Source organism: Astatotilapia calliptera, chromosome 20, assembly GCF_900246225.1.
Source record: "Astatotilapia calliptera chromosome 20, fAstCal1.2, whole genome shotgun sequence".
NCBI lineage: Eukaryota > Metazoa > Chordata > Actinopteri > Cichliformes > Cichlidae > Astatotilapia > Astatotilapia calliptera.
In genome coordinates, this window is record NC_039321.1 from 11,535,634 (window position 1) to 11,679,812 (window position 144,179).

The 144,179-nt window shown below is 41.6% G+C and overlaps 2 protein-coding genes and 2 pseudogenes across 9 annotated transcripts; 1 reads left to right on the plus strand and 3 right to left on the minus strand.

Annotated features, from left to right (window-relative positions):
* Positions 1–11,768: 11,768 nt before the first annotated feature.
* LOC113013204 (glutamate receptor U1) lies at positions 11,769–39,312 on the minus strand. Of its 2 annotated transcripts, none has more exons than XM_026153928.1 (10): positions 39,099–39,312; positions 38,851–38,923; positions 36,847–36,878; positions 28,665–28,844; positions 23,140–23,363; positions 17,641–17,738; positions 16,383–16,600; positions 16,058–16,277; positions 12,289–12,539; positions 11,769–12,213 (listed from the first exon to the last, which is right to left on the minus strand). In XM_026153928.1, the coding sequence occupies exons 2-10, from the start codon at positions 38,912–38,914 to the stop codon at positions 12,115–12,117; spliced, it is 1,386 nt and encodes a 461-aa protein (XP_026009713.1). In that variant the 5' UTR covers positions 38,915–38,923; positions 39,099–39,312; the 3' UTR covers positions 11,769–12,114. The 2 variants fall into 2 exon arrangements, with proteins under 2 accessions (XP_026009713.1, XP_026009711.1); XM_026153926.1 differs by having other exon boundaries at positions 39,087–39,311.
* Positions 39,313–40,906: 1,594 nt separating this feature from the next.
* LOC113013205 (1-phosphatidylinositol 4,5-bisphosphate phosphodiesterase eta-1-like) lies at positions 40,907–42,585 on the minus strand (annotated as a pseudogene).
* A 554-nt stretch (positions 42,586–43,139) lies between these two features.
* plch2a (phospholipase C, eta 2a) lies at positions 43,140–115,345 on the minus strand. Of its 7 annotated transcripts, none has more exons than XM_026153921.1 (24): positions 111,832–112,321; positions 106,768–106,914; positions 101,089–101,332; positions 100,743–100,872; positions 91,323–91,493; positions 89,583–89,676; positions 73,346–73,549; positions 72,590–72,710; positions 67,954–68,125; positions 65,401–65,508; positions 62,902–63,057; positions 60,819–60,917; positions 60,264–60,364; positions 58,155–58,243; positions 57,027–57,209; positions 56,724–56,831; positions 56,133–56,257; positions 54,876–54,960; positions 52,863–53,009; positions 52,479–52,558; positions 49,935–50,292; positions 48,818–48,829; positions 46,602–46,625; positions 43,419–43,479 (listed from the first exon to the last, which is right to left on the minus strand). In XM_026153921.1, exons 1-23 carry the CDS (start codon positions 112,058–112,060, stop codon positions 46,612–46,614), a joined length of 3,177 nt encoding a protein of 1,058 aa, XP_026009706.1. In that variant the 5' UTR covers positions 112,061–112,321; the 3' UTR covers positions 43,419–43,479; positions 46,602–46,611. The 7 variants fall into 7 exon arrangements, with proteins under 7 accessions (XP_026009705.1, XP_026009704.1, XP_026009710.1 ...); XM_026153922.1 differs by having other exon boundaries at positions 43,435–43,479; positions 46,602–46,630; XM_026153923.1 differs by lacking the exon at positions 48,818–48,829.
* An 18,658-nt stretch (positions 115,346–134,003) lies between these two features.
* On the plus strand, positions 134,004–140,622 carry LOC113013749 (uncharacterized; annotated as a pseudogene).
* The last annotated feature ends 3,557 nt before the right edge of the window (positions 140,623–144,179 follow it).

Sequence of the window (144,179 nt, forward strand, 5' to 3'; positions counted from 1 at the left end):
CTTCTTATTTTCAGAAAAGATTTTATAAAAAGATCAACATCTGGAAAAAACTCAGTGACTTCCACAGACTGCATACCAAATGTCTCATCCAAAAAGCGGTTTATATCTTCTAAGAAATATTACTGCTGATGGTCTTCTTGTGAAACAATATCAGAGCATTGTGACAGGGAATCATCTTCCAACAAGTCATCTTCCTCATTTTCCGCACTCAAAGAACCTGAAACTATATTCGCAATACCCACCTGTCCACTGTCCTGATTTTCCTCCACACTTTCGCTGTCCTGTATGTCATCACATCCATCCTCCACCTCATTAGTCCCCCGTATCCCCTGTTCTTCTAGTGCAGCCTGTGGAGCACTGGCTGCGACTTCCATTCTGTCACCCTGCGCCGCTAGCGGCTCGCCGATGACAGGGCTGCTCGTAGACGGCTGCTCGTCCGCACTGCTACGAGCTGGCTGTTCTCCCGTACCGGCATCTACAGCGCGCTCCAGCTCACTTGCCCCAGTAGCATGAGCCTCTTGTTCACGGCGCACCTCCTGCTCTTTGTGAGGGCAGGATGAGCGTTTATGGCCAACATCACCACACACAAAGCACTTCATGCTATCTGCACTGGCGTAAACAGTATATAAGCCGTTTTCATATCTTACTTTAAACGACACTTCCAGTGTCTGCGAAGGATCGTTCAGGTACATGAAGGCCTGCCTTCTTAGTGACTGAACGTGCTGCAGTCTGGCGTCTTTGCAGCCAAGACAAACAACCCTGAACCCACTAACAAACTTTCCAAAGCAGGTCAGTTCCTTTTCAAGTAGCTCATTTGGGATGAACGGCGGGACACCGGACATGGAACCTCTGGAACAAACGGAAACGCTTTTTCTTCTTTTTCAGGCTCTTTTCCATGAGTGCTTTTTACCCCAGGATGAGGGCTCTCAAATCATCGATTGTTTCTGCATTTTGTTTCTTGAGTTTCCGGCATATTTGCTCCACTTCTTTTAATGTTGCTTGTTTTTCTGCAAGCTTTTATTTCAGTTCTTTGGATGTTGCCTCCTTGTGCATCTCTTTTAACTGCTCATTTCTTCTCTGGATTTCTTGAAGCGTACGCTGCAGGTCTTCATGCATTTTCTCTTGTTGTTGCTTTTGCACATGCATTTCAGTGTGTTCACACCTCAAGTTGTTGAAGTTCAACAACATCCCATTAATGAGCTCTTAGTTGTTTCTCGCCATTCCATTGATCCTACGCTGCATCTCTGAGCATCGTTTTTCCAGTTTTTCCTTCCCTCCTTCCAGTTCAGTTGTTTTGTCCTTCATTTCATTACAAAATTCTTGCAGTTTTACATTTTTCCTCTCAGAGTTCTGGAGAAGAAGTTTCTCTTCTTTCTGTCTTTCTTGCGGTTCTTTTTTTTCCTTGAAGAAACTCTTTATTTTGGTGCAGTGTTTCATTAAGCTTTACTTTCAGCGCTCTGTGGCTTTCCTCCATGACATTGAGTTTGCCCTGCCTCTCGGAGGATTTCTTTATTTTTTTCCTTGGAGCGCCTGATTTCTTTGATCCATGTATTGGAGATCACAATCTATCTTCTCAACAGTAGCTTTCCTGTCTTGAAGCTGGTTGGACATTTCTTGTAATTCAGCGCTCTTTTCCTTGTTCTCTTTAAACAGGAGCATAATCTGTTCTTGTGCTTGACCAAACATTATATCCCACCCCTCATTAATAACTTGAATTCCAGGCTGGCTTTGTTGTCTTTCTTCCAGGTGTTTATTTTGTGCTTCCATTTGTCTGTGCTTCTCCTCTAGTTTCTTGTCTTTACTTTGTATAATTTTGTTCTGTAGGTGGTAGTTTTCCATGCTACTTTCCTGTAATACACTTGAATAGATAAGACGCCATCTGGGGAAATTGTCCGGCCACACCAGGCAGGAGAGGTGGCGTAATCTTTTTGTCTTTGTTGGCGTTTTCTTGGATACATGTTGGAGTCTGTACACGGTGACTCTGAAAAGGTTTCAGAATGTTTCTCTCGTGAGCGTTTGAAGGCTTCGAACACAACTGCTGCGAACAAATCGACTAAAAACGTTGACATACTATAGAACTATAGAAAATAGAGACGCAGGCTGTCCAGGTGGAAGCCGTGGCCGAATATAGTACTGAAGCAACAGGAATGTAATCGCTAAAAGCTCTGTGCTCATCTGAGCCTCACAGCTAACTGAATTAAATGTACAGTGGAGGCATGCAGTGCTCACCACTTTTATGTATTCAGTATGAGGGTCGGGGTGAATGTGGAGAGACAAAACATACTATGACTTGTGATATATTTAAGTTAAGCACCAAAGACAAATGATCAGACATGACATTCTTTTAATAAATCAGATAAAACACTACAAATAATTACTTCAGCATTTTCTGCATTTGTGCCACTGAAATGAATTGAAAATGTATATGCAATTAAAGTGTTTTAAAGATGTGGCCTTTTGGACAGAATAATCCTAAACATGATGACCTAACTAGTGACACACACACACACGTATGAATTGCTGGTTTCAGCTGAAATCATTTCAAAAACCAAAACAAATGAAAACAACAAATGAAATAATCACACCATGTAATCACTTTAATCAGATTTATCTAATCAACCTACTCTATGCTAATGCTGATTTTGAGAGGAAAGGAGGGGAGTGGGCATGCCTTGGCCATGGCACATTTATCTCTGTTCTGTGCAGATATAGTCTAACAGGAAAGCAGCAAACCAGGAAAGCTCCAATCCCCCAGGAATACAGTTGAAATCAAAATCTTCTTAAAGATAAATAACAAATAACACAAGAAAAATGAGCAGAAAAAAGCAAAAAAAAAAAAAAAAAGAAGAAGAAGAAGGCATATCTGCTGAAATTTCACAGAGTACAATAATCTCAGTTTGATCTGAATTAAGGAGCAGAAAGTTAGAGGCCATCCAGGTCTTTATGTCTTTAAGACAGGGGTCCCCAATCCCAGTCCACGAGGGCCGGTGTCCCTGCAGGTTTTAGATCTCACCCTGGGTCAACACACCTGAATCACATGATTAGTTCATTACCAGGACTCTGGCGAACTTCAAGACATGTTGAGGAGGTCATTTAGCCATTTAAATCAGCTGTGATGGATCAGGGACACATCTAAAACCTGCAGGGATACCGGCCTTTGTGGACTGGGATTGGGGACACCTGCTTTAAGACGTTCCTGCAGTTTAACTAATTAGTGTGTGTTATCTAACTCAATGGATGCTGAGATGCATAACACACAGAGATTGCCAACTTTCTGCAGAGACAGTCACTACACACCTCCAAACTTCACGTGGTCTCCAGATTAGCTAAAGAACAGTGCACAGAGAGCTTCATGACATGGGTTTACTTTGCTGAGCAGCTGCATCTATGCCTCAATCTGGCACTAAAATGTTATCAACAAATCCTGTGTGTTGCAAGGTGGCACCTTCATGGATTGGACATCCCACAAATGCTCGATTGGATTGAAATATGGAGGCCAAGTCAACAACTCAAACCATTCCTGAAACTTTTTGGCTTCGTGGCAAGGTACATTATTCCTGCTGAAAAAGGCAATAGCCATTAGAAGAAAGGGTGTATGTGGTCTGCAGCAATGCTTAGGTACGTGATACATGTCAAAGTAACATTCACATGGATGGCATGCCTCCCCATGTAAAATGTTGAGTCTTGGCTTCCCGTAGTTGGTTCACCATTGTTCCTACTTTGTAAAACTTTTGAAAGATACTGACCCCTGCAGACCGGAAGCACCCCACAAGAGCTGCAGTTTTGGAGATGCTCTGACCCAGTCACATCAATTTAGTCCCTACTGCACACATTTATTTTTCCTATTCATTCATGTTCATGGTACAGATATCAGTAAAGCTGCGCTCCAGACATGTCAGTATCTATCTGAAATGAAAAAGGGAGTAAGCATTGCATAAACAGGAAAACAATTACATCACAAGAGTGACATAATTCAAATACGTTTCATCAATATCCCAAACTATTTTTTATAGTTTGAATCGCAGCTCACCTTGCAAGCTAAACGTTGTAGTTATATTTAAATTCTGCTATGCCTGTGGTTACCATTATATATCACAACTAAATCACTGTGCAAGATATGTTTTAATGAAAAAGTGTTTTGAGATTTACAAAAGATTAAATCAGATATGACAGCTGTAATTAGGTAAAAACAGTTTATAATTTGGTAAACCAATGATTGAGTTTGAAGGATAGTGAATCAGTCAGAGACAATATAGAACCACTGTACTGTTGGTGCTCCCAGCCATGAAACAACATGTTCTTATATAGTGCTTTTCTACTCCACCTGAGCTCTCAGAGTGCTTTATACGTGTCTCATTCACACAAGTACTTTTTTTTCTATCCAATAGATTTATTGGAGAGCAATGTGGGCTTAGTCTCTTGCTGAAGGACATTGATTTGCATGCAGACTGGAGCAGCCAGGGATTGAACCTTATTAGATTTTGTCAGTCTATCTCATTAATACAAATAAAAAGAGGATATTTAGCTATGAACTCCTTTTAAATAATATGTCTACAGTATGCTTGAATTCGGGTCTCATTTAAAACAGTATAGTATGTAGACTTTTGAAGAAATAAAAAGAACATAAATCTATCTCTCTTGTTCTCTACTGTGGCCAACATTCCACTGAACTTGGTCTGTCAGCCGTAGACCTGTCGATGCAATCTAAATTAGAAATTCTAATGCACATATCACCTCTTTGAACTTCAAGCTTGAAGAAGTTTGAGTTTGGCACTCCCTTGGATATGCAGGCACAGTCTGTGCATTGATCCCTCTGAATTTGTTTGACTTTGACAGGCTAGTTCTTTTCACTTTCTTCCTTGCTCCCTTCATTTGCTCACTGACTGGCTCATTCTCTTTCTTCTCTTCTTTTTGCAGAACACTTGACTATTCCTGTTTAACATGAGCAGAAGTCAAAGATGTGAACACACACACACACACACACACACACACACACACACACACACACACAGAGCAAAAGATACAGACTTCAGTAGTTTTACTGAAGTTGATAATGGAAGGGTGTGCATGATAACACGTTTACGCCAACACAAGTCAACAAGGTGCGAAACAAATCTTTTCTACTGGTATTTCTAGATAATACGAAATAAGTCTCTAGTGCCAGGAGATGGCATGATACCAGAACTGGGTCATTAACAGGTAATTAGACTTGGATACATATTTGGATACATTTTTATAGTACCAGGTATACTGAGGTAAAATGCACATTTTTTTCTCAGTCATTACTTTGTTGTTTTGTGAAACAGTATGATGGTCAGAAAATAAAATGTGAACATCACACCACAGTGATTCTGTCATTTAGTACAACATTATCCAGTAGTGCAATACCATCCTGTCTCTAAGACTCTAGCACCTGCTGCTACACCCCACTTAGGTGTTTTTGTTTGATGACATCATCCAGGCAAGTAGCAGCATATGCAGCATTGGGATGCAGCACCTGATTCGTGAGGAGCTGAAAGGTGGTTGAGTTACCAAACAAGCTGTGTGGTGCTGTATGTGGCTAGTGCAGCCTGGCAGTCAAGAGAACACATCTTATGGGCAACCCTGCAATTTGGCAATATCTGCCCTGAGATGGACATCAAAAAAGAACATGGAATGACCAGCTGAACGATTGTTTCACCATGCTCACCAGAGAGAAAACCTCTGCCTCCTTCCACAGTTTTCAGAGGTTGAGGTTGGTAAATCTGTGTTGCCTCTGTCAGTCCACACAATTTCATAGATGACATACCTCGCTCTCCAACCTCTTGACCAGACAGGGATCACCAACCAAGTAGATGACCTGCTCTCCCACCTGAGCTACAGCCACTCCCAAATGGTTTACAGTCCTACAAAACTGAACTGAAAAACTTATTCTGAACAGAAACTTACACTGGGAAAAAAAACACAGGGAAACACAAGCCCTCAAACTTCAACAATGCAAGGCAATGGTGACACGCCAAGAACAGGAACACAACTGATGCTCTGATTATGAAAGAAAGGGAAGACAGCAACTATATATACACAGGAGGGTGATTGGGGGAGTGGAGACAGCTGGGGAGAACATGACACAGGAAGCAGATGACAGCAGACAGAACAAAGGAAGTAAAACTAAAAGCCAAGCACCAGAAACTCTCAAAGCAAAAGAGGAAGTGGTAACTAAATGAGAAGACACAGATGCAGGAATGAACTTATAGGATACTTGACACAGGAGTGGGGAGCACTAAGGCAGGAATGTAGAACGAGTCTACCAAGAGAATTAATACAAGAAATAATATAAACATGTCAACCCTCATATAATCAAATAAACCAAACTAGAAAGTCAAAAGTCAAACACTCAGATATAAAATGAAGATAAAGAAGAAAATATTAGACATTAATAGAAATAATATTAAAAGAATGTGGGCTTGGTAAACAGTGTTAGAGGAGCTGGGGCTAGAAAAAGAGCCTATCTCATCTTAACAGCTGTATTTTATTGAGAGTGACCTTGAGGAATATAATATTTAATAAATTATTTGTAACTGTTCAACCAGATTTAGCATGGAAAACTGATCCTGGGACAACAGGGAAAAATCCACTTTGATAGAGAGAAACCAATATTCACCAATATTCCTCACAGCTTTAGACAAAAAACTAGAATGTTTTTCAAATTGTTAAGATATGTCATAAGAAATCTTTGGACTGTAATATCAATAAGAAAGTGGTTGAAAATTGTTAAGGGTATTTTAAAACCCTTGTTGCACTTCTGCATAAATCAACAATAAAAACTCTTTAGAAAATGCAGACCTCTCTCTTTAGTACCTCAATTCTAAAAAATGAGGTACTAAAGGTACTAAAAACAGTTTTATAACCAACTGTAAAAATTCACAGAGATACATAAAACTACTTATAAACATTCAGTACAAGTTAAAGTACCCCAGCATCACTGCATTATTAAACTTAATAGAAAAAATCATAACATCCACAGATGATAAGACAGATGGTGTATTAATAAAAAACTGGAATGTTATGGCATCAGTGGGTAACTGGGAGTTATTAAAGAAAAAGAAAGCAATAGTTTGTGAAGTTAAATGATTATTGTCCCTTATTTACAGCATGTCTTTATCCTGTCTTCCTTCTCTCACCCCAACCGGTCACAGCAGATGGCCCCCTCCCTGAGCCTGGTTCTGGTTCTGTCGGAGGTTTCTTCCTGTTAAAAGGGAGTTTTTCCTTCCCACTGTCATCAAAGTGATAGAGTGTTATTGTGATTTGACGCTGTACAAATAAAACTTAATTTAATTGAATCAAACATAATGAAATGGGGAGAAAGCAAAACTGAAAACACTAACATAGCACACAAGACTTTCAAAGTAGAACAGACATTCACAAAGATACAGACTAGACACTGAGACATAGAGACATGACTGACTGGGGAGACAGGGAGAACATGGAGACAAGAGTGACTAGACGTGGAAAGTGGGACACAGGAAAAGTACAGAGTAGACATGGGAACAGACAAAAAACAGAGGCTAACATAAATACTAAGGAACGAAGGACTCTAATTACTAAGAACATAAGAAATAAAGATAACCAAAACCAGGAATAACAGTAGTCATGGAATATTAAATCAGAATCTGAAACCCAAATACTGGCTCGCAGACCCAGTACAGTGACAGCAAGACACAGAATAGATTTGTTTGAGCCACGAAATACAGAAAATGGGCATTAGATGAGTCTAATCTGAGAATCCTAATTTGAGACCTTCGGTTCCACCCGCCGTGCATTTGTCCGTTGCAGAAAAAGTGAACTGATGGTCTCTACATGCATGGTTCCCACAGTGAAGATTGTGAGAGGAGGTGTGATGGTGTGGGGGTGCTTTGCTGATGACACTGTTGGGGATTTATTCAAAATTGTAGGCAAACTAAACCAGCATGGCTACCACAGTATCCTGCAGCTCACGCCACCCCATCGATCACTAATTTTGAAGCAGCTGGATAATGTAGTGGTAAAACTACACATCTTTGGATTGGGAATCATAAGTTCGATTCCTATCCAGTAAGGGTCCTGGCTAGACCCACCCATGCTAAAAACCTAGCCCTAGAATGGTGTGGCCAGATCTGCATCCTGTCTGCAGCTCAGACACAAAACATTTCAGTGCATGTTGTACTCTGTATGATTGTGCATGTGAGGACTAAAGCTTGATTCTTCTTCATCTGGTTTGTGTTTATTTGGACCATCACTTATTTTCCAACAGCACAATGACCCCAAACACACCTCCAGGTTGTGTCAGGGCTATCTGACCAAGAAGGAGAGGGATGGAGCGCTGCACCAGATAGCCTGGCCTCCACAGTCACCTGACCTAAACTGGAGATGGTTTTGGATGAGATGGAGCGCAGAGTGAAGGCAAAAGGACCAACAAGTGCTCAGCATCTCTGGGAACTCCCTCAAGACTGTTGGAAACCATTTCAGGAGATGACCTCATGAAGCTCATGGAGAGAATGCCAAGAGTGTGCAAAGCAGGAATCAAAGGAAAGGGGTATTCGGCAGAATCTGAAATATAAAACATATTTTGAGTTATATTACACTTTTTTTGTTTATTTACCTTGCAAAATGTAAAGAAATTAGGGGTCACTCAAGACATTTGTACCTGTCTACAATACCTGACAACTATTTGGCATTTTCGCTCCATTGCAGTCTTTTTATTGAGCTTGTTTGTTCACTTGTTTTACCACTGATCTAACAAGAGGATAACAAGAAGGAAAAAAATGTTACATGCAAGGATTCAATCTGATCAACTAGAGCAAAAGATCCAATCCATTTTCCTGTCTTTGATACTGTCTTTACATACTGAGTTGCAGTTCTTTACTCCACCTCACAAAAGCATTGGATTGCATGAGTCGAATCCTGCTGAGCTTCACAGCAAAAACAATCTTGTAGCACCTCCAAGTGGTCATATCAGCCCATATCAGTTTGTGTACAAAAGAGTGAGGTGTGGGGAAACCAATTTAAATTGTTTTACCTATGCTCAGTATGTGCAGACATTTCATAAAAGGTCAGGGATCCACAGGCTGCTCTATGTTTACAGCACTTCTGTTTAACATTTCGAAGTTTCAACCTGTCAGTGTCCAAGTAACAAAACCTTTATTTTTGTCTGCTTCTGCAAATTCAGTAATTCACATTTAACATAACTGGCAAATCTGAAAAAGTAAAAAGGTACTTAATTATACTATTAATACTTAACTTTCAGTGCTGAAAGTTAGTTTTGTAACTTTTTTCTACAGCAGTCTTTCACACACGTATGTACAGTCAGGCAAACTCAGTCCAGACTTTTCTTTTACAGATTTATGTTTAATGTGATGTTGATAGATTTTACTTCTTTTTTCTTTGCTTTTCCGGCTCCATCAGTAAACAAACAGGATCTTAATGTTCAATTAAAGTGTAATTTGGGTTCACAGACTTCCCTACTCAGTAAAAAAAATTAAAATAAAGATTAAAAAAATGTACATTAAAGTCAATGTCATTTCTTAATTAAGGGAGAATGTTTTTTGAAGAAATCTTTTTTTTGTCAGTTAATTTTTGTTAATTTTTGTTAATTTTGTTTAATAAGTTTATTATTTACTTCTTTTTCTTTTTTTAACTTTAAGCAGGTTCTGTAGCCGTTTAATGCTCACTATGACTTTTCTAATGATTGGTACTGAGCAGGTAGTATCCAGTGTATTTAGAATATATTAAAGGGGGAGCTTCCCCCTTGGATTATTAATTAGATAAAAGCCAGGACAGAATTTGGGCAAAGTTTTAAATAAATAGAAAATACTTTGTTATCTTACTTTAGGTTTTTTGTTTAACTATAACAACAAAAGCAGAGCAGTAGGTAGAATAACTGTTCAGATAATGCAATACAAATATAAAAAAAATGTTCTCCCTTTCACTAAGCTATTTGTTTTGGCTTTAAAAAAAATACTTCAAACAAAACACCAAATAGTGAAGAACAGAGGTTTTGTTTAGAGGATTTTGTTCAGGAACAGTATCATGTTCACATTTTTCCTTTTTATTGCACGTCAGCTATGACTTAGTAACTGTCCTGCTTCTGAGAAAAAAAATGTCTCAGTCAGTCAGTCAGTGTTGCTCAGAGAGGGAAGTGTTGCTGCGTTGTTTTTTCACCAAAGTAGTGCATCGTGATCCTGAGGAATTAGTTTCTCTTCTCAGAAGCTGTACGATTCAGTTAGGAAATAGAATTTATTCTGACGTGTCACTTCTCATTCTGGTCGGGAGCCCGCAGTGCCTCTGACTGGAAATCACTGCAGGCAGGGGTGAGGACAACAGCATAAATTATCGGTACTTCACTCTCTCCGATTAAGGACATTGCAATAAAGCACTACCTTACCAAGGCTCACAACATCATTAGGGTTAGATTTCTAACACTGCCACCCTTTGCTTTGTTGACAGCGATGCAAACCTTTGGCCACACAGTTCCAGTAGCAGACACATCTCTACATCAGCTGTTCAGACAAGACTGTGTGAATCAGGCCTTTATGGTCAAATAGCTGCTAAGAAACCACGACTAAGGAAAAGCAACAAGCAGAAGAGATTTGTTTCGGCCAAGAAACAAACACAAGAAATGGAGATTAGACCAGTGGAAATCTGTGCTTTGGTCTGATGAGTCCAAATCTCAGATGTTTGGTTCCACAAAGGTGAACTGATGGTCTCTACATGCATGGTTCCCACTGTGAAGCACGGAGGAGATGGTGTGTGTGTGTGGGGGGGGGGGGTTGCTGGTGAGACTGTTGGGGATTTATTCCAAACTGAAGGCACAATGAAACCAGCATGGCTACCGCAGCATCCTTCAGCGACATGCCATCTCATGATTGATTTTCCAACAATGACCCCAAACACACCTCCAGGTTGTGTCAGGGCTTTCTGACCAAGAAGGAGAGGGATGGAGTGCTGCACCAGATGGCCTGGCCTCCACAGTCACCTGACGTAAACCCAGTGGAGATGGTTTGGGATGAGATGGAGCGCGCAGAGTGAAGGCAAAAGGACCAACAAGTGCTCATCATCTCTGGGAACTCCTTCAAGACTGTTGGAAACCATTTCAGGTGATGATTATTTCACACTACAATCTATTAGTATTTTATTATTTAATTTACTTTAGTAGTTGCTGATCTTACAGTCTTGGAGCAACTATGACCACATATCATCCTCTGGCAGTCAAGGTTACAAAGAAGTCTAAAATTTTACTTTTTGAGTTAGCTACAGTAACAAATGAGCCATTGTACTTATATGAACTAAAGTGAAAGACAAAATATCACTTTCACCACTCTTATCGTCTTGGATGTCATCTGCTGTACTCTAAGGCCTCTGCCAGTGACTTCTGCCTCTGGGTCAGGTGTCGGGGTCTGTGGGGGTTTCTCTCCTCCTCTCTCTCTGTTTTTGCAACTTGATGTTTTTGTGTTTGTACTAGTGGTGTGATGGTGTCCCAGGGTTTTATTTGTGGTGCCAGCCAACAGAAAAAATAAAATGCTCAGACTTTTTCCCCTTCTAGCTTCCCAAGCCTTATCATGGTGATCTGTTTGTATCATTTTCTTTCAGTATTGCCTCTCATGTGCTGGATGAAGATGAGGAAAGGCTGGATGTCCTGGGTATGTTGAACTTGGTTGTTAGTACAGGCCCTAGGTGGTGTTAATGTTTGCTCTAATAAATGAAACTCCTCTCTACAATGAACAATAAAGTTGTATACACTGAAAAACAGAGCAGGCAGGATATTGGAGTATTTATTTGGAATATACAAGCAAATAGTAAGACCAGGTTACAACTGTGACAGAAGAACTTCAGGTGTTAGAAGTGAGATGTAAATATGTGATAATAAAACAACGCTAAACAGCTAACAAGACAGACTGATTATAATATTAAGTCTGAAATATACCTGTGGGTTTGGTGCTTAATATACTGCTGCTGGTAGTTGTTCAAACTGGGCACCAAAGTATAAAACCCACTGAAATACAACACAATATGCGACTGTTACTACGGAAATACAGAAAGCTCTCAGCTTGTTCACTTCTCTAACACTATCTTATCGAATGACAACGTGGTGCTTCTTCTTTAGGCTTTGCTTTTGTCTGAGGTGTCGTGCTCTGTGCTCTCCCCTCCACTGCCAAACCTCCGGTTCAGCTCTGATGTCAACACCAAGCAGCAGGATTTCTGCCAAAGAACAGAAGAAATGTTACAGGATAAAAACATTCCATGCCATGATTACATTGTGATATTCTTTCCTACCTTGCCATCCTTAGCTTGGTTGTGGGCCCTTGATAAGAGCTCCAGCAGGGCTAGCAGGAGCCCGATGCCCAGACCCAGTCCCAGGAGGAGGAACAGGCCCCGTAAGTCATAGGGTTGCAGGGCCTCGGAGATGTGGGCTCCATCAGTGCCAACACAGCTGCTGGCCCACCACTTCTCACGCAGGTATGTTAGCTCACCAGACTCACTGAGCTGGAGGATGGCAACAGTTAGATTCTTCACCAGCGGGGATCCTAGCAGGAAATAAACATGCGATTTGAGTGAAGAAAGAGGTTTCTGAATGTCTCACCCCATTACCATAAGTGTTTACCATTTTCCACAGTGGCACAACTCACCACCTTTACAGTTTAGTTTTTCTACTTATGACAGGAACTACTTTTTGGAGTGGCACAAATAATTTGGGTGGAATCTTATTGTGACACCTGATTGTTTTGTAAATAGTTATTTAAAAAATGCCATTGCCCAGTCTTTGTCTCTGCTGCAGGGGATAGGTGGTACAGCGGACTCGAGGTAATCAGGCGGATGAACTTTTTTCCCTTTTTTAGTGACGCTAGGGACGGGAGAGGAGCGTGGAGGCAGCTGGAAAGCTGATCACGGCAGAAACACTGGTGCCAAATCGAGCTGCATTGTACATGTGGATATATATGTATGTAAGTAAACGTGTCTCAACAGTTACCAGAGCACTGTGTCAGGTAACAATGCAATTATGGTATGAATTACAAAATCCTGTCCATTTAATGGCTGAAGGGAAAACTGATTTGTTAAACATGTTTGTGGTTTTCATAGTAAGAAATCTATCTTTTTCTTTCATTTTTGTGTGATTTTAGGGTAATACACTATGTCAAAACTAAAAAATACCTATAAAGTCAGTCAGTTTTTTAAGGTGAATTAATTTTAAAGGTATATCTATGACCGAGAGGGTTAAACTCTGTAAATGCTAATGGACTCAAGCATAGAAAAAGTGCTTGTATAAGTGCTTTCTAAGAATCCACACATTCACATTGATCTTACCTGAGGATATTTGGCCTGCAGACCTGAGCAGCCAGCAATCAAACCACCAACCTTCCGATTAGCAGATGACCTGATCTACCTCAGCCACCTCTTTGTCAATACTGATTTTATTCAATCAGATAAAATTGTCTCATTTTGTTTTTTGGGGGTTTTGTTTCAAAGTGAAAACAAAGTGAAACTTTCAAGCATACACACTGACAATAAAACCTGCCATAAATGTTGCCATAAGACAGATGCAAGTAGGTTGCTGTCCTATTTTTACTTGTGTGACTGAACCAGTAGCTCCGTCTGAACTAGGAGGTAGCTTTGTAACGCTAAGTGTGTCCAATGTTTTGTCAGTTCAGTCAATTTAATGTGAATCTGCTCTGCTAAGATTGTCTAAGGAGGGAAGTAGTGATATGAACTCTCTTGTTTGTAGTATTCCCAGAGTATTTTAATGTATTTCATAAAATATGAACTTTTGGTGTCCCTGTATTGATACAATATCACCAAGCCAAATATTGCACTATGCAATCTTACAGAGATTGTGATGATTTTGTGGATAATTAAAGTCAGTCATATATCCACAAACACAAGCTGAAAGTCAGTGATGCTGCTCGGTTTGCAATCCTGAATATCACGGCACAAGCAGGATTCACTGCACTGTTAATTTTAGCTATGTTATATTGCTGCCTCTGTTTGGTGGTGTCGAGCCAAATGGACTTTAATGTTTGTTTGAACGAGCTGACGGTTCACTCGTTAAGCTGAAAGAAAGATGCCTTAATCACAGGAATCACACATGTGTCCACTGTACCATCTGGGAACTCTTCTTGTTTCGTAATAACACAAACACTAAATCCTCCTTCTCTTGTGCTGTTTTGTAGCAGTGTATACACCTGAGACTGTCACCTGTCTATCTGTCCTGCACTCTCTCTCTTTGTCTTTCTCTCTGATTGTGTAATAAAAGTATGAACATGTGTTTATAAGTTACACTTGTGTTTGAATCCTGTAGCTTATCACACATTTGATTTCCATGTGTGACAACTGCAAGTGTCCAGAGTGAGGACAGACTGAGGGACCCACTGCTGCACATCATCTGTGAGGCTTTGCACCCCTGATGATCCACCGGGACAAACTCAACAGTGTGTGAGGAAGAGGAGGAGGAAGAGCCAGCAGCAGCTGACAGATGGAGAGAATAGACAGACTGTTCCCTGTTTGTGAAGGACTGCTAGAAAAGTTTAAAATAACTAATTGTCTGTCCTGAATCAGTCTTATTAGGTAATGTTCAAATAATTTTATCATTCCAGTGTTTTCAGTGTGGGAGAAAGTACTCAGGGCCTTCAAGTTACACACTATGAAAGGCAGCAACAAGTGTAATATTCAGAAACCTAAAGTATGTATCAGCAGCAGAATGGACCTAAAATAAATGTTTGTTTCAGTTCTATGAAGCTTTGAGTATTTTGGATTAGTACTGCTGTGTTTGTTGCATCATAATCGTTTATATGCTTTATATATTCTCTGAGGTAAGTTGGTCTATAGTGTTACATCATATTCTATAAAGATGATATGATATATACTTTCGGTATACTTTCTGCCCAGTTTGACCCATTTAGCAGAAGTCAGCCTTTTTAAGGCTCTGATATCTATTCTGTATGACTTAAAGAAGCTATGACATGGTATGATTTTCTCACCCAATAAAGGAATATTCAATATATCAGTCTACTCTTCATTCTATCAGAAACAGTTATCACAGCTCGTACATTTTCTTTTTACACATATATGTAAGCATTGAGCCAAATTTAGTAATGCCATCTTAATAAAATAACAGCATTTGCCTATTATATTTAATATATCTATATACACACTGTCAAAGATGCTTGTCTTTGAGTGAAGATTTAAGGTGATAGGAAATATAAATAACTGCAACTTGAATCTTTACTGAAGCTCAGTATTTGACACAGAGTTTAAGTTCACTGCTGTAATAACTAATAATGGTTAATATAATAATAACTTTGATATTGGCCATATTACATTTACATTACCAAAGTAAGATGACTTTAGTCTCATGAACAACATTAGCTAATTGTTATTAACTAGCTAATCTTAAAATGAGTGTTCAGTACAGAAATGAAGCCCAACAATCATGTTTTTACAGTCCTGTGGTCTCAGCCTCAGATACTTATCAAATCAAAGTGATGTGATAAACAAAATGAACTAACAGAAAAACTTTTCTCCTTCATTTCTGTCAAACGATGCTGTATGAAACGTTTCCAGCTGTTAGTATCATAGTTGCTAGGCAACCTGGGCAGCGAGACAGGAGCTAGACCGTCCCATTTCACAAAACTCACACTTCCGGCCTTAGCAGTCTTTGAGTGTGCGGCCCTTGTGGACCGTTAAGGCTGTGTACTTTAAGGCTTGCAGAACCTGAATTGGGATACAGCCAGTGTGTCAATGTGGCATGTTGTATAGAGCACTCTGAGTAATCTGGGAGACTAGAAAAGGGCTATATAAGAATCAGTTGATTCAGTGTCTGAACAGAGTTTCATCATGTTAGTTTTGCACTATTATGTTCCGGCACATGTTGTTATTACATGGCTTGATTAAGGTACACATTAAGCTGACATCTGGGGCCAGAGCTGAAACTGTTCTGGGCCAGCACAGGGCCAGCAGTGTGTCTGCAACTGGCCTTGTGCTGGCCCATGTGTGGGCCACCAAAGAAGAAAGCTAGAAAGCAGCATCCTGACAGATCCAAGCAACTCACCTAGAGGTGCTGCTATGGCGTAGGACCGCATAGAGATGACCTCTGGTGAACGGGTCAGTTTACAGTACCGAGCCACTGCCAAGTCCAAGGACACTGCTTCACCAATAAATGCAAAGTTTCCTTCCTGTGTGCGGCGTATACCTTCTTCTGCGTTGGACACATAGCTTTTTTTACGCTCCATGTGCTGGTAGATACGCCGGTACACAGGATTGTTGGAATTCTAGGAAAGTAAAGTAAAATATTTATCATGTTTATTGAACCTTTCCCATATGTTATGTAGCAGCAGTAATGACTATGAATGCTAACTAGGAGTAACTGATCATGCCTTAAAGAAGAGCATAGTAGATCCAGATTCAATTGTGCCGTAATTGATTACATCCTGGTTAGCCAGGTCTGCAAAGCTCTTAATGGAGATGTGTTTGCTGTTGGAGTTCAACGCAGACTTTAAGTTGCAGAGGTAGCAGGCAAGCAGCAATACAGAAAACAGCCACCAGATGGCACTGACTACACGTCCAGACAATGCCTTGGGGTGAGGACCGGCTCCTGAGAGGACAAAGAAAGTGGTCAAGCAGTCAGCAGGTGACAAACAATCAACCAAGAAACAGAGTTGCAGTTTCAACGGAAAATAATGTATTTATATTATTCAAACAGAGCCTACTCTTGATGTTCAGCTACTTGAAATATATATTTTCTACTGATATTTTTATGCTGTTTCACTCTGCACAATTCTCTCATATTTACAGCAGGGTTATTTTAAAAAGCATAGATTTTTCCTTTTGTCTTTACAGTAGTCAGTGTATATACACAGATTAGTCATTTGCACTCTTCACTATTCATTACATAGCCAATCAAATCATTACTGAGAGCAACATGAAGAGTGAGAAAAGAAGTGTTAAAGCTACTGTGAAGTTTTTACATGTCAAATAAACTTGAGGGAAAAAAAAGAGGGAATCCTAACTACTCCTGTTAGTTATTAGTAAGCAGTTTATTTAAAAACAGCTTTATTTTTCAATGCAAACTTTATTTGCAGTTTCTTATTAATAAAATACCCCCAGCTCATTGTGAAAATGAAAAGTAGATGCTGAATTGACTGATTTTTAGAGAGCACTTTTATACTCAACTTATGCATCCAAAGCACTTCAAACAACTTGCGTCATTCACTCATTCATAAAAGCACATTTTTCTATCTAACCTGCCCAAGGACACTTTGGCATTCTGACTGGAGTAGCCAGGAATTAAACCACCAACCTTCTGATTAGCTGATGAAGTGGTCTACCTCCTGCACTACAGCCATCACACGTTTACACATAATACTAGCGAATTGTAACTTCTTTATTTTACTTGACATTCAGTTGTTGACTATATGCAGACATTGATACAAGTCTCAATATACTACATTGAATTGTTATGCATGTGGAACTTGTCATTTTCATTTTCCTTATTTGATCTCTTTCTATAGGTATTACAAAATGATCCGTGTACCGTAAAACATGTTACTACATATTTGTCTTAAGGCATGTAGAAAGTGGCAAGCAGCAGAAGAGTGCATTTCTGTGCTTTAATTTAGTGGACTGCTGCAATACCTTGCAGGGTGAGAGCTCCTGTAATGTACCAGAAGCTGTGCAGCAAAGTGAAACTGTGTTCTTCTGTGTCTGGCTCAGCCCATTCACTGGGACTGATCCTGCAGGATAAAACAAATGAAAGCTTTCATAACATAATTCAAGATTCAATTGTATATACAACATTCAACCTCAACAACAAAATCATTGAGATGAACAAAATAACATGGATGATCCTGTTACAATGCAACATTGCAATGTTCTGCTAGGATGTTCTGCTGGTATTCATGTAGATCACTTTTTTTTCTTTTTTACATTTTTTACAGTTTGCTTTGCTGGTAACTGGATGTTTTTGGTTTTGTTCAATTCCTCATAGGGACAATAGTTGTCAAATTCAGGTTTGTAAAACAGGTACTTGTGAGTTGGCTATGTGGTAGCTCTCTTATAGAAGTGTAATCATCCATGCATATTTTTGCTTAACCAACCATCATCATGATAACAGCAACACCTGACAATGGTGGCCTTCCCCAGCACCCCCAAGCACTCTGCCATATTAAAAACTGCCCAGGAATGGCCTAAGACAGCAGTCCCCAACCTTTTTGCGCCATGGACCGGTTTATGCCCGACAATATTTTCACGGACCGGCCTTTAAGGTGTCGCGGATAAATACAACAAATTAAAACTAGTACCGGTACCGAAAAAAAGAAGATTTATTCATAACACAAGTGAAAAGACCCAGGAAAACCGAGTTAACGATAAAAACGATAACAAAATAACGCTGAAAACCGATAAAAACCCTGAAAATCATACATTTCACACCTGAGCCTCAACTATTGCGGCCCGGTACCAAACGACTCACGGACCGGTACTTGTCTGAGGTCCGGGGGTTGGGGACCGCTGGCCTAAGAAACATGATAAAGAGTCCAGGGCATTGTCAAGCTTCTAAATTTGGGTTCGCAATCATAGTGGGATGTATCAAGAGAAGCCTGATCCACAAAGGATGCCCTTTTAACCCACCACAGGATCTAAAGCTAATGTGCCAATGCAGAGTCAGAAGGTATCTATGCCCAAAGAGCAACATGAGCAAGACCTACACATTATCAGGAAGGTAATGTTGTGGCTGATCCATGTTGCCTTTAATTATAAGTCAGTCTACATGTGTTTTGTGGACTTGGAGAAGGCATTCAACCGTGTCCCTCAGAGTGTCCTGTGAGAGGTGCTCCGAGATTATGGGGTGTTTGGCCCATTGCTACGGGCCATTCGATTCTTATACAACCGTTACAAGAGCCTGGTCCGCACAGCCGACAATAAGTTGGACTCGTTCCTAGTGGGTGATGGGCTCCGCCAGGGCTGCCTCTGTCACAGATTCTGTTCATAATCTTTATGGCCAAGTGGAGAAAAGGTTTCACTTGGGTGGTCTCAGAATCTCTGCTTTTCGTGGATGATGTGGTTCTGTTGTACCGGTCTGTTGTGGTGAAGAGGACGCTCAAACTCCCAGGCCTCTGATAGAGGACCCGAGCTTGAATTTTTTTTTTATATAGATAAAAATATATATATATATATATAAAAAAAATAAAAAATTCCCCACTCCTTCAAGCTCCTCTACCAGAGGCCTGGGAGCTTAAGGGTCCTGCGCAGTATCTTAGCTGTTCCTAGGACTGCGCTCTTCTGGACAAAGATCTCAGCTGTTGTTCCCGGGATCTGCTGGAGCCACTCGCCTAGCTTGGGAGTCACTGCACCTAGTGCTCCGATTACCACTGGGACCACCATCACCTTCACCCTCCACATCTTCTCGAGCTCTTCTCTGAGCCCTTGGTATTTCTCGAGCTTCTCGTGTTCCTTCTTACTGATGTTGCTGTCATTCAGAACCGCTACATCGATCACTACGGCCGTCTTCTTCTGTTTGTCTACCACCACTATGCCCGGTTGGTTAGCTACCACCATTTTGTCCGTCTGTATCTGGAAGTCCCACAGGATCTTAGCTCGGTCATTCTCCATCACCCTTGGGGGCATCTCCCATTTTGACATCGGGACTTCCAGGTTATACTCGGCACAGATGTTCCTGTACACTATGCCCGCCACTTGATTATGGCGTTCCATGTATGCCTTGCCTGCTAGCATCTTGCACCCTGCTGTTATGTGCTGGATTGTCTCAGGGGCGTCTTGCCTGGTGTGATAGACCCCAGCCTCTATGGATCTTGTGCTCAGAGCTTGTTCTTGTGCTGCCATGATTAGTGCCTCTGTGCTGTCTTTCAGTCCAGCTTTGTCCAGCCACTGGTAGGATTTCTGGATATCAGCCACCTCCTCTATCTGCCGGTGGTACATACCGTGCAGGGGCTTGTCCTTCCATGATGGTTCCTCGCCTTGCTCCTCTTTCTTGGGTTTCTGCTGCCTGAGGTATTCACTCAGCACTCGGTCAGTTGGGGCCATCTTCCCAATGTATTCGTGGATGTTTGTTGTCTCATCCTGGACTGTGGTGCTGACACTCACCAGTCCCCGACCTCCTTCCTTCCACTTAGCGTACAGCCTCAGGATGCTGGACTTGGGGTGAAACCCTCCATGCATGGTAAGGAGTTTTCTTGTCTTTATGTCAGTGGCGTTTATCTCCTCCTTTGGCCAGCCTATTACCCCAGCAGGGTACCTGATCAAGGGCAGGGCGTAGGTGTTGATAGCCCGGATCTTGTTCTTACCATTCAGCTGACTCCTCAGGACTTGCCTGACCCTCTGCAGATACTTGGTGGTTGCAGCTTTCCTAGCGGCCTCTTCAGTGGTTCCCATTCGCCTGCAGGAACCCCAGGTACTTGTAACTGTCCTCTATGTCTGCAATGTTGCCTCCTGATAGTTCGATCCCCTCAGTTCTGACGACCTTCCCTCTCTTTGTTACCATCCGACTACACTTCTCCAGTCCGAACAACATTCCGATGTCATTGCTGTATATCCTGGTGGTGTGGATCAGTGAATCGATGTCTCGTTCACTCTTGGCATACAGCTTGATGTCATCCATGTACAGGAGGTGGCTGACAACTGCTCCATTCCGTAGTCGGTATCCGTAGCCAGTCTTGTCAATGATCACACTGAGGGGGTTAAGGCCTATGCAGAACAGCAGTGGGGACAGAGCATCTCCTTGGTAGATCACACACTTGATGGTGACTTGTGCTATGGGTTTGGAGTTGGCCTCTAGTGTTGTATGCCACATCCCCATTGAGTTCCTGATGAAGGCTCTTAGGGTCCCATTGATCTTGTACAATTCTAGGCATTCCAGTATCCAGCTGTGGGGCATTGAGTCATAGGCCTTCTTGTAATCAATCCAGGCAGTGCACAGGTTGGTCAGTCTGGTCTTGCAGTCTCGGCTGATTGTTCTGTCTACCAGTAGCTGGTGTTTTGCGCCTCTGGTATTCTTGCCAATTCCTTTCTGTGTCCCGCTCATGTATTGACCCATGTGCCTGTTCATCTTAGCTGATATGATGCCTGACAGGAGCTTCCATGTAGTACTGAGGCAGGTTATTGGTCGGTAGTTGGAGGGGACCGGTCCCTTCTTGGGGTCCTTGGGGATCAGGACCGTCCGGCCTTCAGTTAGCCATTCCGGGTGTCTCTCGTTAACTAGCAGCTGGTTCATTTGTGCTGCCAGACGCTCGTGGAGTGCAGTCAGCTTCTTCAGCCAGTAGGCGTGAACCATGTCGGGCCCTGGTGCTGTCCAACTCTTCATACTGGAGACCCTTTCTTGGATATCTGCCACTGTGATGGTTACTGGACCCTGTTCAGGGAGGTCGCTGTGGTCTGCCCTCAAATCCTCTAGCCACTGAGCATTGCCATTATGGGTTGCGTCCTTCTCCCATATGCTCTTCCAGTATTGCTCCGTCTCCAGCCTTGGTGGTGCTGTTCTCTTATTGTTCCCTTGCCACTGAGAGTACACCTTTGCTGGTTCTGTGGAGAACAGCTGGTTTATTCTCCTGCCTTCTATCTCTCTGGTGTACCTCCTCAAGCGGCTGGCCAAGGCTGTGAGTCTACACTGGAGAAGTGTAGTCGGATGGTAACAAAGAGAGGGAAGGTAGTCAGAACTGAGGGGATTGAACTACCAGAAGGCAACATTGCAGACATAGAGGACAGTTACAAGTACCTGGGGATCCCGCAGGCGAATGGGAAGCATGAAGAGGCCGCTAGAAAAGCTGCAACCACCAAGTACCTGCAGAGGGTCAGGCAAGTCCTGAGGAGTCAGCTGAATGGTAAGAACAAGATCCGGGCCATCAACACGTACGCCCTGCCCGTGATCAGGTACCCTGCTGGGGTAATAGGCTGGCCAAAGGAGGAGATAAACGCCACTGACATAAAGACAAGAAAGCTCCTTACCATGCATGCATGGAGGGTTTCACCCCAAGTCCAGCACCCTGAGGCTGTACGCTAAGAGGAAGGAAGGGGGCCGGGGACTGGTGAGTGTCAGCACCACAGTCCAGGATGAGACAACAAACATCCACGAATACATCACGAAGATGGCCCCAACTGACCGAGTGCTGAGTGAATACCTCAGGCAGCAGAAACCCAAGAAAGAGGAGGGAGACGAGGAACCATCATGGAAGGACAGGCCCCTGCACGGTATGTACCACCAGCAGAGAGAGGAGGTGGCTGATATCCAGAAATCCTACCAGTGGCTGGACAAAGCTGGACTGAAAGACAGCACAGAGGCACTAATCGTGGCAGCACAAGAACAAGCTCTGAGCACAAGATCCATAGAGGCTGGGGTCTATCACACCAGGCAAGACCCAAGGTGCAGGCTGTGTAAAGATGCCCCAGAGACAATCCAGCACATAACAGCAGGGTGCAAGATGCTAGCAGGCAAGGCATACATGGAACGCCATAACCAAGTGGCGGGCATAGTGTACAGGAACATCTGTGCCGAGTATAACCTGGAAGTCCCGAGGTCAAAATGGGAGATGCCCCCAAGGGTGGTGGAGAATGACCGAGCTAAGATCCTGTGGGACTTCCAGATACAGACGGACAAAATGGTGGTGGCTAACCAACCGGACATAGTGGTGGTAGACAAACAGAAGAAGATGGCCGTAGTGATCGATGTAGCGGTTCCGAATGACAGCAATATCAGGAAGAAGGAACACGAGAAGCTGGAGAAATACCAAGGGCTCAGAGAAGAGCTCGAGAGGATTTGGAGGGTGAAGGTAACGGTGGTCCCCGTGGTAATCGGAGCACTAGGTGCGGTGACTCCCAAGCTAGGCGAGTGGCTCCAGCAGATCCTGGGAACAACATCGGAGATCTCTGTCCAGAAGAGCGCAGTCCTGGGAACAGCTAAGATACTGCGCAGGACCCTCAAGCTCCCAGGCCTCTGGTAGAGGACCCGAGCTTGAAGGATAAACCGCCCGCAGGGGCGTGCTGGGTGTTTTTGTTATACATATATACATATACATATACATATATATATTTTTTTATTTTATTTAATTTTATTTAATTCTATTTTTATTTATACACATATATGTATACATCCCTAGTGTTTTAGGGATGTTTTGTTGCACTGACCTGCCCACCAGGAATATGCAGAAACCTGTTAGCAGGAAGGCAATGATAATGCCAATCCACATGTCAGTGGAGAAGGGTGCCAGCAGGCTGAACGTGCTGTCTTCAGGGTCTGTTGCTTCGCGCAAAATGAAGCTGAGGCCAGTTTGAATGAAGGGGGTGGTCATGTCCACAAACCTCTCTCTGACGGCAGTGACAGTCAGCGGGGCCACAGCCAGGTCAGCCTCCTGAAGCAAGGTATAGCAACACATATGAAAAACCAGGGACACAATCAATGAAAAAAAGAAAAGAAAAGTTAAAACTCTGTACAATGTGAGTACAGATAGAAAGGAGTACAGATAGAAAGGAGTAACAATTTTAAATAATTTATGGTCAGCATTTGTTTTGTAAGTAGCACAAAACATCATAACAAATGTTGAAATATATATAACCCTATGCTCACTGCTACACAGATAGGGTAAGAGCTTATGCTATCAAAAATGTGTTTTTTGTTCATCAAATGGTCTGAAAATAACAGACGTTATTCAATACTATGCTATGCATGATTGGAATAAATTTTAAGTAGTTTGATTTATTTATGGGGTTTTTATTGGATTTTATAACACCTGTGGTCCTCGTGGACAAAAATGACCCCAAAGTAGAAAAGTGTTGCAAAGGGCCACATTGTCACACCATACTGCTTTCAAACATCTTTGATCTTGGATCACTGAGGTGTGGGGTCAAGCAATGGTCATAACAACCACAACAACAACAACAACAACAACAGGCAGCACAATGAGGAGACAGGTGCTCTACATTCAATTCAATTTTATTTATACAGCGCCAAATCACAACAACAGTCACATCAAGGTGCTTCATATTGTAAGGTAGACCCTACAATAATACATACACAGAAAGTATGCTCACAAGCCTCCATTGCACTAGAGATTTGTGAGATATACTTTTTTTTTTTTTACCATGTTGTGCAAAGCAATGACCAGTAGAACAAAGCACATATTGTCCTCTAGTATAATGAGGAGGGAGAATCAATGTTCAGGAAGGTCCAGGGTTAGAAGATAAAGAAAATATTGTCAATATTTAGATCACATGCTACCCTTTCTCTGAAAAAGCACATCACCCACCTGCAGAAGTGGAAGAAGGCTATGAAGTGAAGGAAAATGATGAAGAATCTGAACTATGTTCAAGTAGGTTCTCAGGCATCCAGGACATGGTAGTCTGAGGAGCTTGGAAAGAAAGTGACTGGGCTTCTTGAAGTTTCTTGAATTTTCAGAATGTGAAACTGAAATAGAAGATGTGTCAGAGGACTACACATCTTCCATTTCAATTATGATGAAGACAAAGAATCAAACAAGAAAGAGGAGTCAGCTGAGACAGAGGAATATTTGCAGAAATGTGAGGAAACATTGATCTGGTCTTCTATCCTTCCCAGTGACAGACGATGCATGACTCTCTCATGTGCCACAGAGAAAGACAATCTACCACGGTCCAAGCACATATGCCAGGTCCCATACTCCTTCAGTGGCTTTTCTACTCGAGTACTGAAAGCATTATACACAGTGTATTCTGCTTGTATTATGCTTTTTAACGTTCACATGCCAATGGATTCAATTCAATTTTATTTATATAGCGCCAAATCACAACAAAAGTCGCCTCAAGGCGCTTCATAGAGACGGAGAAAAACCCAATAATCATATGACCCCCTATGAGCAAGCACTTTGGCGACAGTGGGAAGGAAAAACTCCCTTTTAACAGGAAGAAACCTCTGGCAGAATCAGGCTCAGGGAGGGGCGGGGCCATCTGCTGCGACCGGTTGGGGTGAGAGAAGGAAGACAGGATAAAGACATGCTGTGGAAAAGAGACTGAGGTTAATAACAGGTATGACTCAATGCATAGAGGTCTATTAACACATAGTGAGTGAGAAACGTGACTGGAAAGGAAAAACTCAATGCATCATGGGAATCCCCGGCAGCCTATGTCTATTGCAGCATAACTAAGGGAGGATCCAGGGTCACCTGGTCCAGCCCTAACTATATGCTTTAGCAAAAAGGAAAGTTTTAAGCCTAATCTTGAAAGTAGAGATAGTGTCTGTCTCCCGAATCCAAACTGGAAGCTGACTCCACAGAAGAGGGGCCTGAAAACTGAAGGCTCTCCCTCCCATTCTACTTTTAAATACTCTAGGAACAACAAGTAGGCCTGCAGTGCGAGAGCGAAGTACTCTAATAGGGTGATATGGTACTACAAGGTCATTAAGATAAGATAGGGCCTGATTATTTAAGACCTTGTATGTGAGGAGCAGGATTTTGAATTCAATTCTGGATTTAACAGGAAGCCAATGAAGGGAAGCCAAAACAGGAGAAATATGCACTCTCTTTCTAGTCCCTGTCCGTACTCTTGCTGCAGCATTTTGGATCAGCTGATGGCTTTTCAGCAAGTTTTTAGGACATCCTGATAATAATGAATTACAGTAGTCCAGCCTTGAAGTAATAAATGCATGAACTAGTTTTTCAGCGTCACTCTGAGACAAGATATTTCTAACTTTAGAGATGTTGCACAAATGGAAGAAAGCAGTCTTACATATCGTTAGCTTCATAGCATAATTGCCTAAGTCATTTGACTTAGTCAATGACTTAGGCACTTATGCTATGAAGCTAACGATATTTGTTTAATATGTGCATTGAAGGACATGTCCTGGTCAAAAATGACTCCAAGGTTCCTCACAGTGTTACTGGAGGCCAAGGTAATGCCATCCAGAGTAAGAGTCTGGTTAGATACCATATTTCTAAGATTTTCAGGGCCGAGTACAATAACCTCGGTTTTATCTGAATTAAGAAGCAGAAAGTTAGTGGCCATCCAGGTCTTTATGTCTTTAAGACATTCCTGCAGTGTAACTAATTGATGTGTGTTATCTGGCTTCATGGACAGATAGAGCTGGGTGTCATCTGCATAGCAGTGAAAATTTATGCAATGTCTTCTAATGATGCTGCCTAGGGGAAGCATGTATAGTGTAAACAGAATTGGTCCTAGCACTGAACCCTGTGGAACTCCATAATTAACCTCAGTGTGTGAAGAGGACTCTCCATTTACATGTACAAATTGGAGTCTATTAGATAGATATGATACAAACCACTGCAGTGCAGTACCTGTAATACCTACAGCAATATATGACACACTATGTGAGTTACGGCCGGCAATGATCATCAATGTTCAAAAATTTTGGTCTGTTAGAAGCATGTTCTAATTGCTCTAATAGGATATTATGGTCAACAGTATCGAATGCTGCACTAAGGTCTACCAGGCCGATTATTAGAGATAGGTAGATCATATTTAAGATCGAAGAATTAATTAATGGCAGGACTTCTTTGAGCAGTTTTGTCGGAATGGGGTTTAAAAGACACGTTGATGGTTTGGAGGAAGTAATTATTGAAGTTAACTCAGAAAGATCAATTGGAGAAAAAGAGTCTAACTTAACATCAATGGTACTAAAAGTAGCTTGGTCTCTGGATGCATCAGAGACCAAGTTGGGGTTCAGTAACTTGCCAAAGGACACCTTGGTAAGAACTCCAGATTAGAGCACACAGAGATTGAACCAACAACCATCCAATTAGCAGATGACCTGCTCTACAGCCAACTCAATGACAAAAGAGGAGGGACAACGAGAGAGGAAGAAAAATGGATCGAATGCAGCTGTAGACATATGTGGGCATATTGATTCTTACTGCCGTGCATCTAGTAAAGTCGCTACGGCCAGTTTATGACATCCTGAGTCTGGTAGAGAAGTTTTAAAGGTGACACAAGATTAATCATAGAAGCGCAAAAAGGTTATAATTTCTTGATAAAGACACAATAGATGATCGTTGTTCATGACACAAACGTGCTCCCATTTGAGGTGTATGGAACAAGTGGGTGTTTCTCCTGCTGTTGATGTAAGATCCTGGTACTGATGTGACTGTGTATGAGCACCAAGTCCCCTTCAGAGGACTCTGTCCATTCCAACAGAACATCCCAAGTAAACCGGGGAACTATGAGATAAAACCATGGGCAGTATATGATGCCAGGTCCAGCTGTACATGGAACATGCTAGTGCACAATGGCAAACAGTCTGTCCTGTAGCCAGGACACGCGAGTTGTCCCTAACATTGCAGAAGGTTTCCAAAAGAAAACAATCACCAGTAACAACTTGTTTACTGTATATGACCCTTGGCCTGCAACTGCAGAAAAGAAAGCTGTCCATGATGGGACCAGTGCAGAGGAATAAACCTGAGCTTCCTCCTGCACTTGTGTCAAATATGGAGACGCCTTTGTCCTCATGAAAGTTTACCTTCACTCAGATCCATGCCCTGGTGTCCTACCATGCCAAAATATAGAAAAATGTCAGGTAATGAGTTGGAATAAAGATGAATAAAACCTTTAAACACAGAGATGGATGATATTTTATACTTATTGCTTTATAAACAGTCAAAGCAAGCGGGGTCATCTTTGAGCCCAGAGGACAACAGATGTGATGATTTGCTGCCATTAAAAAACTTGAATTAGTTTAAGAACCGCTTTCTAAATTAACTTTGACATATACCCGTCATATACCAATATATACGTATACGTCATATACCAATCACAATAACTGATGATTTAATTAATTTTTTTTACCCAAAAACAAAGAAAAAATTCATTTTTATGAGGTTTTTATCGGACTTAAATTTGAATTGGAATAAAAAAAATTGTGTCAAAATATTTGAATTAAGTTTTAATTAAAAGTGGGGGAAAATCCACTTCATATTAATTAAGTATCATTCAAACCAGATGGGGACATTTTTGACCTCTGTGGACCACAGGAGGTCAAAAATGGAGGTCACATGTGCTGCCATTTAAAAATTTTAAATGCTTCAAATGCTTCAAAAAAAACCTTTCTTACTGAAGTTCAACATACAGGACTCTGTAGTTAGACAAATAGTCAAAATTATCTAAACAATTAAATATTTTATTGTCTCATTTTATTTTCGCTCAAAAACAGAGTGTACTTTATGTAAACAAGGTCTGGTGGCCCTAAAATGTATAATGTACGGTAAATTTTGTATTGATGTATTGGTCTTAAGTAAAACTAAGGTGTAACACTGAATTGATTGACAACTTATATTTTATATTTTAAAAAACACTCAAATGAAGTGGGGACATTTATGACCCCTGAGGACCACAGGTGTATGGAAATCGGGAGGACATTATGAGGGATAAATTAAATTAATTTGACAATTTAAGAGTAATCTTGCCAATTAATGTAATTAATGTAAAATTGCAAAGAGCATTGTGGCTCGGATAATCTATAATGCATAATATTAGGAGGGCTCAGACATTGGTGGCATTAAATTTAAAGTGTACATTCATCAAAGCAAGGTCTGAGGTTGAACAGGAGGGTATCAAACTTAATTTAACAAGAGCAACGAAACACATTACACTAAAGACACATACTACAGTGTTCACATACTGTAACACACTGAGGTAGAGTTGTTTCAGTGCTCTATAACTCTATGACTCACCCCTCTGATGACTTCACCAATCATGCCATTCCAGTTGCCGCTGGAGTCCATGGCGCCATAGCGGTTGTCTTTGACCAGATGCAAGTTGTACTTGAAGCCTAGCTTCTTGGAGAGCTCTGAGATCAGATCAATGCAGTAGCCTTCTAGCTCAGAGCCCTTGCTCATGGCATATGGTTCATCCTGACAAAACACAAGGCAGCAAGCAAGGCATACTTTAAATTTAAAGGAAATCAACATGCTCTTACAACTTGAAGTTTGTGTAAAGTTCCATCTATCCATTCACTTCCGCTCATCCTTTTTCAGGGTCGCGGGGGGTGCTGGAGCCTATCCCAGCTGTCATAGGGCGAGAGGCGGGGTACACCCTGGACAGGTCGCCAGTCTGTCGCATAGTTTTAAGTTCTGAATCCTAAAATTGTAGTATGTAAATGACTGTTTAAAGGAAAAAGTGCTATGTGTAAGGCAGTCTCACTTTTTGCACCGAAATACTTGAGGAACTTTTCACTCTGAGTTTTTAACAGTCAGGTTCAAGAAGGTCAATCTGACATGTTCCACTCCTTTATGAACTTTGTGGAGTCAAGCACATCCTCAGTTTCCCTTAACTTCACCCTTAACCTTTTCTTTGACTTTAAGTATTTTATCACAATTGACGTGAGGCCTACCGGTCTTTGTGCATTTAAAGTTTTTAAATAACTAGATTTAGGAACCAGAACTAAAAAAGCATCCATCCAAACAATAGATACATCCTGTGCCTCTAAATCCTTATTAAAAATATTATGAAACGCAGGAGTCAGTTGTTGAGCACAAGATTTGAGTAAACAACAGTAAATATAATCTGGTCCGTGAGACTTGTTCACACCTAATAGTGTTATGCCTTGGATTTTGTGTTTCACTTAAACTGGTTTTACAGTCCCTCAAATGTGTTGGTTTGCATATACAATTTCAGTCATACAGAGAGGGGAGAGGGGTTTTCACATAACCCACCCTTCCTTATTCTAACTTTGATAGACGTAAGTGACTCCTGAATGTTGACTGGCTGACAAGTGGGCCAGAATATGGACGGGAGATACAGCGATTACTAGAGATTACCAGGAATGGGTGAACCGTGAAAAAAAAAAAACAAAAAAAAAAAGTATAGACAGTGGCTGTTGTGGACACTGTTCATTATTTTTAATACTTGTTATCTTTTGAGCTATTTGTAGGTCATACATTTGCTCCTTTTTTCTTATGGCAGGCTGATGGACCAACAACAGTATAAACAAGAGGGGTCCGACATACTTTGTAAACTGCTTCCTGACAACAGAGCTCTGTGCAGGCAGATGGCCTGTACCAATTCTATTTTATCCAAGGCTGTATGACTAAAAGTGGTCATTAGAGCATGCTGTATGGTTTGAATGACCTCTTCACAAACTAAGGGTAATTATGGAGTTCCACAGGGTTGTGTGGTAGGACCAAATCTGATTACATTATACTGTACCTTCTTCCTTTAGGCAGTATCATCAGAAGGTATAGCATATATTTTCAGATTCCTTCAATGTACATAATAAACAAAGATGTAGGACTGCTTTCTTCCATTTGTGCAATATCTCTAAAATTAGCAATATCCTGTCTCAGAGTGACGCTGAAAAACTAGTTCATGCATTTATTACTTCTAGGCTGGACTACTGTAATTCATTATTATCAGGATGTCCTAAAACTCCATTTCCAGCGACAGAAACGGCAAACAGTGGGGAATAATGGGTGTGATCAACAGCAGGCCACAGGTGAACCTCTGTCGGCATTTGTGAGTACTGTTTTCCACTGTTGTTCGTCAGGTGCAGCCCTGTTGGGGGGGAGGGTTGCCATGGAGATTAGCCAGGCCAGCTTCACGGATGACACATCAGGGAGGTGCCACGAGGAAAACCATGGTAGCGGCAAGCCAGGGACTCAGTTGTGTGCTGTTGTGGGCCAAAACTGGGTTGTGGTGCGATGAGCTCGATGAAGAGACAGAGTAACGAGAAGAGATTCCTTGTTCCCTGGGACTAGGCTGGCGCAGTTTCAGCACCAGAAGAGGAATTGTTTCCCTCTTAGCTATAAGGAACATTCTTCTTGGAGATTTTTTAAGACAATTTTATTGAGTGTTTGCTTTAGAATTTAGTGTAATAAGAACATTTTATTGCATAAGTTTTTAGAATGTTGTTTGTTTTATTCCTGCTTTCTTTCACTGGGAATAAACCTCTTCTGATTAGACGTGTTTAGTCTCTGTGCCTTGGGTTTCTGATGAATTTTCTCCCCCTTGTATTTAAAGAACCCGAGTGTCTACACAAGTACACACTCACACCCTATCACATATATATACGAAGCCCCAAGTGCGATGGAAGAAGGATCATTGAGTGCAAGAGGAACTGACCTGAAAGATAGGATCACAGCGAAGCTTGAAACCTGGAACCTCCATAGCTGGTTACCAAGACTACGTGAAGTACCCTCAGAAGATCTACTGGATGATGTGAATGCAGCACTACATACCATACCTACAACCACCATTACCGAGACTAACCAGCTGATCTACACTTTGGCAGCAGTGATCAGTGAGATGCTTGGCTACAAGTGGAACAGCCACAAGTTCTGATTACCCTCCATGGAGAAGGAGACCAGAGGCTAAGATCAAGGTAGCATGGAGGGAGGTTAGCCAACTATCAGACCTGCAGAAAGGTGCAATGAAGAAGGTGCCTAAGAAGTACAGAAAGCTGTCCATACCTGAGGCCTTGGAAACTGACAAGCAATGACTCAGAGCTTTGGCCAGCCGCTTGAAGAGGTACACCAGGGAGATTGAAGGCAGGAGAATAAAGCAACTGTTCTCCATACAACCATCCAAGCGTCTGGGAGCACAAATGAACCAGCTGCTAGTCGATGGGAGACACCCGGAATAGCTAACACAAAGCCGGAAAGTTCTGATCCCCAAGGACCCCCAGAAGGGACCAGTCCCATCCAACTACTGGCCAATAACCTGCTGGAAGCTCCCGTCAGGCATCTGGTGGCTAAGATGAACAGGCACATGGCTCAATACATGAGCGGGGCACAGAAAGGAATTGGCAAGAATACCAGAGGAGCAAAAGACCAGCTACTGGTAGACCGAGCAGTCAGCCGAGACTGCAAGACCAGACTGACCAACCTGGTCTGTACCTGGATTGATTACAAGAAGGCATATGACTTGATGCCCCACACCTGGATCGTGGAATGCCCAGACAAGATCAACAGGACCCTAAGAGCCTTTATCAGGAACTAAATATGGATGTGGCAAACCACTCTAGAGGCCAACTTCAAGACCATAGCACAAGTCACCATCAAGTGCGGGATCTACCAAGGAGATGCCCTGTCCCCACTGCTGTTCTGCATAGGCCTTAACCCCCTCAGTCAGATCATTGACAAGACTGGCTACGGATACTGGCTACGGATACTGACTATGGAACGAAGCAATTGTCAGCCACCTCCTGTACATGGATGACATCAAGCTGTATGCCAAGAGTGAACGAGACATTGATCCATGTCACCAGGATATACAGCAATGACATAGGAATGCTGTTTAGACTGGAGAAATGTAGCTGGATGATATCAAAGAGAGGGAAGGTAGTCAGAACTGAGGTGATCGAACTACCAGAAGGTAACATTGTAGACATAGAAGACAGCTACAAGTACCTGGGGATTACACAGGCTAATGGGAACCATGATGAGGTTGGGCAAGTCATGAGGAGCCTGCTGAACAGTAAGAACAAGATCCGGGCTATCAACACCTGCACCTTGCCCTTGATCAGGTACCCTGCTGGGATAATAACCTGGCCAAAGGAGGAGATAGAAGCCACTGACATAAAGTCCAGGAAGCTCCTTACCATGCATGGAGAGTTTCACTCCAAGTCCAGCACCCTGAGGCTGTACGCCAAGCGGAATGAAGGATGATGGGGACTGGTGAGTGTCAGCACCACAGTCCAGGATGAGACAATGAACATCCATGAATACATCTGGATGCGACCGCATGCTCAGTGAATACCTCAGACAGCAGAAACCCAAGATAGAGGAGGGAGACGAGGAACCATCATGGAAGGACAGGCCCCTGCACGGTACGTACCACCGGAAGATAGCGGAGGTGGCTGATATCCAGAAATCCTACCAGTGGCTGGACAAAGCTGGACTGAAGACAGCAAAGAGGCACTAATCATGGCAGCACAGGAACAAGCTTTGAGCACAAGATCCATAGAGGTTGGGGTCTATCACACCAGGCAAGACTCAAGGTGAAGGCTATGTAAAAATGTCCCCAAGACAATCCAGCACATAACAACAGGGTGCAAGATGCTAGCAGGCAGGCATAGGATACAGGAACATCTGTGCCGATTATGGCCTGTTTGTGGTAGACAAACACAAACAGAAGGTAGACAAACAGAAGAAGACAGCTGTAGTGATAGATGTAGCGGTTCCCAATGACATCAGGAAGAAGGAACATGAGAAAGGGCTCAGAGAAGAGTTGGAGAAGATGTGAAGGGTGAAGGTAACAGTGGTAGATGCTAGGTGCAATGACTCCCAAGCTAGGCGAGTGGCTTCAACAGATCTCAGGAACAACATCTGAGATCTCTGGCATTACCAGGTAATCAGGCATTACCTACTAACAGTACCACTCATTCGACTGCTTTCCCTGTTCAACTCAGCTTGTCTGGAAATACTCATTACATTCCCATTACATCATAGCGCACTCGGTGCTTGCTTGGAAGTTTAGGGGTTTTTTTTCGCTGTAAAAAGAAGTTTTCTTCCCACGCACAACGGACACTAATGTTTTTGTCACTTTTTATGGAATCAAACTTAAAGTAAGGTCAGTACTTCCATGCTTTAAACGCTGCACGCTCATACTCTCTCCCGCACTTGATATATTATCCACTGTTGATCTGCAGACAGCTGTTGTCAAGAACGTCGCACTTGCTTACGTCACTGTCATGAGACATTCTCGCAAAAAAATCATGGATTTAGTAACGCAGCGTTCCTACGGGAAAGTAACGGTAATCTAATTACCGTTTTTGCAATAGTAATCCCTTACTTTACTCGTTACTTGAAAAAAGTAATCGGATTACAGTAACGCGTTACAAGTAACGCGTTACTGTCCATCTCTGATCTGGACTTAACAGTACTATCAAATTTCCGCCCAATCTCTAAATTGTCCTTTTTGTCAAAAGTTCTGGAGAAAATTGTCCCTCCGCAGCTCCAGACCTTTTTAGACCAACACGACATTGGTGAACCACCACCGTTTTGACACAGTAGATCACAGGATTCTTATCTCTTGACTGAAACAATATGCTGGAATTACAGGGCTTGCTTTGGAATGGTTTAAATCCTACTTATCTAATCGTATTTTCTCTGTTAGATTCAGAGACACATAGCCTCCAAAGATGACCCTTTTTTGCGGGGTCCCCCAGGGCTCTATCCTTGGTCCAGGCCTTTTTTCAATTTATATGCTCCCGTTGGGATCTATTTTTAAAAAATATGGAATTTTGTTTCACTGTTATGCAGATGATTCTAAGATTTACCTTCCACTAAAATGAAAATCTGTGAATCCTCTGAAGGGACCATTTGATTGTCTAGAACAGGGGTGTCAAACTCCAGGCCTCGAGGGCCAGTGTCCTGCAGGTTTTAGATATTACCCTGGGTCAACACACCAGAATCAAATGATTAGTTCATTACCAGGCCTCAGGAGAACTTCAAAACATGTTGAGGAGGTAATTTAGCAATTTAAATCAGCTGTGTTGGATCAAGGACACATCTAAAACCTGCAGGACACCGGCCCTTGAGGCCTGGAGTTCGACACCTGTGGTCTAGAAGATGTCAAGGCATGGATGGCTCTAAATTTTCTAAATCTAAATGAACAGAAAACTGAGGTCATTGTCTTTGGTCCTTCTGACCATTACGACCTTGGCCCCTTAGAAAATTATATAAAAAAAAACCTTTTGCAAGAAATTTACGAGTGATTTTTGGCAGCACTTGACAGATAAATAATGTAGTCAAAACCAGTTTCTTTCATCTTCGCCTAATTACAAAAGTTAAGCCCTTTCTCCGTTTCAGAGATTTTGAGAAAGCGATCCATGCCTATATCTCATCTCGCCTCGACTTCTGTAATAGTCTCTACTCTGGCGTCACCTCTTCATCAATTGGCCAACTGCAGCTAGTTCAAAACGCTGCAGGACGGTTTCTAACTAGCACACGCAAGCGAGATCATACATCTCCCATGCTTGCATCACTACACTGGCTGCCAGTCAGCTTTCCAATTGACTTTAAGATCTTAACACTTGTTTTTAAGTCATTGCATGGACTAGCCCCTACATATCTTGCTGCTCTCCTAACCTGGTATTCTCCCCCAAGATCCTTGAGGTCTGCAGACCAAATGCTTTTGGTTGTCCCTAGGTCCAGATTAAAACACAGAGGAAACCGGGCATTTGCTGTGACTGCCCCCAAACCTTGGAATATATTGCTTTTGCATATCAGACCCTCCCCAACACTGGATACTTTTAAAAGTCATCTAAAGACCCGTTTTTATTCTCTGGCTTTTGATTCATCATGAGTTTGTTACTATTATTCTTTTTTATGATTTTATTCTCTTTTTTATGATTTTATTCTCTTCTAAAACACTATTCTGTTTTTTTGTTATGTTTATTGCCTTGTCCATTTTATTGTACAGTACTTTGGTCAACACCTGTTGTTTTAGAAGTGCTATATAAATAAATTTGAACTTGAACTCTGTCCAGAAGAGCACAGCGCTAGGAATGGCTAAGATACTGCGCAGGACCCCCAAGCTCCCAGGCCTCTGGTAGAGGAGCTTGAAGGATAGATGGCAGGGGCGAGCGGGGAATTATATCCTCCATCTATTATATCACTCTCTTGTTGGGACCGTTGTCCCTCTTCCTGCACTTCTTGTTGGTGCTATTAACAGCAGCCTCCTGTGGCTGTGAGAGCTTGTAAAAGTTGTTGTTGGCAATACTGCTGATGGTGCAGCAGCAGCCCCAACAGCTAACATGTCGGTTAATTTGACACATTTTGCTGCATTTATTTTTAGTTTATTTTTATCTGTCTTAGCAGCTCCACAGCTTTTCTCCACTTCTTTCTCACTAAACTCTGTTCTACATGTTGTGTGAAGTACAGCAAAGGCAAGTGGAGCGCCTGGTTGTGTAGAGAGATTTGATTGGGCAATACAGTATCAGTAGTGAAAATTAATGAATGGGCTTATGTCAGTGCATGCAGCACTGGTGCACGGCCATCGGCCCAAAAGTGCATCAGCCCACTGGGCAAATGCCAGGTATGCCAGATTACCAGTCCAGCCCTGGCTAAAGAACATCCCAGAAACAACATCCAAGATCTCTGTCCAGAAAAGCGCAGTCCCAGGAACAGCAAAGCTACTGCGCAGGACCCTTGTTTGATGGATAAAGACTGCCTGCAAGGAATTGTTGAATTTTTTATTTTGTTTTAATTTTTTGAAAGGTGGCAGACACTGTGCTATGTTGTTTTTTGTTTGTTTGTGTTTGCTTAATAAAAAAAAATCTGTTTACTCATATTTTAATCAGATAGACTGTACAATACCTTATGTTAAGAGTGTATATATATATATATATAATATATATATATAAGCTAACTTTGAAAATGTAAAGATAGACTTTAAAGCTTCCTTCGATATGAAAATGGTGAAGATGGCATATGGACTGTGTTTATTTGGTTTATTTTATACTTGACAGTGAAGTGTAAAGTGGGTCAGTAAGAATTATGGCGACTAGGACAGAAAACCCAACTTTGCCGATATAAAGGACAAGTGTTTATGTCTGTTTTTGAAACCAGAACACAATGTTTTAAACTATTAAAGAGACACTGTGCAACTAGTGATAATTAGCTTGCTTGTTCAAGTTCAACAAGGGTAAGATCAATTCCCAGTCTTCCAAAATAATGTATTACATGATTTAACGCATTCACTGCCAGCCATTGGCAGTGAATGAGTTAAACCCATTGACTCATTCACTGCAATTGACGGCTATAGACGTCAATGGCAGTGAATGAGTTAAGAGCTATTCTGAACATACAATGAAGTTGTATATAAGAGGCATAAATTCTTATATTGTTGACTTGACTTTGTATCACAGCTGGACTTTGGCATTCTAGTCAGGAACAAGAGACAAAGAAAGAATACCTTTATGGTTGTGATGAATAACTCCTTGGCATCTAGAACAGAAAAAAGAAAAAGAAAAACAGAATTGAACTTTTGGGAAAAAAGTAATTAAGCATCAGATCAAAATAATAGGATTCAGTCTGATTTGTGGTTTGGTTTCAAGTCTACAGGCTTATGGAAAGTATGGCTTCAAAAAGCCTAATGAAGCATATTGTTCTGCTGAGTTCCCTTCATGTGTTTTTTCTCTGAACCATAGCAAATAAATCAGCCAAACAGCCAGTGAAGGACAATGACAGTCTTGTTTTCGGTTGTTTTTTAGTAGAGCTGAGAAATTGGCTCCATGGTGAGGGGAGGTTGCGAGATACAATAGGTGGGGGGGACAAGGCTCATTTGATGGGATCAAAGTGAGGTCTTAAAGGATGTGTTTTCCTGTTCTAATCTAACCATCCCCTCCCACCACCACTGACCAACTCCTTTTCACCATGTAATCAGGGGATAAAACCCCCCAGCCAATCCCATCATTACTCATGACACTCACAGTTGTTTTCTTCTTGCTCTAACTGTGAGCAGTGGCATGCCAGGACTTAACATGCCCTGCCAAGGTCTGTCAGAGAAGAGAAAATGATGGGAGGGTAGGGGTCGGGGATGTGGGGCATGCAGAGGTGCTAGGGGTGCAAGTTTTTCATAATTGCGTACCACAACAAAAGCAGCTCTGGTTGGGTAATATAAAGCTGATGACACGATGCCAGTCTCCTCTAGTGATGATGGCAGGACCTACAATCTGCGGAGATGCTTGTCACTTCACTGCCTGCCTGCTGAGTCCTCCTCTCACACAGTTAATTGATTCATCACAGTGCTTTCTGGAGCACAGTAGGGCAGTAGCCCCTCCACTGGTGAGAAATAGGAGTCTGTCAGTGTGGACTGGACCCCTGTGTGAAGTTTGATAGGCCTCCAGCAGTCTAAATCTTGCCACAGAATTTTAGTTATAGCATACATTAAAGTTGTAATTTAATGCTAGTTAGAGTAAAATGCTAAGAGTCCAATCAGAAAATGTTTTACTTGAAGGCGTGGAGGTGTTTTCAATGCTTGTTTAAAATAAAACCTAATGGAGAAATGGATAATGGGGAACATCATGGTTAACAAAGTATCAAAAGTTGGCCCAGATCTTGATTTTTTTTTTTTTGAAATTGTAAATGTTTATACCCAGTATTCATTTGTGGGGTGGGGCTGCAATAATTAAGGGACAGTTGGATGGATTTAAAACTTTTATTCAATTCAGTTTTATTTATATAGTTGCCTCCAGGTACATTAAACGAATGAAAAACAATTGGAGACCTAAGACACAAACTCGTGCTGATTAATCAGCCCATCAGTACCTCACCATTATTTCAAGCTTGGCACAACAAAGACAATGTACTGACACTGATTATTAGCTCTGGAAGAAACTTCTTTTCACGCGACTCTAAGGGAAATATCTGTAAGTAATAGACCTCATCTTGTGTACCAGCTACTTTTTACAAAGCTGGGAAGAAAAATGTATAAATCTGACAAGAATGTGGTCAAGCACTTGAAAAAACCCCATGCACATGAAAATAACTTTGTAAGATTAGCAAACACAACTTGAGGAAGAGAGCAGAGATTGAGCAATAACAAGTGCCCATGTATAATTCCCTGATAGCTGAAGTGTTGTTTGTTCTTACTTAGAACATTTTGCCTCATCAGAAAACATCCCTACACATCAAACAAGGGTTTGTAAAAGATCACATTAGTCAGTTACTAGACCTTTAACCAGGAGACCTGGGTTTGTGTCCCATGTTAAACTGTCATTTTCAGACTTTGCTTTATTTTTGAGACTTTGTTTGGTGTGGTTCAGGTAACAAAACTTCTTTGTAAGAGTGAGGAAGAGATCATGGTTTCATGATCATAGGTAACATTATTAAAAACCTGCTTAGAAATCTAATGCAACTCATGAACTAATGGCAATTTCCTTGATTGCACATCTCTCAGATGTAGCATTATTCTTACCTGCAGTAAAGAACCATGCAGTCAGGACTGCCACACAAACGAATAAAGCCATGCAGAGTTTCATGTTTCCGTCCTGTAAATGACACAGACTACTTTAAACTTCTGTGAAAACATGACCATGTTTATGACGAGCGATGTCTTTGATTTAACATTGAAATTATCTGCAGACACAACACTTTTAAACAGGTTTTTTTGCAGTTGTTTTTACTTGGCACATGAAGGAAAAAAAACCTTACCTCTTTCCTTACCTCTGCTCTGTCAGGCACAGTATGCAGAAACAGATTGTGGACACAGGGCGAGTCCAAGAAAATGAGTAAGAAATTAAAAATATCTTGTGAGCAGGCCACTGAAAAGACTTAGTGCGGCTGAAAGTAGTGGAGGGTTTATATGGGAAACAGAGAGGGAGGAGATAAGGGCTCACAGGGAGATAAACCCACAACTGCTGGGCCAAAAAAACTACAAAGTCTTGAGAGGTATGCAATTTCCTAGAGCTGGGTGTGTTTTTCTGAGGCAGAATCACTTTATGTCTTAGATTTTCAGACTTTTAAACAGTTACCATGTGTTTTTGCACGGTTACACAACAAGATCTTTAACAACAAAGGAGGGCGGGGTATGGGTCAAGGGTTTTGGGAGCTTAACAGTGTGGTGGTGCAGTAAGCTTTACATATGGATGGACTGGAATGTCCCAGTGGCTCAGAGGAAGGGGGATTTTGTTTTGGAGCACATCACATTTTCTCTCACTCCTGACCAACCATGAGGGATTCGTCATCATAAATTCAATCTCTCCTGCAAAACAGCAACAGAGGTGACTGTGAAGCTATGTCCTTTGTTTAATTTGCTAGGACAAATGTTTTATTAATCTTCAGCAGTTTGTTAAAACTATCCAAACACCCACTCCCTACCACGTTTCTTTGTCTCAAAAATTTCTACGTATAAGCTGCAAACCAAACTGATTTATTTGTACAAAACAGGCAGTGATTTCATCTTGAAAGGAAAGACTTCATTCATTCTGTGAGACAAAAAACATTCTCTCAGGCCTTAAGTGCTAGACAGGGCCTGGAGGTTTCAGTTGAGAGGCCAAAACTTGCCAAATTGTCGAGATAAATACAGCTTTAAGAGGGACTCAGTAGATCTCTTGGAATCCTAATGAAGCTGTCTTTTGTATTTGTGTGCTGGCTGGAGCAGAGTCTGCAGCGCTAAAATGAGCATGTCGAGCTACACAAAGTCTTACAGAGCTGAGAAAGAGGCCTAGCAGTGTCTGACAGCTCGCCAGAGGTGGCTGTCAGCTTTGGAAATCACAGTCCTGACAATGGACAAACCTTTGACTGACATGCCAGTGTCCTGAGAAACCATGAAAACAGTGCATGGATTCTCAGCTCTGGAAAATGGTAAGCAGAGTTGGTGTTTTGTAGGGTCTTAACTCTAATATTGTAGGGTCTTAACCTTACTACAGAAAGCACGACCTTTTCCTAACTCACTGGCTAGGAACTTGTGACGAAAAAAGTTGTTTGAGTGTGAAAATGCTAGTCTCAAGGAAACAGGCACAAATCCAAATTTAGGAAGTGTTCCAAACAGAAACTTTATGATTGTGTGCAAATGTATATTTTAGCTACAAGTAAAATAACCCGAGTTAAACAACAACTCGATTCCAAAACCAGTCCAAAAGCACAGTATTGTCTCTTTTTAATATCTGATCTCTTAACAAGTTTGTCTCTCTTGTGAAGCTTCAAGGAACATTTTGTCTTCCTGCAGGGGGTCTAGTTCTTTTTTTCCCCTCCAAAGGTTGAAAGGGGTGATGGCTGGTAAACACAGACCCAAGCAGAGTCCATAATTAGAGAAGCCAGCACACTGCCAAAACCAAGGCCAAGGGCTTTTACATGTCACCTTGTGCAAGGCTGAATTAACCCAGCTAATGACTTTGTCAAAAAACTAAGACGGCTGCAGACAAGATTAAGTACAAATTAAATAAATGAGCTGTGAAATGTTCAGTATTATTAACTTAAGATTTATTCAGATCATTAATTCACAATGTCTAAATCAAACAAACAATACAGGATGCTGATGAATAAACGTGCTTTGAAATGCATAATTTTCATCTTATTTTAGTATCACAAACTACTGGAAACGCAGGGTTTCAAACATGATGCCATTTTGATCATCATTAGACGATAAAAACAGTGTTTAGAATATTAATTTTCATATAAAATATATTTGCAAAAAAAAGCACAAGATTCGGATAAAGGTTACAGTACATAAAAGACATGCAGTCAGCATAAAAGGGCTAAAACTTGGTAGTACAGCACTGCTTCAAAACACAGCATCTAAATGCTGCAGCATGCCACAGATGAGAATGTTAGCAAAACCTGGTCAAATTACACTGTAACTACTACACAAAGAGAAATGAAGAACTTTAAGAATCGTTCCTTTCTTCAGCAAAAACATGAGATGAACCTTGGCTTTTAGCATTGAACTACACATCTTCCACAATGATACCATGCCATCAATTTAAAAAATATTGCTAGTGGATTAACGGTCTTATAAAAATGCATATAGTATCTAACTTTTACCACAGCCAAAGTAAGTTATTCCACTTCAAGTAAATAAAAACAACACGTCTTTGAAAAACATGTAAACGTGTATTGCTACTGTATTTGTAAAAAAAAAAGAAAAAAAAAAAGAAACAACGAATAAAACCCTTGAACATGAGAGCAAATGATAGCCAACGAAACCAACATAAAAAAAAAAAATTCCTGGTATTTGTAACTAAACACATTCTGGAAAATATCTAACATTTTGTGCAAACAGATTTCAGTATTTGTTGAACATTTTCAAGACGTTTCCTGATTGCACAAAAAATGTACATCATTGGTTCAAAATATACAACATTTAAATGTCAAACAGATTGTTCATGGATTACTAATAAGTGGTAAAACACCTTTCTTTAGACCAGTATTTTGCAAGATTTGCAGCTTTTTCTACAAGAAAGAAAATATTAATAATATAAATAAAATAAAAAGTTTTCTGCTGGAGCAAATTTATTCCATACTAGTTTCAGGCTTTCTCTCTTACAATCAGTTTAAAGTCAGCCAGTTCTTAGAGATTGAGCAAAAAAGAAACTGTAATGTTTTCAGGGTCGGTGGAGGTTTGGGATTGTATAGGGGAGGCATGTGCAGGGCATCTGCAAGGACTCTGGGACATGAAACAAGCACCTTCGGGGATTCCAAGCTCCTCAATGGGGCTACTACCAGTGCTAAGAGCAAGCCTAAAGCTTGCACCTCTGTACTGGAACACTTTGAAGCTTCAGTCTTTCCTGGGCCTCCCTGGCCCGGTTTGTAATGTACCACACTCTGCTTTGGCTCCTGGAGGCAGTCCCTTGAACCAGGGTCTTATCACCTTGCTCTTCTGGGAATTCTTTAGACCCGTGAAGCGAAATCTCCAGCAGTCAGGGGCTCCACATCAGTCAGCTTCCGTAAGTGTTCTGTAAAGTGACTGGCTGAGTTCTGTGGGCTGCCATTTGGGAATTGGTCTTTGGTTTGCCTAACAGTGAAACTGCAGATGATGCTGTGGTACTTACTATCAAAGTTGCACCATATGTCATCAGAGGTCAGATCTCCAAGGCTTTTTGGACAAAGAAGCTGTAGCTGTTGTGGATGTAGCTGGAGGTGATGAAGATTGCTTCAGTTCCTCTATGAAGATCTGGCTCCAGGTGTGGCTCCTTTGACTCACTCTGCTGGCTCACTCTACCAGTGGTTCTGCAGAAGACAGAGATTAAGCTGATCTTTGGGGCACTCATTTTGCTAAAGATTGAGGTTTGACTTGCTCTTGCATCGTCGCAGACAAACGCTGGGTGACAGCAGCTGGCCCAGGAAGCGTCACAGGTATTGCTGGCTGTAGATAGACTGTTGAGACTCTTTCTGGCCAGGTTAGAGAGATTTCAATGGCAGTGTCACTTGAACAGATACTAGAGGAGGATGATATGCTGCCGTGGTGGTTGCCTGCCTCCAGTTTCCTCCAAAAACAATCATTCACGGTAGCATCTGCACAGATCTCTGGTACTGCTGACTGAGCCAACCTAGCTGAGGTTACATCTCCTCGAGCATGGCCCTCACTTTTTGTTCTTCTTATTGGAATGTGAGATGGCACTTGGCTAAAAGAAGCTCTCCTAATCTGAGCTGGAGGGACTGCAGGAGTTCTAGCCGACACGGTTGCATGAGGAGGTAGCTCTGCTTGGTCATCAGACTTTAACTCTTGAATCACTTTTTGTTTCTGCTGTAGTGTCCTGGTTTGGTTTGATTTGTGCTCCATGTAAAAATAAGTGTTTTTGTTGGTTTTGGGGTCTTTACTGTATCCTGATAGTAATATTTTCTCAACAGGGTTTGCCAGGAAGAGGGGTGTGGTTTTGGAAACTGTAGAAGGTTTCATAGCATCTCCATTCACCACAATAGGACTGTGTACCATCCCATTTGAAGGAATGGTGTGCTGTGTTGAATGTACCGATGTAAATGAGGAGCGATGTGAATATTCTTCCTGAGTGGAGGCAGGATGAACAGATCGAATGCTCTCGGTGTCTTCTGGGGTTTAGTGCAAGAAATGGAAGAGGGGCATCTGGTCTGTGTACTGTAGAACAATCTGTCGAAAAAAAGAAGGAACTCTATAAGCTTGATCACAATTCTGACCTAGTGGCGATAAAACCTAATCAATTTGAAAACTGGAGATCTTTTGATCTGATGTATTTGGTATCAGCTTGGATATTGACATGCTAATGATTTGTATATTGCATAATTTAATATTGGCTAAAATAAATGCTTTTGAAATCATACATAAGTCAGTACCATGAAGCTGATGAAATAATCTGGCATGCTACTCATTTCTGCTCAGAAATGAGTAGCATGCCCTAAAGCACTAAAGTTGTCAAACAACAATAACCAGGCAGTTGTATCTTAGCTGTGTGGCACAATGGCTTATTCTCAATGTTGCCAGTAAAATGACAGAAAGCTAAAGTTACAATCTCAGTATTAGCTAACACTAGCAAGAATAATGGCGTCCCAGTGTAAGACCTGAATTTTTGCACTGTTCTTTTGCCTGCTCCCTTTAGGGTTCACCACAGTGGCTCCATCTCATTATGTCACTAGCATCATCTTCTGTCAAACAAACTCTCTGCATGACATTTGCCACTACACCCATGAACCTTGTCTGAGGTCTTCTTCTTTTCCTCCCCCCTGGCAGCCTGATATACAACATAATTTGGCCAAAGTATCTGCTATCCTTCTGCTGCACATGTCCAAACCATCTCAACCTGTCCTCTCCAACTTGGTCAACCTAAGCTATCCCTTTGATGTACTCATTCTTATTCCTGATCATTCTGCTTCCTCTAGCTCTGCCTCCTGTCTTGTTGTTAGTGCTATTGCTGTGGTGGCAGGATTGGTGTATGGCTTAACTGCAGGGGAGGGGCAGTGAGGTGGGTTCAGGGGCATTGCCAGGGAAGGCTGGGAGACGCTTCTGTCAGTAGTTGCCAAACCATGTCTCTCATATTTATACAATAGTAGGGACGATGTGTGGGACTACTATGCAGTAGAAGAAATGGAACTGGCAGAAGAGGAGAGTGACCACAGCTGGCGGGCAGTGATGTAAAGCAAACAGTACAAAATAAATTGTGTGAAAATAAAAGAGAAAACACTGAACAAAGACACAGTGTGTGATGGTGCAGCTCCTGTAGCAGCAATTTGCTAAATTGGCACCCAACTTTCCCCCACGTGAAGATGTTGGACCGACAGCCCGTGCAGCTGGTGCACACATTGGTTCAGGTGGTGGTAGAACTGGCTTCAATACACCGACAGTAGGAGGCAGTGCAGCTTAAGCAGCTGGAGAACCTGCAGGTCCAGGCCAAGTGTGAAACTCAGGTTCTGGACAACCTGGTGGCTTGATATGGGTCCACCCTCACAGCTCCCCACAGCACAAGCTATCATGCTGGACAAGATGGGAGACAGATTATCTGCATTCCTGGACATCTTCAATGCCACAGCAGAATCATGTAGGTGTCTGGAGACTGATTGGCCAGTGCGGCAAACACTGGTGCGCTGAATTATTGGGCATTAAGTCTATTCAGACAAGCATCTATCATCCCAGGACTCCACAAGATGTTATTCCTTTAAACTATTTGGCAGGGAGCCAGGGGGAGTGTTGGACCTAATTAAGAAAGGGTGAGTTTCTCATTCTGAAACTCACCCTGGCATGACGATGTGTTCACTGCCCTACAAATTACCTACAAACAAAGGCAAATACTTCAGAAGGAATTGGCTGATATGCTGGAGATGGGAGTAATATAAGAGCCATACAGTGGATGGTATGACCTCTTGGTTCTTGTGGTGAAAAGAGGATTCTGTAGAGTTCTGTGTAGACTAGCACAAGGTAAATGTGGTGTCACAGTTTGATGCGTATCCCATACTCCAGGTTGACAAACTGCTCAATTTTCCACAATACTTGATTTGACCAAGCACCACTGGCAGATTCCCTTGTCTCCAGAGTCTAAGGAAAAAACAGCCTTCTCTACTCCATATGGTATGGAGCCATGGCCACATTCCAGTTCTTCTTGGCCCAGGTGATGCAGCAACACACTGCATAAGCTGCCGCCTACCTGGATGATGTTATCATTCACAGTAACATCTGTGCAGAGCATGTGCAGCAGGTGGCTGCAGTCATGTAGTCTCTGCTGAGGTGGGGGTTCGGGGTTCATGGCCAACCTGAAAATGTTTGCAGTTGTATGAGGGTTACCACCTGAGAGGCAGACAGGTGCGCCCTCAGATGGCGAGGCCAGCAGTCATTGCATCCTGTCTGTAACAAAACCAAAACGGAGGTGAGGCAGTTTTGGGGCTGGCTGGTTCGTCCCGAACTTTGGGGAGCAGACCAGTCCCTTAACAGACCTCACCCAGAAAGTTGCCCCCGATTTGGTCCTGTGGATGCAGCAATGCCAGGTGGTGTTTCATGTGAAACCCTGCTCCAGACCTAACTTCTTCCCTCCCGTTTATTCTGAGGACTGACACTTTGCACACAGGGCTGGGGGTAGTTTTGTCGCAGCAGGAAAAAAGGCTGATCACCCTGTGGTGTATTTCAGCTGAAAACTGTGAGTGTTAGACTTACTGTAGCACACCTGAAAAAGAGCGCTTGGCTCTGGGGTGGTGGTCTCTCTTTATTCCTACGTCCTGGGGTGCTCATGGACCCTTTGCTCAAATCACGCCCCAATGCAGTGACTCTATTGCATTAAATATTCCAATCCCAGACCACCATTGGTATCTAGGTCTTACAGCCATATAAGTTCAACGTGATCCATAGGAGAGATATGATGATCACCTCTCCTCTTAACCTAGCTTCAATAGCACTTTCCCATAGCTTGATGTTAATGCTCATCAACTTCACTATAACCTTAAAAGCTCCAGGAAATATATAAGGACTTTCAAATATTTTAGCCACTTTTTTTTTTAAATGATAATTACAGACCAACTTAAATTTTAAATTTTTTAAGGGTTTTTTGTACTACATCATGCAGGTCCTGTGACATTAGTTTAATGAATTGTCTTTTCCACTTGTCCACACCAAGTCTCTATTTAAACCCCTAAACACAGATGAAGCTGAATTGGTGCATTGGTGAGGTACAGTATTTTTGAGAACAGGATGAGAACAAACAACTATGGTGGGAAAGAGAAAAGTTGGTGATGGATGAATTTAAGAGGCTGCATGCATTTAACAAAGTTTACCTGACTTTGGTCATCCTCTCAATTCTGCACTAGGATGGAAAGAGAGCATGCAAAAAGGGACACAGAGGGAAAAGGGTAATTTAGACAAACTGAGAAGAGAAAGACTGTAAGCAAGGACAGAAGAAAAAACATCCTCACAAAAACTGGTCTCCATATCAGAACAAATCTCTCTCCATGTTAGACTGAAAAGAAAGATAATAGATAACGCTGCTAGAAAGGATTTATCTGCCAGCATCATATGACTTAACAGATGTCAGCTTGTAATCAGGCCAGAAAACTTGTAATACAGCTCCCTACACAAACTTGCTTCCCCCATAAGGTTCATCAAACAGCAATGGCAATCACATGATGAACTGCAAAGGGCTCAAGGGGAGTCAGTTTAGGTAGAACAGCTGGTGTTTATAAGGAAGTCAACTCCTCTAAAAAATGTAATGTGTGGCTCAAAGGGGGATTGTGTGGACATAACTCAGACACCAGTACCTCGTGACTCGCAGGACTCAGCGGTTGTCAATTAAGTACCTAAAATATTCTCGGTTTCAGGACTCAAGCTGAATATATGTTGATTGCTATTAAATGCAATGGTGAAGTAAAGTAAAGGGTTTTATAAGATTCAATGCAAAATCCAGAATCCGAAACAAATACCCATGAAACATTCCATGGATAGTTGTTCTGGTGGCAAATTCTTTGTATTTCTATATTTTAAATAGAAGAACACATCTCTGAAGCACCAGATGTCCTTGAACAACATTTTCTAAGATGGATGTGGGCAATCCTTGCCCGATCAAAAAATAATTTCTTTCGCATCCACACAAACCATATTTTTCAGACCATAACGTGCACTGGATTATAAGGTGCATTAAATGAAACAAAACAGTCAGTTAAGTCAAACTTTACTCATCTCATTCTTCTTGCTTCCTTCACTTCCGTATCATTGATTCATTAATGTTGAATTCTATCACAGCTGCTCTATTCCCATGTTGTTGCAGTATATTAATCACCAACCTCGTATTGTGGATGGATTATCTCAGTTGTTCTCCTGACTGAAGTTTGATTTATTTGGTTTATTTACAGCATCCTGCCATGCGATTGCATTTGTCCCTAATCAGGAACCCTCACGTTAACTTTCACCGATTGGAAAAAAGTTCACGTTCATCCTCCAGCTTCACTGTCTTTATGTTATGCTAACATAGCTGTGTCGCTAGCGATCACGTAGCACATCATTATATACCACCTAGCCCAACTTCAGTAACTCTACAAACGTCACTGCTGTTTAGTTTTCTGTCTTCATTTATGTTGGAAGTGATAACAGAGCTGTACGTTTTAATTTGTTTCAGAAATCTCTCAGTCAGAACATGCTATATCATGTTTAGGTGGAGGCTAGCGAGCTAACTTCCTGCTAACTTCTAACTCTGTTAAATTTCATAAATGTAATAAATTCTGTTTTCATGGATGCCTGGATGTTAAACTTAATTGTTACACCTGGTAAAGCAGCAACGCTGATCATTTTATCAAAGATGAAAGATTTTAGACAGTTTTTAACTATCAGTGATTGACTTTGGGACTTTGGGACTTTTAGGACCCAGATTACTCCGCGAGGCTGAACGACCCATTGACCCACCCATTGAACAGAATTTGGTGGTGAAAAATGTTTCTTATGTTAACCCAAGAGCTGTTAAAACTGACCGGGAACACTAAAGTAAGGGGTGGGGGTGAACGTAACCGGAGGGTTAAGCGGTGCGGCTTCGTAGCTTACCAAAGTCGAGTTTTGAGCACCGTGTAGCACATAAAATCGGTTCTAGGTCAGTAAGCACAACCAGAATTCATACATAAGGTGCACCGGATTATAAGGAGCACTGTCAATTTTTGTGAAAATTAAAGGCTTTAAAGTGCGCCTTTTAGTGCAAAAAATACAGTAGTTGAAAATCATGAAAAGTGATCTTTTTAAACTTTTATGAAGACTTTGCTAAAGCTAACCTTTCAAACATTAACCAAAGCATCCTACAGAGCAATTTTATGTAATTAATAGATCTACTACCACATTTTGCCTTATCTTTAGAAATGTTTTGAACTGAACTAAATGCTTTAATACCCCTGAATTATTCTCTAAAAACAGTTTAGGACAAGCACCTGCTTGACAAATTAAAAGAGTCTAGTTTGAGTTTTTTTGTACGTTGTTCAAATTGAATGATTACTATTGTTTCTAGACAAAAACTTACCATTTTTCTCATCTGTCAAGCATGTGGGTAAAGTAAGAGGATTTTAACGACATAAGCAAATTTGAAACAATTTCAATCATGAGGCTTTGATGAAAGCTACTGAACTCTAAGAAACGATTGATAGGGTTGGATTTGACTTCATTTTATCAGAGGCATGTTGCACAACACAGATCTAACTAACGGCAAAAGGGAAAGCTGACAGCACGTGCTACTAATACTGCTACAGCACACCATCTACCTGGTGAGTTCTACATCTGCCTCAGATACATCTTACCAGCAAAGAACATTGGAGACTTATGGCGCAACTCTTCCATTTTCTGAGCAAACAGGGCATTCATCTCTCTTTGAAGGGTACCCACAGCCCTCTTCCGGGTGTCAAGAATAGAACAAGGGGGCAGCGTAGGAAGAGACTCCAAACTGCTCAGACTGCCAAAGCTCTGGCAGCTACTACTGTCACTGAGCAAGAGACCTGAATTCATGTCACTGTATGTCAGTTTAGTGAGTACAGAGCCATAAACAGCACCATAGTTGGGTGGTGTCGCCTGCTGCCAACAGTGAGTGCTCCTGCAGTCTGGTGCGAGGCTTGGTGCTGGTGTAACAGCATTGGAGGATCGTCTGCGGGGAATGCTGCAGGAACGGGTGTACCTCTGTGACGTACCAGGTCGATTGTGGATATACTGGGCACCAAGTGTTTGTCTGAACTTAGATCTGGGGAATGGCATGGGCGAGTACTGAAATTGGGCCTCCATACAAGTCTTGGGTGTGGGAGGAACCTGCTGTACGTTGGGCTGGGCACCTAGGGACCGGGGCATGGCATCAGGTTCTGACTGGACTTGTCTCTTTGATGAGGAAGAGTGGTTACTTTTCTTTGGTCTCTCCCCATCTGTCACCTTGGACTTTTGCTCAACCTGACCCTCTCTTTCAGCCTCTGGGCTCCCCCTTGAGCCAGTCACACATGTGATGCAGTTGGAGGACATCCCCACACTGCCCGAGCTGCTAACAGCGAAACGTGCAAACACATTTGGCTTCGTGTCCAGCGGATCATGAATGCGGAGCCGAATGGCGCGCTTGAGAGGTTCACTCATTGGTCGTCGCTGAGTGTAGAACGAGCGCTTACCTTTACCTTCCTCGGGATGAAAATTTGTGTCGGAATGGTTCCACGGTCCCTTGGTTTGTTGGGGTGCCAGTGAATCCCCATTGTGGTGCTGAGAGGTAGCAGCAGAAGCCTTTTCTCCCTCCCCGGACTCTCGTTCCTCACTAGCTCCCTCTGAGCTGTAGTCTTTGGTGTCAATTGCAATGTCTGGTAAACCTTTCTTGATTTTGGGTTGACCTTTGGTAGGTGCACTGGCCGTGCGGCGCAGGAGGTGGGCCCCAAACGGGTTCTTACGGCTGTGCTGTACAGCAGTGTGACTGTCCAGGGAAGCCTGCTTTGGGTTTCTGTGAAACAACCCTTTTATGCCGCTGGCTGCTCTTGCCTGACAAAAACACAACAGGACATCATTGCCAAACACAATTCCCAAAAAAGTTGAAGATATTGAAAACAATCTGCCATATTACACTAAATTCATTGCACCCAATGAATTTACTGCAGTAGTACATACATAGGATTAGTATAATGAGCATGCTTAAAATAAGGAAAGTAAATTAAATCCACATTTCCTACAGAAACGCACGTGTGACTGATCTCTCATAGATCACACTGACATGATCATCCAGCTGCAACCATGCTGACTAGCTTTGAAATCCACTTGGATTCAAAGTGTTAGACATTTTAAGCAACCAGCTGAAGATCCTGTAGCAAAATATCAGTTACATGTACACATGCTTGAAGGTAACTGGCAAAGTTGAACAAAAACCTTCTCAACACTGCATGGATGTTTTCACTAAAACAGAAGGTCAAAGGTTACAATGACTGGAACAAAAGAAGGACACTGTGGCCGTGATGATTGTGAAACTCAGTGTCTTGCGGTCTTAACTGACTAAACTAACTAAAATTAACTTCCATCAAGATGGCTGTAAATTCAAAAACAGTCCCAGCCTAGAGATCATAATTTGTGAAGATCATTTGTAGACCACGGATTTGCTGACTAGTCAAATTACTAGGACAGTACTGTATAACCAAAGGAACAAAGACCATGTCAGCAGGCTAACTCACCTCATCTTTTCGGGATCTTGACTATTGTAGAAAGAGTTCTTGGCAAAGCAATTCATTCTTAGAGAACTTGGAAAGAAAGCAACTGGGCTTCTTTAAGTTTCTGGAACGTTTAGTACATAGACACCTATACTGAAAGAATTTCACTGCCTAGACCAAAAACTGCAGAGGCTGGGGAAAAAAAAGTGGGACCAGAACAATCGCATTCTACCACCTTACAATTTTCAGTACTTTAATTTAATGGACAGTTGAACAATTTGAGGGGGTGTGCACTGAGGAGAATGATGCAGGGTATGTGGCTCATGCAAGATTCTGACTGGATCTCACTACACCCAAGTTTTGAGTGGCAGCTTCAGGACTCCTAAACATTGTCTGCTTCTATGTTGAGCATTTCATAAAAGAGAGGTCCACTGCAATCACAAACAGACATGGGGAGAGAGTGGAAATGAAAAAGGAGAATGATAAAAGGAGAAAAAAATAGGTGGGCTGTGGCTTCAAACAGGAGTCACACAGCAACTCGAAGAAAGGCAACTTCAAAACAAGGACAATGTGGACAACAAAGTGGTCATTTACTAAATAGCTACTGATAGCTGAGGGCATCGAAAATATGGGCTGAATGAGGAATAACACTGAAGCTAGTGTGATCTGCAAAAACAGGTGCAGTCAGTATATTCTTATGAACAGAAAACTGAAATTTACACTGAAGTTTAAAAGCATAACAATAATAATAATAACAATAATAATGTATATATTTTACATGTCTGAATATGGTCTAGGTTACATAGTTCATAGTTCAGTTTTTGCTGAAATAACCACAAAGCAATAAACAAAAGGAGGCAAGGACGAGTGGCTAAGATTGGAGTGGATATTCTGCTATTAGAAAGTCTCCTAATCATAAGTACTGACAAGTTTTGTTTTGTTTCTAGGATTTTTGTATTTTCAAACAATATTTCAAAAAGAAAATGAAAAGAAGTTTTTGTAGAAAAACAGTTTAATAACAATTTAAATTATTATTATTATTATTATTATTATTATTATTATTATTAGTAGTAGTAGTAGTAGTAGTAGTAGTAGTAGTAGTAGTAGTAGTAGTAGTAATAATAATAATAATACCAAAACACAGATTTTGGTATTATTATTTGGTTTTTGGTGAAATAACCTAAGGTAAAGTTTATTGTATATTCATTACTGAATACTGTACTGTATATTCATTATTGTATATTCATTTTATTCATTCATTATTCATATATATTCATTCATTTTATTCTATTCTGTACAGTTGTGTACTGTATTTATTCTTATTGTATTCTAATTTTTGCTTCATAACTTTTGCACTGTCCACTTCCTGCTGTGACAAAACAAATTTCCCACGTGTGGGACTAATAAACGTTATCTTATCTTATTACAAGAACATCTGTAAAAGCTGTCAGTGCACAACGCTTTCATGAACATTTCTGTTTGAGAGCAAAGTGAGCAAGACTTTAAGCTGGTTTCTGCAGTAATACCCACCTTACCAGTGACGTCATTAACAGCTACATGAACAAAGATGGAAGCTTCCTCCATTCCTTCCAAGTACACATGGCGATAGCCTGCATACAAAAATGTCAGAGACAGCTGCCTTATCAGGGACTCAAATATAACAGCCACAAAGGAATAGCTGTAGCCAAATACCCAATAAATACCAGCTCAACCAGCAGCAAAACTATCAATTGACATGATGTTAGCAGAGACTCGGAATCAAGAGCACCAAATTAGTTATATATAGTAGATGTATAGTGAGTTTGTACAGTGAGTTTCCGGTTTGAGTTCCTTAAGTAAGTATATAATCACTAAAACACAGCAGAAAACCTTGAACGAGTGTTAGTGCCATCCAAAAGCAGCACCATGTCTTACCTGGCATCATGCTGTTAAAGGCAATGGTACGCTGGCCAATGAAGTCCTGGCCAATTGGGTCATGATCCCACACAAGGAAACGAATCAGGGCCAGCTCGGGCATGTGAACCATGAACACCAAAGTCTCCTCCCACATCGGGTTGAAACCTACAGAACCATCCCAAATAGGGATGCAGAAGGGATGGGATAGGGGAGATATGTGTGGGAGGTGAGTGCAAAGGAAGAGCAGATAGGAGAAATAATATGATAGATAGCACAATAAGAGTAAGGCAGATAAGAGGACAGCATTTTGGCAAACGGGCATATAAAAGAGTAATAGAGACAGGGCAGCAAATTATCTTTGCACTCATCAATTATTCAGGGTGTGTTTGAGAGAGAGAGTTTTTGGTGCTGCCTGTGCATGTCTCGTCTTGCTGGGCTCCTCAAGTATATATCAGAAAGCTGTCAAACTATATACACAGATTCACCATATTATATTATATTATATATGTACAAAGCACAACAACAAACCACAGATGTCTACATGCAAACACCTGGACATTGACGTGACTGCGAGTGTCCACAGAAAACTCTCGACTACTTTTAGACGCTGCAAGAAGCGTCTGCTTCACAGGAATTGCAAGGTTGAACTTGCAGTAAGCTTCATTTGCGCGGTGCTTTCAGCTGACATGTTTAGTTGAATTTCCTGACATTACTCCTACAAGTTCACCCTGACATGGCTTTGCACACCACTAGAGGTCAGCAAAAACTAGTTAGCTGTTCCAAAAGAACAAACAAAAAAAACCAGCATCTATTAGCAAGAAACTACATCACTGATAGCAAAGCTCCTCTGTTGTTTTTTATATATATAATTTTTGCCTGTGTGCGTCACAAAAGCAATCTTGAGCACCATTAACTGTCTAATGAGATCCCCATTCAGCTTTCTGAACGTGTTCCTGTAATTATTTCAGGTGGTGATATTGTATTTTCAAACTGCTGTATGAATGAGTTCATTCAGTTTAATATGTCTGAACTGCAGTTACCTTTACACCCACGGTGATGTCTTTCAAAGCACATAAACCTTTCAATACTGAGGCTAAGGTCACTCTTTCAAAATGAATTCAATCCCATCTTTAAAACACAGGTAACTGTTAAAGAGCTGGGCCCCAAATGTTAACATTTCTGTTTAGCAATGCTGGGACACAGGTCTGACCTTTATCAGATTTAAACCAAACACTTAACTATGTACTGCATTTATGGCATCAAAGGCTCAGGAAGCAGAAAATTCTGCAGAGTGAAAATAAAATAAACAATAAAAGGTGAATCAAATGGACCATTATGGCAAGGCTGGGATGGTCAATTTGGTAAAGTAAATCCGTTGGATTCATCTTTCTTTGCCTTTAGACAACAATTCTGATGGCAAAAGAGCCAAACGGGACAGGCAAACAAAAAAAAAATCCTGCAGAGTTTAAAAGGTAAAAACAGTTGGAGTCCATAAACAGCTTCATGTTGGGATGTCATGTGGAAACTTGTTTTTATCTAAAATCCAACAGATGGAAACAGCTGTGGTTGCAAAAAGACTTCCAGTCATGACCTAACCTCTTTAAACACTTCTTCTTGGCTGAGTTTATAGGCTGAGCCACTCGTTCTGACTCATACTAAATGAGAAAACACTGGTTTTTTACCATGTTTAAGATGGATGATTACCTGTAGTATGAAACCACACACTCATTGGCTAACGACTTGTCAATCATCAGTCATCAGCTAATAAGCTTGCAGTCTGTTTCTCAGTCAGATCCGCCCCTTGGCAGAAGTGCTGAAGTCAAGACTTCAGAAATCAATGGACGGCATCAATCTAGCTGTATATATTTATATGTATTTTATCTCTTTGTAAAGTTTATTTTATCTGTTTTCATTGTAAACCTACATCGGTTTTTATGTCGTTTTCTTCTGTGTGTCAAGCACATTGAGTTTGAGAAATTGAAATGCACCATTTAAATACAATTGACATTTCATGACTAAATGGAGACCCACCATTATCATCCACCACTCTAGTCTGTTCCTTGCAGCAATCCACTGGGAGGCCAATGATCTCCACTTCCACAAAGGGATCAATGATCTGTCAGAAAGACATTGCACAGTTTTAAGACATCTACAATTTTGACCATTCTTTCAGCAGTCAGAGGTCAGGCCTAACTTGCAGTCTCTGCTTTAATTAAAGGTTTTTATCAGGTTGAGGTCAAGACTGTGCAGGTCCACGAAGTTCTTCGACCCCAAACTCTCTCATACATATCTTTGTGCAGTCATGTTGGAACAGGAGGGAGCCATCCCCAAATTGCTACCACAAAGTTGGGACCATGAAATCTCATTTCTGCTGTTCAATACCTAAGAAACTTTAACTTTTACAAATGATTGCTCAGCTGTGTCTGTAATCAAACATCTCTAACTTTGCTCTGCTTCACTTCAGCAGCTTCAGGTAATGTTCAGATGCTGATTCATGGTTTTCTTCAGTTTTGATCTACTGCAGAATAATTTAGGTTATCTGCTATAAAATGTCAGGCCAGGAAAATCTCCTTCATGCTTTTCTGTTTTTATCCACAGTTACTTTGACACAAAGGCATCTGCTGTGATCCTCACACCTCTGATGAAGTCTCACAGTGTCAGCTTTGTTTTTATACATTGATAGTTTACACTGAGTTTGTAATTGCAGAAAAAACAGTCAAATTGTTTAAAATTTAACATTTTTAATTGTTACGACCCGTCTCAAAAGCCGCAACATAAATAAGGAGACAAACACCAGATTGTAGGTGAGAAGAGGTTTTAATCCTAAAATGCATAGCAGGTTGGCTAACATGGCTGGTACCACCAAGGCAAGGCTAGTGAGGCTTCCTGAAAGCCTGCCTCAGGTATCCTTTTGTCCACACCTGGTCAGGTGTGGTCAATTAGCAACAGCTCAACCCACTGAAGAGATTAGGGGCTGCAGAGGGACGTAACATTAATTTAGAAGTACATATAAAAGATAAATGATCAGGATTATAAATCGAATCGAAACCTTGTGAATTTGAATCAGTTGTAGAAATCAGTGGTGATACCCAGCCCTACAAATACCCATAGAACAGCAAATAGCTTACATTGGCCTGCCCATAAATCATTCAGACTAAAAGTAAGGCGCCTTCTCTGCAAAAAGACATTTTGAGGAGGTGCTGCTTGTAAGGATGATTACAGATTTATCCCATATTCATTCAGTTCAACGTGGAACTTCAATCCTATAAATCTAGTCTGTGGTCCTACCTCTCCTCGGTCTCCCAGCATTGAGTCTTTGGGTTTGGGCAGCTGTTGTCCACTAATGACCTTTAACACCAGCTGTTTCTTCATCTGACCAGGAATGGGGTCTTCCACGTTGGGGTTAAAGGCATCTGCAGTGGGTAAAATGATTACACTCTACTTGTGATTTTTCACTTATTGTAATAAAATGACAAATGTCAACCACTTCAACTATGAATTTTTTAAACTTTATTTTGTGATATTATAAAAAGCAGGACACACACATCCAGTCTGAGCCTACCTGGTTCTCTACACAAAACACTGGAAAACTCAAGTGAACTAAAGAACAGTAGAGGAGAGGGAGAGCATTAAATAAACTAAATACTGAAAAATTAGAAGCAGTTAGGGACCTGCTCAGTTAAAAACAAACAAACAAACAAACATGGAAAGATGCACAGCCTCCTTAATTCTTCTTCTTGCTACATGTCCTGTACAGTTATGGATGATATCTCTTTCTCCATCTTCCTCCACTCTCACATTAACCAAAAATAAGCATCAAAACTAATGAAAGGCAATGAAACTGATAACACACTGAAAAATGACAAACTAGTGAAATACCTTCGCTCATGAAGGCCGGTTTGAGGATGTAGCCACAGTTGCCATTGCTATAGAATTTGGCTCTGTTGAGTTGGAGGACCCGGCCTTCAGACTGGTAGTTGAGTGCAACTGAAATCAAAGCATTTCACTTCATTGTTCATAGATTGGAAACCTTTAATATGCTAGGTAACAACCACTGAGGGAAAACCAATTGGCATGAGCACCACCTACATTAGTTTAGTCATGACAAACTGAAAGCATCCCTCATAATCTGCTATTACACTAAATGTTTGGCCATACTGAATATAGTTTCAACATTCATACCAAGCTGGCACCCAGCATTCCAGAAGGGCTGAGGGTTGAAGTTGGAGGAGTCCACACGGTACGAGGAAGGATAGATGCGGGACAGCTGCCGCTGGTTGAACTGAATGAAGGACGATGCTTTTTGCTGCATCACCTGGTGGGCTTTAGTCTCACTCAGAGATGACACCTGCCAGCCACAGTTAGCTGCCAAGGATGGCACAGTTTTAAAGAAAATGCAGTAGTAGGTACATTGCACTTATAGTTAGGGATGGGAAACTGAGAACTGGTTTTTGTAGAGAACCAGTGGTTCAGTTCCTTGGAATTGTTAGACTGCTTGCCTTTTGATCTCAGTTCCACTTACACTTCAGTTCATGTGCAGGAAGAGGAAAATCACAACATGGTGCACCGAGTGCATACGGACATTTATTTTATTTTTACTGCGCAAAGGATGCGAGTGCATAGAGCACAGAAGAAACTGCATTATGCTGCTAATATAACTTTGGCTAAGCTAGCCAAGAACCAAGAGTGATGTTAAAGCTGCCGATCACAGCCCAGCAGCCAGACCTTCAACTTCAACTGGTAAAACCAGCAGTGATGAGCAGTTAGGCTGCAGCCTCAGTTGCTACCTGTTCATGTTTCTACTGTAGAATCACTTTGCCCTGGTTTTCATTTCTGCATCATGCTATCAACAAAATAGCATTAGGATAGAGATTTGTGTCGGTGTGTGGGACTGTAGCGTATAGCTTTATACTGTTAAATAGTAATGAAGAGTTTCACAGGAAAGTAATGTATTGAGTAGTGTAATAAGTTACTTTTCTCTGGGAGCAATTAAGTAACATGCTGCATTACTTTTAAGAAAGGTGTTCTGTGTAATGCATTCATTTTTTGAGTAAGGACCAACAACAGAGTGGAACTACCTCCAACATGCACAGATATTTGACCTCACAGCAAGCAATGAATTTATACAAATGTAATCCCTTTGACATGCTGCTTAGCAATGGTTGACTCTCAAAGCAGAGCCAACAAGAATCGATAAGAGAACTGATAAATAATAAAATCGATAGCTGATAATGATCAATTCCCCATCCCTACTTATAGGGCACTGTCACCATAAACTAAGCTTTGTGCAGTGAAAATACATTTGCTAACCTTGTGCTTCGATGTCATAGAGACCCACAGACCGCGTGTATTTGACTAGATCTGACAGAGCTCTGGACAGCTTCATGGTTTTCTTCTTTCTGTAGAATAGACAAAAGACAAAAGGTGACACATGTGTGGAAACAGCTGGCAAGATAAGGAAAAAACATCACACAGAGTTGATTTTGAGTCTCCAAGTCTCAGGGGATGTGGCTGATTCAAGTGTTGGTGAACGTGTCAGCAAAACACAGTTGTTCATTTGAGCTGAAACCTTTTAGTGGGCGCTCAGGTCCTCCAGGCGATGCACTGCCACCCTGACCACTCCCATCAGGATAGAAATGTTTCATCATAGGATAGAGCTGAACAGGGTTCAAACCTAAAGTGTGTTTCTGTAGTTTCATTCATTTATTTTTTGGACCTCTGTCCATGTGTGTAAATAATGACTGTTCTTGCTTACGGTCTGTTTAGATCCACACAAAGATGTAATATCCCAAAAGGCTAGTATTAGGCATTGTATTGAAAAAGTAGAAAGTGTGGTGTACACCCCTCTCTACACCCTTTCTTATGATATTTTACTCGATATAGTTTCTTTTTTTGAGTTAAACTTTGAACACGGGCACCAGCCATGACAGTCAGAGTCAAACGCTTAGCCAACCAAGGTGTTCGTGTCCCTCGAGGCCTGGTATATGTTTTGAACAATCCATAAAAAATTGTCAGTAACGTAAAGTTCTTTTTACATTGGGTATGACCTTGACCTGATTTTCAACAAAATTACATCAGCTCAAGCTGTTTTTGATCTAACATCACACAAAATGTGAAAATTCTATCTAGAAAATTGTGGATATTGGACCACTAAAAAGAAAGACAAAGGGAACCAGTTAGACACACCTCACACAGACTGAGTGGCTTTTGCTTCTGCACACTTACACTACAATCAGCTGATTTCAGCTCATATGCAGGAGCAGGAAAATGGTGGTACAGCATTACAGATTTTCAGGACTTTTCCTTATAAAGTGTTTGATCTTCTCAACAAAATAACCTCTCGTCTACATAATCAGACGATTCAATAATTTTTTTTAACTGGAAGCAAACACGCAGAGACCAGTACCTAACTCTTTGACTCCCACCAACCTCTGGAACACAAAATCATCAGAACCCTGAACATAGGGGAAAAACTGTTCCCTCAGTCAGAAAGAGCTAGAAGGGAAATAAAAGGAACACACACATGTAAAGAAAGCTCTTAAAACATTGGGCTTAATTGGGTTTTCATCAAATTAGTACAGTGGTGGGAAAGAAGCAACTAGGGAGAAACAGTACGACACACAGAACAATGACAAACAGCCACACACTCAGACACAAACTGGTTCATCCCAAAGACAAAACTCCCAAACACAAAGTAAACAACACAGTGTGTGCTGTGCAGCGAGGAGTGCTCAGACCTCTACACTGGAGAAACCAAACAGCTACTCTATAAACACATAGCACAACACAGAAGAGCCACCTCAACAGGACAAAACTCAGCTGTCCATCTGCATCTAAAGGTCAAAGGAATCCAATGTTCACATTTTGGACAGAGAAGACTGAAAGAGGAGTGAAAGAAGCATCTATGTCCACTGTGGATGACCATCCTTGAACAGCTTATGACACCAACTGTCTGCCATCTATAATCCAGTTTTGAAATCCTTCCCAGACGCCTTAACGCCCACTCACACCTTGCGTCAGGTGATCTCAATAGGTCACATGACAGGGTGAGGCAAAGTCTCACAATGGTTTCACATGAAGCTTATATTTCTGGTGATTTAGCATTCGTCAAAATAACCTGATGAGACTAGAGACTGGCGGCACTGCTGTGTTGCAGTGGGTATGCCTGTATGTGATCAGCACAGTGAAGCATTCTGAAAATGTTCAGACCCTTTGAAAGCTGCCACATTTGGTAAGTTTCAGATTTGTCTGATAATCAGATTTTTCCACAATACCCACAGTTACAAAATAAATATGATCTGAATATATAACAGACTCAAAAGTTCCGTCTGAACTTTTTACTGACAGCGCTTCTTTGTTAACCTTTCTGCATGGAGACTGTGTGTCTGAATGAAACACTGGTGCATTGGTGTGTCATACTTGTTGTGATGCAGCGGGGCACGTGAAGCACTACTTGTGCTTTCTTGGTCTGTGTCTGTGTCTTCAAAGCTTGAGACCTTCTTCAGCTTGGATGCCTTTTTCTGTGAGGAGTGAGGAAGCACACGAGACTGTTCAAAGTTTTTCTTTCATTTTGAAAAGACAAGAAGATGACATTTTAAACCATCATGGACGCTTTTGATTAAATGTATAATAACAGACATAAACTTAATTTTAAAGAAGTCTTTTAGTCATCACAACAAAGGATGCAAATAAATGAATGCAGGTTAACCATCTTTTGTAAGAGTGGCAGTCTAGTCAATATCAAATACATAAAGATGACATTAATAGATTAATTGAATCCTACTTTAACTAACAAAAAGCAACTCTCTTAATTAGTGTGCTTATATTTAAATATGCTTAAATATGCTGTCTTCACCTGAACCAAGCAATAACTCATAATAATGCAAACTCTGTGTCAACAGGTCAGTTCTACAGTGTCAGTGTTTGTCGTCCTCACAGAAGCAGAAAACTGAATGAGACAACAGGAGAGTTTACCTTGCGTTTAGAGAAGCTCTCTATGAAGGAGCGGCCTGAGCGCTTGTTGCTGCTTGGAAAGGCCTCATCTGCTGTGTCCATCGCATCCTTACGTTTACCCTGACAAGAGAGGAGTAATGTATGTTTTAAAGAAATAAAGAAAATAAAGGTATCACTAGCTACATTTCCACCTCATACTGGAAGGCAAATACTTAAATGTGGAACACAATCTCAACTTTAAAGAGATGAAAAAAATCCATCAAAACTGTGGCTCACGATAGATATGGAGAGATAATTTAGGTGCATCTCAAAGATTCTAAAGGAAGAAAACATGAATTATTACATATATGCCAGTGAAGTCGGAGAGCACTGATTTCTCCCACAGTGGTGCCCAACCTCACACGCAAACTACAGGAAACACAGAAAAATAAAAGCTATGTGTAATCAAACTTAATGTAAATCATGACTTTATACTTGGAGATCATTTTGATTTAGCCTTCTTATTTTAACAAACATGAAATTATTGTTCTCTTGCCTCGGAATTTGTTTCCCACAAAGTTTCAACCCTATTGGAAGGTGTTACACGGTTCGACGTTGTACTCTTCCTACTCGTCTCATTTGGACTTCCAGATCAGCAGAAAACATGAGACACAGTGAAATTATTAGTTGTTTGGTGTATCCACTTTTTTGTTGTACTCACTGGTCTGTGGGTCCATAAATTCAATAGATTTTTAAAATTTGAGTGCAATTCATACACAGATTATTGTCCCATATGCACTAAATAACTTGTTTTTAGTGCATATGAGTCACATGATCGTTGGTGTTTTCTCTGTATTATTGTAAGGGGTTTACCTTACAGTATAAAGAGTCTTGAGGTGACTCCTGTTGTAATTTGGCGCTGTATAAATAAAATTGCATTGAATATAATCTTTCCAGTGTGTCCTGGGTCTGCCCCGGGCTTCTCCTGGTGGGATGGTGCCCAGCACGCATCCTTGTCAGATGCCCAAACCACCTCAACTGGCTCCTTTCGTTCTAGTCTGAGCCCCTCCCGGACAGCATACCTCCTCACCCTCTCTCTAAGGGAGGGGCCAGTCACCCTTTGGATTGACCAGTAAATCGAGAGCTTTGCTTTTACACTCAGCTCTCTTTTCACCAGAACAGACGAGTGCAACGACTACATCACTGCCACTGCAGCCCCAATCTGTCTGTCAATGTCCCACTCACCCTCACTCACAAGACCCCAAGATACTTAAACCACCCTTTTCTGGTTTAGGACCATGGCCTGCGACTTGGAGGTGATGATTCTCTTCCCATCGCTTCACACTCAGCTGTGAACCACACCAGTGAAAACTGGAGGCCACCTGATGAAGTTGTTCAACTGCCTCAGTGACTTCGCCCCCAGTGATGGATGAGTCTGTTTCTCTAAAGAAGACATGTCAATGGGATTAAGGAGGTCCTGTGGTCCTGTGACCTAAGGTGTCCTGGTGCCACGAGGACTTATGTACACTCTTATGTTCGAGCATGGTGTTCGTTATGAACAGTTTGGATTGCCAAGAAGGGCGTTCCCCCAATTGTGCCCCACTCATGTGAGAGCTAAAATATTTGAGTAGGACAACAGAGTCTTCATGTGGAGCACCCTCGAGCACCCCCACCCAGGGACTCCAAGAAAGCCGGTTATTCTGCACATAAGTACAGAGAACAGTCAGTACCCGTTCCCTGACCCAAAAGCGCAGTGAGCGAACCTTATTGGACACTGGCAAAAACTCCAATCTTGGTATCCCACCCCAGTCGCTGCCTCTCATCGAGGGCAAACCCAGACTGGGACAGAGTCCAGCCCCTCTCCACAATGCTGGTTCCAGAACCCAAGCCAATATCTAGGCGTTACGTCTCAACCTCACAAACAGCTCGGTTCAGGCTCAGTCTCTTTCCCCACCAGAGAGGTGACGTTCCATGTCCCAGTCGCTAGACTTGGAAGCTAGTAATCAGTCTGCCGGGGCCTCTGCCTTTGGCCGCCACCAAGCACAAACTTCACCCGACCCCTATGGCGCCCTCTGTGGGTGGTTGAAATGGATACTGAGACAAAATATTTGCTCTCTGTGTTTACCTTACTGCCAGTTTTATCCATGGTCTTCCCAGCAGGAGGGAGGGCTGTGATGGTAAAGCTGTCTGGATCCTCTCTGTCTCGGATCTTGGATTCCTTCATCAAGTTGTCAAGCTTCTTCTTGGCCATGTTCTCTATTTGGTTTCTGTCAGCTGACATCTGGAGGAGGAGTTAAACAGATTCATTTCAGCTGTGACACAACAGGTGAAAAAGTCAGCAACTCTAAAACTGTCTTATTGAGATAGATTTATATCATCTGTAATGAATTACAGGATATGTAATGTGGACATTAATTTATTTTGTGACACTTTCCCAGAGGACCTCAAAGTACACAGGTCTGGGATGATATTTTTAAGGTCACTCTTTTTGTTGCTGTTTGCGCTCTTGTTTTTATGTATCATTTTCTTCCCTGTCACAACCTTTAAGCATCATGGTATCAGTAATATTGGTAACACAGTAACACATCAGTATCATTAACACTGCTCACTTTGAAAACAGTTCTGGTGTTCTACTGAATTTAGGTCAGCCGAACATGCTGGCTGTTAAACGCCCATTCAATTCCTTCGTCCACCAGGAACTGTCTGCATACTCTCAACACACGAGGATGTTCATGCACCCGGGGCCACTGCACCAATGTAGGGTCTAACAGGTCCCAGGATTTCATCTTAGTGACAAGCAGGGTGTCGTTGCCCAGCCTATACAGGTCTGTGGGCCCCTCCATTGGATATGCCTCCCCAGACCACCACTGACCCACTATCAAACTGATCATGCTGAATGATGTCACAGGCAGCATAATGTTCTCCACAGCTTCTCCAGACCCTTTCATATCTGTCACATGTACAAAGCACAGGACACCAGCAGTGGACCTGCCACCACAAGACAATGCCAATCATTTTCCACAGTGCCGAGCAGTGAACACAGGGCGCACTAGAGGACGGTGTGTTGTCAGAGACATTCCCACCAGCAGCTTGCTGGAGTCAGTTTGTAGCTCTTGGAGTGCTGATCCTGTGACTCCTTGCATAAAGGAGCAGATTCTGTTCCTGCTGAGGGTTAAGGACCCTGTCCAAGTGCCTCAAGTAGCTGCCTGTCTCCTGGAATCTCCTCCATGGTCTTGAGACTGTGCTGGCAGATAAAGGAAAACTTCTGGGAATGGCACATGCTGAAGTTCTATCTTGGAGGAGTCGGACTACCTGTGCTACCTCTGTACGGTCCAGGTACTGCCTCATGTTACCAGTATTGATACTGACCCTAGCCAAATGCAAAGGTAGTGAAAAACGTTCAGAACAGACGAAGAGAATGAATGTGAGTGGCCTCCACCTGTGCATCCATTCCTGTTTAGAGGGTGGTCTCATTGTTGCTCCTCTAATGAAACTAACCTGCTGTTAATTCCATCAGCACATGCTGAAACTTGTTAACAACCCAGGCTGCTACTTAACTGATTAAATCAACATCCTAGAGTTGTGAGATTATTATACTATCTTATGCCACCTTATACTTCTAATCATATAGACCACATTATGCCTTGGATTAAAGATTGTGAAATCATTACACTGTTTTATGATGCATTATACTGCTGATTTATAAGAAATACTGTTTTCAGAGAATCATGGCCTTATTTGTCTGATTAGAAAGAACAGGAAGCGAAAGCACAGCAGCATTCCTCCAGAGGCCGTCCAAAGGTCAGGTTTCATCATGTTACATAACACAGAGCACAACTGTGTCAGTGATATAACCCATTCCAGATGTGGTGTAAAATGTCATTCTTATATACTGTCTTTAACCTCCTAGGACCTGGCGTCCACATATGTGGACATCACATTTTGGGTTATTTAGACCAAAATACTAAATTTTGCTCTACAAGGGCCTGATAGCCACTTTCGAGGACATTATACTGCTACTGTTCTATCGAAATTTTAAACAAATATCCTCATATGTGGCTCTCATTGTTCTTAGAAACAAAAATCAGGTAAAAAAAAAAGAAAAAGAAAAATCTGGTAATTCTTTGTTTTTCCATTCATCAGGTCCCAATCAGCTCAAATATCAAAGATAAATTAAAAATGCATGCCATGAAAGAGTTCAGGTCTTAGGAGGTAACGACAGGATTATATTATGAGTGTTCATTGAGGTTGACAGGCATTATGTCATTTGTAAGAATACTTTGATAACGATAACCAGGTCTGAGCAGACGGGGGGAAAAAACCCATCATGCAGAAACCCATATTTCAAACAAGGAGCAAAGATGCAGCGACACATAACATTACATAATTCATGTTAGTGATGTAACACATTTCAGATGTGGGAGTAAGACTCTGCATAATAATATGAATTATACATATAGTCAGATCAGAATCTGGATATCATTAAGGAACCAGTGCAAAATGGGAGAGGGACATGAAGCATTAGCAACAAGAAATACAAGCATACCTCACATTTCATCAGCTGGACAAAAGGACGCAAATTGTTTTGCTAGACTGAACAAATAGATACCAGATAGGTACATACATCCCCATTGATCAGCTTACAGTCATCCTCCATTTCATCAGCACTGTCCTCGTCAGACACATCTCCCTCCTCTGCATTCTCGTCTATGTTGGGAGGAAGTTTCTTTCCCTGTCAGAGTGGACAAAATAAATCACACGAGATTCTTATATTCTAACACAGAAGAGATATTCACCATATAGTATGATCACAATGTGCATGTCAATGTAGTATACACATCGATGGTGGTTTTAATGTAGAGCACTGGGTTGGAGGTTAATTGGATATTGTGGCTAAAACGTGCCTAATTCAAAGTAAGTTAAAGTAACATTAAATTAACCTAGTTAATTAATTAATTAACCTAAATAACTTCAGTACTGCCTCATGTTACCAGACAGAGCAGCACGGTGGCACGGTGGTTAGCACTGTTGCCGCAGAGCAAGAAGGTCCTGAGTTCAATTCCACCATCAGGCCGGGGTCTTTCTGTGTGGAGTTTGCATGTTCTCCCCATGTTTGCGTGGGTTCCCTCCGGGTACTCCGGCTTCCTCCCACCGTCCAAAGACATGCAGCTTGTGGGGATAGGTTAATTGGATAATCCAAATTGCCACTAGGTGTGAATGTGCGAGTGAATGTGAGTGTGAATGGTTGTCTGTCCCTGTGTGTTAGCCCTGCGACAGACTGGCGACCTGTCCAGGGTGTACCCCGCCTTTCGCCCTATGACAGCTGGGATAGGCTCCAGCGCCCCCCGCAACCCTGAAAAGGATAAGCGGAAGCGGATGGATGGATGGAACTTCAGACAGGTGGAGTACGTGTTCTGAAAAGGACTGCCCCAAAATTTGGTTTTTGTCTGAAAAGCAGAAAAATTGGTTTTCAGCTGCGTCAGTGTAGAGCGCTCTCCGGGACATGACCATCCCACCACAGTGGGACGACCTCAGTGAGTTTCACTGCAGGTTTACCAATCCGCCCCAGGGGTGTGTCCTCTCTCCTCTGCTCTTCTCCCTGTACACAGTACAGTTTGCAGATCACATGACAGCATTTAGACTCATCTAGGACGGCAGAGTAACCTCGAGGTGAATACGCTCAGAACTGTAGGAATGACCGTGGCCTTCAGGAGGAACCCCTCTCCATGCACAGCAGCACAGTGTCTGCTATGGAAACCTCCAGGTGTCTGGGATCCACGGTCTCCCAGGATCTGAAGTGGTCCCCCAATAGAGACACAATCATCAGAAAAGGCCTGGCAGAGCATCCACTTCCTCTGCCAGCTCAGGAAGTTCAACCAGTCTTAGAAGCTGTTGAAACATTTGTGCTCTGCAATAACACAGTCAGTTCTTTGCTCATCCATCACTGTATGGTTTGGATCAGCCACCAAACAGGACAAGGACAGACTATAGAGGACAGTGAGGACAGCAGAAAAAAAAAATCACTGCTGCCAAATTCATTCAGTACAAATCAAGAGTCGAGAAACGAACAGACATCAGCTCTGCAAACCATCACACCATGGTCACAACCTGTTCCTGCCGCTCCCTCTGATACATGCTCCAGATCAAAGCATGCAGTATATACTGTATACTGTTTTGTTTTGGTGTATATATGAAATAAGTATTGAACTATTTCTAAAGGGGCTCATTAACCAGGTGTCTAACAAGAAACATCTCATGATGGGTAAAACCAGTGAGCTCTCTCAAGATCTTTACAACCTTATTTTTGCAAAACATACTGATAATAATTTCTAAACTGTTCCAGGTTCCAGTGAAAACTGTTGGGGCAATAATCCAGAAGAAGAGGAAAAAACACAATTTCACTATAAACCCGCCACGACCACATGCCCCCTGCAAGATTCAGACAGAGGAGTGAATAATCAGAGGAGCACTTGTGGACAGCTACAGAAAGACCTGGAATCAGCAGGTACATTTGTCTCAAAGAAAACAATAAGTATGGCCTGTATGCATCACACAAGACTCCACTGCTGAAGAAAAAGCTGGCTCTGAAGGCTACTGCAGTTTCTGTGTATCTACTCTATTAAGGGTTGTAAGGGCGCCGCAATCCATCTCAGCTGTCATAAATTACATTTAATCTGATAATAAATGAGGGAAACACATCTCTATCAACATTTCATCCCTCAGAGCTTTCAGAGATCTGAATGTAGCTCATGACCCAGAAGTGCACCTGCAACCAGTTATCTGCAGAGTCTGCACTTAAGATATTTTTGTACAATAACAAAAACACCCAGATAATAATCCAGCTACCATCTAGTGTTCACACACACACACACACACACACACACACACACACACACACACACACACACACACACACACACACACACACACACACACACACACACACACACACACAAATAGTCCAAAGTGATTTTTGTTTTCTTTCTATTGGCTTCATATGTCACTCTCTGCTTCTGTCTCACTACTTTGATCACCCCATTATATCATATACCTTTGAAGTTACTCTGTGAGTTTCAGACTGGATAATAAAAGCAGTAAGATGAGATAATTGCCGGAGGACTGCTTCCTCACACCAAAGAAAATCTGTCACTTTCAAACATCCATATCGGGATTTTACCTTCACAAGGATCTTGCCCCTGAGTGCTTCTGGGGATGGCAGCTGCCCAGATTCATCAGCTTTGATGTTGGAGACATCCAGCTTGTCCCCCAGGATCTCAATCAGGTACTGAGCCATCTTCTTTTGCTGGGGAACACTGCAGTGGTTCTCTATAGACAGGATCACTGGGTAGCTAGCAGACAATCACACAGGTTGGAGAAAGAGGGCTGTGTCAGCTGGTTGTTACAGCACAGCTTAATTATTTCACACTTTTCACACTTTGAGTTTTCTTGATTTTACCGTCAGTACAGGTGGAAGAATACTGTAAATTACAGTAATGGCAAAGCATTGGCACATACATGGCTGTGTAACAGTGTTGTTCACTGTTTGACGATGCCTGTTTGTTTTTGTTTACACTACTCTCTGTATCCGGTTTGGAGTATTTGTTGTGTTACTGAGGTTTAATTTTGGATTACAGCTGGTGGACTAATACCAACCCCATTTTAACACTACTTAGTTTAAATTATTAGTCCTTGCAATATTTTGTAAGCAGGATACTAGTTGGCAAACTAGCTGGCAGGTTTCCAGGGTAACACTACAAGAGCGCAGTAAGGTGATGGTATTAAAAAGCCACAGAGCTGACAGAGGAGATCACTACGGTCACACTGCAGCAGAAAGCCACTCTGGGCCTGGTGGAGGAACTGAGAACATTTTTATACATGGACCATAACATTCTTTATGGGAGGATACAGGCCCAGAGAAGAATTTCTTCAACATCAGCAACAACTGGTGCTACTACAGTGATGAACAGTAATCACACCACAAAAATGTACAACAAATTATTCATCAATTTTAACAGCAGAAGTCTGTATGCTAATTGATAGGAGATAAACTGGAAGTCTAATACATTATAGTTCAATACTGAGAGTAAAGCAAAAAACATTCTGGACAACAATGTGATTTCACATTGTTTCTTGATTTCACAATTTGTGTTTCTTAGTTATAACAGTTCTTGTTGGCAATAAACCTTACACCACTGGAAAGCCTGTTTATTTCCCCTTCATTGGTGCTACATTTGCAAGGAAAGTGGATTTAGCAGTGGGTGGGTTGAGCAGCAAAGTTGAGTATGTGGGTTGCGCCCATGAAAAACTTGCCAAATCTTCTCCATCAGTGCCAGACAGCTTCTTCTGCTATTGACTTGTTTGGTGTCATTTCCTGGATTGGATGACTGAAGTCTGAAGAAACAAAACATATTGGTAGCATGTGGAAGAACCATAGACAACCATAAGAGCCTGGCAGTTTCTCCTCATACTGGTCACCAGCTGGGTCACCCACTGCCATGGGATGGCATCACTTTATTCAACCAGCATTTGTTGTGAGTTAGCCAGTATGGTTCTGTTATGTATTAGCAGAACTGGAGGCAGGCCATTCCATCCTCTCCACTTCCAAACTCTGAAGGTAGTGTCTAATAAACCCCGCTCTGCGGAGCCAAACATTGTCATCTTGGAGAGTAACATTTGGTCCCGGACTGTGGAAATATGGGCCACTGTTTGCAGAGTCTCATCTCCATATCTCCATTTGAAACATTTTTTCCGGCCAGGACTGAAATCGGATGTTGTTCAATACTGCCATGTATGCCAAATAACTGCCAAGCCAACTGAAATAATTCCTCCAGCTCCCCTTTGTCCTATCCCAGTAGTAGAGGAGCCATTTCAAAAAGTGATTGTTGACTGTGTGGGGCCTTTACCTAAATCTAAAACTGGAAACCAGTTTCTGTTGACGGTTATGTGTGTTTCAACTAGGTTTCTGAGGCAATCCCACTACAGAGGATTACAGCTCAGATTGTTGCCAAACCTCTGGCAGACCAAATGTTGAAAAGAATCTCACCAATGGTTGTGCAAACAGACCAAGGCACCAACTTTAAGTCGAGAGTATTCGACCAAGCCCTTGAAACATTAGGCATCGAACACATAACCTCTAGTCCTTACCATCCTGAGAGTCAGGGGGCACCAGAGAGGTTTCATTAGACTTTGAATAATGATAATAATAATGGATTGCATTAACATAGCGCTTTTCTAGGCACCAAAGTCCTGGTGAACTGGGGTTTGGGCGTAAGATGAGGGGTCCTTTAAAGGTTTTTAAAGAGAGGCTGGCTAATCCGGTTGACAACACCAAGAGCCTTCTGGAGTATGTCAGAACACTAAATGACAGGGAATAAGCCCTCTTTAACCTAACAAGGAATGCACTAGCCGCTTCACAAGCAAAGATGAAGAGACACTTTGAGCAGAGGGCAGTCGACCGTTTATTCCAGCCAGGTGACAAAGTGCTCCTTCTCCTGCCTTATCCTGGCTCAGCTCGTTCTGTTAAATTGTCTGGTCCTTATGTTGTAGAGAAAAACCTCAGCAAGACCAACGACATTATTCAGACCCCAAACCTAGACGTCCTACTAGAATGTGTCACGTCAACATGATGAAGCTGTACAGCTCTTGTGAACCTTCACAAAAAGGTGGCCCAAGAACAAGTGGCTACATTCCCAATGGCTTCTGTTTCCAAGGTGGACGCTACGCAAGATGAAGAAGGGTTGGTGTTACGGGGTGCTGAGCCTCAAAGTGCTCGACTAGGCAATTCCCTGATATTGTCAACACTATCACAATACCTGTCCCACCTTCCTGATGAACAGAGCAATGATATCATAACACTCATGTTGGGATTCCCATCTCTGTTCAATGACGTCCCATCTCAAACCACTGTTATAAAACACGTTGCTGACTAAACCTACACCAATCAAACAGCGCGCTTATTGGGTTAGCCCAGCAAAGAGGGAAATCATAAAACAGGAAGTTGAGTATATTCTTCAGAATGGCTTTGCAGTGCCAAGCTCCAGCTCTTGGAGTTCACCATGTCTCTTAGACACAAAGTCAGATGGAACTCCAAGATTCTGCACTGACTTTCGAAAGGTAAACTCCTCCAGCTTTTGTAACTCCTGACCACTTCCTGCAGTACACAGTTATGCCTTTTGTAATGCTCCTGCAACCTTTCAGAGACTGGTCAACAAAGTTTTGGGAAACATCCCCAATTGTAGAGCATACCTAGATGATATAGTTGTGTATAGTAGTGACTGGGCAACCCCCACGGCTACGTTGAAAGAAGTCTTCACTAGCCTAGAAAATGCATCCCTCGCTTTGAACCTTGCCAAGTGCAACTTAGCTAGAGGCAGTGTCCTCTACCTTGGCCAGCAGGTTGGTCTACAAAATGTGTGCCCTGCAGATGCCAAAGTCTCTGCAATTAAGGAGTTCCCCAACCAACCACTAGGAGGGAACTGCGCTGTTTCGTTGGGATAACAGGATATTACTGGCGATTTTGTAAAAATCTTTCCTCTGTTGTTGCCCCTCTCACTGACTTAATCAGTCCCTCAGAGCCTTTTGTTTGATCTGAGGGTTGCCAACAAGCTTTTGAAAGCCTTAAAGGCCTACTTTGTTGCACTCCTGTCTTGTCTACTCCTAACTTCTCTTTACCATTCAAACTGGAAATAGATGCCAGCGCAGTTGGGGCAGGAGAAGTGCTTCTCCAGGAGGATACCCAGGGCATTGACCATCCTGCGAGTTACTTCTCTCGCAAGTTTGATGAACATCAGCTCAGGTATTCTACCATTTAAAAGGAGACACTTGCTTTGTTGTGGGCGTTGCAACATTTTGAAGTTTATATAGAGTCAAGTCAGAGTTCACAGATCACCACCCTTTGGTTTTCCTCTCAAGGATATATAATCACAACCAGCGTCCTATGCGTTGGTCACTGATTATTCAGAACTATGTTCTCGTCACAAAAAAGGTTCGGAAAACTTTGAAGCACACTCTGCCGTGCTATTTACATATGTCACCAAACCCCAAGTTTGGTTCTTAATGGGTGGGGGTGTTACATGCCAAGAGGTGTGGCTTTGTTTTTATGTTGCAAAAGCTGTTACACTATCAGTGCATCAGCATAGCAGTCTCCACGTCTTCTACTTAACTCTACAGTCCAACTGCCATAGCCAGAATCTGGACTCATTGCTGAGCATAAGGTTCCTCCACATCTCCAGGTTCAAATGTACACATTGCCAGCACCAGTGCAATCAGGCCCCGATGGAGAAGGGCAGTCATGGCAGGCCTCTCTATCGGACTGAAAAGGCTTTGTGCAGTCTGTTCCAGATTGTCAGGGTAGAGAGCACGAGTACTGATGAGGAAACTCTTTTTGTGCTGTCGTCCTCTTGCGTTGCCAACTTCATGGTCTGTGTTTGAAATCCATCATTGTATGGAACTTAGCCTTCAATGTGGAGATGGTAATAGGGGTCGCTCCACATCATGTTGCAAGTTGGTTTTGCAGAACACCAGTTTGAAGTTGCTGTATAGCACAGGCCCTATCCAGATCAATAGAACATGACATGCACCATCTGACTGCTTTAGCAGGGTCCATGCTAACAGGTGCTGCTAATAAGGTACCAAACAGTCTCCAGATAATCAGAACCTGAGGTACCAGACTCTCAAAACAAGAGTCAATAGCAGCAGAAGGTGTTTGGCATTAGCAGAGAAGATTTGGCAATTTTTTCACTGGCACAACCCGGTCGTCAGTGCAAGTCAGTTAAAAAGGATAACTATGGAAGCATGAATGAGAGCAAACATACTCATTCTTGACAAAGGCGTACTTGTTGATTGTCTCAATGACATCTCTGAAGAGGATCTTGGAGGTTAGGGTGTAGCCATGATGGACAATGGGCTCACCGTCCTGACCGTCCCAACAATCAACTGTGGACAGCAAAGAAGAGACAAAGCTGGCACTGAAATGTGCAAAACTTACAAAAGCAAGACAATGATGGGATAGAGTTTAAAAGACAACGTGTTCCCTAATTACCATTTATTCGTTTATATGACAAAACTAAGATAAGTGAAGCCTGCAGGCAAGTTCACACACAGCACCCTGAATGTGAGTTTACACTACACACTAATATAATCTTATATAACTAAGAAGACTGTATCAGTAACCTTTTATTAACAGAGCTGACCCAGATGACTAATGACTAACTAAAAAATAAAAAATAAAAAAATACTACAAAAACCCAAAGTCTCTGACACGTAATACACAGCAAGTGTAACCACTCCAATAAAAGCATTAGTTTTGGTAGTTTGCTGTGGAGCTTTGAGGGGTGTGTCAACACAATGCCCCAGCCGTAAAGGTCAAGACAGTGCAATACTCAGGCTAAATTAAGAACACAGCTTGTTACATTATTGGTGTTACAGTGTTGTCTGAGTCAGATTCTGTAAACTGTTGAATTAAACAAACAAGGCAATGCAAAAATTGGGACCACTGCCTGCCTTTAAGAGTATGACACTATTTAAGTTGTACCTGTGTACTGTGAGTGTATGTATGAGTCCATGCTAACCTTCCACACAGCGACAGCCAGACTGCAGCACCCAGGCATACATATCCACCCTGGACTGTGACATTAACTGATCACCCATCAGGTAAGTGTTGTGTGATGAGGCGATGAAGTAGTTGCACAGGGGCTGGGTCATGTCCTGGTTCACGCTGTAGTGATCTGGGTTGAAGATGTCCCCTGCTGGGCTGCGCATATAATTTGTAAAACCTGGAACGAAGTTGGACAAAGAATTTTCCTACAGGGTTCGTCTAACCATTTATCCAATCATTTGGTCTCAGGTCTAGTCTGAAGTGTAGGTTCAACTATATTGGAAGTTGTTAAATCTTAGTACTTTAATGTAGTAGTATGTTCTGAACAGGTATAGCTCTGAGTTTGGAAACATGGAAATATGTTAACTTTAAAGACTCAGATTCTATATGTCATTCACAATGCTTAATTAAAACATAAAATATAGAAATTAGTAAATGCAATATTTTATCAAGACATATAATACAGATAAATATTATAAAACTTTCGTTCCTTTATTTAAAAGAAAATGAGAACAAAAGTGAAAAAAATCACAACATTAAGAGAACAAAAATACTTTTCAGTATTAGACAAAAGATGCTGACATAGCTGGATTATACTGCGTGTAGTTTTACAATATATTAGCAAAACATTGGGGCATTTCCTTCATATTACTATGATGATAAAAAAAATATGGTTTTACACTAAAGTTTTAAACTAAATATTTCTATTGCAAAAAATCACTTCTATTGTTCGCCCATGCTTGCTGCTTCTTAGTGTTTCATCTTTAACTTTATGCTTCTTGGAGATCAGCTGGTCTTTTGCTGATGTAGACCTTTAGCTGACACATGATTGGGCAAAATGGCAAAATGACCAAAATCAAATTTCAGAAGCATTTCCTAAAACCAGTGTTGGGCAAGTTACGTTTAAAAAGTAATTCATTATAGTTACTAGTTACTTCTTCAAAAAAAGTAACTGAGTTACAAGATTCTAAAAGTAATTAATTACTTGAAAAGAAACTATTTTGTTACTTTAGTTTAATTGGCCATTTTTAACTACTTTTGATGTTTCCTCTACATTTCACATTAAAAACTATTTACTTTGCCTTGTTTGGTAACATTCTTTTCAGCACAACCTCACGTGTCTGAATTTGCAGTTATGTTTTCATTTTGACATACTGTATTAACACAATTGATCTAAAATCAGACAAAAAACATAACATCCGAGAAGAAAAAGTTATATTTTTTACTGTAACAACCACAAACATGTTTAATGAATCATATTTCATAACTTTAAATGTAAATATAAATTGTCAATTTTAAAATCCTATGCACAGGTTTTGCAAACAAAGTTATTTGCAGCCATTTACCTTTTACCTTGATTTTTTAAAATAACCATTTCAAACTATTTACATAACAATCAGCTGTTCTGCATTCAATAAGATGCCACACAAATTATTTGTGCCACTCCAAATATTCCTGTCCACTATAAAGGAGAACATCACAGCCTGATACCTGCAGGTCTGACAGCAGCAGGTGTATCACTCATCCTGTTTTCATTCAGCAGTCACCTCATTGTTCTGACACACAACACAAAACTATCCACAACACTACACACTAACTACACAAGACAACACATTAACTACACACTCCAAACACGCTAAACGTCACAAATCTCTCACATTTCAAAACTCTCTCTCTCTCTCTCGCGGTCACTCCTAAACTTCCCCCTCTTCCTAAACAACCAAATGTAATATTACCATATCAGTTTTGATTGGTCGACATGGTGCATTTTTCCACCAACACCAATGGGCTGTTTCTGTTTAGTTTTTTTTTTATTTTTTGGTCATAAGCAGAGAGTGCTTGCTAAGCGCTGTCCTTAGACAGTAAACGTGACGAAACTATTCAGGAAAAAACACAGCGTATATATTGTTTATCATGAAGTGTCATCTTGGCTTACCACGACTACTTTATTGTTCCTCAGTCAAACAGCAGCACTCATGCGATTGTTTTGCCCCCTTAGCTCCAGGTGTTGTGTCAAAAAGTGATCATCAGCCAGAAAGTGAGCAGAGTGAAGCTGACCCCCCCCACCCACTTGAAACATAAAGGCAAATAGGCGGAGTGGTTAGTGCTACGTTTGTGTAGATTTGTGCAGGTAAAATTAGTGTTTGTGCTGCTACGGTTTCTGAGATATAACGATTTTAATTCTTACAGCCTATGCTGTTTAACAACAGTGTCTGTGGCAGTGAGTTTCAGCAGCTGTGGAGTGGACCACTTTTATAGAAGACTGTCCACTTCTTTTAGGCTTGCTGCATATTAAGTTTTATTATTATTTTTTTTAGTAAACCAATTTAGTCAGTGGAAAGGTTGATATTTCTTTTGTTACCAGTGCAGAAACGTACACATGGTAGGCTAAAGTTTTTATTTTTTTCTGTGGAAAACTGTGAGTTACATGTGAAGTGATTCATGTATACCTAAATTATTATTTTTTCACGTACCCAGTTTGTCTCTATGATTCTATTTAGAATTAAATATGTTCATTATTATTATTGTAGCTGTCTCAGAAAAAATTAAGTGCTTGGTTTCATAGGTTGTCACCTACATGTAGAAAATTGAATATTCCACAGCACCTCGGCCAGGGATCTTCAACCTGCGGCTCTAAAGCCACATGTGGCTCTCTGGCCCCTCCACTAAGACCAAGTAAGTTCTGTTTTATTATAAAGACAACAAGAAAGGGTTCTGTTAGCAGTTTGTTTTTTATGAAATATCTGCATTGACTATTCACAGAATGTACAAGGCTTTTAAAAGTGATTTAATGTTTCTTAGCTTCAAAACTATTTACTGTAAATCTCAGGTTGGTTTCCCATCTTTCCTAATTTTCAATTTTTATGGAAAGGACTCACTTAGCTGGCTTCATTTTAACAAATACTTTTCCCGTTGTAAAGGTTAGATGACTCATTTTCTTCTAAAATCTAAAGATAAACATTTTCATTTACATTTCCATAGCTTTCACTAGGGCTGTTCGATATAACCATATATATCGGATGACGATATAAAAACGTCTATCGTTTCATTTTACGCTATCGTTTGTTTCGTGGTGTCGCAAAATAAACTCTTTACGGCAATATTTTTTCATCGTTTTGATGGTCACTGTATTAATTTCTTAAAGTTCTCTCTTTCTCTTATATTTAATATAACCACACTACGGACGGACAAGCGCCTGTTTTTATGCGTTGTTGTTAGCAACAACGACGGTAAAACCATCGCATGTCCGCTTGTTTATATTCCACATAAACCTTTCACAATAAAGCTCAAGATCCTGTTGAGACTTTTCAAAATAAACTGAATCACGTGAAAGAGCAGATTATTTACGGATGAGAAGTAAAAAAGAGCCGCCAGATGCTAAAAAATAAACCTTAGACTCAAACGTTAGAACAGGCTTTTCCCTGCAGCACGCCGTGTAATAAATACTCACAAAGAAAACAACTTATGTCTAAAAATTTATCGTTTCATGCATCGGTTAAAACGTTATCGGAACGATGAGATTTTGGTCATATCGCACAGCCCTAGCTTTCACGATACAACAACTAATTTTCTAGATATTTATAAGCGCTTTCTTTTTTTTAGGCTCTAGACATGTTTTGTAGCAGCAGGGAAAAAAACTGAACTGAAAAGAATGCTGACCCCTGACCTAAGCCATGAGGTCAACACAAAACAAATACAGAAAAATTGACAGAAAAATGGAACGGTTACTTTCAAGAGGCTACAGGTGAAGATGAATGGGTGTGTAAAAGCAAATATACATCAGACTGACAAAGAAAAGAGCGTTAAAAGATTTTTACTTTTGAACTTTAACTTTATATGCAAAACTGAACTTACAGATAACACACACACTAGCCATATTGAACACATGCAACTGTAATGAACCAAATAAAACAGAAAAATGCAGGCAACACTCATTATACTGTGTATAACAGTATAACTGTGAGTAACTGTCCCTGCACAGAGCTCATTTGCTGTGGTGCTGTCTTCTGTTTTGAATTCTGATGGACACAGAGATGGATTGGAGAGTGGCCTGAGGCAGGTAGACTCAGGTAGGCCACGCTCCTGCTTCCACAGCAGTGCCAAGATGAACTATAGCAGACTCTTTGAGGACAGAGATGGCAGGAGAAACAAATGGCACTTCCCTTGTCATTCCTTTGCTGAGGTAGCAGTGCTGTGAAGAGCAGCGTTTTGTAAAATAAACACTTAATATGTTCCTCACTGTCTTAGTAATTACAGCGGAGATATTGCACTGAGCATCGATTTGGATCGCACCAGACCTCAACTGGTCAGCTTCGAACATTGCACTAAGCAGCTCTGCCCTCCTGTATGTTTGATGGGTCACACCATCTGTGGCAATGGCTTTCACCAGCTGCAAGACTGGGTTTTCACTGTCTTTCAGAACAGCATTTTAAAATGTGGAGCTGTCACAGAAGGCACAACATAAGCACTGAAAAAAATGCATCAAATGCACAGGTACTGAGCACAGAGATTGTTGATTCCTCTAATCTAATAGGCTGATGAAGGTTTCCATTTTTTAATAATCCCACCTTCACTCTTTTGGCCCAAAAAGATTCATCTGCATGGAGCCATTCGGTACATGGAGAGAGGTAGGAAGTCCTCTTCCTTTTTTTGGGTGGAACAGCTAGGCCCCTCCAGTTCTCAGCTGCATCTTCATCAGCTGGAGGAATGTTTGTGGCAGCATCAGATCCCACAAACAGGTGAGCATCCATTTTTTATTTTGTCTTCTGCACTGTGAGTTGTCATGGATCCAGAATTGGCATCTGTGACTTCCAGTGATCCCACTGTTGCCTCATCTTTGGTCTTTTCTTTTGCAGAACAAATCCGCATATTTCCCTTGATGAAGGAAAGATGACGAGCAATAAAGCGATCGACTCGAACAGGCAAGTTTTCATGTCTGAAAAGGCCATGTTTTATCTTTTTGAACTCAGCTTCAACAGTGGCTGACCTTGCTGTGATGCTGGTGCTTTGGAAGAGAGGGACCATTATTCCTGTCCAGAGTGGCAAGTAACTTGCCACTCTTATTATATGAGGAATAATCTCAAGGAGAAAGTGAATATTATCTCTATCTCCGTTTGCTGCAGCAAGTGACCTGCTCTCCTCACATATTTCTGTTACCCATTGTCGTAGGTCAGTCTGGATCTCATCCACCGAATCCACTCTCTCACTTTCCTCGGTCTGTTCATCTGGAATGATGATGGAGTCTTGAGCAATTTGGGCTTTCAGGGCGCAACATCAACCCTGATAAAACAAGGGAGGAGTTTGGCAGACTGGGTTCCAAGAAGGACATGAAAGCATTCATTAAGGTAGGACTTCAGATCAGGATGAGGAGTGAAAACCTTGACCAGAGCTCCCAGAATTGCCAGACGAAAGTCACTCACAGCTTCCTTTGGTACAGGTACACCTACATGAATCCATTCTGTCAACCAGTTTGCGATGGCATTAACATCATGTTTCTCTTCATGTTTCCTTTTTTCTTTCTCAGCAGGTGATCCAGGTGATTGATATATGCATTTTTTATTTCTTTTTTTTTTCTGCTCATTCTGTTGGTTTTTGTTTTTTGCCCTTCTCCCCCGTCCCTCTTCTCAGCTGTTTCTCTTTCCCTCTTTCTTTCTCCCCTTCTTTCCCCCAGTCAAGTCTGTCCCGTATTCAGTAAGTGAAAATAAAATAAACAATAAAAGGTGAATCAAATGGACCATTACGGCAAGGCTGGGATGGTCAATTTGGTAAAGTAAATCCGTTGGGCATCTTTCTTTGCCTTTAGACAACAATTCTGATGGCAAAAGAGCCAAACGGGACAGGCAAAAAAACCCAAAAAAACCCCCAAAAAACATCATGTTTCTCTGATAGCATTTGCACCACTGGGACACCGGGGCAATTGTTTTCTGTCAGGATACCTTGATAAAGGAAGATAAGGCCAGATTTGCCATTTGGTCTCAGCAGTTTTTTCACAACTAAACCGGTTGCATCAAAACACACAGTTGGGGAAGATTTTTTTGACAATGTCTTGTACACATGGATCTGAGTTTGACTCTAGTAGTTACAGAAAAACCTGTCCAGTCCAATATCTCGGATGCTACCACTGTGAGGAACACTATATTTTAATAATTGCAGAGATGCAATGGGGTCCTTATCTCCTAATTCCAAGTCTTTTCTCTCTTGTTTGACCTTTCGCAGAGTGGCCAAATTTGGAAGGTGGCTTGGCTCAGGATCTCCAACAGCCATCAAATCTGCTGCCTTCGCTGAACTCCATACAGCTGGTTCCATTCTGCCCTCACACAGCTCTTTAGCGATCTGTTCACGCAGGTTTCCAGACATGAACCGCTTGGAGTGGCCAGTGTGCAGGGAGAGATCTGTATTTCTCATGAAACCATTGGACTATTAATTGCTGGCTGTCTGTCACATGACATTTCTAACTGGCCATGACACTCCTTACAGTTGCCTCTAATGTCCAGATAATTATTGGTGACAGCTGGATGGACCTTTGCTCTTCGGAACACAAGTGTACATGTATTTTAGATTTTCTTCCATACAAGGTCATTGATGATATGAGTCCAAGTGCCAGGCTTCAAAATTGTGTATTCCCTTTTTTGAGAAGGAGAAAACTTGTCATTGTATTTAACCTTTTCAGGAATAAATTTAACCCAGTCCTCAAAAGGTACTTCAAGTTCAAAAGCTTGACAGTTTTCTTGTCCAGGAGAAATGCAACGTGAATCTAACTCTCCTTCACTATTACTTTCCAGATTACTTTCCTGATCAGTGATTTCCAAAGCTGACCAGATGTGTCTATTTAGCTTCACAAAAGTGTACAGGGCCTTTGCTGACATCTTGTTTTCTAGCTGCTGACTCAGCTCTTTCCAGACTGGGGCAGCTGGAGTGGCTATTTTGCCATTTTGGACTATGGCCTCTTTTGAATTGCAAAGAATTGGAAAAATGGAAACCTTGTCTACAGATGGCTTTCGAACCATCTAAATAAATTTTAAAAAAACCACAAAAAAAAACCACACTATGTTTAGGATGGAGCAAAAGATGACTTCTGACCTATATATTAAGCAAGGAGAAACCCCTCCCCCAAGTTCTCCACGAATCTACACTTTCATATTTTGTCGAATTCTTGTTTTTAAGATGGAGCTATTTAATTTGTGAGTTTTATTGACTTGAGTCTGAGTGTTTAACCCATTAACATGTACTGTACAGCACTTAGGTCCAGTGTACCAGATGTTTTTAAAGTGCTTTAGAAACATAATTTCTTTTTTAAAAGTTTTCTTGGACTTGCACATTTGTAATTGCTGTATTTTTGAAAATGTTTAACATTGAAAAAAAATCACTTTGATCCAGCCATATCATGTATTAACTCCGTAACTAAAACCTTTAAATGTAAGCTTACCTTGTTCAGAAATCAGATTTAACACGCTGTTGTAAGAATCCTTCAGAAATAGTCATGCCAAATAATACTTTTTTCTGCCAAATATAGGGTTTTTTTAATCCACTCTAAAAACAATAAATCCTCAAGCATTTGCATCATAGTTTTAGGAATGAAAAGTGATTGAAGTAAAGAAATTGAAGTAAAAAAAAAAACAAAAAAAAACTACATTCTACAAATTTAGCTGATTAAATACATTAAGAAAAGTTTCTTTTAACAGAAATTTATTGAACAAATGAACATACAAAGCGAAAAGTCATTTGAAAAAAACATTTTCATACCATAACAGCACATCTCAGAAACCGTGGCAGCACAAATGATAATTTTACCTGCACAAATCAGCACAAACGTAGCACTAAAAAAGTAGACCATTTTGGTCCTTTTCGAGGCAGTCTTGAGGGATGATGACCTTTGAGAGTGACCTATAAAATAAAGTTTAATATCTCAAGGAACCGTAGCAGCACAAACGCTAATTTTACTTGCACAAATCTGCACAAACGTAGCACTACAAAAGGAGACCATTTTGGTCCGATTTGGAAGAGTCTGGGGGGATGGTGACGTCATCAGCCAAAAATATAACTTAATATTTCAGAAACCGTGGCAGCACAAACAATAATTTTACTTGCACAAATCTGCACAAACGTAGCACTAAAAAAGTAGACCACTTTGGTCTGCTTTGGAGCAGTCTGGGGGGATGGTGACCTTTGAATGACCTATAAAATAAAGTTTAATATCTGAAAAACCATAGCAGCACAAACGATAATTTTACCTGCACAAATTTGCACAAACGTAGCACTAACCGCTCCGCCTATTTGCCTTTACGTTTCAAGTGGGTGAGGGGTCAGCTTCACTCTGCTCAGAAAGTGATTGCTGTCCGCGGGAGCACGCGCGCAGCTGCTTAAAGCTGTAGCGCCCAGATTACTTACAGCTACTTCCGTCCAACTGATATAAGGTGCGGTAAACTAAACACAGCTTCAACCGTCTATTTGTTGAAAAATAGTAACGCGACCGCATCGCATTTTCTTGTTAGTAATGGTAACGGCTAGACCTCTTCGTGGGGACGTAACAATGTGGGGGCTCGTCCAGGATATGAATGGAAGGTACAGCGATTAGTAAGTTTAATAAGTTTTGGTGTGTTGTTTGCCAGTCGTTTGATTAGTTGTATTGTATCTGCTACGCTCTCTCCAGTTAGCATAGGGGAGTGTGTGTAGCTGAGCATAAGCTCCTTCTTCAGGCACTCATTTTTTATTTTGCCTTTTTTGTTTTTGGAGTAATCCTGGGTGGGGATTTGTCCAGTTGGAAAGGAAGGATCAGGAGAGGGAGGTCCAGCTGAAGAAGGAGTTGGAACTTAAGCGTTTAGAGGCAGGGCTTGCCAGAGCCAGGGAGGTTGAATTGAAAAAGGTGGAGGCGGAGACAACTGTCAAGTTGCGACATTTGGTACTCCAGCAGGCTTCCCTTCCTGCGACTGCCTCCATTCGGCAGGCAGACGCACCGTTTGACGTGGGGAAAAACAGTCGTCTGGTTCCGGTGTTCCACGACACTGAGGTTGACAGTTACTTCGAGTCATTTGAGCGAATAGCCACAGCCTTGCACTGGCCAAGGGATTCGTGGGCCATTTTGCTACAATGTAGGCTGGCAGGTAAGGCTCATGAAGTTTGTTCCTCGTTGTCAGCTGAGGACAGCCTGGACTATGACAAGCTGAAAAGGGCTATCCTGCTGGCTTATGAGCTGGTCCCAGAAGCTTATAGGCAGTGTTTCTGGAGGTTGAAAAGGGGACAGGGTCAGTCCTATCTGGATTTTGCCAGGGAAAAAAGTGTCCTTTTCGATCGGTGGTGTGTGGCCTGCAAAGCTACTGACCTGGCTTCGATATGTGAACTAATGCTCATAGAGGAATTTAAGAACTGCATTGCTGAGCGCATTGCAATATATATTAATGAACATAAGGTTTCCTCGCCAAAGGAGGATGCAACGCTGGCTGATGAGTTCGTGCTTGTCCATAAAACCAGTGTCAGTAGGTATGACCGATGCGATGCCCCAGTGAAGGCTAGCGAGGTGCCAGCTGTGCAGTACCCGAAGAGTGAGGTACTTGTGTCTCGTCCCAAGGCAGACCGAAAGTGTTTTTTCTGTTTTAAGTCTGGCCACTTGATCGCAGATTGTGAAGCTTATAAACGGAAACAATCAGTCTCAACTTCACGTGGGGCTGATTAAAACCATGCCTCCTGTCAGTAGGCCCCCCTCCCCTGACACCCCAGATTAAGCCTTTCATTTTTAAGGGGACAGTTTCGCTGTCTGGTAAGCCCGGGGATGAGCGTGAAGTGCTCATTCTGCGTGATACTGGTGGCTCACAGTCCCTCATACTAGCTAATGTGCTTGAATTTGATGAGAAGTCTGACTGTGATGCTAGCATCATCGTAAGAGGTGTTGGGATGAGTTTTGTGCCTGCTCCCCTTCATTGTATTTGGGTACAAAGTGAGCTGGCGGGTTTTTTTCAGTGGCTGTGCAGCCTTGTTTTCCAATTAATGGGCTGGATTTTAAAATGGTAAATGACATAGCGGGTGGGAAAGTTTATCCTACCCCTGAGGTGACCAACAATCCTGTTGTAGAGCCTGTTTTAGATGCCCTGAGCCAGCAGCACCCAGATGTGTTCCCTGTGAATGTTCTTACTTGTTCTCGTGCCCAGCAACAAGGTGGGGGGGTTGATTTGTCAGGATCAGTGATTGCCTCTATTCTAGAGAAGGATGTGATGCCCTGTACTGATGAAAGAGATAATGGAGCCTTAGAGTCGGCTCAAAGTGTGGTTGAGCCAGCTCCTGAGTCTGAAGCTCCTTTTCTGCTCACTTGGGAAGCACTTGTGGAGGCTAGTAAAGAGGACCCTTCATTAGTCAAGTGCAGCTCAGGATGATGGGGGTGAGGGGATCAAGAAGCAGACATTTTTCATTTGGGAAGGTTTATTGATGCGCAAATGGACCCAAAGGCCTGGAGAAGACTGGAGTACAGTGTGGCAGATAGCGGTTCCGACAAGTCTGCGGCAGCATGTGCTACAGTTAGACCATGGTCAGGTCATTTGGGTGTCACTAAAACATATGACCGTATACTGCAGCATTTCTTTTGGCCGGCAATGAAAGCAAATGTAGTGCAGTTTTGTAACACCTGTCACATTTGCCAGCTTGTGGGTAAACCGAAGAAGGTGGTGCCCCCCGCCCCTCAACGTCTTATCCCTGCTGTCGGTGAACCATTTGAGCATGTCCAGGTAGACTGTGTTGGCCCCTTACCAAAGACGCGGGCAGGGAATCAGTTCTTGTTGGGCAATCATGGCTCAAGAGTTGGCAGTTTGTCTTGTAATCGGAAGGTTGTCGGTTCGAGCCCGGCTCTGACAGTCTCGGACGTTGTGTCCTTGGGCAAGACACTTCACCCGTTGCTTACTGGTGGTGGTCAGAGGGCCCAGTGGCACCAGTGTCTGGCAGCCTCGCCTCTGTCAGTGTGCCCCAGGGCGGCTGTGGCTACAATGTAGCTTGCCATCACCAGTGTGTGAATGGGTGGATGACTGAATGTGTAAAGCATTTTGGGGTCCTTAGGGACTAGTAAAGCACTATACAAATACAGGCCATTTATCATTTATTTACCATTTAACCATAATGTGTAACCAAAAAGCTGTGATGAAGGTGTCACTTTTGTATTGTTCGCTATACGTGATGTGAAGCAGGAGTCTTTGGGGTTCAGCCCAGCTACCCTGTTGTTTGGCCATGATGTGCGGGGTCCACTAAAAGTGCTGAAGGAGAGTTTTCTCAGCGGTTGCATGCCTAAAACTAATGTGGTGGAGTTTGTGAAAACATGCAAGGACAGGTGGCAATGGGCTGCTTTGTTAGCAAAAGAGGCTCTCTGTGTATCCCAGGCCAATATGAAGAGACGGTTTGATCAGAAGGCAGTGGAAAGACAATTTCAGCCTGTTGCTTGTGTTGCTGCGCGCGCCTAATTCTGCCCTCATGGCTCATTTATCAGGCCCCTATGTAATAGTGAAGAAAGTGTCTGACACCAACTATTTTTCTCAACACCCCAGAACGCAGGAGGAAGACTCGCCTATGCCATGTTAACATGCTGAAATCATACCGCACCACAGAAACCAGCATGACAGAACAGGCGGACACCGCTGGGATCGCTGTCCCTGGTTCAGTCCCTGCTTCCCTGCTAAGTGTAGAAGTCAAGGGCGTTGATGATCTGGGTACCCTTTCCGAGGGACAGCAATGTGGGCGGTTGTCAAATTCTTTTTTTTTTTTAGCCAAGGACGAGACCCACCTGTCTCATCTTCCTCCGTCTCAGTGTAGGGATGTACTTGACTTGTTGCACTCCTATCAGTCTCTCTTTAGTGATGTGCCCTCCCGCACCAATGTTTGTGAGCATGACATTGACGTTGGCGACGCAGCCCCAATCAAGCAGCATGCATACCGCTGCCCCGTCGCCAAACATGAGGTGATGAAAAAGGAAGTTGAGTACCTAGTAGAAAACGGCTTGGCACAACCTAGTTGTAGCCCCTAGGAAGGAAGCTTTAGCTCTTCGCCGGTGACCGTGTTCACAGATCACAATCCCCTCGTTTTTCTGAACCGGATGTGCAACCACACACCACTGACAATATCGTAGCTGATGCACTCTCATGCAGCTCACAATGAAGTGTTTTTGTTGTTTTGGTAGAGCTTGAATATAAGGGGGGAATGTTACATCCTGTGAGGCTTTGGGAGTGTGTGGGTAGGGTGTTTGCCCGCTCTCTCCACCTCCTCCTCTCTTGCCACTCCTACCCCCTCTGTCTCTCTCACTCTTCTCTCTCCTCAGGACACAGCTGTTTTTGATTAGCCTCGTTTGCCACCAGGGCCCAGTTAGCAATCACCTCTGAGCAGTGTTGGGCAAATTACTTTGAAAAAGCAATTATAGTTACTAGAGATGGCACGATACCACTTTTTTATGTCCGATACCGATATCATAAATTTGGATATCTGCCGATACCGATATGAATCCGATATAGTGTTTTTTAATCAACAAAACTGTTTTTTAAATATCTTGCTGCAAGTTCATACTCAAGTTTAAAACAACAACTACACTAAAGCTATTCTGTTATACCCCTATGCAAAAAAAAATATTTCATAGTTCAGCAATACTGATCAATCTAATAAACTTAAACCTACACCATCCTCCCTATTCTGGTATTTTAAAGAGTACTTAGCATAAATATTAAGCAACCTAACTAATAGGGTTCCAACTCCCAGCAACAACAAAAATAAATAAATAAAAAATAGGGAACCACCCCTCACGCTCCACCTCATGATGCTTAATCGACGTAATCAACCTTAATTTGATGAAGTGTGAAAAAAAATGCACAGAAATCAATTATTTTTCAAGAAATATTAAATAGATTCAACATCTTTCTTCAACAAAATTGCAGACTGCACAGATGGTACCTTCCCAAAGGAAAAAGTACTATAGCTTACTAGGGTGTATATATATTAGACTTAATAGTTACTATATACAGTAATTGACTTCTATTCATTTTACATCAAATTAAAACTTTGGGTGTCAGATAATTATTTATTAAAAGCTAGACATTTTAAATGAGAATAAGAAAGAAAAGTATGTCTTTGTGCCCCCTTTTCCCTGTTAATGCCCTATCGGCCCCCCCTGGCTAAACTTTGCTAGATCCGCCCCTGCACAGTTACAGCCGTCAGCTGTGTAGAAAAAGATCCTGGTGTAGAAAGTAATATTAAATACATTCTAACAACAGCTGATCAAGCTTAAACGTGCTGCTGTTGTTCAGCCGCTGGTTTCCTCTTTCTGGTGCAAAGTGGGCCAAAAGCAAACTAGAGACACGGACTCGCGACAGAAAAGCCGATCAGCTGATCGTTAAGCAGTTTCATGATTGAAGTAGCAGCAGGAGAGGCAGTCGCTTGTTAAGCTTAACGCAGGAATGCTTTACAAACATTCAGAGATGGACTTACACACTTGCTTTACTTCTCTCGGGATAACTTTGTTGGAGATGAAATGCCGGGTTGCTAGCGAAGCTCCAAATGCTATCCAGACCACCGACAGGTCCTACATGCCACAGCCGCTCTATCACGTGATGCATACTGCTCCGACGTGCTAACGTTCTGAGGTGAGTTACGGCGTGTTGCAAGTTTTGTGAGGTGCTTTCGTGATATTTAATGGATCGGATTACATTTTTTATTTTTCTCCGATATCCGATCCAGTAATTTAGGTCAGTATCGGACCGATACCGATACGTAATATCGGATCGGTCCATCTCTAATAGTTACTAGTTACTTCTTCAAAAAAGTAACTGAGTTAGTAACCGAGTTAGTAACTAAGTTACAAGATTCTAAAAGTAATTAATTACTTGAAAAGTAACTATTGCGTTACTTTAAAAAAAAAATAGTTTAACCCTCTGGGGTCCAGGGTATAATTGGCCATTTTTAACTACTTTTGATTTTCTCTCTACATTTCACCTTAAAAACTATTTATTTTGCCTTGTTTGGTATCATTCTTTTCAGCACAACCTCACGTGTCTGAATTTACAGTTATGTTTTCATTTTGACATACTGTATTAACACAATTGATCTAAGAAAAAAAAAAAAAGAGGGTTCCTTTGAGGGGTCCTGAAAAAGCGCTATATAAATGCAATCCATTATTATTATTATTAATAATAATAAAAAACATAAAATCCGAGTAGAAAGTTATTTTTTACTGTAACAACCAAACATGTTTAATGAATCATATTTCATAACTTTAAATGCAAATATAAATTGTCAATTTTTTAAATCTTATGCACAAGTTTTGCAAACAAAGTTTTCAGAGAGGTAGTGTTCAGTTAATGTTTGAAGAGATTTTACAAAAGAGTATGGGTGAGACAATGATGTTCAGATTTTTAAATGTCACGGGGATTTTCTTAAGAAAATATCCAGGCCTTAAAACCGTCATCGTCCACATGGGGGACTGTAGCTCAGGTGGTAGAGCAGGTCATCTACTGATCGGAAGGTTGGTGTTTCGATTCCTGGCTTCCCCTAGTACTAACCCCAAATTGCTCTCCGATGCATCCATCGGAGTATGAATGTGTGGGTCTTAGAAAGATGTGCTTGTGCGAATGGGTGAATGTGAATGTGAATGCACAAGTTGTGTAAAGCGCTTTGAGTGCTCAGATGAGTAGAAAAGCGCTATATAAGAATCAGTCCATTTACCATTTACCACTCCAGCCCAGCAGGTGGCCTTTAAATTAGCGGCAGAAGAAGAAGCAGCACCTAAACACGGGATGTCAACAAACGTCTAGAAACTAACTCCTCACAGCGCTTCATTACATGTATTACCCTGACAGTGCTCGCTGGACTATATGAGTGACCTTCGTTGAAATATTGAATGCAGTACTGTAGGGTGTCTCTCTCTCTCTCTCTCTACCAACAACCAAATGTCATGTTACCATATCATTTTTGATTGGTCAACATGGGGCATTTTTCCACCAACACGAAAGGGCTGTTTTTTGGTTTGTTTTTTTAATTTTTTGGTCATAAGCAGAGAGTGCTTGCTAGCGCTGTCCTTAGACAGTAAACGTGATGAAACTATTGAGGAAAAACACACGTATATTGTTTTACGTAGCCTATCAACACAACTTAAAAACTGGTATATATCACCTTGTTGCTTTGTCATCTTGAAATGGTCGTGTGATTGGCTTACCACGACTACTTTATTGTTCCTCAGTCAAACAGCAGCACCCATGCGATTGTTTTGCCCCCTTAGCTCCAGGTGTTGTGTCAAAAAGTGATCGTCGGCCAGAAAGTGATTACCGCCCGCGGGAGCGCGCGCAGCTACTTAAAGCTGTAGTGCCCAGATTACTTACATAGACAGCTACTTCCGTGCAACTGATATAAGATGCGGTAAGCTGAAGACAGCTTCGATGTCTGCTTGTTAAAAAATAGTAACGCGACCGCACCGCATTTTCTTGTTAGTAACGGTAACGGCATTGTAACGATAGAAATAGTAATAGTTAGATTACTCGTTACTGAAAAAAGGAACGGCGTTACAAGGGGCGTTACAAGTAACGGCGTTATTTCCATCACTGCCTCTGAGGTTATATAAGCTGGGGATGAACTGTGAGTGAGGTGGTTTTTTCCCTCTGTGGCTCTACACGTTTTTCCGCTAGGTTTTGGACAGACAGCCTCCTTGCGAGTAGTGAGTAGGCGGGCTTGTGGGCCCCAGAAGTGTCTCCCCTTGGTGAGGAGTTAAGGAAGAAGTGTGGGAAGTGCCTCCCTTATTTGTTAAAGCCGGTGTTGCCGGCTCTTTAAGTTAAGGTTATTTGTAATAAAGCCATATTGTTTGTAATAAAACGATATTATTATAGAACACCTCTGTCTGTTTTCCTTTTCATTCTATTTCTAGACCCATTTGTTACTGGTCCTCACACTCACACTCCTAGACCTTCTTCGTGGGGACGTAACAGGCATTGTAACGATAGAAATAGTAATTAGTTAGATTACTCGTTACTGAAAAAAGTAATGCCGTTACTTGTAACGCCATTATTCCCATCACTGCCTAAAACCAGAAGCGATGTAAGCACTGAATGAAAAGAAGCTGCTAGAATCTGAAGATGAAAGTCTTTAACACATCAACCACAGCCTGGTTCTTCACTATAAGACTGCACTTCAAAAAGCAGTATAATGCAACAGGGAAGCCATTTACTAGAAGAAAACTAAGAGTATTCAAAAATTCAAGAGGAACTTACCATCAATTCCCAAAACATCGTGCTTTTGGTTCTCAGAGCACGGCTCAAATTTGCGGATGATGTCCAGGCAGTGGTCTTTACTCACCTTGGCCATCTATAAAATGTAAAAAATTCATGTCACAAATACCTCTTTGATCCAATTGGTGATCTGGCTGCACGTTTTTATTTTCATCTTGGCTTCAGGAATCAGCTGTTTGGCACCTGTCCTCATTGGTCAATCAGATTTCGACCTGACATTTTTACAATGTCTTGACACTGTTAGCTTGTTAAAGGTGTCTTTAAACAAAAGTCCAAAAATAAGACAAAGTTGAACTGAAAAATTGGAAATTGGAAACAACAAGTAAAGAAAAATCTTACATTAAACAGGACATCAAGCATTTTTGTGTGTATATATGTTCATAGAGGGACTAATAATTCTGTTTTCCTCTGTATGTTGTCCTGTAATCACAGCTCAGAAACACTAGCTGTGGTATTGCTGTGTTCAGCTTTTTTATGTCATTTCATATAAAAATAAAAATGTCAACAGAAAAAGAGTTAGAACAAATGCAGAATGTACTTACTTTCATTTCAGTTTATTCCACTCCAATCAAATGTTATCTATATAGCCCCAAATCAGGTCACAGCTGGCTCAAGTTGATGTGTAATAAAATAAAAAAATAAAAAATAACTCTCTCAGACTATCAGGCAGCTGCACTGAAAGATAACTGACTCCATGTTGTTAGATCAGGGGTCTCAAACTCCAGTCCTCGAGGGCTGCTGTCCTGAAACCTTTCCATGTGTCCCTGTTGCACACACCTGAATACAATTAGTAGCTCATTAGCAAGAGTATAGAACTGGAACTATAGAACTTGGTTCAACCCCTAACATTCATTCCCTCATGAGCTGCTGTAACATGAATCAAATGGCTGAATTGCCTCCTCAGCATGCAGTCAAGTTCTAGAGTCTTGCTAATGACATACTAATTGTAGGTGTGTTGCAACAGGGACACATGGAAAAGTTTCAGGACAGCGGCTCTCGAGGACTGAAGTACAAGACTCCTGTTGTACATGGTGTAACAGTGGTAAGCAATGTTGCCTCAGAGCAAGGAAGTCTTGAATTCGACTCCACCATCTGGCCGGGACCTTTACGTTTGGAGTCTGCATCGACGGAAATTCTATGCACAACAACCCATAACGTCAAAGCTAAGAAAAACAGCTCCATCAGGTTTGAGGTGTGGGCCTTTTCCAAATCGTGTTCGATTAACTGAAATTACTACAGCTGGACTCCAATCACGTTCTAGAAACATCCGACTGATGATCAGTGGAAACAGGATGAACCTGAGCTCAGTCTTGACTGTTATGGCAAAGGCTGTGAATACTTATGTACACACTTTACTGTTGCTTTTTATTTTAATACATCTTCAATAATTTCAAGCAAACTTTTCTTACTTTGTCATTAATGTGTATTGTGTGTAGACGTTTGAGGTGATAATTTGTAGCTAGACTCACAGAGATGTGCCCACCTGCTGTAGTGCAGGATATGGGATTTAAAGCACAATCAGCAACATCTTAGTTTGGCTCTGATCAGCAGTAAACTGACTGGTGCAACTCTATTTTCTAAGTCTGCAGATCAGTAGCATTGTGGGTTTTCACAGTAAAGAACACCACGAGAAATAATTTAAAACAAAACAAAACAAATTTTAAAAAAAGAGCCGCTTCAATAAGCAAAGTAACTTTGAGTCCCATTAGAACCAGTTTGTACCTTTTGCTCAGTCTCCAGGAAGCGGGCCAGGTCATCAGTGTTGAGATGGTCCTTGTGGTTGCTGTAGCTAAGCATGAGGAGGTACAGATCCCTGCGGGTCGACATCATCTTGTAGAAGGAACAAAACTCCTCAAAGCCCAGAGTTCCCTGGGTGTCATCTGTGTCTGCCTCCTACACATCAGGTACGAGACAAATTTCCAGTGTTAGAAAACTGTCTTAATACTGTAATACTGCAATACTTAATACTCTTTATAGTGCTTCAAGCAGGACTACAGAGTTTCCTTGTTTGCCTACTAGATAATAATAAAAGATCAGAATTGATTATTGTGATATTTACAGCTGATTTTGTCTTTTGTCTGCAGAGCAGCTTCATGCACACTGGGCTCACAACATTAGAGACTTATACACATGCTTCTATGGCAGGGGTGGGCAACTCCAGGCCTCGAGGACCAGTGTCCTGCAGGTTTTAGATGTGTCCTTGAGCCAACACAGCTGATTTAAATGGCTAAATGACCTCTTCAACGTGTCTTGAAGTTCTCCAGAGGCCTGGTAATGAACTAATACTTTGATTCAGGTGTGTAGACCAAGGGTGAGATCTAACCTGCAGGACACCGGGCCTCAAGGCCTGGGTTGTTGCTGCCACATTTTTCAAATCAGTTTGTACCAAATATCTTAAGTGATGTAAATTCAAGACTTTTATCCAAATAATATGTTCAGACTCAATGTACCGAGCCTCCGTTAGAGTCCCATCCAAGTTGTGCTGGCAGTGGGAGCTAAACATCTTATGGACTAGGGCCTCTGCCAAGCCAGCTCTGCATCTTTAATCTCCAAATGATCCAACTCACCACCGATGATACAATTATTAAAACCTGTAATAATGATAATAATATTACTATCATTATTATTATTATTATTATTTTAAAAATAACACCTTCCCTGACCCAAAGGCGCTATAGATCAGCGGTCCCCAACCCCCGGGCCTCGGACCGGTACCGGTTCGTGAGTCGTTTGGTACCGGGCCGCGAGAGTTGAGGCTCAGGGCCCTGTTTCAGGAAGCCGGTTTAGTGGAAAAACTGAGTAAGTATACCCTGAGTTAACGAAAACTCTGGGTTTTCGGTTTCACAAAGCGAGTTCAGCTGAAGCCTGAGTGAGTCACTATGACGACACACGCCGTGAAGCTAACCTGCCCCCTAGCAGGTTTACTACAACTAACCCTGACTGTCTCCGCCTCTTTGTCGGAAACCTGACAGTAGGAAGTGTCGGACATGGCGTGCCACTTCCTTGAAGAGCCAGTAGATCGTGAAGCCCAAATTCTCCGCAGAGCTCACCGCCGGGAGAGAGTGATCAGAGCGCGTTTGGACATTTTATCATTTCCTGATGATTTTCTGTGCGAACGTTACCGTTTCTCAGCACAATCTCTAAGTTATGTGAATAACATCCTCAGGCCATATATTACGCATGTGACACATCGCGGACATGCTCTCAGTTCATTACGTATTATCTGTATTGCACTTCGGTTTTTTGCAAACGGGAGCTTTCTGTATAATATTGGTGACGCTGAGCACGTTTCCAAGGCTACCGTCTGTCGGGCAGTCAGGAATGTTACAGTTGCACTGAAACGTCTCCTGCACTCGTTTGTGTTCCCCGGTCATAGACCCACAAGATTTATCAAAGAGGGATGCCACAAAATTGCAGGTATCAGGATGACCAAAACTTAATTTATGATGTGGTGATACTTGAACTACTACTTAAATTTTACATTTATTTTCAGGGTTCCCAGGCGTGATTGGCTGTACAGATGGCACTCACATTCCAATCATTGCTCCTTCAGTAAATGAAGGAGACTATGTGAACAGGAAGTCTTTCCACAGCATTAATGTGCAGGTACATAGTTCCCTGTAGCATTTCAAACTAACAAATCATTTCATTATAGTAATGGATGCTAATTTGTGTTCTCTGCACTGTGAAGATCATATATGATGCTGCCAACATTATCACAAATGTGGAAGCCAAGTGGCCAGGCTCTGTCCATGACTCACAAATATTCCGTGAATGTACACTGAGCACAAAATTTGGACATGGTGAGTTGAGAATACTTTAAAATATATAAAGACCAATTGCTTCAGGGACATTTGAACTGAAGTGTATCCTTCTGTCTTAGGAGAGTTCACTGGCTACTTGCTTGGTGATAGGGGGTATCCATGTTTACCCTATTTGCTTACCCCTTACCCTGACCCTGAACCGGGCCCACAGCAGCGATATAATCTGGCTAATTGCAGGACAAGAGCCAGAATTGAAATGACTATCGGAATGCTTAAGGCCCGGTTCCAGTGCCTGCAAAGACTCAGGGTCACCCCAGAAAGGGCATGTGACATTATTGTGGCATGTGTGATTCTTCACAACATTGCCACAATTAGAGGAGAACACTGTCCTTCTGAACCAAACATCAGCAGTGATCCAAACCATGAACATCCTGACCCTCGCACGGACATACAAGATGGAAGAGCAGTCAGAGACACCATATGTCACAATCATTTCTTTTGACCCATCACCTCAACATGTTGAAAGAGGAATAAACAGATTTTTTGTTCAACTGGCTTTATTGGTCACCTGTGTTTCCTGTACACAAAGTATTAAAAGATGTAAACCTCATAAAGTGTCTCTGTTGCTTCCTCCTCTGTAACAGCTGTCAATGTTTCTTCATTATTTTCCTGTAGTAAAGAAATAAACAACATTGCTGTTCTACTGTAAACTCATATAATCTGTGGAGTATTACTCACAACTGCATGTTGGTCTGGCTCAACAGGAGGCTGCACCAGATGCAGTACACCATCACCATCAACTGATAGAATATGAGGTTTATACAGGTCACTTATAACTTACAAGGGACCAAATGGCAATTAACAAACATACCAAGCACCTTACACTTCATTGTCATTATGCTCTCAAAGACAACCAAGACTGAGGCAAGGCAAAATCAGTAGGAAAATAACTTCACTACAAAATAATCCATTATGGTAAAGAGTTTATCAAATGAATGAGCAGCACTGCGAAGGTGACTGTGAAGAAAGGATGTATGCACATCATGTATTATTTTGAATTTACCCCCTATGTAGGCACTTGTGTCTTGCGGGGTTATTGACTCAGAGGATGTCCCCGCAGAGATGCCTTCGGCCACAGGGCGCCCACTGTTTTGGCTGAGGGCCAACTGCTCAGCCTCTGTGAGTGGCCCACCTGTTTTTCGGGCCTCCGCTTTTTTTCTGTTGGCTATAACGGGGTCACATTTGAGCATACAGAGTAAGCAAATATGTACTTGTAATGTGCTCAGATAATTTCAATAATTTCAATAATTACAGAAAGAAAATTAATGTAGCCTCTAACTGCAATTGATTTACATCGGACAAACAGACCAAGCACTATGGCTCATAATACAATTACACCTTACCTGTTTGGACTATATTTTTATATTTCATTTTTACTTGCTGCCAGGAACATTTGGGGCCTGTTGGGTTGCACCTGCGCTCACATCACATCACAAAATAAAATGTATAAAATAACAAATAAAATAACATATGATAAAATAACGTGTTAAATGGGTGGAAATCCCTAGATCAATGTTTATATTAACACTCACGCATTGACTCTGTCGGCTATGTTTTGCCATGCATGCTCCCTTTGTTTTGCAGCTGTGGCTGTGTTACTTTTTTTCTGAGAAATTTGCATGTTATCGGCATATGCTGCCATCAGAATTTCGGCCTCAAGCGCTGTGAAATACATTGACCGTGCCTTCTTTCCCTCCGTCTCCATGGTGACTCGCTTAATCTGTGCTCCACTAATCAGGGCTTTATGTATCCTCGTCCGCGCGCTTCACTTGGGGTTAAAGCAACTCCGCGTTGATTGAACTAATTGTTATCAGCCTTTCTGAAACCGAATATTCCGAGTTGGACAGTTCAGGGTTACTCAACCCTGAGTATCGTTTTTCACTCTGAGTTTTCTAAACCGGCTTCCTGAAATAGGGCCCAGGTGTGAAATGTATGGTTTTCAGGGTTTTTATCGGTTTTCAGCGTTATTTTGTTGTCGTTTACTCGGTTTTCCTTGGTCTTTTCACGTGTTTTATGAATAAATTTTCTTTTTTTCGGTACCGGTACTAGTTTTATTTTGTTGTATTTATCCGCGACACCTTAAAGGCCGGTCCATGAAAATATTGTCGGGCTTAAACCGGTCCGTGGCGAAAAAAAGGTTGGGGACCGCTGCTGTAGATGATATAAAACAAAACTGAATTATGTTGAAATTGAATTTTTTTAGGATACAGTGGTGTGAAAAAGTCTTTGCATGTTTCCTGATTTCCTATTTTTTTATATGTTTGTCACACTTGAATGTTTCAGATCATGACACACATTTAAATATTAAAAAGAAATATTACGACTGTGGTTTGCTGGAGTCCCACAGCTTTATAACCTCAATTAGTTTCTCACTTGTTCCTGAATATTCCACTTGATCAGGCAAGCCCTATTTGGGTAACTGAGAGCAAGTGTGACAGTAACCAGGCCTGGGTGTGGCTTTCCAAAGATGTGACACAACACAGTTCATTTATGTTATAACTAAGGGCAATCACTTTTCCCACACTGGGCCACGTAGGGTTTTATTCTAATTCACCTTTCCTTCAGTCTGTTGTACTGCTGTAACAAGTTAATTTATGGGATTATATAAAATCTGTCTAATAAATGAATTTAGGTCCAGCATTTAAAGTAAGTCTGTCACGTGTGATGCAGTAAATTAAATAATATTTGTGTTGTTCTTTGTAAACAGTGAAAACAGCACGTAAGGGAAATGCAGCTTAAAGGCATCATCATCATTCTAGCCTTACTGACTCCCATTTCTTATTTATGAACCAATATACTCGACAGCTAATATCCACTAATTCACCAATCAGTCCAGCCGCTTCTTGTTCCTACAAAGCTTGCACCCCACATGCACATGTGCAAGACTCCACTGTGATTAATCAGTGAGCAAATCCCCTGCTGAAGAGCCGTGCTTCTTTACATTTTATTTAGTACAATAACATCTCCAGCTGTTACATCCAACCTGTGTCAATAACGATGTAGCTCTGCTTTGTCACTACAAATGTATACAGGTCTCCATTTCCTGGAACAAATACACAACAAGGCTAGATCAGATGGTACCATGCGAGGGACGCCTGTTGCAGCAGCTTTTTGTATGGTTGTCAATGAATCTTGTATTTTTCAGGCTTGCTGACTGTGGCTCAGCTACATAAACCATGTGTGTTCAATTTTATTTATATAACGTCAAATCACAACTGCTCACTGCCCGTTATATTGTAAGGTTAAGACCCTACAGCAATACAGAGAAAATCCTCTGGCAATCACTTGGTGACAGCAGGAACGAGAAGATTCCCCCTTTAAACAGCGAGAAACGTCCAGCAGAACCAGGCTCGGGGAGGAGCAGCTATCTGCCACAACTGGTTGGGGTGAAAAGAAGAAGACAGGACAAAAGACACATCAGGGCTTTATGAGAATGATGTTTTTGGATTTTTCCGGTGCCATTAATCCTTTGGGGTCCAGGATGAATTTGGCAGTTTTTCACTAATTTAACTTCACATTTATTTTTCGGTTTTAAAAACAGTTTACCTTCTTTGGCATCATTTTTTTCAGCACAACCTCATATCTGGCTGTACAGTTAGTTTTCATGTTATTGATCCATGAAACCGGATAAAACAAACCAATTAGTTAAACTGTGGGAATGTTTTTAAAGACAAAGGCCTGGATGACCTCTAATTTTCTGCTTTGAAATTCAGATAAAACCCAGCCCGAAAAATCGTAGGTAATGCTATCCAGAAAAAACAAAAACAACTTACTCTGGATGGCATTACCTTGGCCTCCAGTAACACTGTGAGGAACCTTGGAGTCATTTTGACCAGGACATGTCCTTCAATGCACATATTAAACAAATATGTAAGACTGCTTTCTTCCATTTGTGCAACATCTCTAAAATTAGAAATATCCTGTCTCAGAGTGATGCTGAAAAACTAGTTCATGCATTTATTACCAGCACAGAGAATGTGCTGGTATTGTCTTACCAGGTCCGTGAGATCTTCGACTCCCACCTCCAGCAAAACATCAACAGCATTCTGAAATGGCTGGGGACATTAAGTCCAAATGGACCACATTCTGCACCTCTATTGTTGAGGCTGCTACAAGGAGCCCAAAAAGGTGAAGGGAGAAGGGAGCCATCAAACTGAAGGAGGAGTCCTACTGGGCTTGGTTACCTAGTGGGACTTTGGACACAGCAGATCAGCAGACCAAGCTGAATGCTTGAAGAGAAGAACGTTTTAGGAGTGACAATGGTGAGAGAGCAAGTGATAACGAGTTTTGAGATGTGAGGCCGGCAGGTTTCAGCCCTGCGATGTGTTCCTCTGTCTTGTGGTGGACAGAAACTATTTTTAGAGTGGCACAAATAAATTGCGTCGCATCTTAATTGTTCTGTAATTTTAGCGGTAGGAATATTTTTAAATGGTTGTCCAAAAAAAAAAAAAAAAGAAAAAAGAAAAAAAAAAAAAAAAGACTTGAGGTATTGGCTTACTTTATGCAGAAGTTTTTTAATTTACAAATTACAGTTGCATTTCAAATTATGAAGATGATTCAATAAACATCTTTGTGGTTTTTACAGTAAAAGAAAAATCTAACCATTTCCTACTCAGGTTTTTTGTTTTTTATGTGGTTTAGATCAGTTCTCTACAGTATGTATATGTAACTATAAATTTAGACATGTGAGGATGTGGTGAAAAGAATGATATCAAATAAGGCAAGCTAAATAGTTTTTAAAGGTAAAATCAAAAGTAGTGAAAAAATTGCCCCACTGGGTAAATAAACGCTGTCTTTAAGGACAAGAGCTTATTCATTTGTAACCCGGGCATCCATGGTGTTCGTATGGAAAAAGTTAATTGGATGCACACCCACCTGCCCTGTTCCACAGTGGTTCACTGCAACTTTTTCCCTCTAACAAGTTTTACTGAAAATTCACTTGCTAGTTTCCCAAGTAGAGAAAAGTAATGTTGTCGGATACAATACTACTAATACATCCATGGAAATGTTTAGTTATTTATGGTTAGATTTGATGATGAAGTCTGTGGTGCACTGGTCTACCCTCATTTACATGACTGCACTGCTTTATCTGTTCTCTCTGTGTGCCTTTTACTGTTCATTCTTGGTGTGGTAAAGTATATTCACTAACGTGTGGAATGTGATCATATGTAGTATCGCTACACACTGAGAAAGAGGTAAGGACACTATTATTTATCTTCATTGTAAGTAGATTAAACCAAAGAATGAGTTTAGAGATCATTAACACACAAATCCTCATCAGTGTCAGAACACACCTGCAATACGCCAGAGGCCATCTGTGTCCCAGCAGCACCATATGGCTGACTGTCAATAGATCGTTTGACTTAGTGACAGGAATCCGGCTAAAAGGGCCAAATCAACCTTCAGCACACTAATCCTTTAGCCAACATCTATATTAGTCACAGTCTGTTCCCTGCTCACTCACACACTGCTGTCTCATGTGACCTAGTAACACCTTTCTTGACCTGGATTGACAGTGGATCATATTTTACACATTTTACAAGCTGCATTAGCCTTTGCACTAGCAAGCTTAGTAAGTCATGGATCACATCCACTTGTAGATGCTGTTGCATTGCTGTAAGTAAATTAACCAACAGCCTCTGGAGTGAGGTTTCTTTAAAGGAATACTACAACCATTCACTTTATACATGGGAATTAATTTGTACCAAATAATATCAAATATGGACATTTTAATTTAAAAGCATAATCTCCCCCCTAGCTCTCAGCCTCATATCCAATGCATTGAATAATTTACCTAATCCTATAAAGCTGGCCAGTGCAGGGAGATCGAGGTTGGATATGGATACAAGTGGAATATTTTTGCATCAGAAGACGCGAAAGCAGGCATGAGTGCAGCAGAAGATGATGGTGGTGCTTGTTAGCAATTTCAAGCTGTTAGCTGCACCTTGACCCTGCCCTCGGGGTGGCTGTAGCTCAGGAGGTAAAGCAGGTCAACTGCTAATCGCAAGGTTGGTGGTTCGACCCCTGGCCTCTCCAGTCTGCATGCCAAATATCCAAATATATGCAGGTTGTTCCCCGATGCATTAGACATGTGAATGCCAGAAAGCATAGGTGGGGAATAAACAGTCCATTTAGAATTTTTTACTTGAATTTTCCCCACAGGCAGAACTATGAGTCTCTGTATTTTAAATTGTGACAAAACACAGGCCAAAGCTCAGATGGGTTTTACAGACCGTCACTCACAGGACAGATCTGGTGTAGTAGTAGCTCCACTACACCAGTGCTGGGCTTGATAGGTTCAGGGTAATTGTAAACAGGTGACCATTTAAAACAATGAAATGTAGAGTTTCCAAACTTTCTTAGCAGTGTTAACAACATCTTTGACCAAAAAACACTATCTGTCTGATGACTGTGCAAATGCAAAGAAAGAACACATTGCAGTATCAGATGGTTTATAACAGTCATAGTCACCGCAATTAGTGTCCATAGATGTCAATATGATGTCACTCCCTGCCATACATACCTGCTCATTATTACTTAATACTCAGCAGTAATGGAGCACAGATATCTTGGGCCACATAGGAAGCCATATTATTTGTCAGTTACTTGCATTAAAATGCTCCAACAGGAACCAGCAGCACAAAGAGATTTGGAGAAGTGCCTCAAAAGAGTTATATATGATCCACAGGCGTAAACCAAGATGTAGAACCCCAAACTAAGATGCAGTGGAAGCTCAGATGTCCCAGTTTTACACTGGAAATTGAATGTATCTTACATTTGTGGATCGGTGAGAAGATGGCAGCATTAAATTTGTCTCAAAACAGATGGTGGACACTGTGCGTATCAGGCGATTCGTCCACACATATTTAAGGTTTTGTAAGTGACCGAGAGAGAGCTGCATGTAGTTTTACACATTTGTACAGTTTTCAGAAGGTAAAATGATCAGATTTATGAGCTGAACTAATAAATCGTACGTACACGATCAGTATTTATTGTTTGGCTGTACACATTTTTAAAATTGCTTTTGCAATTTTGCGTAAAGATTTGTGTAAAGATTTCTTTCCATGAGTCCAGTTCAGTGACTGAGGGAGGTGAGGCCCAGCCACAGGGTTAGCACATGACGACTGTAGCTCTGACTGTGAGAAAGATTGATTTCAGCAGCTGCTGACAGAAGACACGTTTTCCATTCACAGTGCTACGATAAATCAAAGTGCTATTGGTCTTTAAACACCTCACTAAACCATGTGCCCACACATGCCTTTGTGTCCCGTACGGTCCTCCTGAGTCTGGAGGTCACTCAGGTTAATTTGCTCTGTACCTTGAACATCTGTTTGACCTTCTGTCGGGGCAGGTTGACATTGAGTTTGTGCAGGAGCTGGAGAACTTCGCTGATGCTTAAGCTGCCATCGCCATTCTTATCAGCCTCTGTGAAGGTCTGCTTTAGCCATGTGGTGACACTCTGGTTAAGGAAAGTCACCACAACAGTTCAGCACATTTATCGTTTATAACCAGAGCAGTGTAACGTCAGTGCAATGGGTCAGTTCAGCCTGTCAATGCTTTAAATTGCCCTCTATTAATGTTTTGAAATTCTATAGTATGTAACATATGCAGTTACACGATACAGGTGAAGAGGCTGAAAGTAAACAGTACAATGAAAAGGATATTGGTCACGGGTGCGCTGCCTCTTAGCAAGGCTGTCCTCATCACTGATCCCAGCCACCAGGTACTTGAGGCCTGTGATCCAAGTGCGTGCCTCCTCACCAGTCGTGGACACCAGGTCCAGGGACTCCATGTGTTCTCCATAGTAGAGGCTGAAGCAACAGTTTGGGTCAAAGCTGCCCTCTGCATAGCGCTGGAAGATCTCAGACTGCTTACCCTCACACACCTCCCGGATGGAGTCGATGGAAACTGTTGGAGGACACAACAAGTCGGTGAGTTAGCGGTATAAGGTAACTTTAACACAGTATGGGAGTAAACAGACCATGAGGTATAATAATAATATTCATAATAATAATAATAATTTGATGTACTCTGGCTGTTGAGTCATTTGTTCTTGTGTATCGTTTTTCTAACTTTATTTTGAGCCTTACTCTTGCTGGGTTGTGTATGCTGCCATCTGGTTGTTAGTGTTCTTTGCATACCTCGCAGGGGGAGTTACTATAATAAATTCAAGTTCTTCTTATTGCTATAATTTTATAAATTATGCACAAGCGTAAACTGTGTTCAGAGTGTTGAGCATTAGGAGAACGTCTGGAATCACTGTCTGTTGCTGATGATGGCGATGATAACGTCAGTTGTCCTCCTCCTCCAAGGACCGGACAAGTCACAACTTTTCCATTTATACGCTTGTACAGCAGGCTGTATTTCACCTACAGTTCAGCATTTTAACAGCTCAGGATTGGTTTAAACTCCAAAACAAATAAAGTTCAGTTAAGTGCCTGCGCTCTCTGATAGAACAGGCACTTAATTACTGATAACATTCAAGTTTTAAACAAATGATGCTTAGTTCTGACCACATCACAGACAGAATCTCTGTCCTCAGGTCGTCACACTGCTGCTTCGTAAAACAACAACAATCTGTAGTAGATGCTCTGATGCAGAAATAGGAGCATCAGGGCATCACATGACTTCAGTTTCCTGATGGAAGGAACCACTTATTTTCTCTTCTCCTGTAATTTTGTCTGCTGCATTTCTTTGTTTTCTTAATTCTGGTTTGTTCTGAGGTTAACTGCTAACTTAATTGTAAGCATATTCTCATGTTTTTGCCACTCAGACACTGAATTTGTGTGGCTTGTTCACTTTTTGCAAGAGAAACGTCTTTGCTGGGAACATCCATTGGGGCTAATGACATCTTCTTTGTCCACTATTGTGCAACTTTAGTGACACAGTATAAAGTAAGTATAGGAAATGTAAGCAGAAATGTAGCCTTAGTAGTGTTTACCTTGGAAATGTGAAGTACAACACGACTGCTTAAATGTTTAGTTTATAAATAACAGCAAGTTAACCTCGTACGTTGTTAGGAGCCTGCACAGTATCCTCACATAAATAAAACTTTTCTACGTGGGGTGGGGCTTTTTTTTACCACTTACTTCAACCCATCTCTTCTGCCATGCAGCCACATCAGTAACTTCTATGAAGCATTTGCACTTCCTGTAATATGGAGTGCAGCAATCCTCAGCTGAGTGTTGAGTGGCTGCACTTGTAATTGTTTATGCCACTAGTGTTGAAACAAGTCTGGTGTTTTTACTCTCAGCAGGAACAGCTTCCTGGCATATTTTAAGCAGTATTGTGCTTTGGTGGAGGCCCGATCTCTTGTAGCTCTGGTCATCACAGGCTGACAGGTGGCTCTTGCTCTGAGCCATGTTTGGGCTAATGACACGCTGACACCATGTAATCGACTGATTTTTCAGTAAAAATGAATACAAGGACAGTATGATACAGCATGACACATCCCCATAATCAGTTACAGAAGATGCTTAAAGTTAGTGGTACTTTACATGTTGCTGCTACTCCTGTTAGCCTAACAGTCTGCTGATTGGCTTCAGCATGTGACACTGAACCAGTGGGTGTGTCTGTGGGCAAGTCACTGCTGTAGACCACAGCAAGGCTCGCAAAATTTCAAAATCTCTGGTAGCCCGTCGGGCAGGCATTCTTCAGTTTTTGGTAGCCCACAATAAATTTAAGGAGCCCGAATAAAAAAGAAAGCAATTTTTTAATGTTTTGTTTCCATTACAATATTATACATTAAAGTATAATATTGTAATGGAAACAAAAATTCATCAAAAAAATTGTTCAAATAAAAATCACAACAACTGTATAAAAATTACAATCATCAACTCAAATACTTGGTTCAAATTGAACAGAAATTTCTATGAACTTGTAAGAACTGTGTAAAAAAAATTTGCTTTTTGAAGTTTGCAAAGACTGCTAAATTTTGCCAATGGTAGTTCACTTTTTGCAATATAGCACACTGTTCTAAACAGCTTTTTCAGGAGTTCTTGTTGTGCTTGGTTTATTTTTAGTATGTTTTTTGCAATTGCTGTTTGTTCCTGGAAAGATACTGCAGACTGGGCAATAATGCATTTCTTGCATTTCTCATGGGTTCTGATGCGGTCTTTCTTAAAACTACTAGTCCCAGTAACAAAGGCGCTTGTCGACTCAGAAATCAAATGAAACTCACAACACACCTGGCAGAACATCATGTTATTTAGCTTGTCATATTCCAGCCACAGAAATTCTTTTGTCCATGAAACCAAAAAAGCTGCACTTTCTTTTTGCCTCATAGTCTGATTTGTCATAACTTTTCCGTTTTGTGGTAAGCTTTTCTTTGGCTGTCACTTCTTCACCCTGACCTGTCTTATTTGGCTGAGCAGAACTAAAATACCAGCGTAAATCCTGCTGCTTTTACACACGCACACACATAACGGTCAGCGATTCTTTGCGCACTCAACCTCTCACATGTTTAAGCTTGCTGCGAGAGATTTCACTTGTCGCGTTTGAACAGTAAGCTAATGAGTGATAAGACGAAGTCAGAGGAAATGGTGCGCAATTAGTCGTCACTCACCAATCAGTGCTGCTGCTCTCTACAAACCATTCGCGCGATCGCAAAATGAAAGTGAAAGCAAAAAAACAAGCGCAAATTCAAACGCGATTTCAATATGTCACATATTGACAGTGGCTCATCGATGCCAATGACATAATTACTCAGCTACATTGGCGAAAGAATGCAAAAGCATAGACATATTTTCCTTCCTATGATAGCCTGACGGGCAGGGCTGAGTTAGATTTTGGTAGCCCACTGGAAAAATCGCTAGCCCCGGGACGTCGGGCTAGCGATTTTGCGAGCCCTGCACAGAGCAGAGCTCTGCACCCGAGCTGAATCAATGAAAAACTGCCTAATTTAATTTGAAAACGTTTTTTTTTTTTTTTTTTTAGAAAGGATGTTCTCCCACCACCACAACCCCCTCCAAAAAAAAAACCTAATAAATAAATAAAGCTCTAATTGTTTTTAACTTTCAAGGGAGCATGTGTGTTATTTTGTGTGTAGGACACTGCGGGCAGATTAAAGCTGATGAATAATTAAGTTGACTTAAGAAGCTCATTAAATCCAGGGATGGAGCAGGCAGAGCAACAGGGAACCGAGTCCCTAAGCTGCTATGAGACCTCATTTCTACTGAGAGCTACTGCTGAAAATCCCCTTTGATTCTTTTCTAAAACACTCAAATCTTTTTTGTCGTTGTTGTTTTCTTTTGGATTGGAAGTGTTTCAGGCCATTGGGGAAATTGATTGGAGCAAGAGTTAAACCTATAAGACCTTTAAAGCCTGAAACAGTGAAAGGTAAACAGGGGAACAATGTGCACTTAACCATGAATCTGTCAAAGATCTTTGGAGATGATCTGCTGTTTCTAGCTGAGCAGTTAAACTGAAGCAGATCTGAGATGCTGAGCATGTATAAAAGGTAACCTCATATATTACTATTGTGACTCGTACCTTTCTGACCCCAACTGGTCATGGAGGAAGCAAAACAATTACCAAAAGGTCTCAGAAGCACATGATAATACTATTGTGCCAAAAATTAAAAGAAACATATGGAACAATAGTCCATAACTGGCTTCTTATTAACAGGCAAAGCTTTTTTAATGGGCCGATCCATTATGCTGTTCGACCAGCTTTGCAAAGCTTGCCCATCCTCCTCCTTAGTCTTCAGTCTCAAAGGCTGTCATTCTCCACTTTTCATGTAACTTATATAGAAGCTTTACTGAGGGGACTGTGCACTTCTCAAGCATAAGTAGTCAATGCTTTACAAGCTGCTGACTCAATCTGAGGCCATTTGAATGCTTTATACTCTTCAAACACTTTATCCTTGCACTGGATTCTGCAATGACAAGCTACTCTGTTTTAGCTTTCAGCTGTTTAGCATGTAATATCTTCCTCCTTGTTTACTTCAGACTTAGCTAAGAAATAATATTATGAATCTTATTCACTTTTTTATACTTAATACTCATTGATTGTGCTGTTGACATCCACTTTTCTGTATTTTCTATAAACTCTGGTATTGCTGCTAATTTGGGCCTCCTCCAGTTACATTGATCTGCTTATCCTTAGGTCTCTTTTGTTATCCACCTGAAATCAGTTCTTATTTCTTCTTTCAACTTAGTTTGTGTCTATTGTGCTAGCAGTATTGTTGCTACTACTAAGCCGGTCTGTGTTCAGCTTTCAGAATGACATGCAGGAATAAATCTTCTCATATATTCTTTTAACATATTTGCTTAAAGTTACATTTGGTCAAAGTGCTGGTATTGTATAAAAGACTGTACGCTGCCACTCAGACTATAAATATATGATCTTTCAGAATATAATTCTTTGTCCGTATTGCCCGGCCTTATGTTGTATCCTTCACTGAAGATGTAGCTCACACTCAGGACGATCGAGCTGAGATATCTTTGCAAGGACAACATGTAGAAATAGCTCTGAAATTTCAATAAAGCCTCACCTCTCACTAAAAATATGGTTCCGGTAGCTTCAGGCACAACATTAAGGCCACCTGCCAATATTATGTTGGTCCATAGTTTGCTGTCACTACACCCCTAAAGGTGTGCTCAAACATACCTTTGTGGGCCCTCCACAGATTGTTCAGGACATCCTACAGATGCTCAGCTGGACTGAGATGATGGAATTTGATTTGAAGGCCAAGTCAGCACCTTGAACTTCTCGTTGTTCTCCTCAAACCATTCTGAGAACGTGGACAGCACAACCCAAGGTTCCCCAGCAGAACATTGCCCAAAGCATCACGATGTACGCCCTCTTTACTGTAATACTTCCTGGTCCCATGTGTTCCCAGGTAATACACACATGACGTTAAGTCAAGTCCTGATAATCACATGCCCATTGCAGGCGTTTCCTGTCTGCAGCTATGCAACCCCACGTGCAAACCACGATGGACTGTGTATTCTGACAGCTTTCTATCAGAACCAGCAGTGAGCCTTGGCCACCCATGACTCTGTCAACTATGGTTGCTCTATTGGACCATTTTTGATACTGACAATGGCAGAATGTGAATACCCCACAACAGCTTCAGAGATGTTCACACCCTGTCATCTAGCCATCACTATTTAGCTTGTGCCAAACTCATCCAAATCCTTATGCCTCCCCATTTTTCCTGCTTCTAACATGAACTTTGATAATTTATTCAGTTTCTTGCTGGTGCCGTGATGAAAAGATGATCAGTGTTATTCACCTTACCTGTCAGTGATCATAATGTTACGCTTGATCAGTGTATATTTAAAGTCCCAGAGTAGCGACACACAGCTTTCTTACTGTGCCTTTAAGAAGACAACACTCACTCTTGGCCTTTTCATTCTTGCGTGACGGCCTCCAGCGGATGCAGGACTTGTGTTCGTCCAAATAGAAGAACCGCACGAGTCCCTTGGAGCTGCCGCGGAGCTTCAACATCTGGGTCCCCATCTGCATGGAGCTCATGCATTTCTCCACTGCAGGCAAGAAAACACAAAACAAAACAGACAGACGAAAACACGGAATATTGTCAAAAGGGAAACTGCTGGAATGTGCACTGAAATTCACAGGAAAGCATGAAACATAAATGTACATACAGTGCATGTTTTCATTCAAGAAGTATGTATGTGCACATGAATATATATATGTGTAGTTCATCAAAATCCATCAGAATTGTAAGCAAAGCAATTGCTCCCTCCAAAGCAAGTGAATGGTGTGGTAATCACAGTAGAGCCACACTAGATGGTGTGGGAACCACATGTCCCTGTGCCATGGTTACACCCCGCCTGACCACATCAGTTTCATTTTTCTGTAGCATCCACTGTTTTCACAGCAGCATGCAGGAAACTAGGCCACATCCGCATTCACACATCCACACCATGTTAGGACACCTAACATGCCTGTTGCATTAGTAATGCTGCATTGAAGGTAATGTGAGGCAGGCAAACTGTTTTTATTAAGAAAGTGGGAATCTGTCCTTAAAAGTGTTCGTGCTATAAATTCTCACCAAAAATATGCAGATAGTGTTTGTACAGCAGAAACGGAGCTGTGGACATACAGACGACCCGCTGTGATCATGGAAACTAATGCACTGGATAATCTTGTGTGGCAGAGAAGAAGTGAGCGGCCTCTTGGCTTTAAGCGAACACAAGTTTTATTTTTTTGAAGAATCAATAGTGAAGCCACAACAATGTCCACAGACCAATGCTTCATCACAGCATGCCTATTGAGCTGCACCACTCACACATTTTTCACACCGTACACCAGAAACAGCATTGATTTCTGTTTTTCTGATGAAAGATTTTTGTTACAATTTAGATACAAATTTTGAATGTCTGTTTTACAGTAACAGTCAAGTCATTCTAATGCTCTGTGTTGTCAATAAGTCTAAGTGTCAAGTGTAAAACATTTTCAATTGTTCAAAAAAAACAAAAACCCCCACCTGACTCGAGCCATATCAAGCTAGCAAATTGCTCCCGTAACATAATCAAGCTGTGAGATTTTTACTGTACTCCACATGGCAGAGCTACATAAAACCCTTACAGTAGTACTTACAGTAACACTAGCACAGTTGTGTGCTATGTGTGCTGTGTGTAAGCCCGCTGGTATGCTGCAGCAGTATGCTGCAGTATGCTGTGATGTGTTTTTTCTTTCCCCCTATGACATATTGCAACATATTGAGCAGACGTCACAGATTTGGGATGAATGCATGAATTAAAGAAATGTTACAGCAAATCAAAGCATGTGCATATAGTGTTTCAGGACAACGTTAACTACTCAAAGAAAGTGTACACATTTTGCATGTTGTTGAAATTTTAAAATAATGTTTTATGGCTCTGAGTTGGCCTGAATGTGTGCACTGTGCTTTCATGAGCTTGAGGCATCACAGCAGGATAAAATCATATAAGGTAGGTCATATTTTAGTCCATTCTTATAATGCCCATCTTAGACTTCTGTAGAGAACCTTTGGAGAGCTTAGGACATAACATGCATTACATGTTAATTGTCGTGTGGCCGTGTCATGAAGTTTCATATGCAATGGCAGCTGGTAGAGAAATATAAAATCCAGGTGCTGAACCTGCCAATCACAGCAGTTGTGGGCTGCATCGACCAAGCATAAATTGGGTATAAGTGACTAAAGGCAGCCAAACTCCAGTACAAATTTCTTAGTGCCTAGTAGCTGTAACAGAGCTGGGGATCTTCACTCTTCTAGCCAAACAGAGGGCAGTTATCCATGAAATGATCTGTTGTCACAGCATCCAGACTCTCACGGCAGACTGTCACACTGCTGAAAACAATGCCTTGAAACCCATCGAAAGCCTCATCTTCAACCCTTTGTCAAGTCTGAAATAAATCCACTCTAGCAGTCATCGCTGCATACATCGAGAGTTCTACAGTCAGCTCTTCACTGATTTTAGAGGGAAACTGTCAGGATGTCTATAAGGTGAAGAGCAAGCAGACTGTCCATTTTGTGAGCATGTTTCATTTCAACACATCTAATCAAACTGTTTTCAAAGAGACCCATTTCAAGATGGAACACACTCAGCTTTATGGTTGGCTTAAACACAATTAAATCACATATGAGGGCGCAGCAAAGGAAAGCATGCTCTGCTCACCCTCCCCTGCAGGTCAGCTAAAAGAACAATATGTTTGCTGACATCCTGTAGCTGGCCAATGTTGGAAAATCCCTTGGGAAGTTTAGTATTTGAAATTTCTTCCTGGTGTAGTTAGCTAAAGAGTGCTCACAGACAAGTAGCATAGCTTGGAAAGTTACAGGTTTCCAAATTAAATGTTACTTTTCAACACTGTAGCCTGTGGCTACAGCCTGCTAGTAAAATCATGAATCAACCAGTTTGAATCATGCATTTAAATAATGTACAAATGTAGCATGACACCAATAAATCCTCAAATCATGTAAGAAAATAATAACAGAGACCTCACAGGACAGAGATGAAGGAATACATCTGTCTGTTGGTAACACAGCCTGTGGGAGGCTGACTGAGCCCGGGTAACACAAGCTGCTGTAATCAACACAGCATCAGTCTGTTGGCTTAGTTTGAACAGTTCACAATTGGAGTCTAAGCTCCAGTAAGTCCACAGATCAGATGACAGGGAAACTGTGCCTACATGAAGGTACACAGCTGTTCTTGTTGGTTGTTTTTATGCATTAAAACTCAAAATACCACAAAGAGCTCAGTGCTTTCACACCAGTAGAAATCGAGGTTTTCTTCGTGCAGTTGAAAAACTCAACCCCACTCGTCTATCATTCTGTATGCAGATGGACAATGGTCCATTAGAATTTGAGAAAATGATCCTGCCACTGATCCTGGCACGTTATCAATCCCATTATCAGCTGATCAAAAACACCATCATTATTAAAAATGCCCTTTATGCTCCGCTCTGTTGTTTTCTCACTCCAACCAGGTGGTGTTACTGATCTGCCCTCAACTACAGCTCAACATGTAACTGCTCTAACAGTAACGACATGTTTACAGAGCTGCCTGATCCTGCTCAGAACCACGACAATCGCATCCTAAACACGAACAACAGCTTTTAGACACAAAACTAGAGCATGAGTCACACAGAAAAGCTGTACAGTCGACACCACTGGGTGTCTGGGCTTGTTGCCATGGTTACAACCTCACACTTAAAGTGCTGGAATTTCAAATGGATAAAAAAAAAAAAAAAGAAAAAAAAAAGAAACAGGCTCAGACTCTGAATGTATGATTAATGACACTACAGAAGTCCTAAGAAGAGAACTTTTCTTTATCCAGCTATAATGGTGAAAAGAAAAAGAGCATCACTGAGATGCAGCACAATAATCGTTTTACCTGATTACCTTAAAAAAAAAAACAAAAAAAAACAAAACAGCAATCTCAGCTGAAGATTATTAAAACGTTAAATGCACAAATGTTACCATTATGAAGAATAAATAGAAAAAGCAAACACAGCAGCTTTTTTTCTTTCCTTCCTTGGTCCACATTTTATATTGTTTTACGTTATGGTGACACCCGGTGAGATCGTGTAGATCAGCCATTATTTTTGGTTTAATTTTATTATCTTTATTAAGTTTTTATCTTTATGTAATGTTCACATATATTGTTAATTAAACATACAATTGTTAAAAACTGCATCTTTTTGCAGGCATTTTACTTTAATTAAATTTTAGCTTATGAGAAGCAAAAACAAATGGCTGTCCAGTCGGGAGTTTGACCAACATGGACTTAATCTGGAGAGGGGACCTGCTTGTCCCTGCTGTCCTGCAGCCTGAACAGTGGGATACAGAAGAAACTCGGGTGGCATTCCAATATGTGCATCAGTAAAACCACACAACAGCCATGGAGGTGCTGTTAATCTCTGTCTCTCTTCCACAGCGTGTTTGCTGTCCTGCCATCCTTGCCTCATCCCCAACCAGTCGCAGCAGATGGCCCCGCCCCTCCCTGAGCCTGGTTCTGCCGGAGGTTTCTTCCTGTTAAAAGGGAGTTTTTCCTTCCAATTGTCACCAAGTGGTTGCTCATAGGGGGTCATATGCTTGTTGGGGGTTTTGTCTTTATCTTATAATATAAAGCAGCTTGAGGCCACTGTTGTTGCAGTTTGCTGCTATATAAATAAAACTGAACTGAACAGGCATTAGTGGTCCTTGTGAGTTAAATCAGTAACCAGACAACAGGTGGCAATGGAAGTAAAGTTGAGGCCTGGATCTCAGTGACGTGGCAGGATGACCTGAATGTGGCCACTGACCTGCTGCAACAGTCACAATGTGGGCCGAGGAGATGGACTTGGCTATTCTCCTCAGTCAGGTCACTGGGTTAAGCCCAGAGCGAACCATCTGTAGATGGGCCAACTGAGGCAACAGACATAATGAAGACTGACAAAGTCACTGTGTCAGTGAATTAGAGACTACAGTAAACCTATGATTAGCAAAGGGATCTCGTTTGAACAGCACCTACATGTTAAATATTGGGAACCAGTTTTCTTATAAAGAATGTTGCTGCAGCATCATCTGTTGTTAGAGTTGGGGTTATTTCCACTCTACAGTTTAAACTTCCTGTTGGTACAAAGTTTAAGATGCATTTTATAGCAGTTAATAAACAGCACATTACTGGTCACTGGTTATGAGAATATGAAGGACGACTGTAGGAGAGAGTGGTTAATTTAGCTTTTGAATTGCCAAACCCACTAACCAAATCCTACAGTTCTGTGATTGGTCTTGTTTGCTTCCACAACATATTCTGTAGATGAAGCTCTTCTTCAGCCTGGTCATTGGTCCACACCAAAGTTTGACTCTGAACTTTCCCACAATAAAAGAATCAGCCTGGGTTCATTAAAACAGACCCAACCCACTCAGCTGTGGAAACACTACCTCTGTGCAACATACATGTGATTAAGCTTACCCATGTAGCCCAGTCTCCACTTGGAAAAGGCCACAATGCTGCTGCCTATCCAGAAGAATTCCTCCACCACATGTGTCAGAAAGACCTGCTGCTGGCTGTTATTGGGAACAACATCTTTGTTTTTGTCCTCTTCTGTGATAAAAGCCCCTTTAGCCAAAAGTCCAGGCTTGTCCCCAGTCGCTGCAGCAGCGGTGGTACACACGAGGGCTGAAGACAGCGGGCTGTTCATCTCGGATTTGCTCACTTATAACAGAGATTGGTTTTGATGCTGCCTCGAAGTTGCAGAAATGTTCCCACAGACAGTTAATCTGAATCAATGTGGATAATCTTTGGGTCAATTAAGTTTGCAAAAAAAAGAAGTCACAACTTCTTTAAAGTGAACGCTCTTTACGGGTAAACCATCCAACTCCACTAACCACAAGAACAAAAGGATTATTATCAGTAATATCAGGGGCTGCTTTCATGTTTAGCTTCAAAACAGATGCAAAGAAAAAAGCACACGTAAAAAAAAAAAAAAAAAAAAAAAAATCACTCTCTGAACACTTAAAACAGTTTATCAATAATCTTCAAATGTTATTGCATCAGCAAACCTGCTCATCTCAAAACCATCTCAATATTGTTCCATTTCAGAGCAAAAAGATGCAGCTTTGGTGCCGTGTCGTTGTTTCCTTAGTCCCCAGGATACACTCAGCCAAAACGGCTGGCTTCTCATGAAAGACAGAGAGAATGCAGCAATGGACAGCAGAACAGACATGAAAGCACAACTCACAAAGGTAACTGTGCAACATGTGTTGGGCAGGCAGAAATCCTAAATCCCTAGCAAGCTGTAATCCCAGTCCAGGAGATTTGCTAAATGTGTGAACTGAAATGCAACAACCAACAGGAAGAGAGTGAGAAAAGTCAGCAAGGCTTAACAAGGTCATAATAAAAATGTTCCAAAACCAATTAAAAAGTCTGTTTAATATGAGTCGTGTCAACGGACATTTCTTCTGAAAGAGAGGTGTCAGGTACCCCCACCCATCTGCAGATATCGCATAGTCCCAGCTAAATCAAAGCACCTAGCTGCCGTCTTACTGGGGCTCCGATATCGGTACATATGAGGAGTTTACCATTATCTTGCACCAGATTAATAAATTCATCATAAAACAGGTCAAATTCCAGGCTCGTGACTGTGTGATGCAGCAGTGTGAGCATACTGAGTCAAAATAATGTCAGAGGCTTGGATTGAAATCCCTGAGCTTGACAAACAGATACCAGATACTGAAGACAGAACAGCTTAATGTAGAAAAATGACAAAACCATATGAAACTACAACCAAGATTACATTGATAATATTTGGAATTTTTATTTCTATGTTCAGATTGCATAAAAACTAAACGTATGATGCAGTTTGACTTTTCCTCTTTTTCTGGTACCACAGGTAATGTAGGCAGCACATGTACCACAGCTGCAACTCTTATGGAGGTGATGGTGGCAGCACACGCCTTATACCACATGAAAAAATAAGGATGCCCACAAGCACAGGAAATGCTACACATGGTGATGCCATAACAGCTCTGCTCTCTAAAAGGCACCAGGTATCAGGTAACATGCAGATATCACGTGTTCCCATTCACCATTCAAGAGAACTGGACCCAGTTGATTTACATGCGAAATGACTGTACAAATGTGTTTGTGTATTTTAGGAATTTAAAGGCAGAATGAGCTGAGGCCACAGCAGATGGCCCCGCCTCCCTGAGCCTGATTCTGCCAGAGGTTTCTTCCTGTTAAAAGGGAGTTTTTCCTTCCCACTGTCGCCAAAGTGCTTGCTCATAGGGGGTCATATGATTGTTGGGTTTTCTCTGTATGTATTATTGTAGGGTCTACCTTACAATATAAAGCGCCTTGAGGCGACTGTTGTTGTGATTTGGTGCTGTGTAAATAAAATTGAGTTGAATTGAATTGAAAATTTCCAGCATGAAATCCTATGTTCTATTTAGCTAAACAAACAGGTGGCCACTCCATCTCTGATAAACCCCACTGTTTGGTCTCAGACTGTTGAGACATGGGATTGTCACTGTTTGCACAGTCTTAGCTCAATATCTCTCTGCACTGAGCCCACGTTGATAACAAGCCTCGTCATTATGACACAAGATATGCACTGACCAGCCACTTTATTAGGTACAACTTGGTACCAGGATGGACCCCCCTATTGCCTTCAGAACTTTCAGAACTCTAAATTTTTTGCAGCATAGTTTTACCAAGGTGCAGGAAACATCTAAGATTTGTCATCATGTCATTGCTTCAAATTTGTCAGCTGCACATCAACCATGCAAATCTCTTATTCTCATCCCAAATGTCCTCTAGTAGATTGAGACTTGCTGGAAGCCATTTGAGTACAAGAAACTAGTACAACAGATGTCAAACTCATTTTACACGGTGTCCTACATATGGACCAGGAAAATTCCCCTGTAAGTGTAAAGATGTAAACTGCATATTTAATCCGTGCGATATCTTCAGCTCAATACATGTCTCAGTTTTTCTACACGATAAAGAAAAGCTGCTGGAATAAATGACAGAAATCTGTCAGCGCTTTTAGTCTGTACTGGGGGTTTAATCTTGTCCCATCTTTCCAATATGCCAGTATATTTGTCCATGTTTGAAATTGGTCTGATGTTTTCAACATCGCCTCTTTCAAGTGAACAAGTTCAAAACCAGATTGGAAAACTCTGGGTCGACTTGAAGTTAGAAAACACTCTTTGGCAACAGCCTAGCCTGATCGCTGACCTAGTTAGCTGACCTAACGAACAAATACAGGCGGAGCTTCTACAACCAACCCTTCTTTGAACACCGTTAACTTCATTCCATACACATATTAATATTATTATTACTACTACATGGCAAAATGTTACCCAAGAACTCAAAACCTGCCCTGATGTCTTATTATTATTAACATATAATACAATCCTGCCAAGTGAGTAATTTACTAATAACAACAGACATAAAAATTTACATAATTAGTGATGGAGTGTGGTATGTAGTCTGAGCAGATTAAGAAAACTGGAGTACAAATAACGGTCGATCACTCACCATGACCTCGGCGTTTGGCCTTGACGATTCTGCCAGGCAGACATTTTGAAACACTGTTTTCAGACAGCAAATTGGGTTTATAATATACTCGTTTGCGCACGTTGGCCCGAGTGGCATAAACATGAAACTTAGGGAACTCATCCCTGAGATACCAAAGACATGCCGAATGGTGGAAGGACGCAATTTGTGGCATAACAGCTTTTGGATATTATTAAATAAGACTAAAAAGAGACCGTCCACTTCCGGGCTTGCCGGTCTTTTTCACTTTCAATATTATGAAAGCCTTAAAAACAGAAAGAAGATGCGACGAAAGCGGCTTAATAATTTGTCGTATTCATATCCACAGATGGTCAAATCGCAGAACAACATTATGCCGGATGTCATTTTGCAGCCGGGTCCTGCACGTGTATGCGCATGTCGCATTGAGGCACACTTTAGAATATCGGAAATATAAACTCTATAACACAACATTTGTGTACAATGTGAATATTAAATGTTAAAGCATGTGTTTAGAGTATTTCCTATTAAAAAAAAATACAAAATACACACTCTTGTCCCAGTTTTACAAACGTTTATTAGTCTAATCCTTTCATTTTACTAAAGGGATGTTTGATTTCATATATCACACCTTGACACACTGACATCACTTTAATGGAATTATTAGTGTAAAGGATGGTATTCCTCTTTGGAATTCTGAGTTGTGGATATATTTTCTAATCTGTCAGATGCAGAAAGTCTCTGATGAATAGTGAAAAGTACATTTCCAGCTTTCAGTTTAGTTTTCTAAAGTGTTTCTCTCTAAAAACACCACTAATACATGCTGGTATTAGACCTTAAAAAATAAGTCAACTAGATGTAATGTTGATGTTTTATAGGTAGTCCAGAGAAAAGTAGGACAAAACCCAGGTGACTAATTTTACCAGGTGAAACGTCTCCTTCGACTGTGTTGTTTAATCGTGCTAGAATCTGATTTTAGAGACTCTGAGAGGGTGCAGACTCTTGTCTATTGCAGCGGACACATTAGTGGCCCTCTGAGTCTGATGATTGATGACAAGCAGTGGGAAAGCTCCCTGTGGGCAGAGTGGGGGAGTGGAAAATCAGTAGTTTGTCATTTAAATACTATCACCTCACAGAAATATGTTTGCTGTGTGTGAGCCTGTGCACTAGGTGTGGAGTTCACTGACTGTGGTGCTAAAAACCTCCAGCAGCACTAAACCTGTACTATGGGACAGAAAAACTGAAAAAAATACCATCCAAGATTTTGCATCAGCTGCTGTTTCATGTACTTGTTGCTTGGCCTGCTGGTGCCCATCCATAGGATAACCAAGCTGTAGAGGAAACCTTCTTCAGCTTGATGGCTCCAAGGGCTGGGCCATACCCTACCGTTCACTTTTTTTTTTTTTTTTTATTGAAAGAAATTTTCTTTTTTTTTTGTTATTCTCTTTTTATTAAACAACCTATATAAACACAAATAATCCAAAATAAACATATAATCAAGAATAGACGTAAATAATAAAAAAAAATAAATAAATAAAAATAAGAAAAACAGACGGGTGTACCCTCTAGTGTGTATGTACTCGCACACACATATTCACTCACACACCCATATTCTTAAGCATACATACACATACCTACTTACATATGTGTTCACTTGTAGTCTCATACATACTAACATATACATATAAACACATAACGATTCAGAAATGTGGCATATATAGTTACAGAGATTCAAACAAGATCGGGTCTCCTTAACCGGATGTAGTGTTTCCATTTACCCCAAATTTCACTAAATATATCAAACTGGAGTCTTTTAATGAAGGTAATTCTTTCCATTTTAAACATCCCATGTACAGTCTCATGCCAATCACCCAGTGATGGAATTTTCACACTAAGCCATTTCTTGGTAATAATTTTACGGGCAGCCAAACTCAGGATACCATACAACTGCTTAGACATTTTATCTACATTTACTGAGTATAAATATCCAAACAAAAGTTCGTCCCAATTAAAGGGAAGCTGCATACCAAAAATAATCTGCAACTCAGAGTGGATCAATACCCAAAAAATGTTGATCCTTGGGCAAGACCAGAACAGATGAAAATGTTTTACTCCTTGGGCCCCACAATTTCTCCAGCAATTAGAGTGATTAAAATAATGTTTACTTTGTGCAGGGGTAATAAAAAACCTACTGATACTCTTCCAACCGTAACATCTCCATGTATTAGAACTAGAAATTCTCCACTGAAAAGCGCACTGCTCATACCAAATGTTATCTGATATTGCTATATTTGTTTCATTTTCCCATTTTTTTTTGATGTAGGTAGTATTCCACTTCTTAACCTCTTGTATACCCTTGTACAATCTTGAAATCACCTTAAGGCCTGTGTCAGCCTGATAAGCCTTGACAAATATACTCAGAACAGGTAAAGAAAAAAGATCTGTTCTCTTAGGTATAAAATTATATAGATGATGCCTAATTTGTAAGAACCTAAAAAAGTCCGTTTTACTTAACTGGTATTGATCTTTTATTGATTGGAAGTCCCTAAGAATTCCCTTATCGTAAAACATACAATATGCCGTTAAACCTTGTCCAGACCATTTTTTATATCTTACGTCTAATTCATTAGGTAAAAAATCACTGTCAAAAGCGCACCATCTTAAAATCCTAACCTCTTCAATCCAATCATTCTTATTAAGAAATTGTAACCAGAGTTTTAAAGGTAGGTTAATCCATTGGTTTCCTTGATGAATTTGTTTTTTAATAAGTGTCACATCCCCTAGAATTGCCTGAATTGGAGAATCTTTTAAGGTCACTGTTTCTAGTTCTTTCCATCTCGCTTGATAATCTACATTACACCAACACACTAATGTCCTCAATTGAGCAGAAATATAATAGTCTTTCAAACATGGGAACCCCAACCCTCCTTTGTCTTTAGCCAACTGAATAGTTTGGTACTTAATCCGTGGTTTTTTCCCCTGCCATATAAACCTAGAGATTATTTTGTCCCATTCCCGAAATTGTTTGTCAGTTATTTCTACAGGGAGTGTTTGGAATAGGTAGAGCATCCTGGGCAAGATATTCATTTTAACTGTATCTATACGTGATTCAAAATTTAAAAATGGTAATAAATTCCATCTTTTAATATCCTCATTTATTTTATAACTTAAAGGATTAAAGTTTGCATTGTATATCTTAGACAGATCTTTAGTAATATTTACTCCAAGATACTTCATCTGCTCCGTTTCCCATTTCAAATTGGCTTTAGCCTTAATTTCATAATTGGGCTCATAGTTAAAAGTTAATATCTGAGTCTTCGATATATTTAGTTTATAACCTGATATTGAACTAAAGATCTCCAGAAGTGACAATAGCTTGGGGAAAGTAGTGTTTGGATTTGTCAAATAAATCAAAATATCGTCAGCAAACAAGGAAATCTTATGCTCTCGACCCCTAATCTTGACTCCAGTAATAGTATTGCTTTGTATTACACTTTGACTCAGGGCCTCTATGAAGAGAGCAAAGAGTGAGGGGCTTAGAGGACAACCCTGACGTGTCCCTCTCTGTAGGTTAAAAACATTTGAAAGCGCCCCGTTAACTTTGATTCTTGCCTTTGGTGATTTATATAATGCTTGTATAATCCTGATAAACGATTGATGGAATCCGAATTTATCCATGACTTTGTATAAAAATTCCCAATTAACCCGATCGAAGGCCTTTTCTGCATCTAAGCTCATAAGGGCCATCTGAATTTTATTTTTCCTAACATAATCAATAACGTGTAGTGTTCGGCGAACATTATCTTGCGTTTGTCTCTGCTTAATAAAACCAGTCTGATCCAAACTAATTATCTGAACAAGAATATTTTCAATTCTTTTGGCAAGAATGTATGTAAATATCTTAAAGTCCTGGTTAAGAACACTAATGGGGCGGTAATTTCCACAGTCAAGCCTGTCCTTTCCTTCTTTAGCTATTATAGAGATAGAAGCCTCATTCCAAGATGGGGGAATTACTCCCGTCTTTAAAATATAGTTGAATGATGTTCTCATCAAAGGAATCAGTACCTCTTTCATTTCTTTATACCAGTCTGATGGGAATCCATCTGGGCCTGGGCATTTATTCGGTTTCAATTTTGTAATAGCTTTTTTAATTTCAAATTCAGATATGTCCTTGATTAGGGTTATATTCTGTTTTTCATTCAACTTTGGTAAGTCGAATGAATCTAAAAAAGATATCATACCTTTAATATCCACTCTAGGTTGTGTATATAGTTCTTTGTAGAATTTTAGGAAGGCTGACTGTATATCTTCAAGTTTATACACAATGTTATTTGTTTGAGGGTCCTTTATTTTATATATTGTATTTTCTAATTGTTGTTTTTTTAATTTATAAGCCAGTAATTTAGCAGATTTGCCTCCTACCTCATAGTATCTTTGTTTTAAAAAAACCATATTTTTTTGTATTTCACTTGAAAAAATTTCATCGATTTCATTTTTCTTCTTTTGTATTTCTACTTGTAAGTTTGTAACTGCGCTTATTTTATGGGCATCTTCAAGATATTGTAGTTGTGTCTGGAGTTTTCTTAAATGCTCATTTCTCTTCTTTTTTAAATTAGCGCTGTAACCTATGAGTTTTCCTCTTATCACTGCTTTTAGGGCGTCCCATAGAATACTTGGGGAAACTTCTTCATTATTATTTTCCGCTATATAATCTATTATATCTTGACTAATTTGTTCTTTCATCGTGCTTAGAATACTTGTATTTAATCTCCAGGATGTAACTCTTCTTTCGTATCCAAGCACTACTTCCAGGTACAATGGGGCATGGTCTGATAAATCCATCACTCCTATCCTGCAATTGATCACCCTGCTAAAATCTTTTTGGTACATAAAAAAATAATCCAATCTAGAATAAAATGAATGAGGGTGAGAAAAAAAGGTATAATCCTTCTTGTTGGGGTTTAGTTCTCTCCATACATCTATGAGCCCTACGTCCTTTAAGATTAATTTGATGTTTTTGGTTGTTTTATTCAATCCCGGAGCGTGTGGGTTTGATGAGTCAAAGAAATTTTCATATACAAAACAAGTCAAGGAAACAGACCAGAATTGTAACAATTTACATTATAAAGATGGTGCAGCAAGTCATCATAACTTTACAGGGAGAAAATAAAAGTTTCTAGGGTCGAGTAATAAGGAACATAGACCTTTTGACATAGGAAGGAAAATTAGAATAGCAAGTATTTTGTGATTTTACAGTATAGTACAGCAGTTTTTTTTGTTCATATTTGAAATAAGCTTAAGTCACTTAAAATATTGACAAAAGTAATTCAAGGAGACAGTAAACATAGGAGAGGCATTCTTCCACTTACATAAATGAATAAAAAACTTACATAGTACTATTACAAAATTGACAACATCTGAGATTTCAGAATCCAGATTGTCCATAAAGTAAAGAATATCCTTAGATGTGAAGGCAGGTATATTGGAAATTCTGAGTGAAACCCAACAGTGTATTTCAAACCAAAAAGCATTAACATACTGACAAGTAAAAAATAGATGCTCTAGTGTTTCTGGATCGGAAGAACAGAAAGCACAAGAGTCGGCCTCAAAATTAAACCTTTTATACAGGAGTTCTCCAACTGGATAAATGCCGGATATGATTCTGAAGTGTGTTTCTTTCATTTTAGGCACAAGTGGGTATTTTAGGTAAAAAGAAAATGACTTTTCTTTCAACATGCTATCAAGGTCATGTCTGACATTGACATTGTAGTTGCAGAATACCATTTGCTTAAAGGTATTAGAGATTAACTTATTATTAAATTGTTTGTCCTTTATTGAGGTATTACCTATCGTCAGTGAAGGTAAGCATGTTCTTATTAGTGAATACTTTAAAGTATTTACGATAAGATTTAACAACGGTGTGGGTAGTGCTTTACAAATCTTATTATAATTATTAAATGAAATGTCTATTTTATACTTATCAATAAATTCTTCATAAGATAGCAAGTTTCCATTTTTATCAAGCAGATCAACAACAAAACATACACCGCTATCATACCAGTCTGATTTAAATAAGGACTTCTTATTGATGACTATAACCCTATTATTCCACAACACAGAATTGTGAGGTGAAAAATTGTGGGTGAAAATTAGTTTCCCAAAATTCAAAGCTTGCTTATAGAAACTAGACAACTTAAGAGGAATCTTAGACATTTCTTTATCACATCTGAGCAGAAAATCCAACCCCCCGACCTTATTAAAGAGTTTGTTTGGAATATGGTACCACATAGATTGAGGATAGGAAATGCAGTCTTTTATCCATCTGAGCCTGAATGCAGCAATAATGGATTCAAAGTCTAAAGCTTTCAAGCCCCCATTTTCATAGTCTTTAACTAATTGTGATTTGCGTATATAATGTGTTTTATTCTTCCAGATAAAGCTGAATATAATAGAATTGGACAGCTTAACCATTTTAGGAGATGTAAAAATTGAATAACAGGGGTATATGAGTCTTGCTTTAGACAGTAAGATACGACCTAATATGGATAAATCATGTGTTAACCAATGATTAAATATTTTTTTAACTACATTTAATCTAGGAGTTATGTTATTATTCTCTCGATCATTAGTATTTTTACTGATTATTAAACCAAGGTATTTTACCTCCTCTTTACTGGAATATTGTTAATAGTACTGTGATTACAGCTGTGTACAGCTAAGATTTCACATTTTTTAAGGTTTAGTGTTAAGCCGGATGCTTTTGAGAATGAAAGAATTTTATTAATTGCAGTAGAGACCATATTTACATTCCTCAGAAATAAGGCAGTGTCATCAGCAAATTGACTAATTTTAAATTCTTTATCAAGAATGTTTATGCCTTCCAGATCTGAAGAGAGTTTGATATAAATGGCAAGCATTTCTGCTGCAACAATAAACAATAACGGGCTAATAGGGCATCCCTGCCGAATGCCACGATTATTTTTAAAACTATTAGAAAACCCTTGATTGAGTGCAATACTACTTGTCATATCTCTGTACAACATTTTCACTACACTAACAAATCTGGGACCAAAATCCACAGCCTCCAGAGCTTTAAATAAAAAATTATGCTCCAAAGAATCAAAAGCTTTAAAGAAATCAAGAAATAAAATAAGGCTATCATGAGGAATTAAATGATTGTAATCCAACATATCTAATACTAAACGGGTATGATGATGGATATGACGTCCTTTTATAAAGGCTGACTGTGTCTCATCTATTATTTGAGTTATTCCTGTTTTTAATCTGTTGGCATAGACATGAGCTAACAATTTGTAATCACAGCAAAGAAGTGTGATAGGTCTCCAGTTATCTAAAAGAATAGAGTCCTTGTTTGGTTTAGGAAGTAAAGAAATTATTCCTCGTTTCAGTTGGAGATAGCATCTGATTATTTACACATTCATTAAACACCTCTAGTAATAGATCTTTAATGTCACTCCAGAAATATCTGTAAAATTCAATCGTGATTCCGTCGGGACCTGGTGATTTACCACTCGCCATTTGGGAAACAGCAGTATCCAATTCAGTTAAAGTGATTTCAGACTCATTGAGATTTTTAAAGTGTGTGTCAATTTGAGGAATTTTTCCATGGATAGAGCTAAAAAAAGAATAAGTCTCCGAACTGGAATAATTTGTAGTGTAGAGGGCTGAAAAGAACTCGGTAATATAGTTGTTTAGAGTCTGTTGGTCTTCAGTCAGGGTATTATTAATTTGTAACTTCATTATAGTTTTTTTTTGTTTGTCTAGTTTTCTCCAGGTTAAAGAAATAAGAAGAATTATTTTCCCCCTCCTCAATCTATTTAGCCCTTGAACGAATGAAGGCACCTTTTGCTTTGTCTGTATAAAGTTCATCTAGTTTGTACTGCAACTGGTTTAGTTCTATAGAGTTTTCCTCTGTCAGATGTGATAAATTGCACAATGAACTTATTTTTGCGGTGATTTCAGCCTGTTTCTGTCTCCTTTTATTAGCCATTAATTTTCCTTCTTCACTGGCAATTTTTCTGACATTAAACTTCAACCATTCCCATTTACTAGTAGAAGAAAAATCCTCCATTGCTTTTACCTCTCCTATTAAGAATTTAATTTTTATACAAAAAGATGAGCTTCTTAAGAGGTTACTGTTAAACTTCGAGTGAGAATTCTTCGGTTCTGATAATCTATTATCCGGGGAGATTGAAAGTGTTATGGCACAATGGTCAGTAACAGGGGAGTGAAGAATCTTACAGTTGGATGATAGGGGGAAGAGACTACCAGTTATTAAGCAATAATCCAGTCTTGAGCATTGAGAGCGCTCAGAATTACTCCAGGTGTAATGCAGTTTTTCTGGGTTTAAGTTACGCCAGATATCGATTAGGTTGAGGGTGCAGGAGAAATCCATTATTATTTGGTTAAAATGAGAAGAGTTATATTTAGTTGGAAATCTATCCAGTTTTTCATCTGGTACCATATTAAAGTCACCTGCAACAACGACTTTTTCAATTGAATAAATGATCTTCCATTTTTCTATCATTTTTTTCAAATCAGAAATTAATTTCCGGTTTTTAGCTCTATTGTTGAACCCATAAACATTTACTAAAATGTACTTAGTATCATCCAACTCTATGTTAACCATTAACCAATGACCTTCCTCATCACCTTTATGATCAATAACTCTTCCATTAAAACGATGTAGAAAAATAGCCACTCCTGCTGAATGAGAGGTACCATGAGATAAATAAATATCACCGCTTCCCCACTGCTTTCTCCAAAATATATGATCATCTTTACTACTGTGTGTCTCTTGAAATAAAAACCAATTTGTGTTAGGCTGTTCCTTACAAAAAAGAAAAATCGCTTTACGCTTTATGTTACTTCTTAAACCTCGAACATTTAAAGAAAATATTGAAAGAACCATTGAATATAGCTTGAAAGTGCTGTAATAACTAGAGTAGGGCAATGGAACGTTTTACCTCCTATTAACTAATAAACCCAGTGAAAGTTAAGGACCATTGAGCAAGTTACCGGCTTAAATTTAGTTGAACAGTTATACCTTCTTATCTAGGTCGTTATAAAGTTCTTTCATTCTTTGATTTGACGACCATCGATGACAGCATATCCGTCCTTCAGGAAAGCTTTGAGCCCTCTGCTCCTTGCCTCCTCCACCCTCGGCCACAGACATTTGCGGGCTTTGTCTGTCTTCCTTACAAAAGTCCTCTCTAAACCGAATCTTCTTCTCCTTGCAGAACTACGCCTCCTTGGACATCTTCCACACTAGGTCTCGAACAGTTCTCATGGCAAACTGTATGACAATCAGCCTGGGTTTGTCACCAACTCGTCCCTTCTGACCCAGCCGGTGCACTGTATCCACTGTGTTGTATAGCTGCTCGGCGTTCGCAGAAATGATCTTGGTCAGAATTCTGATTATTTCTTCTCTCATGCTTTCCCCCTCCTTTTCAGGAACGCCAGTTAGCAGCAAAGACCATCTCTGTTTGTATCTAGCATGCTCCAGACACATTTCCCGAAGAGCCTCGTTCTCTTTTTTCAGCGTCGCCATCTGCGTTTTAATACGTTTCACATCTTCCACCACAGATTTAATAGCTTCCGTATTAGCATCCACAGACTCCTTTACTTTTCTTACAGCGTCTGTGTTTTCTTGCAGCTGGAATTCATAATTCTTTAAATGTTCACTTTGGGTGTCGAATTTACATACCAGTTTTTGGATAGCGTTGAGGAGAACTGTGTTTGAAACTTCGTTTTGCGTCTGTGATTCGTTAGCCTTCATTTTCTTAGGATTTGGACTGTGAGATTATTCTGTTATCATATGTTATCTTATATTTGTAGTTAAAATAGTTGAATTATGGTAACTGCTGTAGGTCATATAATATCCTTTCGTCTAGATTGTGTGCTGTGTATGTAGCTTAGTTTCCATTATATTTTTGGGTTAAAAGAATGTGACCATTTTTGGATTTGTTAGACAGGTGTACATTACCCTGTACCCTTGATCTACTGTGAATGTGTTACACTGTTTCTTGACATTTCAGACTGCTAAATCATGAAGAGAATGTTGTGTGTAGAGGACCTTGTGCCGATAATAGAAGAAACAGACCACATTCCATACCCCCACCTTTACAGAGAGCAGAAAGACAGGGAGCCGAGGTCATAACTTAGGCGCCATAACAGAGAAAGAATGTGAATGTTTAGGCTCTTACGACTAGGTGGGGGCCACTAGAGGCTATAAGAAGCTGAGTAACCAGTCACCATTTTGAGATTTGCTGTGACCCTCTGCATGCATGTCTCCCCATCCGGATGGTTTATGCTCATTGTATGGAAATAAATGATTGTTGATTGAGCATTTATACACCGAGTATTGTCCTTCCTTCAGCCCAAAGATTCAAAGAATTGGGAGATCTTAGCAGGACTTTTAACCGGTGTGTGGTGTCGATCAGCTTGCGGTCTGTCTTGTGATAAGTCGTGCTGCTGATCCATCCATTCAATATCTTCTTCGTCGCACGCCTGTTGAAGAGCCGCTAGGTGGTAGCCATGATCTTTGTTAATGTTAGCCATTTCGCCGCTTCGGAGAAGGTGGCCGAGAATGACGGAGAGAAACACAGGGAGGACGTTTTTGAGTTTTAGAGATGAAGTATAACTAGTCTGCTTCTAATTCCGGTTTACTTGATTGCGGTCAAGACATAAAGGAGGTTCTTTTCAGGAAAAGCCTCGGAGCCCACTCAAGTTGAACCGCTCACTCCGCCATCTTCCCAGAATATCCTACCGTTCACAGTAATATCGGTATAATGTTGGGCAATGATAGGAAAATGAAATATCGCGATAGAATATGGGTAAAACGCGCATGCGCAGTGCCTTTGTTTTCATACGCACATGGCGGAAAAAGCATGACGGCAACGGAGAATGTGAAGGGCGAACGTGGATCGTTGAATGAAACGGATGATCAACTGGTCTCTGAATGCTATTGACACCCTTTTCTCAACGAGAATCTGGGCTCGGGAGAGCCTGAGTGCCCTGGAGGGACTTTCCCTGCCGGATACACGATGGACGGGTGGCAGAACTGGAGGATCATGTGCCTGGCGGGACTGTTGATCGAGGACGCTGAAGATATCTACCTATTCGGAACCATGATAACAGGGTTCATGCTGATCGGAGTTGGCTTAGCCCTGGTTTATCGGAGAAATAAGAGAGCGGAACCGGCTGTTCAAACCCCCCCCAAGGCTGCCCACTGGAATTGAAATGGAACGAGGCGCAACCTCTCACAACGAACATAATATGGTCAACACCTTAGAGACGCTTGCAGCTGCTGTGAAGGCTCAAAACAACACCATTGAGCGTATGAGGGGAAACATCAGAGAGAGGCCTGCTCAAAATGAGACCCTTGAGCGACAGTTGGAAAACATCGCGGAACGGATCACTGCAGTTGTGAGGTCTCGGAATCAAAAGAACGATAACACCATGGAACAGAAGTTTGATACCATCATGGGGAGGCTCGCGGCTCTCCAACGGGAGATCGAGAGGCCAGTGTCGGAGTGTTAAAGAGCAGCCTGAAAAATTCTCCTGGGCTGCTCGCATGGAAATGAACAAAACCAACATAAACATTGCGGATCCCCATCACGGCGCCAGCTGCAGGCCCAAGGCTGGAGCCGAACAATCACTCCCTGATAATGACTGTGTTACGGCTATTCTTCCCATCCCATGCAAGGACACCTGGATTGGCTGGAGGACTGTTTACTTAGCCTGATAGGCCGAAGGACACTGTCTCAGCTAAACTATGGACACGCACACACATACACTTACACTGATAAGCACTCACTCATCCCCCCTCCCTTTCCAACGCCTTCGATGCTTGTGCCCTACCGGTGAAGATAGCAGTCAACTGGACCAGCACAGATGCTGCAGGACCGGATGCGCTGTCTACACCGGCTCTCTCTCACCCTTTACCCGCCCCTGTTGCTTGTCTTGTGTTTCTATGGTGTATTGATAGTCATGTGCTTTTGTGCTGAGGTGTTTTTTCTGTTATCAAACTGTTCTCCCACTAGGAGCTCAGTCTGAGTGGAGTTTTTTTTCTCCTCCTCTTACCTCATGTAGTGTATTTTCGTTGTTTTTTCCTATCAGCCTACCTTTCTGACATGTCTGCCCAATGTGATGTTTGTGTAAAGTTGGTCAGAAGGTTCCTTTGTAAGTGCGCATGCGCCATTAGCGTGCTGCTCGCTGTAACCCTAATTTCCCTCGGGATGAATAAAGTATTCTGATTCTGATGAACCAGAATTGGCTTGTAAAATTGCTGCAACTTCAGTGTGGAACTGGTTTGGCTTTCGTCCATCAGATACACAACAAAGCACTATTTTTGGTAGAGCATGCTAGCGGGCTGTCGTTATTACCGTGTTTTTTGGAAAATACGGCACACTTAAAATCAATCCTTTGATTTTTCTGAAAGTCGACAGTGCCCCTTATAATCCCGTGTGCCTTATGTATGAACTCTGGTTGTGTTTACTGACCTCGAAACGATTTTATGTACACAGCGCTCGAAAATCTGTCAAATGTTTTAGTACGACTTTGCTAAGCTACGAACCCGCACCGCTAGATGGATTGTCGGAGCATTACAGCTACCGTAGGCAGGAGCCTCGCGGAGTGATACGTACTGTGCTTCAACATAATATTACCATTGTGTGTGTGTATAACCTCTCTTTAAGTTTTGTGGATATTATACATGGTTATGCTGAGGCTATATCGGCCAATTTCCACTGGAAATGCCTTTTGGGTAAACTGTCAGCAAGGAATTTGCATTTGCACTGTTAAATTTTATATAACTTTAATGCACATAAAATACAGCTGTTTGTTTAAGTGAAAATACATAGATGTTTTTTTGTTTGCACTAATAAAATTGTGATGTTGTAAAGTATTTTGTCTAGTGTCAATTATATCATCAGTTATATCGTTATCGCAAATTTTCAAATGTATATCGTGATAAATATTTTTAGTCATATCGCCCTGCTCTAATGGCTCCCCTCACCTCTGGTGTCCACCATTTGCTTGGTGCCTGTCTATGATGTACTGTAAGGGACATTATTATTGAAACGCTCTCACACACAATACATGAGCACGGACACACTCTGGATCTTCCCATATCGAAAAAAAATAGAAAAACTTAAAAGACTTGCATAAGATTTGGCTTACTTCATCTAGTGAATCATATAAGGCTTATATGATTTACTCATAAAAGTGGCCACTTTCATATATTGTTTTAGTAAGTATCCAAAACATACAAGTTTCATTTATATACATTTCCAAGGGCTCTTATATCTGTTTTCACTCTTGTATGCTTTTCATACAAGTTTCACACAAGACAGATACAAACTTTATAAGATTTATATATATCTTTTCCATATGGGTTGTCCTGTCATATGATCTGCCTGTCACTAACCTGGAGATTTGTGAGTGTGCACTTTCAGATCATATGCCTGTGTTATTCAACGTTGTTTTTAAACATACTGCAGTTAAATCTGGCAATTCTGCTCGGCGCTGTCGGGTTATTAATCCCTCCACTGCCGCACAATTTTCTGTTGCTTTTAATCAGCTCGGTGGCCCTTCTGACTTCGTCTCCTCTGACACAGAAGAGCCTAATTCCTGGTTTTATACTTGCTGTCAAACAATCATAGTCTATGTAGCTCCTTTAAAAACCAGGCAGCCCAAGGCTAAACCCGAGCCTTGGTTTAATGAGAGCACTGGTGCTGTTAAGAGGGAATATCATCGAGCAGAATGGAGGTGGGAAAAGGATTAACTGCAGGTGTCAGGTCCTGACTCTGACCCCTCTGTCTCTGTCCCTTGCACTGCCGTTTTTACTCAGTTTGATTTTGTGACACTCTCCACTTTAGAGGATGTGGTTTGCCGTATAAGGCCCGCAGGTTCCCCACAGGATCCTTTCCCTCCAGAATTCTTTAAAGAAATTTTTCCTAGTATAGGACAGTATGTCCTTGACATTATTAACAGCAGTGTGTCTTCTAGTGTGGTTCCTGCAAATTTCAAACATGCAGTAGTGCAGCCATTGCTTAATAAACCTGGCCTTGATCACACAGTTTTAGCCAATTATAAGCTGCCTTTACTTTCCAAGGTTTTAGAGAAAATTGTTTTTAGTCAACTGAAAGATTTTCTAGATGATAATGGCATCCTTGAGGTTTTTCAGTCAGGTTTTTAAACCCTTTATAGCACAGAATCAGGATTATTAAGGGTTTTTAATGACATCCTTCTGGCATGTGATTCTGGTAACCATGTTGTTCTGGTCTTGCTTGACCTAGCTGCTGCCTTTGACACAGTAGACCACAATATTCTAATTTCTCGATTAAATGATCCTGTGGGTATTGGTGGCACTGCACTTAATTGGCTTAGGTCTTATTTGGCCAAGAGAACTGTCTCTGCCAGCCTTCTCGGTTCCGAATCATCTTCTGTTTCTCTGTCATGCGGCGTCCCACAGGGCTCAGTTTTAGGGCCACTGCTGTTTTTACTGTATTTATTGCCTCTGGGTTCCATCCTTAGAAGACATGGGATCTCTTTTCATTGTTATGCCAATGACTGCCAAATTTTTTTGCCACTAAAGCAGAAGGATGACATCTCCATAAACCCTATCTTGACATGTCTACATGACATTAAAGCCTGGTTGGCTCTAAACATTTTACATTTTAATAAAAATAAAACAGAGGTGTTGGTGTTTGGACCCAGTGGTCCCTCTGACTTCTCCTCTGTAGATTTGGAAGTCTATTTTAAACCTGTTGTTACCGACCTGGGTTTTAAAATGGACAGTGATTTTAAACGTGAAACGCTCTCACACACACTACTGAAACGGTCTCACACACACTACTGAAACGGTCTCACACACATTACTGAAACGCTCTCACACACATTACTGAAACACTGTCACACACATTACTGAAACGCTCTAACACAAATTACTGAAATGCAGTTACACACATTACTGAAACGCTCTCACACATATTTCTGAAACACTCTCACACATACATTACGGAAACGCTCTCACACACATTACTGAAACGCTTTTACACACATTACTGAAACGCTCTCACACACACAATACTGAAACGGTCTCACACACACAATTGAAACGCTCTCATACACAATACTGAAACGCTGTCACACACACTGCTTAAACGCTCTCACGCACAATACAGAAACGCTCTCACACACATTACTGAAACGCTGTCACAAACATTACACATTACGCAGTCACACACACACACAAAAGGAAATTCATGTGACGAAAAAATAAACAGAGTAGATACAAAATGGCTCTGGGAGTTTTAGTGCTCGAACCCTAATAAATTTATTCTATATCTACTTGAAAGTTTCTTTAAAAAAAAGAAACTTTCATGTCTGCACATTTATTAGGAAATGTGCACAGGAGACAGAGCCGGTAGGAAAAACAATACAAGTGTGAGTGTGAGGGTGTTCCATTCAGTCATGATCAATGCAATCCATGAGAGAACTATAAAAACGAGGACAACAGTCAAAGCAACATCAGCATCATCACCAATAACCACAATAATGCCAACAATAATAGCAATATCCACGACCACTGACCCACCATGAACAACCACAATGACTACTGTTTACTTTGGATGACGTGACAAAGATGTGTAATTCCACTTTTTTTCCAGGAGGAAACCTCGGTAAGTGTTAGGAGATATAGGGATAATCATACAATTTCAGACCCAGAAGGATGAGTTATAATTATTCATATCCCAGTGGAAAAGTCATTTTTAACAATAGTTCATTTGCACCTTGAGGCGACTGTTGTTGTGTTTGGCGCTGTATAAATCAAACTGAATTGAATTTAACATGAAAGTTTCTAATGAGGTCGTCTCATTCTTCTGACAGTCTAAACCTTCAGTTTTCACAGTGTCAGATCACCTGGTTTGAAACCGTTTGCTGTCTGATGATCTTGTAGAGATGTTGATAAGGATAAGATGTTTTTTCACTTTTTAATAATGATAACACTGCAGACAGAAATCCTGACAACTGGTATGAGGATTTCTCTAGAAAGCTCAAGATATAAGGGTGGAAGCAGGTAATGACAGTTTACTGAGATGTCAATGCAAGATGAAAGTCTGCCTGAGAAATGTGACATTGATCAGATTAGACGTACCTTTAAAAGAGAAAGCTTGTAGCTGAAGTTTGTTGTTCTCTGAGAATAAGTGTGTGTGTGTGTGTGTGTGTGTGTGTGTGTGTGTGTGTGTGTGATAGAGAGAGTGTGAAACAGAGTACTGAACTCCCTCTTGGCAGCTATAAATAACAGGAACAGGATATTACATCAACAGCTGCAGGAGCACACGACATATTAAGACCAGCGTCACTTTGCATGGTTTGTAATGCCCTTGTGCACTTTAGCATCATTATTACTTTTTATTGCAGGGGAGGGTTCAGTGTGCAGAATATGCATGTGTTTCACAGTTAAAGCCCCAAACACAGTGATGTATAATGTGATGACACTGAAATCTGCAGATGTGCTCCTGCAGTTTTAAAAGAAACCACAGCCGACCAGCGTGTGAGCAGACAGAACCTACGCTGTGGTTCTCTTTCATAGCATTCGTTTCGTGTCTCACTATGGGGAACGCCTCCTGCGTGACCTCATCAGAAGCTCAAATACCATTACGCCAGCCCTTACAGGCTGGCTAGGTGACGCCCATGTCAGGAGGGGCCAGTGCCTCCCTATATAATAGGCTGACATAGCGTCAGATGTCATTCAAAAACCTCTTCTCGCTTCTCACAGAAGCCTGTAGACAACTGTGCTATTGGGTGCTAAAGCTAAACTGTCCACAGATTCGAGTGAACAACTCGGTCGCCGGGCGCTTTGTTCCCAGCTTTTCAGTTGTCCACTAGCATACAAGCAGTAGCAATACTGTTCTGTAGCTAGTGCTGGTGCCAAGTAGCAATACTTTCACCCAGGGAAGTAGCAATATTTCCCGAAAGCGAAGTAGCAACACTTTGCTAATAAAGGTACCCTAGCTTCACCATCAGGTAGCGATACCCTTCGACACTAGCGGTTTTACACATTAGGTAGCAATACCTGTAGAAAAGTAGCAACACTTTTCACCCCACGTTAGCGAGGAATAGCAATATTCTCCGCACTCAGTGTCAGTCTCGCTAACGTGCGCGGCCCTCTAGCTAACCATGGCTACGACGGCCAACGAAGTTGCAAAACTTTGTCCTTGCGGCAAGAAGATTTCTGCCTGGGATACACACCCCGTGTGTGCGGCATGCCTGGGTTTATCTCACGCTCAGGCTGCCTTGACACCCGCACAAGACTGTATCCACTGCGCGGCTTTCCCACGCAAACTACTCCGCCGCAGGTTAGCTCGCCAGGCTAACCTGTCGGGTGGCGACCCTTTGCTGTGTGAGGCTGCTGCGGCGCAAGGAGAAATTGAGATGGCCGATGATTTGGCCGCAACGCCAGGGCCGAGCTGGGCAGAGGCAGACCCTCGGCCCATCGCGACCGCTTTCCCGTCGCTGGAAGCACACGGAGATCGTGTGTTTTTCCCCGATGCTGGAGTCACCTGGGGAGGAGATGCTAACGAGGACGGAGATGAGTCGGCGGACTCGGACCTCCTGCTGTCTGACGACGGCGAGGAGGAAGATTCCACCTCCTTGGCTAGCATCAGCTGGGCTGCAAAGCCCTCGGCTACCGGCGAGATTGAAAAACCGACACCGCCGTCTCCCCTGGATCTCGACATGCAGGACATGTGCAAGCGCGCAGCCGCTAGGCTCAACATCCCGTGGCCCGCCATACAAATAGAGGTTGTAAAGTCTCGTTTTGACGGTAAGAAATTGCCGAAGGCGAAAAAGGCGGGGAAGCATGTGTTGCCTGTTTTTCCCGAGCTACTCGATGAGATAGCGGTGACGTGGAAAGCAAAACCTTACAGCGAGAAACACCCCATCGCGGGGAGCTCCCTGTTGGATTGTGAGGGGATGGAGTCTGTCGGCCTCCGCCAGATGCCACAAGTGGAGCCGTTGGTAGCGAGCCATCTTCACCCGAAGACGTCTCTGTCCTCATCGGCCCCGTCTCTCCCCTCCAAAGCAGACCGCTTCCAGTCTAGCCTTACAGATAAGTGCTACAAGGCAGCGGCTCTGTCAGTAAGAGCCCACAACGCCTCCTCTATGCTAATGGCTTACCAAGCTGAGCTAGAAGAGGACATGACAGCTAACACAGATACCACAGTGTGGGAAGAAATCTGCGTTATAACTGACCACGTCCTCCGCCTCCACAAGGTAGCCATACAGGCTACTGGGAGAGCCATGGGCCTCATGGTTCTTCAGGAGCGGGCACGCTGGCTCGGGCTCACCAACCTGACGACCAAGGAGAAAGAGGAACTCCTCGACACCCCTGTCGTCCCTCAAGGTCTCTTCGGTGCGGCTGTTACATCCATGCAGAAGAGATGTGAGGAGAAAAAGAGAGATGATGAGGCTCTGAAACTCTGCCTGCCGAGGAGGGCCCAGCACGCCACCCCAGCAGCGCCGCGCCAGTCATTCGCGCAGGCAGCGTCTCGCCCGGTCCCCGCTTTCAGGATTCCCAAAGTGCCTAAGACGCAGGCAGCCCCCGAGGCTGCCGGGGCCCCTAAGAATCCATGGACTCAGAAGCAATCTCCCCAGGCCAGACCTCAAGCGGCCCCTCCTCCTCCCCCCGCTGCTGCGATCGTGAGGAGGAAGAAGCGGCCGGCCTGACAGCCTCTCCTCTAGGCGGGAGCGAACCCAGTTTCCCCCCTTCATGGGCCGCCCTGCCGCCTCCCAGCTCCGTTCCAGAGCGAGTTCAACACAGAGTGCTTAACTCGGGCCGGCGTTCCTGTCACCGGACCCGCCAGAGGGAAAGAGAGCCAAAGTTCACAGTATTGTTTCACTAGCACTTATTTCGTGCATTCTGTATTAAAAAGCCCCGACACGCGCATCCAGGCAGTTTGCCGAGGGCGCTGTCGAGTGTTGCAAAACACATTAAAAAAATAAATAAAAAAAGTTGAAAAACAAGAGCAACGTCTGCCATAACGCAGCCCCTGGAGACTCGCGTTTCCACGGCTGTGATGACGCAGATGAGCCCGTCACCTCGCTCGCCTGTGACAGAGGTGATGGGACACCGAAATGGCGTATGGTTCGCGCTGCGACCACAAGGGGGCGCCAAAACGCCATCTTCGGTGGAGTGGCCAGTGAGCCCTCTGTCTCTTCGCATGAAGAGCTGGGCCACCTGTGCTCAGTTAGCATGGGTGTTGAAGACACTGGAATAGGGCTACAGGCTGCAATTCAATGTCGCTCCACCACATTTCAAAGAAGTCATTTACTCTCATGCTCTGGGCGTGTATGCCAGAGGTGTGGACTCGAGTCACATGACTTGGACTCGAGTCAGACTCGAGTCATTAATTTTATGACTTTAGACTTGACTTGAAAAAATGTTCTAAGACTTGTGACTTGACTTGGACTTTTACACCAATGACCTGGGACTTGAATTGGACTTGAACCGGTTTACTTGAAAAGACTTGATATTTCACCCCAAATATAAAATTTAACATGCATATTATATAGAGATTGAAAATGTGACGTCATTCAGGGGTAAACCGCAAAGGATTCTGGGAACTCGTGGCAAGCGGTACTAGCACACGCAGGCTTTCAATTAAAATCAGTCACACAGCGATAAAAAGAAACACAAAAAATGGCAAGAAGCTGTTGTATTATTAACTGCAATAGCCGGTCGCATGACAGCCACGGGAAGCCGAGGGGTAAAGAGATCGGTTGTTATCGGATTACCTCGTTGAAGAGAAATTGTTCGAGCCATGTTTCCGAAGTAACAAAGACGTGACGGATGGCCTGGATTGCAGCCATTCAAAGACCAAATATAACGTCCCAGAACCCTCCAGCTCACAGGTTAGTCTGCTCCAAGCATTTACACGAAGGCAAGTCTTCTGTTGTAGTTAATACGTCATTTTCATAACACAATTGGTGATATAGGTTACAAGCAAGTCTGGCGCTGAACAGAAATTGTCGCGCTATGCTCCTTTATTTATTGTGCATAAACAGTGAATTGTCCTGACACAATATTGCGTTTCGCTTCTGTTATTATGGTACATTGACAAAAACATATACTTTTATTCACAGGATAAAACAGTTGTTTTGTATCACTAATTGCCCAGTACGATTACAGCATACAGTATTATTGTCACTGCTACATTTCTGTAACGCGTACCAGAAATTATTTCCACTACTAATTAATTACCCTTGAGCTCAAAGGTCCTATTAATAAACGGTTAAGGAATGTGTATTTATGACGACAATTTGTGAGACTGGTAAACTTATGATACGTACGATGGTCTTTCGTTCTACACGGTGCATTTCAAGGTCCTGCACCCATCCGTCGGTAAACTGTACCTGGGCTTGTTGCAGTGACCGGAAGTTACTAAACTTCATGAGTGTATGCACTCACTCCAAGAACCGTATAATTATAAATATGCATATAAATATGCTACAATGAGATAGCTGACTTCATCTAACTAGCAAATGTTGTCCAGGCTACGTTGGTGATACAGTTTTTTTTAATGTGTATGATATTTTTGTCATGCGATTTTAAAGCTGGTCCTACAACCGCATCCAAGAATAACATGCAGCGTATCTCAGAACTGTCGGTGAAAATTATTCTTGGAGCTAGGTTTAATTGAGCTGCATTTTAAAGAGGTGCAATTTCACAATTTGTGTATATTTTCTAAGTTCACTATTTTGTCATGTGTTGAGAAAAACACAGATTTTAAAATTACATGGTCTGTATGCCAGTTTTCTCTTGGAGGAAATTTCCACCTTGAGAGACAAAAGAGCTATAGGAGTTGTCCCTCCCAAGGAAATGCACAGCGGATTTTATTCAAGGTATTTCCTTGTGCCAAAGAAAGGGGGGAGGGGGATGAGAGCCATTCTGGATCTCCGTGCCCTGAACCGGCATTGAAGGACATACAAGTTCAGGATGTTGATGCATGCCTCGCTGCTACGGTTTGTACAAGCAGGCGTCTCGTTCACATCGATCGACCTGAGGGATGCTTATTTCCACATCCCCATATATCCCCCACGCCGAAAGTATCTAAGATTTGCTTTCCAGGGGATAGCATAAGAGTGTGTAGCCCTGCCTTTTGGTCTCTCACTGAGCCCGAGGGTGTGTGACGTGCACCGAGGCAGCAGTGGCCCCCGCTCATGGAAAAAGAGCACATTGACGCCAACTCAATGCATTACTTTCATAGGGCTCAGCCCAGACTCCCTCCGGGTGAGGGGGGGCCACCCACGAGGGCAGGACAGTGAATGGGGAATGGGGCCCTCACACGCGCTCCACCCACATAAACTGTCTGGAACTGCTGGTGGTTCACCTGTCGCTAAAACACTTTCTCCCTTGGCTGTGAGGTCATCATGTTTTAGTGAGGTTGGACAATTCCACTGTTGTGGCCTACATCAACAGACAGCAGGGTCTGGGGTCCCCCCAAGTTACACACACTGGCACACAGACTGATAGTCTGGAGCAGTGTCCACCTGCTGTCACTGAGAGCAGCTCACGTGCCGGGGGTCTTGAACTTTGGAGCAGATCTTCTCTCCAGGGGCAACCCACTGTATGGGGACTGGAAGCTTCACCCAGAGGTGGTGAAGCAGATCTGGCTGCGATTCGGTCAGGCGACCGTGGACGTTTATGCATCCAGGGAGAATGCTCAGTGTCCCCTGTTTTACTCGCTGCACGATCAGAGAGCTCCACTCGGGGTGGATGCCCTAGCTCACGAGTGGCCGAGAACCCTCCTCTATGCTTTTCCCAGTGGCCCTCATTTCTCCAACTCTGGCCAGAGTGAGGGGGAGAAGTCACTATATGATCCTGATAGCCCCGCACTGGCCAGGGAAGCACTGGCTGGCGGTGATTTTTCAGCAGCTGTGCTTGGCTGTTACCACTACGCAGAGACCTCCTGTCTCAGACACAGGGGGGAATATTCCACCCCCACCCAGAGAGGCTAGCTCTATGGGCTTGGCCCGTGGGTGGTTTAACCTGAACACGGTGGGGCTCCCTCATAGTGTTATCGACACTATTCAGTGTTCTGGGGCATCGTCTACTAGGACGCTATATGAGCACAAGTGGCGTGTGTTTGAAAGCTGGTGCTTAGAATCACAGGCCATCCCTTTTCAGTGCTCTGTGGCTGTGATTCTGTCACTTCTTCAGGCCCTGATTAATAGGGGTAAAGCCTTCTCCACCATCAAGGTGTATTTGGCAGCAATTTCAGCCTGCCATATTGGTTTTGAGGGAAAGACTGTTGGCCAGCATCCCTTAATATGCCGTTTCATGAAGGGTGCACGGCGTAAATTGCCTACGTCTAGGCTGTTGGCTCCATCGTGGGACCTTCCCACAGTGTTGGCTGCGCTCTCCTGTTGCCAATTTGAACCCCTGGAACAGGTTGGGTTAAAATTTCTGTCCTTGAAGACGGCTCTATTAATTGCTTTAGCTTCTGCTAAACGTGTGGGAAAGATCCACGCTCTCTCAGTGCATCAGTCATGCATTCAGTTCTCCTCGGATAATATGAGGGTCAGTATGCGGCTCACCCTGCCTTTGTCCCGAAGGTTGTCGGCACATGTTCACCAATAGAACTGCCGGCCTTTTGCCCACCGCCTTTCTCCTCAGAGGAGCAACAGCGGCTGCATACCTTATGTCCAGTCCGTGCTCTGCGCATTTACATGGACCGAACCCAGAGTGTCAGACAAAGTGACCAGCTGTTCGTGTCCTGGGCTAAACCACATATGGAAAAGCCTGTGTCTAAACAGCGCCTCTCCCATTGGATTGTAGGAGCAATTGCCCTGGCCTATACTAGCAGGGGCCTTCAGCCCCCTGCTGGCTTACGTGCACATTCCACTAGAGGTCTGGCGACCTCATGGGCTCTCTTTAGGGGAGTTTCTATTCAGGAGGTGTGTGCAGCTGCATGCTAGACTTCACCTCATACATTTGCTAGGTTTTACAGGTTAGATGTGACAGCACCTAACCTAGCGCGTTCAGTCCTCCGTGCAGGTTCTTCCCGGGTGGGGGCCTCTCCCCTGTGAAGTGCTGTTGGGGACAGTTGTCTTCTTAACAGGCATGTCTGGCAATCCGGGAGTCAGTATTTCTCCCATAGTGAGACACGAAACGAATGCTACTCAGAGAACCGGGGTTATATACATAACCTTAAGTTTTTACTAGTATTTGCCTGACAACTTAGATTAGATTAAAACATTCTGACATGCAAATGAAGAGCTTCTGTGATATTGTGTAATATTATGTTACATGTTAAAACATGACATATATTATTAAAATACAATATTACTGGGGGTCTTTGGTCTGATGTTCTTACCCGTATTTACACACTGTAAGTGTATATGTATGTGTATGTTTGTATGTGTATATGTGTGTGTATGCATATATAACTATGCATATCTGTTGGAGGGTTACTGAGTTACAAAACCTTACTAATACTTAACTAATGCTTAACAGTGTGAAATGGTTGTAAAGTGCTACCAAATAAAGCCCAACTGTCACTATCAAAGCCTTTAGGGCTCATTCTTTCAGTTTAGCCAGTGGCTTCTACATACAGAGCTGATGGAACAGTAACTAAATAAACTCAATAATCACTGTCAGATGCCAAGTTAACACTAAGTTAAAAACTTGTTATACATTGATTCTAAATGTATGGATTCACTAATCCCTTAAAATATTATTCTCACTCTCAGATCACGTGCTAATTCACACACCAGAATGTGCACAGGACTCCAAATGCGTACATGCCATGATCCCCCGGTCTGTGAATAGGACTGAGGGACCGTGAATATATGTCTGCCTGTCGAGTATGTGCCCAAGACCAGAGGAGAGGAAGAACAGAGCTCATATTAAAGGTAGTAGTACTTAATAAACTTCAAATTTAAAAATTACATGTAATGTTATCATTTTCATTCACATAGTCGATCTCTATAGAAGGTGTTTTGATTACATCTCAAGTATTGTATTAAATTATAATGTTTAAATGTTCTATATAAATTATACATTTTCACATTGTGAAGTCTCCTGCAAACTGACGTAGACTAACTTTGTTAATCAGTCATGAAAACACTCCGTAGCTTTGTGCTGGATAAACAGGTTAGCTTGCAGTATTATGCACATATGTATGTATATTCTCATTTATGTATTCTAATCTTATTCCCGTATTATTTTATTATTATATTCATATAACACAAAGTTGAATTACACTCTGATGGCTTTATCAGAGCGTAACTTAGGGTCGGTATCTTGCCCATGCAGACTGGAGTAGCTAACGATTGCACCACCGACCTTAGTAGATAACAGATCTACCTGCTGAGCTACAGTCACACAGCATGTAAAAAACATTAACTGCTAACACAGACACCGTTTTCTGCATCTCAGCAGCAGCAGGCCCTTCCTAACCCAGTTTGTCTCGTGTGACGTGTTGACAGTCTCGGTGCTCCCTGACACTGATCCTGCTGGAGGAGTGGAACCTCACACTTGCCATAGATATTCCCTCATTTGGTGTTCTGATGATGACAATGCTGTGCACATCAGTCCACAATATTCAAAGGGTGTTAATTTTGGAAGAGACCAGTCCCATAGCCAGATGAGTTTTATATTGAAAAGCAGTGAAAATGAATGAAAAAAGCAAAACTAACTACCACATTCCCATGCTGAAGGGTCTAGAGTTGATATTTGTTATATAATTTGTCACACATCTATATGTTACCCTAGATCTAGATTGGCCTTGGCTGTCCTGTGAGGATAGAGTGTTTATACTTAGATCCTCTTGCTTTCTAATTGGACTGGCAACTAAATATAAGTATCTTATACTTAAGATACTTACTAAACTCTGCACCTTTTCTGTGCACTTTGAATTTACATGTGCTAGTGGTGTTGCCAAATCCACAAGCTGCATTTGTGTAATGGATGTGATTGCAAGCCAACTTCATTCTGGTTGATGGCAAATCAACAGGACAGAGCAGGAGGTTGTTGAAGCTTGAGTGAACATACACACTGCTCAATGAATGCATTCAGGCCCACTTTACAGCTGTAACAAACAGGAAAAGGTCTCTCTCTTAATTTCATAAAATGCAATTTCATTGCATGTGACTGTTTTACGGATGTCAGTTTATCTTTGAAATTCAAACATTTCCTAAAATCTGATTAAAAAGGAGATGTATATGGGGAAAAGGCCTGGGTTGCAGTTCTGCTCTTATTCAGCCCAAAGCTGTTCTATCTGGTTCAAGGGGCCAGTCAAGTTGACATCCATGTCTTTACGGACCTTGGTTTGTGCACTGGTCCACAGTTATGTCTGAACAGAAAAGGGCTATCCACAAACTGTTCCCACAAAGCTGGGAGCATGAAACTGTCTAAAATGTCTTGGAATGCTGAAGAATGAAGGGTTCCTGTCACTGGAACAGAGGGGCCAACTCCTGAAGCACAGCTCCACACCATAAACCCCCCTCCACCAACCTTTACACTTGGGTAGAGTGTACACTTGCAGTTACACTTGCAGTTAGACACATACTGGCAACTGCTAAACCCAGACTTGTCCATCAGGAGAAGCGTATCATTCCAGACCTGCCACTTCATGACTGAGTTGCCCTTTTCCCTGTTGGCCCAGGGAAAAGGGTAACACTACCTGGGTCTGGGTGCAGTTTCCCCCTCCAGGGGCAAGGGTACCTAGACCTGGGGTATAGAGTACGCTTGGGGAGTGTGATTGTGTGTACAGTGTCTCTTTATGTCTGTCTCCACAATGGGTGAGTGTTGAGTAATTGCATATGAGAGCATGAGGGTGGGAATGGATGTTTGTATCTGTGTGTGCCTGTATGTCTGTGTCTATATGTCAGGTTGGGTATCAGACGCCACATCTCTAGGGACATCTCAGGCCCTCCAAGGTATGGAGGCCTATCTCCCCCCACCACTTCCCCTGCCGGTGGCAGACGCTCTCAGACATCGGTTAGTTGGTGGTTCTTTGTGTCTGGGGATGGGCGTCCAGGTACACACCGGCTCACTCCTTCGTGGCTGCTTGTCGGGGCCTGGAGCCTGGGGCTCGCTCGGGGTGGGCTGCCCTCAGCCTCTTGGCCTGGGGCTCGGTCACTCTGGCACAGCTGGCTGCCGGCGGAGCTCACGGGCACGTCACTGCAACCCACCCTGGCTTCTGCTCCGCGGCTGCTGAGTGACCCCTCATCTGGGGCTCTCCTCAGCTCTTTCTGGGATAGTGGCGTGGCTGCCCCTCTGTTGGTCTTCCTTGGTCTCTTGTGTTCTGAGGGCCTCTGGATGTCTGGAGTTTTGATCTCCTCCATACCTGCTTCATGCCCTGGAGGACGGGGCTGTGGCTCCCCACCTCTAGCAGATCATTACATGAAGGAACCTTTTAAATAGAAGGGCGCTTATGCTCACAGGTGTACACACGGGTGCTCACACACACAAACTACACCTCAAAGCACACTGTGCGCTGTCGATCTTATGTGCTGCACAATAATGTTTAATATTTAGTATTTACTGTTATATTCCCATAGATCATCGTGATGTTGTTTATTATGTTGCTCTTTTTTTTCTTCTTCTGCTTGTTTTCTCTTTTTTCTTTCTCAACAGGTGATCCAGGTGATTGATATATGTATTTTTTGTCTGCTTATTTTGTTGGTTTTTGTTTTTTGCCCTTTATCCCCATCCCTCTTCCACACTGTTTTTCTTTCCCTCTTTCTTTCTCCCTTTTCTTTTCTCCAGTCAAGTCTGTTCCGTATTTAGCAAGTGAAAATAAAATAAAATAAACAATAAAAGGTGAATCAAATAGACCGTTACGGCAAGGCTGGGATGGTCCATTTGGTAAAGCAAATCCATTGGGCATCTTTCTTCGCCTTAAGACAATAATTCTGATGGCAAAAGAGCCAAATGGGACAGGGGAAAGAAAGAAAGAAAAAAAAAGACAATGCTTTACAGCCAATCAGAACGCAGAACACAATGTGCTGTAAAAAAAAAAAAAGAAAAGAAAGAAAAAGCATGCAAAGGCCACAAAAGGTGATCCGCGTTATCGCGAGGGACCACTGTATTTTGATTCTGCATTCTAGAAATAGATTAAAAATGCATAGTTTACAAGGTGCAAATCACTGAGTACACTCAGGACCAGGAAGGTCAGACTAGGGAGAAAACATATAAAATACCTGAAATAAAACTGAATAACATCTTTAGATAGATGAAATGTTGTATCAAAAAGAATGGCTCATGATTCAAAGCATGCCACATAATCTGTCTAACATAGAGCCCACAGTAGAGCGGGCCCACTACTGTTTGTTGTGACAGCTGATAGAAGCAACTGGATGAATTCTGACATGTTCAGGACTACAGTCTATCAGCCAAAACTGCTCACACTGTGCTTCACAGTGCAAATGGATAATGACCCAAAGCATACTTCAAGAGCATCTCAGGAAATAGGATATTCTTCCACGGACATGTCAGTTAACTGATCTCAAGCCAAAAAAGTCTGTTTTTACAAAACTGAATGCAGAAAGAACCACAAACAGGTGTGCTGGAGCAACACAAGAGACAAAACCAGAGGTCACAAAAGTACACACATTACTGTGGAGGAAATGCAAAGGTGCTGGTCTTAAACAGTTTTAGCCATCCTGTCCTGCACACTGGCCTCTCCCTAAAGGACAGCTGCTTTCATAAATGGGCTCAATGGTCTCTACATAGTCTGCAGAATGGAACGCTCAGCAGGTGTGAGCCTGTTTGAAAAAATATGAAAGAAATGAATAAGAACAGAAAATGTCAGACATGATCTAACCCATAACTGGGCAGCTACTGCCAAAACTGTCTGACTCTAAAAGAAAACCTGTCATGGTCTGACCAGCCCTGCTGGGCGACCTGATTGTTTATGTTTGTTTTTATTTTGATGGAGCCGTGCTTCCCCGGAGGCGGGTCCGCCGGTCCTGTTGTAGCTCAGTTCGGAGTTTCTGCACACCGGCGATTGCACTTGCTAGGGAGTTAGAGATCCCATTAATTGCACTACAGGAACCTTCAAGAGTTTCAGCCTTGAATGGGAAATTACTAGCCGAAGTGACACACCGTACTCAGGAGATCCAATTGATACTCTCCGGCAACCATGTTGAGAAGATCGGTCTGCTTTTATTCAAAGCCCCTGAAACTCCTCTGGTATTAGGTTATCCATGGCTACAGCAGCACAACCCCCAGATTGACTGGCTGCGTGACAGGATGGAGTGTTAAATGCCACGAGCAATGTTTAAAGTCGTGTGGATGAGTGGAAGACAGCATTCAACACTCACCTGGGGCATTTTGAGTATCTCGTTATGCCATTTGGCCTAATCAACGTTCCAGCTGTGTTCCAGGCCATGGTGAATGATGTCCTTCGGGACTTCATTAACCACTTTGGTTTTGTCTATCTAGACGACATCCTCATTTTCTCAAAAACCCGTGCAGAACACATTAAACACGTGCGTCTGGTGCTGTAGCGGCTACTAGAGAATTGACTGTTTGAAGGGAGAAAAATGTGAGTTCCATGTGCAGCCTGTCTCTTTTTTGGGCTTTATTGTGGAACAGGAGCAGCTGAGGGCGGATCCTGCAAAGGTTAAGGCGGTGGTGGAGTGGCCGGAACGGCAAAGCGGTCCAGAAGTTCCTGGGGTTTGCTAACTTTTACCGACGGTTTATCCGCAATTTCAGTAAAGTGGTGTCCCCTTTAACTCACCTCACCTCTCCCAAACAGCAGTTCCTGTGGTCACCGGCGGCGCAGCAGGCCTTCGACCAGCTGAAACGCCTGTTTTCTTCTGCGCCTGTTCTCATCCAGGCGGACCTTACTCAACCATTCGTGGTGGAGGTGGATGCCTCGGACTCTGGTGTGGGGGCGGTCCTCTCACAGCGATTGGAAGGTAAATTACATCCGTGTGCCTTCTTCTCACGTCGTCAGTCTCAGGCCGAGCGAAACTATGATGTGGGGGATCGAGAGCTGTTTGCTGTCAAACTGGCCCTTGAGGAGTGGCGTCACTGGCTGGAGGGGAGCGAGCACCCACTTCTCGTTTGGACAGATCACAAGAACCTGGCCTACCTTCAAGTGGCTAAATGCCTCAACGCCAGACAAGCCAGGTGGGCCTTGTTTTTCACCCGTTTCAACCTTGTGATCACTTACAGGCCAGGCTCACGCAACACGTAACCCGATGCCCTCTCACATCAATTTTCATCGGTGAAGGATGTA

What these genes read in the sequence shown, in the direction of transcription:
- plch2a (XM_026153919.1), bottom strand. Translation starts at nt 112,060, where the DNA reads ATGAACAGCCCGCTGTCTTCAGCCCTCGTGTGTACCACCGCTGCTGCA. An exon ending in ACCGGCCTTCATGAGCGAAG is followed by an intron (nt 56,258 to 56,723) that starts GTATTTCACTAG and finishes TACCCACTGCAG; the next exon opens with ATGCCTTTAACCCCAACGTG. An exon ending in TGCTGGGAGACCGAGGAGAG is followed by an intron (nt 54,961 to 56,132) that starts GTAGGACCACAG and finishes TCTTTCTGACAG; the next exon opens with ATCATTGATCCCTTTGTGGA.
- LOC113013204 (XM_026153928.1), bottom strand. Translation starts at nt 38,914, where the DNA reads ATGAAACTCTGCATGGCTTTATTCGTTTGTGTGGCAGTCCTGACTGCA. An exon ending in TATTCATCACAACCATAAAG is followed by an intron (nt 28,845 to 36,846) that starts GTATTCTTTCTT and finishes GTGTTTTGTCAG; the next exon opens with GATGAACCATATGCCATGAG. An exon ending in CTACTATGCTCTTCTTTAAG is followed by an intron (nt 16,278 to 16,382) that starts GCATGATCAGTT and finishes TTACTTTCCTAG; the next exon opens with AATTCCAACAATCCTGTGTA.